Below are 144,179 nucleotides of genomic sequence, written 5' to 3' on the forward strand. Positions count from 1 at the left end.
TTAGCATGTTGTCTGTAAAGACAGATAAATTAGAAAGCAAAATGGAGAATTTTCAAGAAGAGTTTAAAAGAAAAAACAAGTTGAAGTGCTGATTGAATCTCTTAAACAACAATCATCACAAATCTCAAGTATAGAAGAAGCAATGTCTGATTTTGATGGAAGATTAATTGAAAATGAGAATAACACTGGATTTATTCTGAAACAAAGCAGCTTATTCTGTGGCAAAATAGAAGATTTAGACAACAGATTTACAAGGCATAACATCTGGATTTACAGGATTCCTAAAAAAGAAGAGAGAGACAGTATGACTTAATCCCTAAATACTTGGCTGCCTAAAACTTTCAACCTGCCTGAAGCTTTTTCCTTTGGCATTGAAAGGGCACATAGATCACATTTTAACTCATCCTTAAAAAAAAAAAATTTCACCAAGGTCAATGATTGTAAGATGTTTGTCAAGTCAAGATAAATATTTAGTCTTAAAAGCTGTGTGCACTAATTATCCAGTTAAAATTAAAATATTATAAGATTTGACAATGACTATTCAATATTAGTAATGCCAAAGATAAAAGCTTGTCTGCCAGATGTTAAAAGGTTAAAACAATATTAAAGCACAAATCATGTATTTCGTAATTATAAATTCTTATTAATTTAAAGAAATGCTTGAGTACTTATGAACACGTGCTGAATATTACTTTTTACAAAGTAAATAATTTATTTCTTTCCCTAATTCAAATGATTACTGGTTGCCTATTTAAAATGTTAGAGTTTGATTCTGTTAGGAATATATGAAATTAAAGCCACTTATTTTCATTTAGAGTTTTAGAGGTTAAACTATTAATGTTATTAAAAATTAATTGTTATCATGATGAAACTTATGTTAGGTGGCACACTTCTTGATATCTTGCCATACTTGAGTAATGTACTATTAAATATAATATAAGATGTAGCAAATGACACTGAAGAGGTGTGTTAAGTTACATTATGGGTTCCTAAAATGATCCAGCAGTATGCTACTGATAGTATGCTTGACATGCAATAGCACCCAGGAAAGACATGCTATGTTATAAACAAAGTAAAAAAATATATAGCTTTTCTACTTATATAAAAGTTACTATTGGAATCATATCAAATAATTAAAGTAGCATTCGCACTTTTACAAGTTAAACCTGGATCACACATAACTCTCATTTTTTAATGCAAGTTTATATGCTATGTCTATTTTTTTAAAAAAATAGGTTACTTTATATTAAACCTCTCATACTAATCATGCATGCTGAGTCATTAAATGCTATTTATTTGAGAGTAAATGGCTTTAGGATACTCTGAGATGTTTTTTGATGGATTTTGTTTTTGGTGGTTTGGAAGGCTTTGATGAATTGATGTGTGGTGAGGAAGTGGCTTGGATTCACCTGCAAGTGCTTTTGTGTGAATTGTAACTGACCTATTGTTCATTGTCAAGCCCTTATCATGAAAGCAAGCTTGAAACAACTTAGAGTCATCGGCACTTTTGTGATGCTGCTAGAGTTCTGAAAATTCTAAGGTCCAGGTTACTTCTTCCTGTCTAAAAGTAAGGTTATGAAGGTATGCTATGTTATAAACAATGTATGAAAAATATTGTCTCTTACATATATAAAAGTTATTATTGGAGTGTTATCAAATAATTAGAGTAACATTCATACTTATACAAGTTAAACCTGGATCACACATAACCATCATTCTTTTAATGCAAATTTATATGCTATGTCTCATTTAAAAAAAATTACAGTATGCTTTATATTAAACATCTCATACAAATAATGAATCATTAACTGTTATTTTGTTAAAATCAATAATTTTTTTAGTGGTTAACATACTTTGAAATTGCCTTTGTTGTTTTTTTTTAGTAGTTTGGAAGGGTTTGAGGGATTGATGTAAAATGTAAAGGTGACTTGGATTTACTTGTGAATGCCTTTGTGTGAATTTTAGCTGATAAACTATTCATTTGTAAGCCCTTGTCATGAAGCTTGAAGTAGCTTAATTAGTCATGAGAACTTTTATGCTGCTGAGGGAGTTAGGAAAATTCTAAGAACTGACCAGGTTACTTCTTCTTGTCTAAAGGTAAATAATCATAATAGTTTGAATGACATGTTAAGATGTCAATCAGTGCAAGTTAGGTAATAAACAAAACACAATGAATTGCATTTTAAACCACTGTCAGTTATTAAATAGTTCTGAATGCTTGCACTATACCAAAGGATAGTTTATATACTAGCTTATAGAATGACAGTTGTGATAAAAAATAGGATTGTGTTTCTCCATTATTGTTTCTTTTTAATGATAACAGAACTTAATATCTCAGAACAATTTATTATGGCAACTTTGAATCTTAAAAGGGAAGATTTTTCAGATGTTTGTAAATATATTATTAGACATATAATTTAAGGAAACAATAGGACTGATTCTAGCATCAGTACTATATTAAAGATTATTCATATATATATGAGTAAATATATATGTTCTATTATATGATACTCTACACTAGAATTATAGCTAAAATAGAAAAACTAGGAATATAGTAATAGTACAAGACATAGTATACAAACATAAATAGTAAGAGATCAGAATAAATAAATATATAAATCATTAAGGAATATAAATATGTCTGCAATGGTGAAAGGTTGGCATAGTGGTTAAGGTGTTCACCTTATAGGCACAAGGTGTACCCATTGAATGTTCACGTCAGTAAATGTGTGAGATAGGGGGCATAGACCCTCACCTGGGTGGGTTTGAAATACTGTGGCCTGTGATATGGGGAAATGTCGACCAACTAGATACTTTCCCTGTCTCACACATTTTTTGAAGTGAACATTTGATGAATGAATGTTCGTTGTCTATTGTTCAATTGTCAGAGGTTCACAGAAGTGAACCTTCGATGAGTAAACATAGACCGTAAGGACAGTTAGCCTGGTACTAATTTCTGAACCTATCAACCTACGAACAACTTTACACATAGTAAATAAAATAGAAACAATATAAAATCATCTGATCTATAAATTAATAAATATGAAACTAGCAACTGACTTTCTCCCTACAGTAGACCAGGGAGATAATGTGAGATACAGGGAAAGATGGTTGTAGAGATATTCAGTTTGGTCAACTTATAATAAAGCTTCTGAACACCTGTTTAACTTAACTTATTCATAATGACTCACTAGTGGGCTTTTTTTAAATGCTGCATCCTGAAAATATGAGACACATAAATATGAATCAGAAGCCTGAGCTAAGCATTGTTAGTCTAAAGGAGAGTCTGACAGGTAGTTTGTTTGACTTTAAAAAAAAAAAACTAGGAATAGATTATTCCATGATAGAATGTTTTACGGTTATACCATTAGGTAACTTTTTATTTGTTTCAAAAATTGTGTCCATAGCTGAAAATTTCATATTGTTATATATGAAGTATGTAATAAAGTCTGTACATAAATGTGGTTTCATTATACCTGTGTTTTTCTTCTTTCTTATATAAATGTCTGATTTTAAAACCATATCTATCAATATTAATGGATTAAATAATCCAGTAAATAGGGGGAGTCTGTTCAAATAGTTGCAATTGCCTTAAGCTCAAATAATATTTCTACAGGAAACACATTTACTTAATAAACATGTAAACACATTTTAATTAAAGAATTATTTGGTTTTAGCAGGTTCGGGGTTTTGAACTAATATCAGAGGCAGACTCATTTTATGGAAGAACTCACCAGTAATGCCTAAAGTACAAAATACCTATATTGATAAAAATGGTATGTTAAGTATTGTTATAATTAAGTGAAATAGAGGTGGTGGTGCTGCAGTAGCGTTGTCGCCTCACAGTTAGATGTTGCACGTTCGATTCTCAGTTAGAGCGTCTTCTGTGTGTCGACATGCGTGAATGGGCATTCCTTCACTGAAGGTTGTGCGTTAGGCCCGGCTAGGCAGCACGTAAAAATCTACTGCCAATCATTAGCAGACCGGAGTTCCGCTGTGGCGACCCCTAAGCGGGAAAAGCCGAAAGACAGTTGTAATTGTAGAAAACTATATACATTGGTTAACTCTTATTGGATTCCAGGGATTGGAACTAAAGATGCAAAAAAAAAATAAATAAATAAATAACTTAGATACTATAGTCTATTACATGAAAGGTGAAGTCATAATGGCTGGCGATTTTAATTGTATTTTATCAGAAAACGATCCCACGGCAGATAGAAAGCTGAGAATCACATCTTCAGCCAAACACTTAACAAAGTGTATAAATGTAATAAATTTAAAGGATATATATATGAGCTAAGAAAAATGAAATCACTTCAATTTACCAATTATTCATACAGATATGGTACAAGAACAAATACCGATAAAATTTTTGTCTCAAATAATCTGTTAGCACATATCAGAGAAATTCCAATAGTTTTATGTCCATTGTCATACCATAATAGTATAATCTTTAATATTATTAAAAAAACTGCCAATTTAGTACAATGCAAGAGATTATCAGCATACATTATTAACATAACAAGATTCAAGGATGAGTATGTTAAAGAGCTCAAAACTTTCCTAGAAATAAACATGAATGGTGAAGTATCTGACATTGTCCTGTGGGATTCACTAAAATTTTACTTAAATGGAAGAGTTACAAGCTGGTATATTGGTAAAATAGGAGAATCGCACAATTAATTGAATGCACTATAGGCCAAAATAGACACACTAAACTTAAATCTAAAACCAAATGAGATTATCAGTCAGTCTGATCTTAAAATGACATTATCAGTCAGTCTGAACTTAAAAACTTAAATACAAAATATGTTAATTCTAAATCATAAAGTTTCAGTAAATCTGGAAAAACTTAAACTTCAGTCATATTCAGTAATTCCTTTAAGCTTGCATAAACTTGCTTAGATCAAAGAAAATAAATAAGCTAAGTCATATCAAAGAAATTATAATACATATAAATAAAAAGAAAGAAAGAAGAACAGATATTATCTTGTGCATGAGAGTAGAATATGATTTGGCAAACAAGATTTTTAACAGACAGGAGGAAGATAATAGGAAACAAGGGCACCCATCCAAAAATGGATGTTCTGCACAATAGTAGAAGACTGTGAAGACAGAGGTGGAAGGGCTTTAAGCCAAAAGAGGAGCAACAGTTGATGAGACTCCTCACCCCATATAGAAATGGGAAAAAGGGGGATAGTGTTGATGGTAATGATGATTATGATGATGATGATGATGAAGATTATGACAATATCATGATATTTGCTGATCTGCTGGAATGACTCCAACCTTCCCAGTCAAAACTGTCTTATAATGTCAGTAAAGAAGCTAACAAAATGAGGGGAACCACTTAGTAAGAACCTGAATAATCATTTTTTTTTCTTCATGAAATAAAGTAGCAACTGATCCAATTATCTAAATGTGTTGAGCTCCTCAGTGTAAAATCTGAGTGAACTTTGCACATACACCTGAAGAATATTCTTGCCATTCATTTTCTTGCTTAAGAAAGAAGACAGAAAGCTAAATAAACTTGTTTGAAGAGACCTCAAAAATAATCATACAGAAGAAGTAAGCACTTGTTTTTAGTGACACTCATTACTATGGAAAATTGAATATGGCTCTTTCCAGAATAGCTACAGCTCAGAAATTAGCCAGGATAGAATGACCACCACTAAAACAAGGGTTTGCCTAAAAAGTTATTTGAGGTCTGATCATAACTTTCAACCTGGAAACATCAACAATCTGGACAAAGGCCCATGAAAAATAGGTACAAATCTGTATGCCAATTAGCATAACATTTGCATACATAATTGTGTGACCCCACCTATTCTAATGGAATTGTGGGATACCAACTTTCAAACACAAACTCAAGAACAGACAAACAAATATGGCCTCAGACCCTGTAGTAAATGGTAACCATTTTTTTTTAATGTGTAGCAATGGTACTGACTGGGAAGGGAGATGACAAACCTTAGGATTTTGTTTTTGGTAACACAGTATGTGGGTTTTGTGGTAAAAGTAGGGTATTTAATAGTAGACAATATTCTAATCTTAGCAAAAGAATATTATAGTTTCCTAGAACCTCCAAAAGTCATTCTCCATGGCCTACTGAATCAGTGGTGCAACTAGAGTTTGTGCAATCCCAGGGCTCTCTGAGTTTGCCGCCCTTCCCTTCTCACAAAATCATAGTCAAATGGGGACCCCACACAAAGCTCTCCCTCCTGCAGCCATTCCAATGCCCCAATACTTGGCTATTTTGCCCCATTTACCATAAACACTGTACTGTGCATTGTGTCTGCTTTACTTTGACAATGATTATTAATATTTCATTTAAAACTTTTATTTTACATTTTATAATACAGACACTGATAGTCAGATATCTGCTAAACAAAGCAACACAATCTCACAGTGAAAACAGACTTAGCTTTAAAGCCTCTCTGCCCTTGAAACTCACAGCCATTGAAATATCATTGAAACCCACATTCAAAGAAAATGCATCTGACCAGTGGCAGAGAAAGATTACCTTTGGGCTCTTTTCAAATCATAGGCCTCTTGCACACCAAACATATATGTATTCTTTGATATACCTTCATGATTGTATTAAATTATATTATATTCCTTGGATAATACAGCACACTTGTTAAAGCACAATTTAAATTTATTGTTTTTAAAAATTTTCCAGTAAACAATGAAACAAAATGTATGAACCAATAATGAGAAAACTGCTCAATTCAGAACATTTCCATCATAACAGTCTACTTAAGCTTCTTCAATCCACCAGTATCAGTAAATATGCACAATCTCTGCAGAAGTAAAAGTCATCTAAATAATTCCACATTAAAGAGATCTGTAACTAATGGAGATTAGCTAGCAAACAGCTTTATATTTCACTGTTTCATCTACAAATAAAGTGCCTGCTGCCCTTGAGGGATAAATAACCCTTTACATTAAAAAAATAAGCTACTAATATTGCAATAAGGAATGGATGGCAAACTGATAACAGGTTCATAGCTACTAGGTATCTCCACCAAAGAGGACATTCTCGGGACTGCAGCATTAAAAGCGCAATACAGTAGAGTATCAGCAATCTGTCAACATACTGTGGGAGTAGAACCCACAGCCTTCTGCATCAAAAGCAAGTATTCTATCTGTTGTGCTACTAACAAAAACAGACCTCACCTAAGCAGCACTAAACTTCTTTCCCCCTGAGGAACTCTGCAGCACAACTTCAGAAAAAATTCAAAATTTATTGGGGGAGACAAAGGCCAAAAACCAGGGACACATTTTAAACATTGCTTGTACAGTCTTAGAAAAGTTGCTACTTGCTACAATAAAATGTTGTGTTGCCATGCATTTCCTGAAATATAACCATTTAAGTTTGTCTTCCTATCATTATATAGTGAAACTAAAGGGACTATATTAGATCATCAAACGCTTAGGTAAGTGAATGGTGATTAATCGACCCCATATAAGTGAAAGCTTGCAAAACCAAACTGTCAGAACAGCAATGTTTTTCCAAGGGGAAAAAAATCACTGTTCCAACAAAAAAAAAAAAGAAAGCACATTAAAACATGAGATTAAGTGGGGGGCTTTGCTCCCCACACCCCCCTACTTAAATATACCAACTCCAAGACCGCACTACAGTGCTGAAAACAGCAAAGTACCGAGCGGCCAAGCAAATTATTTTCCAGGGAAAGAATTTGTTTACATGCCATTTCGATATTTTGCAGTTTTGGTTTTGTCGGTTCGACCAAGACACATTCGAAAACATGCATCTTCGGTCTGCTGATAGGAACCCAAACTAAACTGTTAGAATTTAACCCATCTCTGTTAGATGTTAGCAGCAAGTATTACAAACAATCTAGATGAAATTTAATATAACATTAGGCAAGTTGAGAATAGGACAGTGTATCATTTTTGTTTTTTTATTTTTAAAATTCTTAAAATATTAATTGTATCCACTCGGAAAAATAAACAAATAGCATTCATTCTTTCTCAAGTAGATTCTTCATCCTATTCATGTTTACAGGCCAGCTGATACCAAGCCTGCAAACAGTGAAGTAATCTGGATATTATGCAAGTTCACTGCGCGATGCACATCTATGGAAATGTATGTCGATTGCCGACTCTCACACACAGACACACAGAGTAAATTACTGAATGGCCAGCTCACAGTAAATAAAGAACTGCACACACAAAATTAAGTAAAGAACGGCACAGCAGATAGGCAAATAAACTGAGTAAATTACTGAATGGCCAGTTCACAGTAAATAAAGAACAGCCAGCTCTGCAGCTAAAGTAAATAAGCTCACAACAGCGAATAAAGAACAACTAACTCTGCAGCTCAGCAGATAAATTAAACAAGCTCACGGCGGCAAATAAAGAATGGCCATTTCACAGTAAATACAGAACAGCCAGCTCTGTAGCTCAGCAGATAAATTAAACAAGCTCACGGTGACAAATAAAGAATGGCCAGCTCACAGTAAATAAAGAACGGCCAGCACTGCAGCTCATCAGATACATTAAACAAGCTCACAGTTGCAAATAAATAACAACCATCTCACAGTAAATAAAGAACGGCAAGCTCTGCAGCTCAGCAGATAAATTAAACAAGCTCACGGCGGCAAATGAAGAACATCCAGCTCACAGTAAATAAAGAATGGCCAGCTCTGCAGCTCAGCAGATAAATTAAACAACCAAACAAGCATTTAAAAACAGCAAACCAAGCAGCTGAAATTTTCCAGTACACACTTGCTCAGTTGATAATAAAACCCCAGTACACACTTGGCCAGACGATAATAAAACACGGAAATGGCAGTGGCAGGTAAAATAAACTGAATGGTAGCAAAACTGAAATGTCCCAGCAACAGATAACTTGTACACATAACGGCCCAACAGTAACAGATAAAATTGTAATGCCCAGCAGATAAATTAAAGAGATAAGCTGAAGAACAATGAATGTTCTTACCTGGTGGCTGGATGTGGCCGGACTCTGCAAAAGTTATACACACATTTCCACTGCCATTGTTATTCGTATTCCCTGTTCCCTCCAGTCCAACAGGCAGTAGCTGATGTCATCTCACACACCTCTGTATACTGGTGATGGATGGTGACATGAGCCATACATTTAAAGCGGTAAACTGTTTAAAAAAAAGTCTGGGAAATTTTGAAATTAAGGGGGCCATGTGGGAATTCGTGGCACCCCAAATTTTGCCCTCAAAACCAGGAAAAAACGAGGAATTCAGTACAGTTGAGAGGTATGGGTCTGATAATTTAATAGGGTTGCAAAGAGGAACAATGAGCTTTTCAGTCACAAAATTTATTTCTGATATTGTAGATGTCACAGATGAAGGAACTTCTTCAACTGTTGTTTTATAATACTATGACAAGCTATAGTAAACAAACATTCATATAGCCTAAAATAGCAGCCAAGGGATCATAGATGTAAGACTAACCAGAGTGGTTCGTATTCTAGAACAGGAGGACTTAGGCAAAACTATTTTTTAAGTCTCTGGTTAATCATGAGTGAGAAAAATTGGCCGATTTAGGGTGATTTAATTTTTTACTGTTTTTCTTTTAGCTTTCCTCCAAACAAGCAATATTTCCAGAGAAGAAAATATGTTTATTTTGCATTAACATCAAATCTTTCTGGCAGCATGCTTCAATGTCATAAGATACTGATGCAGACGTTATTATTCCTGTTCAGACAAAAATCTATTTTGAGAATCAGCATTCCTGCCGAAGATGCCTGAGTTTGAAACACGAACCAAAGTTATCTTATTGATCTATAAGAATCTCATTTACCTTCTTTCCCTTCACTTATAACCGCAGTCCATAGATCAGAAGTATTGCTGAGAAAGTGCACACTACGTTTTGAATCCAAATAGCACAGAAGGTTTTGATTACAATTTCTTGTGTTTTAGGAAACATGGATTCAAACAGATGCTACCAGTGACTCTGATGACATAAGAATTAGTTCACGGCAATACCCAGATTTGAGGTACTGCACAATGGTACCTCCTATACTGAGCCAACAGATATTGCCAATATACTGGCCAACAGATTAAGTCCCAACTTTACCCATCCCTCCCCTCCAAAGGACCAATCACAATACCAGTAGATTGCCAGGTACCCAGTATTACTGCTGCACAGGTTAAAACAGCACTGTCCAAGGCCAGAAATACAGCTTCCTTTGGACCTGACAATATCCCTGGCTGTGTTCTACATGAACTACAGAGTGAACTGTCACTTCACCTGTGTACCCTGTTCAATCACAGCCTCACCTCAGGCTTTGTCCCTGTCGAATTGTGCATTGCTATAGTCATCCCTCTCCACAAAGGAGAAGCGACTAAAGACCCTGGGAATTATCAACCCATTAGCCTGATGAGTCTGATATGCAAAGCTATGGAATGCAACATCATGGACCTAATAAACCAGGATATAGGGAATCTCCAAACTCTGGATCCCACACAGTTTGGTTTTGTGAAGGGTCGATCATGACTGCTCAAATTGGTCGACTTCCTTGAGTCAGTCACCAGAGTTGTGGATGATGGCAAGGTGGTTCATACAGCCTACCTTGATCTGGCCAAGGCCTTTGATACCATTCCCCACTCAGAAATCAAAGAAAAACTCATTAAGCTAGGCATCAACCCCTATATTACTAGGTGGGTTGCAAACTGGCTCACAGATAGAACCCACAGTGTGAAAGTAGCTGATTCCAAGTCAGACTGCTGACCAGTCATGAATGGAGTCCCACATGGATTGGTCCTGGGTCTTCTCCTGTTTGGTATCTACATCTCTGAAGTCTAGACCAACACAAAGGGACTCTGGCTGACAAAATTCACAGACGATTGAAAATTGGGAGCCATTATTAACTCCCCAAGTGATACAGAAAGGTATCACTGAGACCAACAACTGGTGTCAGAACCATAGCCTTGAGCTCAAAGCCAAAAAATGTGTTGTCATCTCCTTTGGGAAAAACCCAGTTACCATGAACTACCACATTGATGGTTGTCCACTGAACACAGAAGGTGTTAAAAGAGATCTGGGAACACAAGTTGACAGCAACCTCTCTTTTGACCACCACACTGCCACCGTGGTCAGAAAGTCCTTCTATGTGGCACCCCACCTAAGTGTCATGTTTAATCATAGCCTCACCTCAGGCTTCGTGCCCACTGAGTGGCACACAGCTACAGTTATTCTGCTCCACAAGGGAGGATCTGCCTTGGATCCTGGGAACTACCATCCCATCAGTCTGACAAGCCTGATCTGCAAGGGCATGGAATGCATTATCATGGAACTTATAAACAAAGACATTGGCAACCTCCAGACACTGGACCCCACCCAGTTTGGGTTTGTGAAGGGCTTATCTTGTCTCCTGAATCTGATTGACTTCTTTGAATCGGTCTCCTGAGCTGTGGACGAGGGTAAGGCGGTCCACACAGCCTATCTGGACCTCACCAAGGCCTTCGACACCATCCCCCATGCTGGAATCATAGATAAACTTACTAAGCTGGACATAAATCCCTACGTCACTCAATGGGTTGCCAACTGGCTTACTGACAGAACCCAGACTGTAAAAGTAGCCGGCTCCAAATCCAGCTCCAGACAAGTGACAAGTGGAGTACCTCAGGGTTCAGTCTTGGGACCACTCTTGTTTGGCATCTACTTCTCTGAAGTACAGGCCAACACTAAGGGACTCTGGCTAACAAAGTTTGGAGATGACTGCAAACTGGGAGCCATTACTGAGTCCCCAAATGATGTGGATATTCTACAAAAGGGCCTTACAGAAACAGATGTTTGGTGCCAGAGCCATGGGCTCAAGCTTAATGCCAAGAAATGCAGTTATCCCCTTTGGAAAAAAACATGTACCCATGAACTACCACATAGGTGGCTGGACACTAAACATCGAAAGTGTGATGAGAGACTTAGGGACACAAGTGGACAGTGGTCTCTCTTTCGATAACCACATCACCACAACAGTCAGGAAATCCTTCTACGTGGCACACCTCATCACTAAGGGCTTTTCATCCAGAAAAAAGGAGGTCATTGTCCCACTGTACTCATCCCTCATTAGACCCATTATAGAGTATAATGCCTCATTTGGTATGTACCTAACGAGACATCTGCAACAGCTGGAAAGGCCACAGAAATACCTCACTAAAAGAATCACAGGCCTGAAGCAGATGCCATATGCTGACCGTCTAAAAAAACTCCAGCTATACTCTGTGGCATATCGTCTACTCAGAGGCAATCTCTGCTTAACATACAAGGCCATGTCAAACCCTGAGCTGTTGGACATGCTCCACTTAAAGAAATTCCAATCCCTCAGAGCCACATGCTCCAGGGATCTAAACCTTATCATCACAATGAACAAAACATGCTGGAGGGATAGGTTCCTGACCCAGAGACTCCCCATACTCTGGAATAGACTGCCCATACATGTCAAGCAGAGCGCCTCATTGGCCCTCTTCAAAAGGAACCTTGATGATTGGATGGAAGATAGGAAATTCACCCCGGGGATCATGTCAGTTGCCCTGCTAGACAGGGGCCCAGAGAAGTAAATATTGTGGGAAAAAATTTCCAGAGAATTGTTATGGCTAGGCTTGCATAGGCCTTAGGGCCGATAGCCTAGTACCAGCCTATGAACCTATGAACCTATGTGGCACATCTCATTACTAAGGATTTTGCATCCAGGAAGAAAGAGGTCATTGTCTCCCTCTACTCTTCCCTCATTAGGGCAGTCATTGAGTACAATGCCCTATTTGGCATGTACCTCACTAGACACCTGCAACAACTGGAGAGGCCGCAAAAGTACCTCACAAAGAGGATCCTAGGCTGTAAACACTTGTCCGATATGGACAGACTCAAAAAAACTCCAACTATTCTCTGTCTCATATCTCGTACTTAGAGCGATCTCTGCTTGACTTGCAAAGCCATGTCTGATCCAGCTCTGTTAGAAATGTTACATCTAAAGAAATCCCAGTCCCTCCACACCACACACACTCCAAAGACATCAACCTCATTACCACAATCAACAGAACATCATGGAGGGACAGGTTCATAACCCAGAGACTGCCCATGCTATGGAATAGACTTCCCATACATATCAAACAGAGCACCTCAATGGCCCTCTTCAAGAGAAATCTTGATGAGTGGATGGGAAATAGAAAATTCACCCCGGGATCACTCCAGTGGCTCTACTCGACAGACACACTGGAAACTAAGTTGATGGCACAATGCCAGGCTACTCCTTATGGGCTAGGCTTTTAAATGCTCTAGGGCCATTAGCCTAGTACACATCTATGAACCTATGAATCTATAAACCCCTGGATGTCAACATATCTTTGTCAAAAATAAGGACAAGTTTTCTCCCCAGTTATCCCTCATCAGATAATGAAAATTGCCTGCTCACTTTTTCTGACATGGTATTCCCTTAGATTGGGATGCAAATCACCTGGAAGGCAAGATTTACTTGCCTTAATGACCTGCTCCTAAATGACAATAGCAAGTCTCAAAACAAGGTAAGAATGAGTCTGTCACATTTGGTGATATACCTTATTACTGCTGTTATATTACTTGTCTTTTCCAAGTTTATTCTGAAGCATCCTCTGGTATGTGAATTGTTTCAATTCCAGCAGAAGAGCAGCCAAGCACAACCCGACACATTTGTTGACAAGTTGTATGGCAAATATAAAGGTGCAACAAATAACCTTTGATTATTGGCACCAGAGTTCATTCAACAAAGCTGGAGTCAGTGGAAAGTGCACACCAGAAACAAATACTCTGACTACAATAATTTATGCATACACCCTTAAAATTTTCTCATAATAAGACTCCCATTCAGTATCATGTGAATAAATGATGTCTTAAACCCTAGGGATTTCAGGCATGTCCTTCCTGCCAATTACCATTAATGAGAAACATAAAAAGTGTCTTTCCTCAGCTTTATTCTGTCTCACATAGAGATGTAATAATACAAGCTTTTCTGGTCAGACTGGCTTTCAGGAATCAACTTGTCTTTGAAGAGCATGATTCAGATTTCTGGTAATTCAGAAAAATCCTATATTCTAAAAGTAATACAATTTTTTTTTTTTTTTTTTGCATGGACAGTGGTAAAGTTTTCAGAGATTGGGCTTTTAGTGGATAACTACCAAGTAAAAAACAAATATGCCCACAATGAACCCATATGCGGCCTAAACTAAAATTTGACATTTGATAGATGCCTTGTGTACAATGGAAAAAAAAAGCCAGGAATGTGGCTTAACAGTGGTGGTTTCCTACACAGAACATCAGAAAATGATTGTGGTTATATGATTTTAGTGCTGGAGTTTTCATCTATAAGATGATCATGCAAGCAATCTGCAGTTATGGAAGAAGGGTGCAAGTGGTCAGTAAAGCATACAACTGACTTTTGGTGTTTAACTTTCCACAGATTACTACCATTAGACTGAAACTTAAATATTAAATATTAAATATCAAATATGAAAAACTCAGTATCAAAGTGGACACAATGTCTTGAGTGAACCTGTGAAATTTGGGGATGCAAAGTAATCAGCAACATTTTGAAGTTCAACTTGATTGAGTTAATGAAGTCTAAGAAATTACATCTGAAAAAAAGTTTAGTCTCTATAATATGGTCAGATCATGATTTCTGTGATTTTTCACAAGTACTAAAACTGCTTTGTTTGGAATTAAGTGCTACCTTCATTCTAGGAATTTCATATTCATATTCTGGGGTTATCCAGAGATCATGGGAAGAGAACAAAAGTGTTTCACCTGAAACTGGTAGGAAAAGTATCAGTTACTGCTCCTGCTAAAATGAATAATGTAAATGGAGCTCTCTGATAGCTTGTAACAGGATCTGTTTGACTTGTACTTGCCTGTTTTTTAACTTCACGAATCCACACACAAGCGAGCAGGAACACAAACAGAGACAACTTTATAAAATGAACTGGTTTTAATAAATCCAAGTAAAATGTTAGCGCTTTTGGCCAAACCAATGTTTAGCCTTTTTAACTTCACAGACATCTCTTTCTAGAATTTTTCTCTGTCTGAATAATCTCTGTTATTTATACTGTGGTGGTGGTGCTGCTGTAGCGTTGTCGCCTCACAGTTAGACGTTGCTCGTTCAATTCTCATTTAGAGCGTCTTCTGTGTGGCGACATGCGTGAACGGGTGTTCCTTCATTGAAGGTTGTGTGTTAGGCCTGGTAAGCCAGCACGTAAAACTCTACTGCTAATCATTAGCGGACTGGAGTTTCCGCTGTGGCGACCCCTAACCGGGAAAAGCTGAAAGACACAAACAAAATTCATTTGGGGTGCTCACATTCTACTTCTGGACTGCATTTCACCACTTTTACTGCATGGGTTGTAATTCCTATGTTTCAATAAACATCTGTAGCTACCTCTCAAAGATATGTTATTTTTTTGTTCCTCTTGCCGTCTAACAATCTACCCATCCTTGACACAAGTATCTCATTCATTCATTCTCTTGCATGAGATATCATCATCCAAGAAGCCAACAGGGTCTTTCTTTACAGGTCTATCCTGTTCCCTAGGTTCTAATATTTGTACTTGCACAAATAAAGGTGAGCTATGCATTCCAGAGGAGAAGGTGTTTCTTATATATGCATCCAGTGGTGGCATAGCTTGACTGAATAAAGCACATATTACTGGCCCATGTGATGCATGTTCTGCTCTTTTTTTTCCTGTAGTAGATTCAGGTGTGGTAGCAGGACAGACCACCTCAAAGAATATGTGTTTGTAACAGTTTTTCAGCCTTATAGGAGTGTCGAATGTATGTGTAATACCCCAAGTGGTTTAGCTACTACTGTTTTTTAACTTTCAAGTCTTCTAAAACTTCCCAGCATGGAGCCTTTGTGCTTATCAATAACCTGTATCCATACAGTTGTCAAAGTTTCCATGAATGTTTACATTCTGAAATGAAACTTCCCTTGGCACAACAGTCCAGCTTACTTTCTATAATTCTTTGTACCACAACACAGTGGTTTGTGTGGCCTTGGATGGTACCAGCCAATAAGTCTGAAAACCTTCTGCTGCTTTTTTCTTGCTTCCAGTTAATTGCCTCTTCATTGGAACAACTCCATTCATCTCACTCAAGATTAAATGGCGTATTGAATGTAATGGCTGATGTGTAGAAATGCTGAATGAAATACTTTGGATTTGGAGCATAATAATAATAATAATAATACCAACAGTAATAAAAATGATGATGATAATAATAATAATAATAATAATAATAATAATAATAATAATAATAATAATAATAATAATAACCTTCATAGGTTCATAGGTAGGTACTAGGCTATTGGCCCTAGGGCCTATATAAGCCTAGCCAAATGGTACCCTGGCTTTCGCCACCCAAGAAAATTATTTTCCTGTGCCCCTGTCAAGCAGAGCCACATAAGTGATCCCCAGGGTGAATTTCCTATCTCTCATCCAATCATCAAGATTTTTCTTGGAGTGCTAATGAGGAACTTTGTTTGATATAGATAGGTAGTTTGTTCCAGAATATGGGAAGTCACTGGGACAGGAATCTATCCCTCCAGCATTTTCTGTTTATTGTGGTGACAAGGTTTAGGTCCCTAGAGCATGTAGCTCAGAGGGATTGGGATTTCTTTAAATGGAGCATGTCAAACAGCTCTGGGTTTGACATAGCTTTGTATGCTAGGCAAAGGTCGCCTCTGAGTAGGCAATATGCGTCAGAGTAAAGCTGGAGTTTTTTGAGACGGTCTGCATAGGGCATCTGTTTGAGGCCAGTAATCTTCTTTGTGAGGTATTTCTGTGGCCTTTCCAGTTGTTGTAGATGTCTTGTGAGGTACATACCAAAAGGGGCATTGTACTCTATAATGGGTCTAATGAGTGATGAGTAGAGGGGAACAATGACCTCTTTTTTCCTGGATGAGAAACCTTTTGTGATGAGGTGTGCCATGTAGAAAGATTTCCTGACTACTGTGGCGATGTGATTATCAAAGGAGAGACTACTGACACCTGTGTCCCAAGGTCTCTTATCACACTTTTGGTGTTAAGTAGACTACCGACTATGTGGTAGTTCATGGGTACAAAGTTTTTACCAAAAGGGATGACAATGCACTTTTTGGCATTGAGCTTGAGGCCATGGCTTTGACATCAGGCATTTGTTTCAGCGGGGTCCTTTTGTAGGATGCCACATCATTAGGAGTTTTGATTATGGCTCCTAGTTTGTAGTCATCTGCAAACTTTGTTAGCCAAAGACTTTCTGTGTTAGCCTGTACTTAAGAGAAGTAGATACCAAACAGGAGAGGACCTAGGACTGAACCCTGTGGTACCCCACTTGTCACTGGTCTGAAGTTGGATTTAGAGTCTGTTACTTTCACAGTGTGGGTTCTGTCAGTGATCCAGTTGGCAACCCATCTTGTGACATAGGGATTTATACCTAGTTTAGTGAGTTTATCTATAATTCCAGAGTGGGGGATGGTGTTGAAAGCCTTGGCATGATTTAGATAGGCTGTGTGGACCACCTTACCCTAATCTACAGCTTTGGTGAACACTTCAAAGAAGTCTACCATGTTTAGGAGACATGATCTGCCTTTTATAAACCCAAATTATTCCCATTAGGGGTCACCACAGCAGGTCATCTGTTTCCATTTCTTCCAGTCCTCTGCATCCTGTTCTGTCACACCAACAACCTACATGTCCTCTTTCAGCACATCCATAAACTTTATCTTAGGCCTTCCTCTTACCTGGCAGCTCAATCCTTAGCATCCTTTTTCCAATATACCCAGCATCCCTCCTCAACATATGTCCAAACCAACACAATCTCACCTCTCTGGCTTTGTCTCCAAACCGCCCAACCGGAGCTACCATTCAAATATACTGATTCTTAATCCTGTCTATCCTGATCACACCCAGTGCAAATCTTAACATCTTAATCTCTGCCACCTCCAACTCTGACTCCTGTCATTTCATCAGTGCCACCGTCTTCAACCCATATAACATAGGTGGTCTCACTACCATCTTGTAGACCTTCCATTGCACTCTTACTGGTACTCGTCTGTCACAAATCACTCCTGACCCTCTTCTCCACCCACTTCACCCTGCCTGTACTCTCTTCTTCACCTCTCTTCAACACTCACCATTACTCTGAACTGTTGATTGCAAGTATTTAAGCGCATCCACCTTCACCAGCGCCACTGCCTACATCTTCAGCACACCTCTTTCCTTCATCTCATTCACACGCATATATTCTGTCTTAGTCCTGCTGACCATCATTCCTCTCCTCTCTAGCGCATATCTCCACCTCTCCAGGGTCTCCTCAACCTGTTACCTACTCTCACTACAGATCACAATGTCATTCACAAATATCATAGTCTGTGGGATCTCCAGTCTAATATCATATCTCAACCTGTCTATCACCATTACAAATAAAAAAGGGCTCAGAGCTGATCCTTGATGTAACCTCACCTAGATCTTAAACGCATCTGTCACTCCTCACCACTGTCACACTACCCTCATAAATATCCTGTACCACTCATCCATACTTTTTTGCCACTCCCAACCTCCTCATACAATACCACAACTCCTCTCTAGGTACTCTTTAATATGCTTTCTCTAAATCCACAAAGACACAATGTAACTCATTCTGACCTTCTCTATACTTCTCCATCAACACTCTCAGAGCAAACATTGCATCTGTAGTGCTGTTTCCCAGCAGGAAAACATACTGTTGCTCACTAATCATCACATCCCTTCTTAACCTAGCTTCCACTACTCTTTCCCATAACTTCATGCTGTGACTGATCAGCTTTATTCCTCTGTAGTTACTAGAGCTATGCACATCACCCTTATTCCTAAAAATCAGTACCATAGGTTCATACTAAGCTAACTGCCCTTGCGAGCCATTTTAAGTCTAGCCAATTATCCCTTGTGAGACTCAAACCCTGCACCTCATGTTTGTAAGGCAAACACCTTAACCATTAGGCCACACTCCCACACTCTTCCCCCTCCTTCGGCCATCAGTAGCCCAATTTCCACCAACGTCCTGTTGGCTAACAGTACTGGTGACAGTCATTATTAACCCAGGCCTCAACCAATCCAGTATGGAAATCTGTATTGTCCGCATATTTCATTTTGCAAAAGTTTTACACCGGGTGCCCTTTCTGACCTAACCATCCCCATTTATCTGGGCTTCGAACCAGCATGAAGAAATGCACTGGCTAGTGTATCTGCAGTGACTGGATTGATAATAATAATAATAATAATAATAATAATAATAATAATAATAATAATAATAAAATACTATATTTGTTGGCAGTACACTGGGTACATTTACTGGCTCCTATATCTCTCCACTACCCCTGCATAACAACATGTACAAGGACAGGCATACTCCCTTAATTCCAACCTTCTAATTAAGCCTTAAAATTGTATTTATCCTTTGTTGACTGGGTTAGTCCCAGTAGGATACTGGCCTCTTTTCAGAGGAAATCCAAGGTGACATTTATACAGCTAGGGGAAATTGGTCCAGGGCATTGAGAACTTTGACCATTTTCTTTGATAGGGGCCATGAGATCTTTTGCATCCACCTCAATTACTGCCAACTCACATAGATGGGGCCTCTGTTTAATGTTTTAACTGAAGGATGCAGTACCCACCTTATACTGCTCTGCTGTGTCATCAATCCGTCTACCTGATGTTGGAATATAAACCACAGCCTTCTGCACTGCAAGAGCTAGTGCTACTGTTTGCACCACTGTCGCTGCAAAATAACACAACAACATCCATACAACAATATTTATTTGTGCCTCCTGCTTTCTAAGTATTTTTATTGACATTTTATATACAGGAACAAACACACTAAAATAAAAAGAAAAAAAAAGAAAAAGCAACTATAAGAATGCCTGCAAACATGCTTCCTCACTTCAGCACTAAGTTATAGTCATACTCCATGATGTTGTGCTAAATAAAGTGCCACTAATTACCAAAATGGGTAATTAACCTTATTTATTAAGAACACCCTCCGCTAGCATAGTTTACGTCTCACCTAGGTAAATGGAAATGTACACACTGCTTCTCCCTAAACAAGCTCTAGTTATTCCAGATCACCTCACTACTACCTTGTCTTTAGCCTTTGACTTCACTCATATCTCTCCTCATAGATGCAATTTATGTCCTCTTAATTAGTTCTGATAGTATTCTATTTTTTTTCAGAAGCAGATAATAGCAAATTCCTCTTTACATTTTTTGTACTGCTTGCTTACTACTTTTTACAAATAACATATGTTTTGCAGTTATAACTTCCATTTGTTTTCAGTAGTTTGTGTCCTAAGTTGCACTGTACAGTAGCTTGCCCAATTCTTAACCTGATGCATAGCTATCTCAATAAAGCTTAACTTTAACCCCACAGTGTGTCAATCACTATTGACTGACTTACCGAAACTGAAAACCTTTCAAATTGTGTCTCTTTTATTTACAAACACTCATTGCCATCAACAATCACTAAAAAATTCTCAGCTTCATCTTCAAGTATATTACTGCCCCTGTAGGTATTCCATTTATTAACTGGTTTGGGGGATATGCTTTGGTCCTGATGGTTTGCATAACTCATCCGTGGATCCCTAGCAAATCATCATGTCCTTGTCTAATGTCTCCATATAACCTCACATGATCCAACTCTGCTTGATTAGAGATCATATATATATTAATGCTGAAAGTATATAAATAAGTGTAGAGCAGATACATGCCTTTTTCTGCTGCATAGTCTAGACATCATTTGCATTTCTGAAACGTGGTTTAAATCCTGTATAAAAATAGGGATATGAGCATACCAGCCTAGAACAAAATCAGGTAAAAGAGAACCCATATAAGGTCAAGCAGAGTTGTGATTCACTACCTAAAACAAATACATCAGCAGCTCATGTTTTCAATCAGTCTCTCTGTAATAAGGGCAATGCAGTTGTTGTTATTAACATTCTTCTAGGCCTCACAAATCCATGCAACCTACAAACATCTACATAACCCACACTAAACTACGAGGGCTTCTCCAAGATGTTGTAGCTAGATAATTAAAGCAACAAATCTGAAATTCTCTGTCTTAGTAATTTCAACTCAGATGTGCCCAACCCTTTCTAACGTGTGTGCAGCTATGCAAGCATTGCCAACTGATATACCTGTTGAACAAAGTATTATAGACTGTGCCCCCCCCAATGTTGTTATTATCAAGGTAATACCTGACATTCAGTAACCATCATGTGAACTTCATAGTTTAATCATCATCTAAAACTGCCCACCCACAGAGATGGCAATGGAAGAAACTTGAAAAAACGAAAGTCACTATAAGTAGAAAGGCAGTGTTTTTGAATCAAACAACTGATCTAACTTGGATTGCCACATTATCATGAAGGTTTGGACTATTTTATAAAAGGCATTTATGCTATCCTGGATAGATTAACTCTCTTGGAATTATTCAGTCAGTCAAGTCCAAATCCTTTAAAAGTGTAGCATCCAGCAGGGATAAAGTCTGGGTGCTGTATAAATAATTTAGGTGTTCAAAATTATTATAGTAATACAGAGCATGTAAACAGTATTACAAAACTGTAATTACATAGAAAAGGACAGTGATATCACATCACAACAGAGCATATAAGTCACACACAATACATCCAGGATAAACCACATGCGACAGCCTGGCATGTTCTTCTTCACTTCCGTGGTGTCATTGGAACATCAGGAGTTATTTTAAAACAGCTGCCCCTTTCTTAATTGCATCAGATCGTCTAAATGTAGTTACTGCCCCACATATAACTGAAACAAAATTCTGCCCTAAGGAAGGCAACAATGTCAGGAAATTTCTGTCTAAAGTTAAAGACTCATGATCTGAAGGTACTTATTCTCCTTAAATTCATTAAAATCTTAAGCTCTGTCTTAGCATTTGTCTTCAAACTTTTCATGAGCAGGAACATCTGGGAAGGTTGACACCCTTTCCTATAAAAGCAGATTTATTTTATTCCCACTCACAAATGAGGAGCTTCACAAGATACCATTTATTACAATGTTAATTCCACAGTATGCACACTAGCTAAGATCATGGAGTTGGATGTTCATGTCTTGCTGTCTACTTCAGTGCAAACAGTGCACTCAGTAAAGCACAACATGGCATTTGCAAGTTAGCCTCTGACGGCATTGACCTGCTGATTGCATCAAAGTATACATAAAAATGTTTCACCAAAAGGAACATCATTCCAACTTTATTCCTCTACCTATTCAAGCCATCTGCTGCTATATGTTAGAGTCAGTTGTCCTATAAGTAGACTTGTTAAGACTGGGTTGACAAGTACCTCTTAAAACTGTTTTCTAGTTAGCATCTTTCTGCAAATGCAAAGTTATGTGACAATCATATGTTCTGCCGAGTACATCACAGACATAGGAGTACCCAAGAATTCAACTCAGATTACTATTTTTTACTTTTTTATGTCATTTCCCTGCTGTTGCTACAATTTCTATGGCTAGCTGTCATTCAGTATCCAAATTACTTCCCACTCTATGTAGTGACATCTACTTAGTGTCCAAATAGGAAGAGCTCCAGGAAGCGTCCCACAGGCTTAAGTTTCAGCTCTAACGTTCTCACCTTCTCTTAACTGCCAGCAATCCTGACCCAAAGTATTGTTTTGTAACAAGTCTCTTATCAAGCACTCTACAGACGGTATCATTCACCAAAAAATGCTTTCTCGTTTAGAAGATTACCAATATAAAATGCATCAGAGTATTTTTTGTTGGTTTCTTATCACAACATCCTCACAGAGACTCTACTATTATAAAGTACAATGATCTCTCAAGTTTTCTTTATCATGCTAAGAACTACATCATGTCTGTTACTAGAATACAATTATGCCTACACTACTGTTCCTTGAAACATTGTATAGTAAGGTAATATTCACAGGCTTCTCTACTTAAAAGTGCATCCAACATGGATAGCATTTGTAACAAATATGCCAGAGTCATAATACTTTCTCTCTGTCTCTCTTGAGTTCACCTGTGTGTTCTTTTGGAGTACATTTAACTTTTTCTTTTCAATGTTTTTTGTTCCACAGGTTTTTTCTGCTCCCCACTCTTTCCTGATTTGGCAATCACTGTGTCATAACCCCAACTAAGCTAGTGTCCACCTGTTTAAACAACATAGAAGCCATAGTCATTGCAGATATGCCCTTTTCCTAGATTACATTGTTTGCATTAGGAACAAGTTTCCAGAAAAAATGTTCACACTGAATTAGTGAACAAATTACTCATTTCTTATACTTGTAATGCCAAAGGTCTTCATTTTAACCCTGAGCATCAGAGCCATAAAGTGGGAGGGTACATGGCCTCCTACCCTAAATAGTCATGCAAATGTGCCTTCTTGCTTGGCTCCATATATACAACAAAATAATAATAGCAAAAAAAGAAAAGAGAAAACATGCACCTGAACTGGCACCATTAATGAATGGAAGATGGCAAACAAATGCCCCATTTCCCCTAGCACTAGAAGTGAAATTAAGAGTAGGGTCTCATAACAACAGCTGCATGTACATTTATCATGGCAGTCTCATCCTAGGTTGTGCCAGTGAAATGATGCAGAACATGCTGATGCCACTCAGCTTGACAGTTGCGTAAAACTGTCAGTTATAAATGACAGCATGTCATTATCCCATTGGCTATCTCTGTTGCAATCTGTCACCTCTGCTGATTTTGCTACCAATAAGAGACACCAGATACAGACTGGATTACTTAGTGATGTTACCAGTGCTCTGTTTTCCATGTTATTTTGTATCATTACTGGTCAAGGATGACTAGAACTTTTAACTGGAGACATCATGCCTTAAACAACAAGCAGGTATGTGAGCAGGAGTTTTGTGTACATCGCCATCACCTTAAGAGTAGTAGTAACTTGTATTACTTGGCACATTTTGAAGTAGTCGAAGTGCTTTTTGTTTATCTCTAGATCATTGGTTGGGCATGTTGCCTTCCTTATTTTTGCTGGCTATGTGCCGACACAAAATCAGAAAAGTAAGTTTTTATACTTCATTGTGCATTGTATAGCAACCAAGACTGCACTAATAGCTTTTACAGAACTTTACAAAAGTCTAATAATACTTAGAATGTGGTGATGTTCATTGGATGGGAAATTTTAAATAAGACTGTGTTGCATCTCATACATCACTTTAAACAGCTGAAGCATTTCAAAAATGAAAGAATACCAGATACCATCTGAGTCTTTCAATATTTTATTCAGTATTCATTAGAATAAAGGACTAAAACAATGTTCTGCAATCTGTGCCTGGAGAACTGTGTGCAAGTGTGTGTGTGTGTGTGTGTGTGTGTGTGTGTGTGTGTGTGTGTATGTGTGTGTGTGTGTGTGTGTGTGTGTGTGTGTGTGTGTGTGTGTGTGTGTGTGTGTGTGTGTGTGTGTGTGTGTATGTGTGTGTGTTGGCGGGACCAGTTTTTGTCATGCAGTATGCAAAAGTTCAGTTCTTCAAGTAGGCAGATATCTGTGGGGTCTACTGGCTATGGTCCAAAAAGTATCTGTTCTGTAAATGTCTAATAGCATAGTACAGAAGGTCACTGTTGTGTACTGCTCATGTGTGGCAATGAGCAAGAGATTTAACAATACCAAGGCTGCCAACTTGCTCTACAAAACAAGTGTCTATGCCTAATTGTCCTTTTCCAGTTAAGTGACGAATACATATATAAAATACGCGTTCCGTTCAACTCTGCCTCATTTTAGTGGCAATGCGCATAGGAAATGGTTGGGACATGTGTTTTAAGACAACAACATATACAGGGGATTAATATATATATTCCCCCTGCTAGTTTTTTTTTCATATTTTCGAACATTCAAATGTTCGATTATATGGTCTCGGCCATATGTAAGTCGAATATTTGGGTGTTTGATTATGTGAAGTAGACCCATATATATATATATATATATATATATATATATATATATATATATATATATATATATATATATATATATATATATATCTATATATATATATATATATATATATATATATATATATATACACACACACACATGTGTGTGCATGTGTTTATATATGTAAAGAGAGAGAGAGAGAGAGGAAGGGAAAAAGAGATAATATATATATATATATATATATATATATATATATATATATATATATATATAGGAAAACCTCATTATATCAAATGGAGTACAATGTTGACAGGAGGGTGGTTGACAATTTAGTCAACAGGGGCAGATGGTTGATGTATGCAGGAGATCAACAATCCCTGAGAAGGGGAATATTTCCTTTTCATATGGATCATGTGATTTTGGAGTTACTATATATAATTACAAGGGTGTAGGGAGTGTGAAATGGGCTTGCCCTCCTGCAAAAACATTTCTTTTTGGTTTAGCCTGCTCCAGGGTAATCCTTTGAGCATATGCAGTAAATGTGGACATTCTTCTTTTCATTGTTTTGAAATTGACTGACATGCTGTCAACAGTGTACTCTTTCAATGCAGCAAGTACACTTACACACACACACACACACACACACACACACACACACACACACACACACACACACACACACATATATATATATATATATATATATATATATATATATATATATAGCTGGTAAAAAATGCACTAAAATGAAGATAAATTTCACTAAGAACGAACTTCATGACACAAAAGCATTTGATTCCTTTTAATTCTTTTTGAATGCTTTTGCGTCACGAAGTTCATTCTTAGTTATTGAAATATATACATATATCTCTCTCTATATATATATATATATATATATAGTTATGTATGTGTGTGTGTGTGTGTGTGTGTACATATATATATATATATATATATATATATATATATATATATATATATATATATATATATATATATATATGTATATATATATATATATGTATATGGGTCTACTAAACATGGTCAACATTTCAAAATGTCGAAGACCATATTGCTGAGACCATATGATCGTCATTCAAAATGTCGACCATGAGATAAAAAAAAAAAAAAACACAACTTACCTTCACACATATATAGATATATGTAGATATGTACACACATGCAATGTTTCTTACATTTTGCTTACATAAGCTTTCTTTAGAGGTTTTTAGAGTGTTAATAAAGACTTGGCTGCTTGCTAGAAGTAGTGTGGCTTTATTTTTGGAAAACCATGAAGGAAAACAACACCAGTAGCTGAATTTTATCTCACTTTTCTTACCAGAGAGCATGTCATATTGCTGAAAGTAATTTCAGTGAAAGTAAAATTATCAAAGTATGTCCACCAAAGCTATGTTCAGTGATTCTGGAGTTTGCCTTTCTCTCTGTGCAACCTTGGAGTTGATATATATATATATATATATATATATATATATATATATATATATATATATATATATATATAAATTTGGGGTTGTCTTCCAGCATGGGGAGTTCAGTAGAGCTTGCCCCTGCAACAAAGCTTTCCAGAGGATGCAGGCCGAAGACAATTTTGTTGAACCTTTTTTGATGTTTTCACATTCCCTGAAACTGCCTTCAGCAAGTTGGCATGAATCCTTCTTCCCACATACACACAGCACTTTTTTAGCAGTGAATAGTGCTGGTATTGGAAGCACCTAAGTGTTTATTGTTGTTTCTTACATTTTGCTTACTGCAGCTTTCTTTTTCTTTATTTTTAATATGTCACCATGGAGGTTTTATAGAGTATTCAAGTGGGATTTACGATTTAATTTGTGAAGTAGTTAATGCTGTTACTAGGATTAATGAATAAGACCTTGTTCATTTAGTATTACCAAACGTTTTAGACAGTTCAGACATTCAAGGATTTAGTTTACCTGAGGCATTTACAAAGACCTTTAAAATATACTTCTTACTAGCTTCTGATATTGGCATGAAACAATTCAGGATCACTTTATAATCTGTCTCGTGAAGCATGTCTTACTCTTATGGTGTGCTGTCAAATGTTTTCATCAATCCCACCACTTAAATATGACTGCAAACAGCTGGTCACATTATAATTGACTATACCCAATGCTTTCTGATAATAACAGACTTGCTGTTTTAAACTACTAAGTGTACCTCCTGCTCCCCACCCTTGCAGCCTACCCCAATGCCTTGCACCCATGTCATTCATTAATATAGCTTCTTAACTCCTCTTACTCTTACCTCTTAAATCACTTTCCTTCTTCCCCTACCCCTTTGCTATATTCGTTCGACAAAATGTGCTATTTCTAATTCCTGTTCATAGTTTCAGCCGTATAATGCCACTTTACTACTATCCATAGCCTTCCATTGTCTTCTGCAGCCACTATGACATTTCTGAAGAGTATCATTAGCATCAATTACATGCATGTGTGTATTTATGTACGCATGTTTCTTTCAAATTAAAGCATGATGGAACAAACAGAAAAAATATTTAGTTTTATACATTTCAGAAATTATGATTATTCTGCAAAGCTAATTAAGTATAGAACCTAATACAATTTGAAAGACAGAATGTGAGAAAGCAAGCAGTGATTATTATATGCACCAATGGCTCATAGCTAAATGAGTGATTATTTCTGAGGCAAATATGATGAATAGTGAGTCAAGGAATGTACAGTGGGAATTTATAGAGCTGCACTATATGTGTCTGTGCAAGGCTTTTGCAGCTGAGTGGTACAGGGATCATGGGAAGCAATGAATAACCAAAGAAAAATGCTCTAAACTAGTGTGTAGCTAGATCTGCTTCAAGGTAACTAAATGAGCAAGACACCAAGAACATCAGCAAACCTAACTAGCTCTGCTTCAAGCTATGTAAATGAGCTAGGCACCAAGCACATCAGCGAACCTAGCTAGTGTGTAGTTAGCTCTGCTTCGAGGTACGTAAATGAGCAAGGCACCAAGAACACTAGTGAACTTAGCTAGCTCTGCTTCAAGGTAAATAAATGAGCACATCAGCAAACCTAGCTAGTGTGTAGTTAGCTCTGCTTCAAGGTAAGGAAATGAGCAAGGCACCAAAAACATCAACAAACCTAGCTAGCTCTGCTTCAAGGTAAATAAATGAGCAAGACACCAAGAACATCAGCAAACCTAACTAGCTCTGCTTCAAGGTAAATAAATGAGCAAGGCACCAAGCACATCAGCAAACCTAGCTAGTGTGTAGTTAGCTCTGCTTCAAGGTATGGAAATGAGCAAGGCACCAAGAACACTCGTGAACTTAGCTAGCTCTGCTTCAAGGTAAGGAAATGAGCAAGGCACTAAAAACATCAACAAACCTAGCTAGCTCTGCTTCAAGGTAAATAAATGAGCAAGGCACCAAGCACAGCAGCAAACCTAGCCATGCAGTGTCAGTATGCAGGTCATTAGAGCAAGTAATGAAATAGGGAGCTAGTTGATTTGTTGAAAAATATTAAGCTAATTCTATATGTGTGAATAAACATCAGTAAAATCCACTTTTATTAATAATTGAGATTGCTCTTACATACAAGAGTGGCCAATATGCAACTTATGTAGACTTCATTCTAGTAAAGAAAGGACACCGGGTTGGTATCAGCAATAGCAAAGTCATTCCCGGTGAAACAGTCAGCCCACAGCATAAACCAATGGTTGTCACAATCAGCTGCAGTAGTGGACTGAGAAGGCTCTAAGGTCAACAGAGACCAGGCTGAAGATATGGAAGATGGCTTGGGGGAAAGCACAAAAGTTCAGGGAATTACTCAAGGCTCTAACACCTCAGGATGAAGAGGAAATAGATGGAGATGAAGAAGAATGGCAGTGTCTCAAAATAGCATGCATGAGGACTGTAGATCATCTACATGACCAAGCAAGATTTGGAAATAAGCTGCATAAGGAAAGCTGGTGGTGGAATTCAGAAGTCCAGGATGTCATAAAAAAAAAAGGAGTGCAGGAAAAAAGTGGAAAATAGAAGAGATGGACCAGGATAAGGAGGAATACTGACGGACTAACAGAGAGGCTAAGAATGGAGTTACAATAGCAAAGAGCAAGGCATCAGAAGCACTCTACCAGCTTCTGTAAAGTGACTTGAAAGATGGCATAAAGTAACTCTATCAAGCTGTGTGGCAAAGATGGAAAACTAAAGAAGATAGCCAGATACCATTTGTAAGGGATGCCAGCAACATCAACTCCACAGGACATCTAAGGCAGATGGATGGATACTTCCAGCAGCTAATGAATAAAGAAAACCTAACATAAGCTGTCTTGCCTCAGACACAGCCTATGATGAAAGAAGAAGTGGAGCCCACTCCAGAAGAAATAAGAACTGCATTAAGGAAAATGAAGGCAGGGAAAGCAGCAGGCTCAGATGACATCTCAGCAAATAAGATGTTGGGTGAGATGGAGTGAAATGGTTCCTGAGGTCACTAAAGATAGTATGAAGAAAAAGCTTTATCATAGATGATGGGAGGTTAGTTCCATTGTACAAGAACAAAGGTGTCTTTCAGAACTGCAGGGGGGACAGAGGTACCAAACCCCTGTCACACTGCATGAAAGCTCTAGCGAGGATAGTTCAGAAATGAATACACAGAGTAGTAGAAAGTAAAATGAGAGATGAGCAGTTTGGATTCAGATCAGGGTGCAGCGCAAAGATCCCAGTAATGCTGAGAGTGAGACAGATAGTTGAGAAGAATTGAGAGATGAGGAAATAGTCTAACTGGGCATTCCTAGTCCTGGGGAAAGCATATGACAAGGTCCCAAGAAAGCTGATTTGGGCAGTTCTGTGATGATCCAAAGTCCTAAAAACATTGGCAGAATTAGTGCAGGTTATTTACAAGGGCCCAATGATTTAATTATCACCAGTGTTTGGTCTCACAGAGGGGTTCCCTGTGGAAGCGGGGGGTTCTTATTAGTTCAGCGAAAAATCATCTCATCTAACGTCATTTTCAGTGCAATTGCATTCACTGAACTGTCCATACTGAGATCGCAGTACAGTGAGGTTTGGGAAATTTGCCCTTTCCCCACTGCAGTGCAATCTCAGAGTTGGTATATATAATTAGCAGGAGGAGGGGTTGGGGGATGCAGCCTCCACATTAGGACAATTCTGTGAATGGCATTTACGATGAAATACTGTTCATTGACTTGACCATTCAATGAAGTGATATAGACCTGGACTTAGTATGCATCATCCTTCAGCTTTGATCCTACTGCTGTTCATACTGATGATGGGCTAAATTATCAAACAAGTTGGAGGTGACAGATCAACAAAGCTGCTATATGCAGACTGCGAGCAAGATCTTCAGCAAACAATAGGGGAAGGAAATGCAAAACTGAAGGGTCCTGCTAAAACCTACAAAAATTGTAGTAGGCATATCACATGCCGTACTGCAACCACTAACATCACCTGATAACAAGGATCTGCTCAGTAGCAGTCATAACTTCTAGTATGAGCTAATCAATAGAAACAACCACCCTGAATGGTGCAGAGCTGTAGCTTGCTCACCTAGCACCTGTTACTGTTTCTAAGTTGAGGAGCAAAAAAGGTCACTTCCCTGAGCTGGTGCTCCTGTATTGTGGAACAATGTCTGCTCACCCTGATTTGCCTTTATAATAATTACAATGCCACATGCTAAGAGCTTCATTGCTTATGTACGTATGCTTCAACTCTAACATTGATTATAGTACCAGCATTAATCCATTTCTAAATGCTGGTACTGTAACAAATTCCCACTGGCAACTGCCTGTCATGCATGATAATTCTTTGTGCTGAGGCAGCTACCTCCAGTAATGTTTGACTGACAATAACTGCATGGAAGACTATAAGTAATCTGTAATGTTTACAACTGAAAACATGTCAGTATGGTCTGTTTTCTTTATATAAATGTATGATTGTCTGTGTCATAACTGATAATTCAATAAAGATGTTTCTTGTTTAAAAAACATGCACACACACATTAAAAAGGAAAACAACACCTTCACAATCCTAGGTCTAACTTCTCATCCTTCCAATTAGATGTTAAACCAAGGCCCCAATCTGCCTAAGTTGGAGGTAGCTTATGTGAATGCAAAAGATACCATGGCATCTACCAAAAGGAATAGGGGTACTTTATTGTCCACAAATTCATAAATACAACTTAAGTCTTTACAAATTTGCATATTTACAACAGAATCCCTTTCACAAAATGTATATCTTATTCTGCTTACATTCATTCCATGATTTTATCTATGACAATACTCTTTTTTTATTCAAGTATTAGATAAAATCCACCTATTGTTAAAACACTTTTATATTTGTTGAAGTAATCCAAACAGACCAAACGATATAAAGCATTCTACTGAATTTTTCAATATAGCTGTCAGGCCTTCCATTCTAATTTCCTCACAATATCATATCCATATCAATGTCTTTAATACTATGTATATCTTATAAAATGTTCTCTTTCCACAGAATCTTCAATATTTTTGCACTCCTTCATAATATAATAAAATATGGCTTGAAGTCTCTTCATTTACACACACACCCACAATAAATAAACAAATAAATAAAGAAATAAAGTTTTTGTTTGCACTTTATATAACATGCTTTATATACCTGGCAGTTTTGTTATCCTACTAGTAGACAAAAGTTGGGTTCTGGAGCATCATTTGGCCAAAGTTCAAAATGCCAAAGATTGGAGCTCGACCACAGAAAATTTCTGTTGGCAAGACGACGCAGTGGTACAGCGGTAGCATTGTCACCTCACAGCAAGAGGGTCTCCAGTTTATTTTTTGACTGGCGTGCCTTCTGTGTTAAATCTGCATGTCTACCATGCATTCATGTAGGTTTCCTCCAGGTGCTCCGGTTTCCTCCCACATTCAAAGACATGCATCTGAAGTGCTTCATCCCGGACATCTGCTGAAAATTGGCTTGTTCCAAGTGGGACTTTCTCGGTTAACAAATGTTAAATAAATAAAAATAAAATAAAAAATAAATATGCCAGCAATGATGCCCTTTTTGGAGGTAATTTCCCCTTCTTTGAATTGATGCACTCATGGAGCTGGTATGTATGTATATCTATATATCTATATATATATATATATATATATATATATATATATATATATATATATATATATATATATATATGTATATATATATCTATATATATATATATATATATATATATATATATATATATATATATATATATATATATATATATAAGTATTGGGGGTTCAGGGGATTTGCCACTCATTCAGAGGGTACAGAGGGGGCTTGCCCCCTGCAAACCCCATGAAAAATGTGTTTTTTGGACATTTTTTTCAAGGAATGGTGTTTGGTGATTCTGATCCTTGGCAGGTTGCAGTTTATACTAGAAGCCTGACAGCTGATCTATAGAAAGCTTCTACAGACTGACAGTAATATCCTTACAGCTCATTTTTATCTTTGCCTTTATTACTCGATTCTAATCTTTCCCGTGGATCCACATAATACAAATTTTGCCTTTTGCTCTCATATCACAATCTCATATTTTTTTACCACTCTTAACATAGATTTTTCCATTTGAATAACAAATCCTGATATATCTTTATTTCCAAAATGTTGTATTTTTCTTTTACTTTTTATCTCCCATAAACAATCATATTTTCCATTAACAGTTTCTGAAACAATATTTCCATTCTCATCATCTTTTACAATTAAAAATAATATAAATTCAAAGAATTTGGGTAAATTTAAGTGTTGACACCCAAATAATACTGAATACTAAATACAAAATTTATTTTTTTCTCCACTCTGGTATTAAACATATCTCTCAGATATACACAGGAGTACAAATGCATGCATAGCCACCCCCCCATTTTAAGGATATACACACACACACACACACACACACACACACACACACACACACACACACACACACACACACACGCACACACACACACGCACACACACACACACACACACACACACACACACACACACACAGACACACACACACACAGACACACATACCATATCACAACCACGGCCCTACTCGCTTTCACAAACCTCTTCAAACAAAACAAACACATAGGCAATCTAACTTCTGCCATATTTTTGGACCTATCAAAAGCCTTTGATATGGTCAATCATCCTAAACTAGTACAAGCCCTTACTGACCTTGGTTTTAGTAACCAAGCATTAGCTTGGTTTCAGAACTATTTACAAGGAAGACATCAAGCAGTCCAATGGGACAACAACCTACCCACACTGCTACCCATCACCACAGGAGTCCCACAACGTTCAATTTTAGGTCCCTCCTATTATCCATTTTCACCAATAACCTCCACAGCATCTGTCAAGATGCAACAGTTATACAGTATGATGATGACTCAACACTTGTCTGTTCAGCCAATGATCCTCAGAAACTCCTCTCTATGATGCACAAAGCCTTCCATAACACTGTAAACTGGTTTCTTAACAAAAACCTTATACTAAACCCCCCCAAAAACAAACTGTTGCTATTTACACCTAACAAATCTACCACAATACCCAGCCCATTTAATATTGTGTCCAGGGATGGGACTGTCATCTCCCTTGACACTCACACTAAATTACTAGGAGTGACCATTGATAATAACCTCAAATTTGATCAGCATATAAATCAAACCATTAAAAATATCCACATAAAACTAGGCAGTCTATATAAAAATAAACCATTTCTAACGCAACCTGCTAGGATAAGAATTGCACAAACTCATCTCCTTTCCACACTATTTTATGCCTCACCCATTCTGACCAACTTACCCAAAACAGAAATTGCCAGACTCAGCACCTGTTTGAATCAAATTGAAAAATTCACTACCAGTGCCCCCTTCTGAGCCCACCACTGCCATTCTCTAAAACAATCTCCTAAATTATCATCTTTCCTTTGCCCATAATCTCATATTACTCCCAGACAAAACTCCAGCTCTGGCCAATCTACTAGAACTACAAGCTAAAACTAGACAACTTCGCTCAAGTGACAAAAAAATAACCAAGGTCACCAAGACCAACACCACAGCAGGGGACTCCCTATTCCATAACTACAGAGGCACCATTTGGGACACCCTACCTACTGCTATTATCTCAGCAGGCTCAAAGGGTACATTTAAAAGACTCCTGAAAGAACACCTAAAGCACACATGGATATGCACATGTTCCCCACCTGAATTACCTCCCCCCAACCTTCTCCCCTTACTCTTGCCCTCTGACTTCAGCTTCATCACCAAAATAATGCCACTTCTCTAGCTTCCTTCCAGTTCCTCCTCTAATTCTTACCCGTTAGTCAATACCCATATGTCACTGCTAGGACACTTATCTATCCACTACACTTTACTTTTCTCTTTACACCACTACTCTTACTCTATACTTAAGCAACTTACACCTCCTGCTTTTCTTACTTAACCTGTTCTCCAATTTCCCATCTCTGTCTCTTCTCCTGCTGCTATAGTCCCTACTATGTCTAATCTTTGCTCTCTTTGTTACTGTACTCCCTACTGTGGCTAACTTGCTCACAAGTCAACTGTATAAAGCAAAAAATGCAAGCCCTACTAACAATGTTCACCATTATGTAATGCCTCAACCTAAAACTGTAACTTATGCAACCAGCTTATTGTACGTTTTTTATTTTTTATATTTTTCCCCTAGCAGATTTGTTTGTTTTTCAATTGAATTGTAAAGGTTACAGGTCAAATTAAAGGTGGGAAAATTTTTGAAATTATTTATTGCGGTCTCATTTTTTTATATCACAAAAACCTGGCATTTTATCAGAGGTGTGTACACTTTTTATATCCACTGTATGTCCACAATCTCAAAGGTAATACCCAAATCTGCTCTGAACAGGTGATCAAGAACACCACATACACAAAAGCCATAGATATAGCCAACCTGCTGGCAGACAGGTTCAGTGAAAACTTCACCCCTCCCCATTAGTAAACCAGGACATCCCCAGCATCTGCCCCCCTCCCATGATCACCAGAGAGCAGGTCTTTAATGCCCTCTCAAAGGCAAAAAATACAGTCTCCATGAGATTTGACAACATTCCTGGCTGTGTCCTACGTGAACTCAGGCATTAGCTCTCAGTTCAATTAGGCACCCTATTCAACCAAAGCCTGAGCACCGGCTTCATCCCAGCTGAATGGAGGACAGCCACTGTCATCCATCTACACAAAGGTGGAGCATCCACTGACCCAGGCAGTTATAGGCCCATCAGCCTAACTACCCTGATCTGTAAGGTCATAGGTTCATAGGTTCATAGGTTCATACTAGGCTATCTGCCCGAGGGCATTTACAAGCCTAGCCCATAGTTTTGTGGCTTACGCCACCCCTTTAGTATGGGGAACTATACCCATTATTTTGCTGTGCCTCTGTCGAGCAGTGACACTGAGGTAATCCCTGGGGTATATCTGCGATCTCCCATCCATTGGTCAAGATTTCTCTTGAACAAGGCCAGCGAGGTGCTCTGCCTCACATATACCGGGATTTTATTCCACAGCATAGGGAGTCTTTGGGTGATGAATCTATCCCTCCAGCAAGTCCTATTAATAGCTGTGTCGAGGTTTAAGTCTCCGCCTTGTGGCTCTGACGGATCTAGATTTTTGAGGTGAAGCATATTCATCAAATCTGGGTTTGACATGGCCTTGTATGTTAGGCAAAGGTCACCTCTGAGCAAGCGGTAAGCTATTGAATAGAGCTGGAGTTCTTTCAGTCGGGCAGCATAGGACAGATGTTTGAGACCCTTTATCCTTTTGGTGAGGAACTTTTGTGGCCTCTCCAGCTGCTGCAAGTGTCAGGTCAGATACATTCCGAATGGGGCATTGTACTCAATCATTGGTCTGATGAGTGATGAGTATAGGGAGACTATGACCTCCCTTGATCTAGATGAGAATCCCTTCATGATAAGGTGGGCAATGTAGAAGGTCTTCCTAACTACTTTAGCTACATGGGTGTCGAATGACAGACTACTATCAACCTGGGTCCCCAGGTCCCTGATAACTTCTTCTGTGCTCAGTGGATTTCCACCTATTTGGTAGCTAGGGGTAACCTTGTTTTTCCAAGGGTATGACTATGCATTTTTGGCATTTAACTTTAGGCCATGGCTCTGGCACCAGTTATCCATTTCTGTGAGACCCTTCTGAAGGATATCTGTGTCAGATGTGTTTTCTACTATGGCTTCAGTTTGCAGTCATCTGCAAACTTTGTCAGCCATAACCCTCCTGTGTTTGCTTGTACTGAAAAGTAGATGCCAAACAAGAGTGGGCCCAGGACTGAGCCCTGTGGTACACCACTTGTGACAGGCTTTGAGTCTGACATGGCGCCAGCAACTCTGACCCTGTGGGTTCTGTCACTCAGCCAGTTTGCAACCCATCTTGTGATGTATGGGTTAACATTTAAGCTGATGAGTTTTTCAATGATACCCGAAAGGGTATTGTATCAAGGCCTTCACCAGATCGAGGTAGGCTGTATGGACTGCCTTTCCTCATCAATGGCTTTGGTGACTGTTTCAAAAGTCAACCAAGTTTAGAAGGCATGATCTGCCTTTGACAAAGCCAAACTGGGATGGATCCAAAGTCTGCAAATTCCCTATGTCTTTATTTATGAGGTCCATTATGATCCTCTCCATGGCTTTGCAGATAAGGCTTGTCAAGCTAATGGGCCGTAATTTCCAGGGTCAGTGGAGGCACCGCCTTTGTGAAGTGGGACCACAGTTGCAGTGCCACTCCTGGATCCAGAGGTAAGACTATGATTAAACAGCTGTCCTAGCTGTGGGTTTAATTCCTCGTTGAGTTTATGGAGCACACAGCCGGGGACACCATCAGGTCCCATGGATGCTGTGTTTTTGCTTTGAGAGAGCAGTTCTCACTTGGGCGTTGGAGATGTTTGGGGCGCTGCAATTGCTTGGTATAGATATCTCTCCTTTGGGGAGAAGTTTGCACTGAACCTGTCAGCCAGTATGTTGGCAATGTCTGTAGGATCAGTAATCTTCACATCATTTTGAACTAGTTCTGAGCATATCTGGGAGTTTCCTCCCAGGTTTCTAACATAGCTAAAGAAGGCCTTATGATTGTCTTTGAGTCTTTAGCTATTTTTCTCTCAAAATTTGCTTTGGATGATTTTATGAGAGCTCTTAGTTTTTTACTTATAGTGATCAAGGGTGTCTTACCTTTTAAGGATTTTGCTCTATCTTGTAGTAGCTTCCTCCTTTTGTTGTAGAGTTTGTTTATGGCTGGGGTCCACCAGACTGGACGCTTGCCTTTGGTACAAAGAGTCTTTGTTTTGCTTGGGATTGCCTTATCCATGCAGTCCTGCAGGTGCTGGTAGAAGGCATTTGTAAGTGATTCAGCGGCTTGAGTACTGTTTTCCCATTAAAGGAGACCACACTAGTCTTTAGAAGTGTGAAGTCGGCAAGTTCTTACTGTGGTCTTTTTATTTCAGGTGGGGTGGGATGAGGGCCTCCACCGAGATTAGTTTATGATCTGATCTCACCAGTGAGGGGTATACTTCCGTGTTGAACATTGTGCTCCCATGTTCGTGATGATGAGATCAAGTATGTTTTCTCCTCTTGTGGGATGGTGACTAGTTGTTCCATGGCATTTGAGTTTATGAATTCCAGGAACTTTTGGGCTAGGGTGTTTGGGCTTGAGTAGTGTTCCCAGTCTATATTAGGGTAATTGAAGTCATCTAGTATGATGGTGTTTGGTGATACATTTATCCCCTCTAGTGTTTTCAGGAAGGCCATGTGAGGTTCCTGAGTTTGTGAGGGTGGCCTGTAACATGCTACAATTTGCAGAGCAGTCTTGCCTATGGTTAATTGCACCTGGATGGTCTCCGATGCATCGTCAGTCTTGAGGTGTGGGTGTCCTTGATGAATATGGATACCCTCCTTTCTTGGTATTGTCCGGATTTTGGGGCCGAACGCATGATAAGAGGTAAAACCTGATAGTGCTGGGGTGCTCTCAGGAGCCTTGAACCAGGTTTCTGTCACTGCACAGACATCGATGTTCTCCATACTGAGTAGGGCCTCGAAAAGTGCATTTTGAGATTTAGACTTCTGGCATTGAGCAGCATTACCCTTAGTTTTTTTCCTTTTTTGTGTTCTAGGGTGGTAGGTTTAGAATTTGAGCCTTGCCTAAAAAAGGCACTATGGGGGTGGCAAGAGCCTTTGCCAATATCCGGAATTGGAATGCATTATCATGGACCTTATAAACAAGGACATTGGCAACCTCCAATTGCTTGACCCCACACAGTTTGGTTTTGTTAAAGGGAGATTATGCCTGTTAAACTTCGTCGTCTTCTTCAAAACAGTCAACAAAGCCACCACCTACCTTGACCTAGCCAAAGCCTTCGACACTATTCCCCACTTGGACATAATAGATAAACTCTCCCAGCTAGGTATTAACCCATATGTTACCAACTAACTGGATCACTGATAGATCCGACTCAGTCAAAATAGGGAAAGACACCTCTAGTAGTAGACCCATAACGAGCAGTGTACCCAACGCATTGGTCTTGGGATCTCTACTGTTTGAGATATACTTTTCTGAGGTGCAAGTCAAAACCAGTGGTCTGTGGCTGACCAGGTTTGCAGATGACTGCAAGCTGGGTGCTGTCTTAAATTTCCCTAGTGATGTGAACATCCTCCAAGAGTGCCTTACCCAAACTGGTGCCAGAAGCATGGCCTCAAACTGAATGCCAAGAAATGCATCATTATCTCCTTTAAGGAAAATGGTGCCACCACTAATTATCTCATTAATAACAATTCACTAAGCATGCAATCAGTTGTGAGGGACTTGGGCACCCAGGTTGATAGCAACCTAACCTTTGACCACCACGTTGTCTCCATTGTAGGCTTTCTACATGGCCCATCTCTTATGTACAATATTTCATCCAGGAACAAGGAGGTCATAACATCCTTGTACTCTTCCCTTATCATACCCATTATCGAGTACAATGCCCCCTTCAGCATGTACCTTGCCAAGCACATGCAGCAGCTGGAGAGAACACCCTCTACTCAGTCTCGTACAGACTGCTCAGAGGTGACCTGTGTCTGGCATACAAGGCTATCTCAGACCCAGCCTTGATGGAGTTGCTGTATATCCATAAGTCAAACTAAAGTCACACAACCTGCATGCAGGGCCTCAACCTGGTCTGTGACATTGAACTTGTTGGCGGGATAGATTTGTGTCCCAAAGATTCCCCCATCTGTGGAATAGACCCCCTCTCCATGTCAAGCAGGGTATCTCATTAGCATTCCCTCCAGTACAGCTGTTTTGATTGCGTACCTTTAACTCCCAGTAGGTGTGGCTTGAACTTTTAAAAAATGAAGCTATCACCTTACAGTTCAAACAAATACTCATTAACAGAGGTCAGATATCAGCACAGTTGTGTTTGCTATCGTTTATTCCTCAAGATAAAATATTTTGATACCTTATATGTAACATGGTTTTGGGATTATCAATGCAAATATGAAGAAGCAATATTTGACTCTAGAGGCGCAGTAGGAGGTAACTGCAGAAATGCATGGAAGCATCGCTCGGCTGTAATGAGTTAAGAGGGACCTGGACTTCTGGATGGGAAACAGAAAATGCACCCATGGGATCCCACCTGTGTCCCTGCTAGACATGGGAAGCAGGTGCTGAGTTTGTGGGAACATGGGTAAAGTTCTTGGCTAGGCTTATAAGGGCCTCCAGGCCAACAGCCTGGTATTATCCTATGGACCTATGAACCTATGAGAAGAAAGGCAATCTCATGGCAGCCCTTAGGACATATGGGAATTCCTTTTTGGAAAAAGGGGATCCAAACAAGATGAGAAAGCAAAGACCTGAAGCTAAGTGGCTGTGGACATAAAACCCGTTGGCAGCAGGAAACATGCACACACTGACACAGTGCAAGAAAAGGACCAATGTTATGATAGGATGTGCCAGAGCAAAGTGAATGCAGAATATAATTACCGTACCACTACTGGGGGTGGGAAGGACCTCAAACATCTAGTCCTTTAACACCTAATGAGGATTCCTCCTCTCCATTTGGACGGTTAACTTTGAGAATGATGACAGTGACACTGGTATAATTAGAGATGGTATGGACACTGGCTTTTAGCCACATCTGTAGGATCAACAGACTTCTGCTCATGAAGGGTAATTTGAATACATAGACAAGATTACTGATCAGGTTAACTGATTACAAATAACTCATCACATTAGTATTAACAGGTGAACCCTCCACTTCTACATATAATGTCATTGAACTGAGTGCATGAGGTAAATGCCCTCCACTCCTCATTACACAGCATACATTAGTATGTACCACTGTCTGATTAGTAATGTATTCAATTAATACTTTACAGAGTTAGCAGCAGAAAAAAAGCATCTTACACTGTGAAGTAGCAAAACTAACAGTAAGAGAAAACATCTTCATGGATTGCAAAGACAGAACGTGTGAAATTCTACCTTTATAATGAAGCTGTGCATGGTGTGAAAATGCATCAAAATATGACTATGAACCACAAACAGCAGAGGAGGAACTTATTAGCAGACAAAGGTTTACACCAGCTATTATTACCATGTCATTATTTTAGAATTTGCATAACTTTATTTGTGGAGTAAATGGCCTCAATAAATTATGCCTTTCTTACTCTTGCGGGCAAAGACTGCCATTTGCCTTTATGCATTTTCATAATAGCTACAAATATCACCTTAAATCATGTAGACTAATACTTTCTACCAGTCTTCCATTAAGTTACACAATGACCCTGGGTAGTTGAAATAAACTAAAATAGTTCCTATCAATTTCAAATGCAGAGGGTTGACAGGTGGGAGATTTGCTTTAGTGAGTGTTTCCATTCATTATCTAAATGATTTTTGAGGGTGACATAAAAAAATACATTTAAATGCATATGCATAATGAAATCTTCTCTAACTGTCCCTATTCCAGGAGACACAGACTTCCAAGAATGTGAACAGGGGCTTTATTCTTAAAAATATAATGAAATATACTGTATCTATTCTTCTAATTTACTTCAGTCTAGGCCAGAAACAGACATACATGGTAACCTCATGATCTGTTATCCAAATCACCAGCATACACTATTTGCTTTCTTATTTTCATTGAAGTGTCTTTGTGGTAATGTACCAGCCATCACTTTTTTATCGCAAATCTTCCACATACTCTAATTGCAACAGAGTCTCCTTTGTACAATACTGCACTCATTCAGCAAGCCATTTCTTTTGAATTTTAATTTGTGTTGCTTCTTTGATTAGCTTCACTAACCATATATGCAAAGCCATGGAACATATCATAGAACTATGCTGACACAGGCAACTTAACTGATCCAGACTCTACTCAGTTTGGTTCTGTGAGTGGTAGGTCATGGTTTCTGAATCTTGTAAACTTCTTTGAAAAGGTTACAGAGGTTGTGGACAGTTGTCAATCCATGCATGCTGCGTATCTTGACATGGTCAAGGCTTTTGACACTAATCCCCCTTGCTGGTATTATTGAAAAAAATACTCCAGCTTAATGTAAATCCCTATATTGCGCTCTGGATTACAAATAAGCTATCCGACATATCTCAAGTAGTGAACTGTGTTATTATTCATAACAATTGCTGCAATCTGTGCATATTTCTAAGTTATTATCGTCTACCTTGTCACCGTGACAAAAACAGGTGCCAAAGATGCCTTTCAAGAATTCTTTTCAAAATCAAGTCATCTGGATCCATCTAAGGAAATGAACTCTAGAATGGGTGAAGGAGGACAAAGGAAAAAAATGCTGATTTGACAGACCAATCAGCACATTTGTGGTAAGTACTGCATTATTTATGGAGAACAGTTCAGTTGCTATGCAGTCCTAGCTTAGTAGCTATGCAGTGACTGTTCATTAGTTATGCTGTGACAGTTTATTAGCTATGTAATGATATCTCATTAGCCATGTATGCAGTGACAGCTTGGTAGGTAAGCAGTAACAGTTTAATAGATATATAGTGACAGTTCAGTGGCTATGCAGTGACAGCACAGAAGCTATTCCATCACAGTTCAGTAGCACAGTGTCATCTCAGTAGCTCTCCAGGTAACTATGAATTCACAGTTCAGCAGCTATGCAGTGCCATCTAAGTAACTGTGCAGATAGTTCTGTATCAACAGTTCAGTAGCTATGCAATGACAGCTCAGTAGCTATGTACTGACAGCTCAGAAGATATGCAGTGACAGTTTAGTAACTATGCAGTGACAGTTCAGTAGTTATGTAATGACAGCTCAGTAGAAATGCAGTGACAGTTTAGTAACTATGCAATGACAGCTCAGTAGCTATGTAATGACATTTCAGTAGATATGCAGTGACAGCTTAGTAACTATGCAATGACAGCTCAGTGGCTATGTAATGACAGCTCAATAGATATGCAGTGACATTTCAGTAGCTATGCAGTGACAGTTCAGTAGCTATGTAATGACAGCTCAGTAGAAATGCAGTGACAGTTTAGTAACTATGCAATGACAGCTCAGTAGCTATGAAATGACAGCTCAGAAGATATGCAGTGACAGTTTAGTAACTATGCAGTGACAGTTCAGTAGCTATGTAATGACAGCTCAGTAGCTATGTACTGACAGCTCAGAAGATACGCAGTGACAGTTTAGTAACTATGCAGTAACAGTTCAGTAGCTATGTAATGACAGCTCAATAGAAATGCAGTGACAGTTTAGTAACTATGCAATGACAGCTCAGTAGCTATGTAATGACATTTCACTAGATATGCAGTGACAGTTTAGTAACTATGCAATGACAGCTCAGTAACTATGTAATGACAGCTCAGTAGATATGCAGTGACAGTTCAGTAGCTATGCAGTGACAGTTTAGTAACTATGCAATGACAGCTCAGTAGCTATGTAATGGCAGCTCATTAGATATACAGTGACAGTTCAGTAGCTATGCAGTGACAGTTTAGTAACTATGCAAGGATCAGGACAGCAGGAACTACAGCTACCATTGTCACTATTTTTCTACTCTGTCAAAACAAATCCACAATGTTCAACTTGAAAATGCCATGTCTACTTTAACAAATAAAATGTTATTGTTAAAATTTATGCAGCAGCAGTGAGACCATAATTATGCCAGGTGCCAAATATGTGAGGAAGTGTAACAACTGCAAACTCAGAGGCATACCATGCAGGTGTCCTCGCTTGTATGTATGCATGTACAGTATATCCTAATCTGAATCACAGAGACATTAGCCAGTGAAAATCACAGCAATGGTATGACGTTATAAAAAGTAAGACCTCTTTTTTTTGTTTGTTTGTTTAAGTATCATCACAGTATAATAATAATATACCATACCGATGTATGAGCAATGCAAGTTTACCCATGGCTGGATTTGTTTGGTCATTCATAACTTACCAACTGGCCACGAGTAAATTCTGCATTAGCCATAGCCAGGTGTGATATATTGCTTAAGAATCTTTCTTAAAGAGAAGTGAAGTGTAGAAAATGTTAGTTAAATGTCCCACCTACTGTCTCAACTGCTCTTCAGCATTTCCATTCAATAAGTATTTTTACAATGCAGCTATAAAAAGTCACCATGAAATTACACTTTGATGTGCAATAGCATAATTGCTGTACCATAATACCTAACACGTCTTCAGAAAACCTAGCTGAAAATTATTTAAATGTAAGCAGAATATACACCTGCGTATGTTGTAAGGAAATGCTTAACTTTCCAAATGCAAGCCACAATCTGTGTTATTTTTCAATATTTGTGACATAAAGTAACATTACCATTTTGAAGATAACATCATGAATGCGAAAGCAGCAAAATCTGAAACTCAATAAGAAATCAGTTTCCTTACCAAAGCAAGATCATGTTAAACTTTGATGAAAGAAAAGGTTTGACAAAAATTACATGGAAATTATGTTTTAGCTACATTACTTAATTTTCGTTTTGATGAGGTTAGGCTTTGTGTTTTCCTGTACTCTAGCATATAGGGCTTGATTCCTTGCGTATCCATGTGTCCACTATATGAGTCTGAACAAGGATCCTGGACCACCTCAGAAATTGACAGCTGTGTCCAGCAGGCTTAACTGGTTAGCTAATAAATAAAATAAAATAAAATGTATATACATATGTGTATATATATATATATATATATATATATATATATATATATATATATATATACATATATACAAAATAAAATAATAAAGGAAAAATATGAATTTAACAATTTCAGTAAATACACTTGTCTGTGCTTGACACTAGCTTTTGCATGTATGGTACTTGACCTTTGGGTACATAACTTATAGTACCTGTGGGTATAAGGTAATAGATATAGCATTTGCACACCCATTGTGCCTTATTGTATACTGATCTCAGAACAGCGAAGATTTAGTGTGGACAGGAACACATTGGATATGGTTTTGCTTAAGCACTTTATTTTCAGTTCCATTACTATTTTTTAAATTGTACCAAAACCTCTCAGCTGTCCAGATTTCCACAGAATTCACATATTTTTTACCTCATATCTTGGGTCTGTTCCTCATATAATTTATGGTTTCATGGCAATTTATTGATGTTTCAAGTCTGTAAATAATGACAGATGTCAATTAATGCATGTTAATGCAAATATTTTTGCAAGTTTATAAGAACAATCTTTAAACTCTGACTGATTTTGCACCTTTGTCCCTCATTATTTTTGATTTTGAGAAGAATTTTGGATAGTGAGAGTTTGAGAGGTATGAGCAGGCTCTAACTGCTTTATTATAGTTAATAGCCAGTTAATGGTAGACATATCACTGGGAAGAGTGTGAATCGGTTACCCTTTCCGGAGAAGAATAAAATGTGCTTATGAACTGGATAGCTGAACAAATATAAAATTATTTAGAAAAAAGTAGTATTAAAGTAATAAATTCAATATAATAATAGTTTGGCAACCGGTCTGTCAAAAAAAAGATGATCTTACAGGCAGTTCTGTTGGGATATTGCCAGATATCCTTTGTACCTGCTATTTGCTGTGTTAAAGGTTAGTATTGAAAAGGGAATTAATGCAACTACACAGATGCTCATTTCAAAATGTTCATCTCTCAGTCATTACAATCTAAGTTCATAGAGAGGCTGTTGCTTAGTTAATTCAGATCCATTGATTTTTGTTGCTAATTTTGGTCTGCTAATGACATTTACTTCTACTTTTCAAATCCTCTGTTGCTTAACTTTTTTTTCATGCTGGAGATGTATTCACATGTTCGAATAGAGTTTGGAACAAGATGAGATTATTTTTGTTAGAAGCAGCAGAAAATAGATTATTGATTGATAGTTCATAGGTATCACAACAGTGGCAGATTCCTACACACACTGATAAAGGAAACTTCATTACGTGATTATTTACTATATTATCACTCCAGGAATAAAATGCATTTTAAACAAGTATGCAATCATCATAAGTGGTCAACTCACTTCAGTTTGATTCAATCTATTATTCAAGTGCTTAGTGGTAACAGCATCATAATATAAATAAATATATAAGCATCTTACTATATAGATATGCCAATAGTTACATAACATTGTGACATTAAAACTCATTTAAACTAGGTTAGGATTTAAAAATCATATATAATTTTTAATTTCTAGGACCCTTTAAAGCAGTCCATAGTAGCTCAGCCCTATAGATGCTGAGGTACTCAACCTAAAGTGAAAAGTTTCATACAGAAAACATTTTAAACCCTAGCTAGACAATCCATAGGAGTTCTATGGCAAATGACTAAAGCAGGAAAGATATCTGTCAAGGCACTGTGAGCTATTTCACATAAAAGGGACCCATTTCATGTAAGGCTAGGTATGTAAGTATGAAAAACTTACATGTGATTGATGATGCTAACAACATTCTCTACAGACTCTATATCATTGGTCCTGTTTTCTTGTTTTGGCCCTGAACCAATCAGCACCCTCACTGATGATTGACTCAGAGCCACTCTAACTTTTATTAAGTAGCCAAAGGTACAGGTAACAGAGGTAATGTAGATAGGAAGAGGTCAACCCAGAGCCGAGTTACTGACAGATAGTAGGTATACAATCATTACAAGGTCCTTGGGTGAAATTATAATAAATCAGCTACACTCAGACCCTCTTTGGTAATCAGGCATCCAGATCCCACCAGGACATCCCACATGAGCCTGCAATTCTGCTACCTAATTCTTTCATAACTAATCATAAGGGACTGGCATGTTAAGAGTGGAGACACAAAATTCCATGCACTGCTGTGGTCTCATGCCATGGTTAATATTTACGCAGTTGCTCTACATCCATGATGAGATGGTAACCCTGCTGTATTGAAAGAATAAACAGCCAGCATTTTTTTCCTATGGGAATAGGGCTATAACTGGGGATCATCCCTAAAGGAAAGACAGATTAGATTTTCCGATCAAATATTTTTTCACATTGAAATCATGTACAAAATAGTAAATAAATGAGAAATAAACGCCTTTATTTAGAACCTTATGAAACCCACATTGCAGACAGCAGATAGTAGCTTAATGACATATATAGTCCTCAAATTCTAGCAGCTGTATATTTCTCAGCTCATCTATCTCTATCTTTCTAGTGCTGATATCCCAGCAAATAGAAGGAGATGAGTTGACAAATGTGGATGAAAAGCCAAAGTAATAATGCAGGCACTCTGAAAGGATGCTGTGATCCATTGGTCAAATACGGCAAAGAGGTAAAAGGTTACCAATATTGAATTACAATAATAATTTATTGTAACTGGTTAGCAGCAACCTTAATGAGGGGTATCTCATTGCTATGATAAATCCAATATCCAAACTGGGATTAATTGTGTAGATCACATATTATTAAGACAAGCCACACATATTCCAAACTGGTCAAATATACTCCAGACTAATAACATACAAAGAGGGTTTGTTATGGACAGTAGTAAGAACTCTATCCTTTAACAGAGAGAAAAAAATGGACTTTATTGAGGACTTGGATGCCTGAAAAACAACTAATTGAACACATCCGGCAGTAAAGGGCCAATATGTATGACAAGGTTGACCTGCAGAAGGTGTAAGTTGCTTGCTTAATGTCAGTTTCATTACCATATTGTAGTTCATACAATGAAACTCCTAAATTTTCTCCATCCTTCATACAAGTGTCTCAAGAGTGTGAAAACGATGGTTATATAAAGGTTTTGCAAAGATTCACACCCCAATGGAGCAGGAACATATAAAAGATGAGGCAAAGTGCTTAACCCCCTCACTTGTGATGGCCATCTCATAGAGCCATAGTCTCAGATATGACTAATCTACACATCACTGCACGGAAAGCTGATGTCAGGCACTTATCCTGCTGCATCTTGCAATATTATACACATTTCAGATCTTATCCATCTCAAGTTAGGGGGATCTGATTAGGACAAACTCCCTGTTTAAACAAGCTAATGGTCAGAAAAAGAGGCAATTTCACCAGCACGGCAGATGTGAACATAAATAGCTAGAATATCAAACTGACTGAAGAATCTTTGCAATGGATATCAATACAAAATAATCTGAACAAACCCAAATCTTATGACAGTTTTGACAAATTCTTTTTTAAATGCCACTGACTTATCCCTAGTTCAAATGTTGAAATGCCCTAAAATAAACCAGTTTGAGTGAAACAACATTTAGTCAGCAAGGATAAAAGAAAACATTTCTGAAGTGTACTCACTGTACTGGGTAGTGCCATGGTGGTACAGAGGTAGCGTTGTTACCTCACAGCAAGAGGTTCTCCCATTCGATTCTTGGCTGGGCTTGGGAGTACCTTCTATGTGGAGTCTGCATGTCCTCCCCGCGGTTGGGTAGCATTTGAAAGACATGTGTGCGTAAATGGGCATGCCTTCGTTGAAGGTTGGGCTTCGCGCTGGCACCTCGGCGTTTCGTAAAAATCTACTGCCAATCATTAGTGGTCCGGAGTTCCGCTGTGGCGACCCCTTACCAGGAAAAGCCGAAAGACAAAGAACAACTCACTGTACTGGGTAGATAGAACACAAGACAACACCTATTGGCTTGCCAAGCTACCATAGCATATTAAGAGGAGTAGATATTCCTGCTAGTAACTTGGGCCACTTCAAGTGAGTACTTACTAAAGAAAGGTAATCTAACCCACCACTCAAATTATACCAGCAAGAATGATGAGTATTGGAAACGCAGAGTTGTAATGATGCCCCTAGTCAGACACCAGAGTTACTATGCAGCCAAGTATGTTATCAGAATTCAGTGTCAGCACCACACGCTCTCAAGAGTATGTGCTTACATCCTTAAATATATTAATTTGAACTAAGTTTTATTGGTTGTTTATGGCCCTCAGTTCTATTTTGCTAGTTTTTTATACTGTGCTGGCTCAGTTAGCTTTTTTTATTTAGCTAGGTAAATAATAGAATTATAACATGACAACAAACAACCAAACACTATCTAAGTTGTTAGTTTGAAAAGGTATGTTATATATACATCAGTGTATTAGTTTTTGGTGAATGTGGTGTAGGTTGACATCTGTTTTATTGATACACTTTGGTTGACATAACAGATGGGAAACAGGTGTGTAAGACTGATGATCCCAGGGGTAGGGGAGTGGTCCCATTCTCAGGGATCGTAACAGCTCACTGTTGCTATATCTATTTAATGGGGGGGCACAACACCCCATGGTGGGATGCAGAGGGGTTTATTCCTCTGAAAAAAAGTTTTGTTATTGCATGTTCTGAGGTTATTCCTTGAGCATGCCCATTATAGTTTTGTTGGCTTTATCTTTGACCTTTTGCAGTCAATGTTTTGGTGTCAATCTATTCTATATTAAACTATTTTAAACTAACTTCAGTAAATCCATATGTGTATATATACATCTATATCTAACTAAGAGAGACAACATTTTTTAAAGCTGTATTCACATATAGTAGTCCATGGGCACAGTCTATCTAAACTAGACATCACTGTTTTTGTCATGCTGAGTGGACTGCACAAAATGTCCATGAATACCACCAATTATTTATTTGTATGTCCCCTGAAATATGAAATTAAATTCTGCAAAGTTACTTTGGAGGCTTTGGGTACCTGGTCATGATCAACTGGACATATGCAGGTAACTGAGCAGCCCCAGTCTTGGTGCAGGTATTCCTGCCAGGATAGATGTATACATACATACATACATACAAATATTCCAAGTACTGGCATTAATGCCTTTCTAGATTGCTAAAATACCTAAACACTTGCTCCCATAATGTGTCCAGGCTGTTCTTAAAATATCTAAACTAGTACTTGCTTTAATGTAATTTGATAGTCTGTTCCATGCATCAGCTACTCTGTCAGACAACCAATTAGTACACTTCCCATTCCTATAGAACTTTTTTTTTTTTCATTTCTCCAAGCCTTTTGAGTTTCTAATACAATGACGGGAATGGACCCCATTCCTAAGTCAAAGTACAATTAAAGTTCATAAAATTAGTATTGTTTTAATCTTTGATGTCAGCCAGAAGTGCTCTTCACAGCACCCACAATGTACCCAGTAATGACTCCTTCTGCAATTCGTATAGAGTTACATGTATTAATTGTGTGTGTTAGGGCTTTTCCCGGTTAGGGGTCACCACAGCAGAACTCCAGTCCACTAATGATTGGTAGTTGATTTTTTACATGCCGAGTTACCAGCCCTGACGCACAACCTTCAACGAAGGTATGCCCATTCACGCGTGTCTCCACGCAGAAGACGCTCTAGCTGAGAATCGAACCAGACAGTGTCTTACTGTGAGGCGACAATGCTACCGCAGCACCATCACCGCGAGATAGTTACAAAACATATCTAAATACGATTGCAGATTATTTTTTATAAGACCCATTGCTCGTACTACTACTGGAACTGTCTGGGTATATTTCTTCCACATTGATCTCATTTCTGCTTGCAAACCCTGATATTTTATGACTTTGTGTCTCTCTGTACACAAGACACTGTAGTCACTGGGTGTGGCAATTTCAGTGATCAATGCTACTTTTGTCTTCTTCTCATCTTCACCACTATATCTTGTTTTCTAGCATCTATCTTTTGAAGTGTTGGTAATGGGTGATCCCATGGGATGTAGACTTCATCATTTTCTATCATGTTTGGGGCTCATGTTTCCAGTGTTTTTCAGCCACTTCAGCACCATAATGTTTGCACAATCCCCAGTGCAACAGTCTTGCCACATTATTATGCCATTCAATATACATTCCTTGTGGCATTAGTATGTCACAACCAACAACAAGGTTTGCAACTGTTTCCAATTCTTTTTTACAAAACCTATATTTGCCTGTTTTGCCACATTTTCAATGGACTCTGTAAACCAATGTATAAGTAGCCCACTATCATGGTCCGCCAATATTAACCTTTCATCTCTTCATTTTTGAATTTAGCTCTCCTTAACCATTCCTGCATTTGATCCTGATCAGCATGAGTTTCTTCCAGAGGTTTTCTATACTTGCAACTATATTTATGCATTTTCCACATTTCTTGCCTTCTCATCTGGTCCTTCACCTTATATTCTTTCTTTGTTTTTTTTTTTGTACATTCATTTGTTGCCTGATTTTTATCTACTTCTGGTTTGATTTCCATTCTTGCTTGACACTGATATGCTTCTGCTAAATCAGTGGTGTACAACCTTTTTGTGGGGAGGGCCACTACACAAATTCTTAATGCATCTGTGGGCCACCTCAAAACATAGTAAGTTGTTATGAATTAACAATAGGTGCAGACAGGATTGCCAGATTTTTGAAGGGACAGGTAATGTCAAAAAAAAAAAAAGGTCTTTAATGCGGAACATCACAGTTTGGCGATTTTTGATTGGCTTACAGGGCAATAAAAAAAAAAACAAAGCAGAGGTTGTTTTGCTGAGATTTTAAGCAGCAATGTGGGACTCATGACCGGGCTGCTGATCCTGGGACAGTCCCACTCAAATAAGGATGTCTGGCAACCATGGGTACAGGTGACTGGCATTTTTACTTAAGACAGTAGTCATGAAATTGCCTGTTTTCTACACCAAGATTGCATATAACTTTATTCTATCTTGCAGCCATGACTTATTACAAACTCTTGCAGAAAGTTACTACTGTTTACAGAGTGTAAGTTATAAACAAGAAAGAATAGCTACTTCCGCGGCTAAAATTAGAGGTGTGCACATCCTTTGGCATAAGTAAGCACATCCTGGAAAGTTTGCATGACTGTTGTTAGGCACAGTATTTTTTCACTTTTTTTTAATTTTGGGGTTACTCTCTGGGGGCTGGATGGTGTTGCGTGGAGGGACGGATTTGGCCTCTGGGCTGGACATTGTGCACCACTGTGCTAGATTAAGCAGAGAAGTCATCTTAAATTTATTCTCTTCATGTTTCAAAATTTTCACTACATTTGGGTCTTGTGAGGTCAGCAGATATGTGTGCAGTCTCACGATTGCAGATCTATACATGTAATCAGTTTCAAGGAGGTTCATCCCTCCTAAGGAATGGGGAATATATAATCTTGGTATGCACTGATTTTTATAAATCATTTGGTGAGCATGAAGCATCCTTCTTGTTTTCCTGTCTAGTCTATCCAACACATTTTAGGACCAGTCAATCACTCCAAAACTTTAAGCTAGGACAGGAATAGCAAACTGGTTTATAGTTTGAATTTTGTTCCTAGATGTCAACGTTGTTTTCAGGATTAATTAAAGTCTTCTAAAGTATTCCTTACTAAGTTTTATTTGTATTTGTATTTGTTCATGTTTTATTTTTGATATTTCATCAATTTCCCAATATTTATACACTTCCTCTTGCTCAAGATCTTTTGTATCACATTCTTGTCCCAAACTGATATTTTCTTGGTGCTGCAGTTTTCCTGCTTTAAAGGATGATTTAAAGGTTAAGTGTTCTACATAGGTTATCTGATGATTCTCTAGTACTTTTTGTTAACCCTAAATATTCCCAGAGGTAGTTGTCTCTAAATTCCCCATATACCTGAATAAGATGTCCTCTTAGATATCTATAAGAGAGACTGTACAAGTTCTGTCTTTCATAATAACTTACATTTTCACACCCATGGATGCCTTGGTATACTTCTGCTGTACTCTTTCCAGTTTACTCATGCTTGTTTTCTTATAGGATTTCCATTCCATACTCAAATTTGGGTCTAATGTAACTAACAAACAATGCCTTCATCATTTTTGATTTCCTAGACTTTATAAGTCTTTTTATACAACTTATAATTCTATAACTATCATTAACCAATTGGTTGATATGATTAGAAGAACTCATAGCTTGATCTACCCTTATACCCAAGTCTTTAAATGAGTCTACAATTTCAATCACTGTGTGCTGTATTAAATATTCACCTTCCCGTTTATGTCTCCCAAATCTCATATGCTTAGTTTTTAATGTATTTGTCAGCATATTATTCTCCTGTGCCTAAATGGTCTACTTAGTCAAGTTCTTTTGCAGACATGCCTCATCTGTAACACATGTAATCAGTTTACCCAATTTCAGGTCATCTGCATATAGACTGTAGAACACTTCAGATGAAAAAGTTAGGTTTGAAAGATACAATCTAAACAAGTAAGGGCCTAGAAAAGAGCCTTGTGGGACACCCTGACTGTAACCAAGAATTTCACTTGCCCAGTTGCTGTATGATACTTTCTATGTCTTATTTGTAAGCCATGTGGCTATCCATTTTATCAAAAGTACATCAATACCCAGTTGTTCTAATTTATTGATCAGTGTTTTTGTATGACCCTGTCAAATGCTGAAGTTAAATCTATATAAATGACATCACAGCACAATTTTTCATTCATAGTTGTTATTATATTGTTATAGAACATCATGTTACAGGTGGTAATAGATCCATTTTCAGCATATGCATGCTAATATATGGTTTCAAGTCCCAACCTATCCATTTCTGACAATAACTTATCCAATATTAACTTGGCCATCTACTGACTTCTGCAATCCAGTATCCAGATGATAACTCTGCATGGGAGTTTTCTCATAAAGAAATGGCAACTTCATTAGCTGCCCAGCCCTAAACATTGTAGATCTAAGGACACAGCCAGAATTGCTGGAATCTGATCACATCTATTTATCCACATCAGGAGAATTCTTATGTAAAGCTGCACTGTGATTTGGGGTGCAATACCCATCTAAGGTGAAAAGGCATCAGATCTTGCAGGGTGCAACAATGTGGTTACCACAAAACACCTCATACAAAGGGACGTGATTATTAAGCCCTCAGTGCTCAATCACTGCAACATATAACATTATTGACACTTGTTTAAGTTGCTATCAACAGCTAAAAAGTAAAAATAATTAAGGCTAATATGAACAATCAGGGTTTCAAAGTAAGGGTTAATTTAATTCCACTTGTCCAATGGCTCCTTTTCATAGGAGACCAGAGATGGCAGTAATAATGTACTGGAGAAATTTAGACATCTTTCCACTCGATATCACTGGAAGGGAAATTCTAGTGAGGGACAAGTGCAAAAATGGAAGATCCTAGTATGTAAAATGAGGATGATCAAACAATGGTAAATATTATGGATTCTGCTAAAAATAATGCAATTTTAATAATGGCAGTAAGTGAAGGTTGAATGCAGGAGTCTACATTAAACACCTACATGAAGGATAAGAAACTTCCAGATGACAGCACAATGATATGTAAAGATGCTCTCAAGAGATCATAGCTACAAATTGAGAAATGTTGAAGGATGAGATGATACAACCAGAGACAGGAGCAGTCACAAACAAAGGAACTATTCAAAAACAGAGCAGATAACAAAGCTTAATAATACAGCTGAATGCTCATATACAGCACCTAGTGCTACAAGAGAAAGTAAGGATTGAAAAGAAGGACCAGTAAAGACAATTCTTTGTTATAAGAATAACATTTAAAAAGTGGAGTACCCGTTAAAGCTATATCTCATTGGAAAAAATTACAAAACCGTTGAGGTATAAGATTCATGATCACACCTCTGAACTGCCCAGGATTTTGTAGAATGTCCATATTTTGTTTCATATCTTTTTCTATACCACAAAAAATGTGTTGTTTTTTGGTAAATCATTGAGGACTGAAGTCACTAAATAATGACAGGCAATTGAGTTTCAGACTTCATATCCATCAGAGAATCAGTGCTAATGGAAAACCTGTATTCTATCAACTTTTTTAAGACCAATGCTTAAAACATGACTGTGATATTGGGCCTTTGTACCTCCATTATTTCTGTTATTGCTCAAAATTTTTGTGCTAAGAGTTTGAGAGGTAGGCTTAAGCTATATATTCCCTTGTACACTTGAAAGCAGATATATAAATACAAATATAAATTATATAATTATACATATATATTGCTTGTGTTTTTCAGCTTTTCCTGGTTAGGGGTCGCCACAGCGGAACTTCGGTCCGCTAATGATTGGCAGTGGATTTTTACAGTGCCAAGTTGACAGCCTGACGCCCAACCTTCAAGGAAGGCACACCCATTCACACACACACCTACCTGCATGTCTTTAGATGTGACTTGACCGCAGGGAAGACATGCAGACTCCGAACAGAAGGCGCTTCAGCCGAGAATCGAACGGGAGAACCGCTTGCTGTGAGGTGACAATGCTAACCGCTGCACCACCGCAGCATATAGATATATATATATATATATATATATATATATATATATATATATATATATATATATAATTATTATATTTATACTAGTGTGGCTGTTCAACTTAAAAAAATGAGAGTGGACTATAGAACTAACTAAGTAACAGAAGGGGAGTTGAATACGTTTTTTACCGAATAATGTGAAAAAGCTGAGATTGTAAAATATTTTTGTATTTATTTATTAACATTTGTTTACCAGAAAGGTCTGACTGGGCCATGGAGGCCCTTTAACAGCTGAGACCCGGGAAAAAAAGCTCCATAATGTATATCAAATAAAATGTAATCACGAAAAGAAATTACATACAAAATGCAAATAACAGAAAAAATATATATACCTCATATATATTTTCAGCATCACATGAACAGCTGGTGATGACTTGACAGGGGTTAAGCCCTAATTGTATATATAATTTTTACAGTTAGTGCAGTGAAACTCTAAAGAGCATTCCATCTTTTAGAGATGTTCAATTTTATAAGTAGGAGAGTAGATGTGGTAGTGATGGTTACTTGCTACTACAGCTGTAAGTGCCAAGTATTTGGGCTTGAGATGATAGCAGAGACATGTTTTACAGTTGTGGAGCAGTTTCCTTACATTCTTCTTAAACAGCTTTTAGTTTGAGTTTTTTCATATATGTAATGGAAGAGTGTTCCAGCATTTAACAACATTAAATGAGTATAGTGTGGAACTATGTTTATTATTTGTTTAAGAGCTTGGGCAAGGTACTTGTCCTTGGATCTGAGAGTTCAGGGAAGAGAGTACCAACTAATTATGGAAGCAAAAGCTGGTCTCTCTTGTGAGTTATGGGGGATGCTATGTGCTAGTTTGAATTGATTGCCCTTTATAAAGTAATTGAATTCCATGCAATTTAGCTGAGAAAGAGGGAAACAATGGTGAGTTTTATAGGTTCATAGGTAAGTATTAGGCTGGCTGCCCTTGTGGGCCATTTTAAGCCATAGCTAGTGTCCCTTTTTGTGCTTGAAATAACCTATCCCATTTGGTTATAGACTGGCCTTACCCATCCCATAGATGATAATTATATATTACCCAAATAAGAATAACAGGATTCATGCCATAGATAATCTGTGGGAACCCATGCATAGGATACAGCATTTAAGAGCTACCTCTGTCCATGAGTAGTGCAGGGGGCAGACCTGGAGTAAATTTTCTCTTTCTCATCCATGGATCTAAATTGCATTTAAATATGCACTGGGATGAACTTTGTTTTATGATATGATGTTCTACAGCAGAGGCGTCTTCTGCGAGATATACCTATGCCTCCAAACTGTTTTGTTGATTTTGCAGAAGAGGTTTAGATTCCTAGACCAAATATTTCTGATGCCATTTGTCTTACTGTTGTGCAGTAAATTCATTGTATGCCAGTTACAGGTCCACTCTTAGCAGTCTGTAGAATATCGGGTATAGTGACAGGGTTTTGAGTCTGCCAATGTCAGACATGTTGTTTAGGTCTTGTATCCATTTAATAAGATACCGCCATGGGCATTCCAGTTGTTGCATGTGGCTGGACAGATAAATGCCAAAGGAGGCATTATATTCAATGATCGGCCAAATGAGGGCTGAGTAAATGGGGAGAATGACATCCCTAAAGACAGACAGAATCCTTTTTTTTATATAAACTGCGCAATACAGAAGGAATTTCTTACAACAGTAGACACATTGTGGTCAAAAGATAGGTTGCTGTGCACATATGTTCCCAAATCCTGAACAACAGCTAGGTCAACTCTTAGGGGCATATTATCAATGTTCTAGTTCCCCTTAATAAATGACTCCCAGAGGATACACTAATGAATTTTTTGGCATTTAGTTTCAGATCATGATATAGCCACCAATTACTTATTTGTAGAAAATATTGATTTATTTGAAAAGTTATTTATATGAGGCTGGTCAGACTTATGAGTCTGTAAATGCCTGGTCTGTGGAAGGTCCTCCTTTTTGCAGGGGAATGACTGCAGCTGTTCATCCTTTGCTTGGTACAAAACCTGTATGGAGGCTGAGATTGAACACTGTTATTAGGGGTGTGGCTAAATCATGCTTCATGCTATTTAAGATGCATCCAGGGATATTGTCAGGGCCCAGCCCACTGATGCAGTATTTTTTAACTGTTGATAACACTTTTTAGATGGGATTGGTGGTTGCAAATATGACTATGTTATCATAGCACTGTTCCGACTGCAGCAATAAGCAGTAGATATTTTTTAGTACTGGGGAGGCATTGTAGAAAACTGATAATAGAAATGTTAATGTGCTTATTTTTCTAGAATGAACGGAGAAGCAGGGTAAGACATTTTAGAGGCAACCTAGTTTCACGTGAGATTTTTTTTTAATTGTATTTAAGATATGTAGGTCGTATCTTAGAAAGTCATCTATGATAAAACTAGTAATTTATTGTGAAAGACAACCTCCAATGATGTGTTTTGCGCAAATGAGATTTTGAACATGCCTTTTTGATTAGAAAAGGATTGGGAGTGAAAAAGTAGAACTTTTGTTTTATTTGAGTTAAGGGTAAGGTGGAGATGATAGATAAAAGGTTCAATGGATGAAGAGGATTAATCTATAATAGTCTGCAGTGAAGTCATGGCAATGCATAGCAGATGAGAGAAGAGTTGTCTTCATACTGGATAAGTGCTCCTTGCTTGGTGCCTGTATAAAGTCGGTTTGTAAATGATTTAAGTAGTACAGGACCTAGACTCAGTCATTAGGGTATGACGTGGAATGTTTAAGAATGAGGAGAAGGTGTTCATCCATTTAAGATATTACAATCTGTATGACAGTTAATGATTAAACCAGGCTGAGGTGTAGGAAGTGAGTCCAAGATCATCTCGTGTTTGTAGTAGTTTTGAGTGGGAAACTATACTGAATGCTTTTGATAGGTCTAGAAAATGGAGGAGACCTGTAAACTTTAATTTTTAAGTTTATTAATTGCATTATGAAAGGATAGAAGAACTGTAGCTGTGCTTTGGGAGGGCAAAAGCCATGCTGGAGAGAGTAGATTACTGTAATAAAGATATTTTAATAGTCAGGCATGGCTACATCTTTCCAAGATCTTAGACAGGGGTGAGAGTATGGCTATAGGGTGATAATCTGATTACTTTATTGATTTTCCTTTTATGCAGTAGGAGAATATGTGTTTTCTTCCAAAGAGTAGGAATGTAAGATTCAGAGATAGTATGGCTATGGAATAGGCTATAGCCTCTGTAACTAGTTTTAGCTTTTTAGTGGAAACTGCTCAGCACAGAATGGAAAACCGGTGATGCTGGACTAGTGCTCGGTAATTAGGGTGTTGTTAAAATATGGTGATAATCAACTTTAGCACATTGCATGTATTGCAATATTGCAAGGAAAAACAGCTGTTACATTTTTAAACAACCATTTTTGGGGGAATAATAAACATGCAACACTTTTTCATTGTTAAAAATACGCAACTAAATAATAAACAATGTTACATTATATGCATCATTCAGCCTGTTCTGTTATGTGTTACACTCCCTTTCTTAACTTAAAAAAAAACCCACAAAAAATACATTTACTAATACAGTGTGCCTTTAGTCTAAACATAATAAAATCTTTGTACATCATACAACTTATCCCACCTAATATTCCAATAATGCACACCACATCCTTGATACTTTAGCTTTATGGTTCCTTTGGCATAAAAAATGAAACCAAAATGTTTTTGAAATAATTAGTGTTCATGCTTTGGTGATAATATGGCCCTATACTTCCATTTCTTAGTGCACAGCATCTTAAATACACTCACAAGTGCCCTGCCTACTTACAGGGCTGGAATATTTGACCACACTTACAGATTTGCTAACCCAGATAACCACAATCTCCAGTTGTTCTATACCTTTCTTCTAATAACTTTATTAATGTATTTAAATAACATTTGGCTTTAGGACAGTCCTAAAACATCTGCAGGTTATCCACCTCAGGTGCATCATACCTCCAACATTTATTGCTTATCTTGGAACCCTGCCTATATTGCTTTAAAGGGGTAAGGTACCACATGTAATTAAGTCTCATTTGTAATATTTAATATCTTGTCCATTTATTTAACTTATCTTTAGGTGACCAAGCATGTGACCACTTGTTCCAGTTCATTGTAACTCATTCCTGTCTCTCACATCTCTTCCATAATTGCAGTGTGATTCTGGATACTTTGTGACAAAAGGTCATTACATTTTAACTGCAGCCATATATTTTTGAGCTGTTTCCATTCCTCCAATTGTATTCATAGTGCTTCTCACCCTAGTCCAAATCCAGCAAATCTGATGGTTCCTTGGAGGTGAAGCCCAGCACAGAGATCATCAAAACTTCTTAATGTAGTCACAGCACATGCCACAGATCTCTTGAATGTGAATATACACATATACACATATTTATGCCTCCACTAAGCAAAAGACCATTAAACTAATACTTTCTATACATATTTTCTATACATATTATTTTTCTTACCACTCATGAGGTAACATCTGTGTGTTCTAGATGGATTATTGGCCAGTTACCATTGGTTTATATTCATCGTTATGTAGTTGCACAGACTGGACCAATTTTCAAGCCAAAACATACCTTGCTGGATTAGGGTATCCCAAATCACCCAAGCTTTTTGGTAGGTATGATTGCATGAAGGAAATACTCCTTCCCAAGCTCCATAAGGCTTGTTTGTGTAGAACCCTCTATAACCAAGTTGGCTTTGTGTGAGTTGCTCATATGGGTAGATTTCTAAACACATACTGGACATGGGGAAGAATGATTACTTGCATTTCTTTTATTTGTCCTGATGTTATAAAAAGTTATCCACTTTACGGAGATCATTTTGTGATATTTTTTCAATTAGCCAAATAACACTGATGTCCAGGGTGTGTCCCAATACACACTTACCAAGAGCTTTAAGTACTTGTCATAGAGAACCTCTGGGGTTCTCAGTTTCTTGATCTCAATGGAGCAGGAATCACTCTTACCCAGAGCCACCTTTTGTCTATTAATTTCCAAGTTACAGGATTCTCCAAAGTTGTCAGATATATCAAGAACCTGCTCCATCACTTCACCTGTACCCTTGGTCATTAATAAACCTGACCAGGCATATGCAACAGTTGGAATGCCAACAGGAGTTCCACAGAGGGAAAGTCCAGTGTATTAACATGTCTTATAATGATTACCTTAATCCCTTACCTTTATACTCAGTCTGTAAGGCATCCTCAGGTACAGGTCTTATATACCCTTTGTAATTCTGCAAAATAAATAACACCAAAAAAATAAAACAAGATCCAAGGAATTAAACTTTGCTTAAAATATAAATAGAACATGCTAGTGACACAGGTATGTGTTGCAAAGTATCACCATGCTCTGGAATAGGCTCCACCTCCATGAGAAGCAGAGTCTCCAAACCCTATTCAAATGTAACCTTGACCATTGAATTAGAAATAGAAAATTCATCCCTGGTCTGGCTCCCAAGTCTCTGATAGACAGAGGCTGACAATAAATATTCCATAACTAACATATCCCCTCCAATAAACCTTTAGCAACCTCCTGACTAACAAGCTCATTCTAATAGATGCCCATGTTACATGGAGATACAATTGGGTTGGGTGTGCGGCTTGGCTAGGTTGGTTTACATTATGAGTCTAAACAGTCACTTATGACTAAATGGAAGAAGCTGTTACCAAACCTATCACACTCTTTACACAAGAAATCTGGACATAGCCTAAAATGATGGGAGGATCAAAAGCCTAAAAATAGGGCAGATTCTAAATATTGCGCTTATAAACTTAAGAGAGTTTTTACAATAACAGGTTTTGCATCAGCATGCATTTTCTAAAGGATATAAAGTCTGAAAATTAAATGTATGTCATTATTTACTCACTTCAGTCCTCAGTGATTTGCCAGAAAATCACAAACTTTATGCGACCAGACTAAAAATATGACGCAAAAATCTGGACAATTGAAGGGTATGGCTGTTGGTTCCTTTTCCCATTTATCTTTCTTTTAACTGTGTTCTGACCATGTGCACTAATTCTTCCATGACCAGTACATATAATTCTGTGGATAGGGGGATGTGCAGTACAATGTGGCTGCACTGAATGCTAATGAGCCAGTCCAGGGGAGGGGCATATGCTGATTAGCCACTTGCTTTCTTCCCAAGAACTGCCTCCAGGTAGGCATCTACATGCTGAGCTATTCAAGAAATTATTTGGCTGTTTAGATTAATACAACAGTTCCCATTGTGACAACCCACCACTGGACCACTAATCAAGGAGTCTCTGTCCTCACCACTGACACCTGATGGGGATGTTCACTGGGAGGATAACAGGTACACACACAGTATTTCCAGATGCAGCTCTCTGCATCAAGTTCAATTTCCCTTAAGAGCACAATGAGACCACAGTTAGTCCAGGGTGGTTTTCTCCCTCTTTCTCCAGATCCCCATTAAGATTCCCCATTGGCACAGCTATAGAGTTGAGTCCTTAGCCAAGGTTCCAAGCTAAGTCCTTCAACATTCTCTCTGCTCAACCAGTGCTCCATGTCTCTGCCCAAGTAGCTGATGCACACACTCTTGGAGATTTGTTTTACACACACACACACACACACACACACACACACACACACACACACACACACACACACACACACACACACACACAGACACATGCACATACACACACTGTTTTGCTAGCTATGTCTCCTTCTTCCCAGACAATAATGTAGTTACCACTGCCAACAGAACCCCTTGCCAGTTACCTTAAGGCTCTTCCAAGGTTACCCAATATACTGAGTGAAATTAATATTAATACAAATGGTATTTTTACCAAGAAAAGGCTATTAGGAGTGGCTCACACAGTGTCGGCAAATAAATATGCAAGTACTCTCAAATCATAAATATCTCTACAAAGGTCAGCCACAATGAAAGGTTTAAATATATTTAATAATAAATAATAAAAGAACAAGAAAATACTAAGTGTATATTCACAGTGACATCAGAGTTGAAAACCATGGGAAATATTTAAAATAACATTGCAGGACAGACTCAGACAAATAAAGAAAAACAGTGTTTAAACTAAGCTTCACTATAGTCCTGACTGTATCTAAAAGAGAGTTACTATACCCTAATAACTTACTTAATAGAGCAAGGTAGATTATGTGGTGAATCGTCCTTCTAGTTATTGTCAGGTCCAAGACAGAATACAGAATGCTCTGTCTCTCACTAAGAGAATTCTCAAAATAATATCTAAAATATTACTGCTGGGATATCTTTCAGAATGCCATCATTTCTGGTCATCTGACTTCTAGTTCCCATGCAAACCCCCCATTGCTGGAAGCTGGCAGGACTTAGCACCTACCTGTAAAAATACACACACAAGGGCTTTTGGTCAGATCTTTGGCAGGTGCTCGAAGTCATAAAACAAGTATATACCTCTATGCATCCAGAGTAGTAATTTTTTCACCCCAAAGACAATACAGAAAGCTTTCTAGTACAGGCTTTGTGTCTCTGGCTACATTGAAACCTGTGAGATATCATCTTTATGGCCTAGCCTATAAAGTGATTTATTTTCAGATATTTTCTAAAGTTTGCGGGACTGAGGTTAACCCTCCAGTTTCCTCTGTTAAAACATACATTTAAATGGTTACAATAGTGCATGTACATTTCTGTTCTGTCCAGTAAGGTACACTGTGCATACATTTCAAACGCAAGCATTTTACAAATATGAAATAAACAGAAACAGCCAACAGGTAGATGTGCACCGTTGCAGCAAGCAAACCACAGCAAAAATTAGTAAAGAAGCAACGATACCATAAAGTATGGCTCCAAACAACATGTACTAAAAATAAACTAATTTATTAACTGGTAATACATATTCATGGTCTGATAAAGTCACATGAAGTGGTGAAAGTGCTTACCAGTTAATAAATCAGTTAGTTTTTAGTACATGTTGTTTGGAGCTGTACTTTGTGGTATCATTGCACTTTAAAAATACATTTTCAACACAAACGTCTGTACAAATCAGTTTGATATACACATGACATACAGTTCTAATATATTTGTAACACCAGCATCTTGTATGAATCAGTTTGATATTCACAAAGAACATACAATTATTTACAAAATTCCAGCTAGCTGTGCTGGCAATACCTCCTTCTGTCACACCCAGCATGTTGCAGTATTGAACGCAGCCAAAAGGCCATGTCCAACTACATTCACTGATCATGCTACATTGATTGGGGGTGGAGGAAGTCACTCTACATCAGGGATACACTCAGCCTAGGTGGCTTAACTGCATTGGCATCAGTAAGGGCATTGGGGGTTGGGAAGCAGTAGACACCAGGGATTAATCTAAATGTATGGACCTTAATGGCACGAGCATCAGTATGGGGATTGAGAAGGGGGAGAAACACTTGACACCAGGGATTACTCTAAATGTAAGTACCATAATGGCACTGATAGTAGTACAGGGTTTGAGGGAGTGGGGAATCACTAGACACCAGGAAAACAGCATTGATAAGTGCTTTAACAGCCCTGACATCACTATGGCAAATGGGGAGTTGGGGAGGGCACTAGCCGCAAGAGCAGTGCTATAATGACACTTAAAGTGTTATAGTGATTGAATGGCAGGGTCATGCACTAGCCCACACAGCATATTAGGTATGTGCCAAAAAGGCACTTCAAATATTACAAGGATTGGGGTAAAGGGGAAACACTAGACACCAGAGATATAAATTATTATGGTGATTGCGGATGTGAGGGAACTACAGGAGGAAAGACAAGAAGGGGACAAATAGGGGAACTGTGGTGCATATGTGTGTGTGGTGTGTGTGTGTGTGTGTGTGTGTGTGTGCGTGTGTGTGTGTGTGTGTGTGTGTGTGTGTGTGTGTGTGTGTGTGTGTGTGTGTGTGTGTGTGTGTGTGTGTGTGTGTGTGTGTGTGTGTGTGTGTGTATGTGCATGTGTGCGTGTGTGCGTCTGTGCGTGTGCATGTGTGTGTGTGTGTGTGTGTGTGCATCTGTGTGTGTTTGTAAGACTGACTGTGGGGGGAATGCCTGTGCCTACACAAGCAGCAGTTTACTATTGTGACATGCAGATCTGCAATTATCTACACATCCTTGCACTAACTGTAATTCAGAGACATGCACATTAACCAATAATGAGGTCTTACTTTGCTATGGCTAACATGTCTCTGCATCAATAATTAGTCATCATGCGAGTACAGCCTTTTTAGCATGACCCAAATGGCTTGTGCTAGGCCCCTTAATGAATCCCCAGGTAAGACTTAACATTCCAGCTGTTTCCAATATTTTTAAATGATATATAGCAGAATTGATCTAAAGAGCAGGGTGGTCCCATGATGGAATGTGCAGTCTGATAAAAATTAAGTATTTAATTGTTGTCAGAGTCTCTAGAATGCTGCATCTATATAGATTAGTGTGTTTCAAGACTTTAGTTATAAATCAGGGAGTTTTCATAACAGATGGGGTCCATATGCTAAAAGGAATCCAAATCGCTGGCATCTAAATGTATCCTAGAGGAGGACACATTCAATTTACTTAAAAAATTATATGGAATGAAATGGTTTGCAAGAACAAATTATAATCATGAACTAACTGACATTTGTCTCTATTTTTTTTTGCTGAGTTAAGTATATTATCATTTTTTCATAACTCAAACGAATTGTTCATCTAGTTTTTAAATTCTGATAATTTAAAGGCAGGAAGGGGAAATAAGAATATGACTGAATAGATAGTAGATCACTGGAACAATATTGATATCAAGGTAGCAATCTTGACAGAGGAGGGGGAAATAGCTTCTGCTGTACGTGTCCATAGGAACAGATTTTTCCAAATAGGTTTCCAGCCGGCTGTTAACATGATAGGGATGAAAGAGCATATGCATATCAGTAGCTGACTTTTTAGAGCAATGAGATAGATAAGGAAATTTGAGAACTGAATACATCGGCTGGTGTTAAAGTAAAACCTTACTTCTCTGACAGCTCCTCAAGTATAGTGAGGGACAAAGAGGCTAACAGCACCAAGGGTGTAAATAGGGTCTGTTTGACCTATTCAGCAGAGGTTAATAAAGTGTGTGAAGTCATAAAGAAAAACTGATCTATCCTGATGACTGATCCCTCTATTATTGTACATATAGAAACAGTTCCTAAATTTTGCTTTAAAAATACTAAGAACGTAAAACAGTGACTCTGTTATAAAAACACTAAACCATATAGGCACCGCACCTCCCAGCGTAAGGGCACTCATGCATGCCGGTCTTGCAAGGCATGGAGTTATATATGCTCTACACACTTGATTATGCATCCATTAAGTAAGGAACCTATGCATATGTCCTTTTATGCAGACTGTTGCATGAAAAATTTGGTCTATATGGCTAAGTGTAATGTATGTGATTCATACTATATAGGGAAAACAAATCGTATGTTTAAGGACAGGATCCTGCAGCATCAGAGTGATATATAAAATAATAACCTAACAAATGCATTAGCAAAGCGTGTATTTGAAGCTGGTATGAGTCATAACTTTAAGTTCTTGGCACTACAGAAATTAAATGAAAGTTTAAGTGAAGGGGACTTGAGTAATGAGACTTAACTTGCGGAGTTAAAATGGATTGTCAACTTTAAAGCATATGCACCACCTGGTTTGAATAGTGCTGTTGCTTTAAAGCCTCTCCTAAAGAAGAGAGTCTTAGTTCATTGATAAGTGTTAACACCCAACAGTTTTAATTGTTTTTAATTAACTGGAAGTTTTTTGTATTTAAAGGCATGTTATTTCATAATGTTTGTTAAGGTCTGAAGAAGCAAGCAATCGTGAAAGCACTTACCTGTTTTTATTTGTTTTTATCTGTTTTTTGGAATTAAAGTGTTCTTACTCTCAGCAGTGGGCATCTTTTCATTTTCTGAACTTTGTTTTTGGATAACCTAGATTCCACTATGTTCTTTTGCTGCTGTTATATTTTAATACATAGCTGTTGCACAGGAATATTCATCAAAGATTTGATGCAACTGTTTCATAACAGAGAGCTTCTCTGATAGATTGGTATATACTGTCATGCAAGCATCAACAAACATAACATATTTAATTTTATGCACAATCATGGACGCTACCTCAGCCAAAAAAAAGAGCTGTACACTTCCACATTTAACATATCTGGTCAAAGTGCTTTTCCAGATGGTATGCTCAAAAAGCTACACCTCATCCTCTCGATGGAGATACACTGTTGTAGCATTTGACAATCTGCATGCGTTAGCTTAAGAATGTGGAAAGGTATCAAACATTTACATCTGTGGTGGAGAAGAGAAATAGAAGAAGCAATAATGAAATTCTGAAACGCATACAGTTTAGAAAATAATTTAACAAAATCTATATAAAAGTATTTGGATATGAGCAGACTGCTAGCTCTTCCCTAGGCAAAACGCTTGTTCCTTTTCCCTGTGCTTAGTACAAAGGCTGACCTTTTCCAGGTCTGTATTGAGCTGTCAGGATTTCCAGTGCTGCCTTCTCTAAGCATATTGTCCTTACTGCTCTTAGCTACTGCTACTTTAGTCTTCCAAGTTCTAGGGGAAGTTAACAAAATCGTATTTCAGAATTTAGATGTTACACATTAAGAGTACTTTATAGAGATATATGCTGATGTATCTTCCTGCACAAAGTAAGTACAGAAACCTTATAGCACTCTTGTATTTCCCATTTCATATTCTTACACCACATTTCATTTAATACAGCAATCTAGCTGTTGAGAGAACTGTATTGCCTTACAGAACTTCCCTCTAATGTGTCTCATATAAAAAAGAATTGAGATTGTCAGGAAACAAGTCCCCTTCTAACATCTAATATGCCTAGTTTGTGTGTGAAAAATGCAACATGTTTTGTAATATGATTTTTTTTCATCACATGGTTTGACATGTGTAGTATTAAAGTCACCCATCAATAACACTTGTAATGCCTGTGGATTAAATTTATTAAGTGAGCCTAAGAGCATTGTAAAAAAGGGAAGAACATATTGCTTTAGGCCAAAGACAAACTCGCTAATTGGTTGAAGCATTCAGTTAAAGAAATGTGCTTCCATTATCCATTAAACAGGAAACCAGTTTCCATTATTAAAAAAATCACTCCTGTTTTCCAGACAGCTGCCAGTCTATAAGATCTGATACTTGCCAATTAGATAGTGAAGATCTTTGAAGTCTTCCAGCTAATTTTACTTCAACAGTTGATGCCTCTTTGGGACTGAATTAAGTTCTCAAACACCCAGAGAAATATACTTCATAAAACAAAAAGAACAGATGGCTATAACACTAAGATCAAAATGATGGTTTTAATTGATAAAATAACAAAAGCAGTGGTCACTTGTAAAAGCAGTATATGGAGCCAGATCCTAAGTGGTTGGTAATAACAGACACTGGAAACCAATTTGCTGTGACTAAGTCAGTGCAGGCTGTTGATCTCGGAGGAACACTAGCTAATTATGACAACAAGCTACTGACATATCTTGTAGTCACAGAAGCTATGTTCTTCTGAGGCAACTGGTAACACAGTATCCTGTAAAGAATTACTCATTCTTCTTACGGAATCAATCCTGAAGTAATCTGAAAAAGGTATTAAACTATTCAGCCCTTAAACACTTTGTTAATTTTGTGGTTGAATTTGTTATTGGCTAATAGAAGGATTAAGGCAGTTTAAATACTTCCATCCCGATTTGTCTTCAATGGTTAAAACGTGAAGCAGTTCGATGTTGGCATTACAGATGGATTCCAGGTTTGAGGCTTATTCTATTTCTTGAAAGTCCTGGGCATTTCCACATGTGGATCGGTATTGTTGCTTTCTTTGTTCAGAGAGATGTTATTAATTACTGCTGAATTTTGACCTGGTATTGTGTTGACTCAGAAAATTACTATTAAATAAGCTGTATTAGGTGCTGGCAATCTAAATTCCCTCATACCTAGTCTGCCAACATCTTTGGTAATGAGGGTTGCTTGGAGAAATCTAAGGGAAGGCTCAATAACTCAACACTTTGATACAATACGAACATAAACATTCAGTTACAATATAATTACAATAACAAATCACCAGTTGTCAGTTAGTACCATGCTTTACGGAATCGTAACAGTACATCATTTAGCCCAAATTCACTTTTAATTAAATTTATAATTACAGATTGTCTCCAGTAGTAATAGAAGAAAGAATATTTACAGTCATAAATTGACATGGATTAGATGAATACTATTATGTTATTGACTGCATATTGGTTAGACAACTGGATGCATATCAAATGCAGAATCTTTTGATCTATGGAAGAATCATCCTGTATCCCAACAGCAATTGCAGTTATATTTGCTTGTATGATATTGCTTTAGCAGTTTTCTAAAGTTTGTGAATTTCATGGTCCGATGTAATTTATCTAGTAATGTATTCGATGCAATTCTGGCTAATTAGTGCATGGCGACTTTTGCTGTTGGCAGAGTATTTGCTGGCCTACATAGCTGTTGTCTGTCCAGTCCTCTTAAGTTGTAATCTATAATTTTGAGTAGTACAGTTGCCTTCAAGGCTGGACATTAGTTTTCATATTTAATAAAAATGAGCCCTGTCTTCCACAGCTAACTACTTGGCTCATAATTTAGCAGTCCAGTTATGCTTCCTGTTATATGATAATTGTCTGTACTGCAGTATTTTATTTCTTGTTGCATAAAATGTGTTTTTTATTTTTGTGGGGGGGGGGGTTAGTGTAATAAATGGAAATGCAAACTCATAGTATGAGATAAGGATGTTTTTGGCTAAAGACGCAAGTCTGGAATGAGTAGGTTAGAGATTCTATAGGATGACTTGATTTGCTTAAGGACTTTGTCTGCTTGTCCTTCTATGTGTGGGTAAGGTTAACCCTTCATTTAAAATAATCCCCATAAACACTGTACAGGCAGCAGTGGTTGAAGGAATGTCATTATAAAGTCTGATTTGGCAACTTTATACAACAAATTCTCTTCCTTTTATAATTTGGAGAAGATTTAGATTTTACTGCTTTGATTTAGGTGTTTAATTATAATGTGCTTAAACGATGTATTTACGATTGTGCACAAATATGCTTTCAAAACAGTGAAAAACAAGCGTATTAAACACTTTATTTCAATCTAAAGTGTTTAGCAGGTTTTGAAATCTCTTTTTATAACCCCTCTGGCAGTGGCAGCAGTAAGTGTAAATCTGTAATAGTGTTAGTAGCCTACATTTTTCTGTCTAACTGTTGTAGTACATGGAAGCTATTATAGTTCCATGCACTGCACAGAATTTTGATCTTTTTTTTCAGTCATAACCCATTTGGTATGGTTTCTCAAATGAAAATAAAGTTTTACTTCCTGAACTTCACTTTTCTGAGATGACTTTCTTGATATCCATGTGATGAACACATAACAAGCTAGCTTTGACAGGAGACATGATCATATCCTCCTATAGTATAGCAAGTTGGATCTAGGCTTATCTATCAAGGATTAGTGAGCAGTTTCTATCATGGTAGTAGCTGAATGGTGTTACTTTTAGATGATTTTGTATAACCTTCAGTTATCATAAAATGGCAGAATTCTTTGAGGTGTAGGCTTGAGACACCCCCCCCCCTAAGCTGGGAGGCATGTTTGTTAAGACATGACTCCATGAAAGTGGCATTAGTGGCAAATGCCTCATATTCCCTTGCTGGACTCTAACCACACTTAGCCATATCTTTCAAAACTTTCACTAGCAGCTATTAGATTTTGTCCAATTTATGCACCCTCCTTGAAGAAAAGATCAGATGCCTGTTTTTGCCATTATCTCTTTTTCATCTTCACTTCAGTGGTCTGTCACTTTTACAGTCAAACTCATGCCTACATAATCAGGCAATAACGTAATCAAAAGCTGTGAAGAGAACTAATTCTGATAAGTGAATCAATGATGTCATTTGGGCTGGCATGAGATTAAACAAAAAGAAGGTTTAGCCCTATTATGCCAATCTGTTCAGCCCCACTCTTGGGGTCATGCAGTTCATCATCTTCCTCATCATCATTATCATCCTCAACCCTCTTTTCACATTTTTTACATGGAGCCAGGGCACCACATCGACTGTTGCTTCTTCTCTCAATTAGGTGCCACTTTCCTACCTTCTTCAACAGTCATGCCTGGCTGTCGCAGGTCTTCACTCAAGCAATCAATGTCTTTGGTGGACGTTGTCATTTCCCCATGCCTTCTCCTTATCTCTTCCAAATCTTCTTCACTAAATTCCTTTCTGTTTTATCACACATGTGCCCAAACCACCATAATATGTTACCTTTAACACAATCTGTAATTGGAGATACTTTGGCTATTGTTACAGTTAATAGCAGAACTAGGATGGGACAAGGACACACATGCTCTGAATGCAAAGTACTTTGGAGCATGATTGTAGATGCTGATCAGTCTTCAGTGCAATGCATTACCAGCATTCAAACTGCATTTGTGATCAGAACTGAAGCACTTAACAACATGTGTGTGACATAAACTGTAGCAGCTACTTACTAAATTATAGCAAGCAACTTGTAGCAGTTTAAAGAAGTTATTTTCTTGTTAGAACTGATGCACTAACACAGCTTCATGTGTGGTATAAACTGCAGCAGCTCCTTGCTTCAGTTTAAAAAAAAGAAAGGATTTTTTTTCCTTAGAATGAAAGTGCTGTAGCACTCTGTTTGCTACAAATGTAATGAGTAGTTTACTACAGTTTAAAATGATGGCATCAGGGCATCAGGCACCGGAATAACTAGCTACACCTTCAATTCTGATATCATCATTTCTTTATCTGCCCACATAATGCATACTAGCATATATGTCAGCCGTCCATGACCACAACTGCTCTGCCTCCTCTGTCTAGATTTATTTGCTGTTCAGAATACTAGTCTCACAAATGTTTTTTATACCTTACTTTTTAGCTTTTGTGGCATTCCTCTGTCATACATCACCACTGAAACTATGTTTACTAGTTGGCTGCAGTTCTCTGATTCTAGCTTTGACCTACTCATTCAGTATTCCTTCTCCTCAATTACCTCCCACCCAAGAAAGCTGAAGCTAATGACACATTCTACTATTTTCCCTTCTGTCTTAGTTTTCGGCTTCTGCTGATTTTTCCCATTTGCTGCCATGACAACTGCCTTGCCTGTACACTATTTAATTTCATGTGTCTTTAGGTCTGTGTTCCATTCCCATAGCATTGGTTGAAGTGTGTGGTCAGCATCTGCTTTGAATGCTGCATCGTCTGCATACAGTAGCTTTGATGATTTGTCTTCTCCAACAAGTTTACTAAAGTAGTTAATTACCAGTACGAACAGCAATGGGCTTACAGCTGAATCGGGATGCACATTCACTCCCACTAGACAACTTTCTGTGAGTCTGAACACTATATTTGTGTCACTGGGTCTTTGTACATAACCTACACTAATTATACCAATATTCTGAGGACTTTGAATCATCTCAGTATGGCACAAGTCAACTTTACTGGGGCATTGATATACGCTTTCTCCAAGTCTTGAAATGCTCAGTTGTGCTCTTTTCTCATTTCCAGCATCCTAGCCACTGTCTGCCTCTCTGCAAAGACTGGGTTAGTTGTGCTGCATCATAATCTGAATTCCAACTGCTCACCTCACTTAAAAAATCTACTCATCTATATATGTGTTTATCAATCACCATGTCCAGAACTTTCATGCAGTTTGGCAGGAGTTTGATACCGCTACTCCCCTTTTTCTTGTACACTGGCACTAGGATGCTTATTCTACAGTCATCTTGGATATGCTGTTTTGTCCATACGACTAAAAATTCTGTCAGGAACAATTTCTGTTCTAACTTAGCCAATATCTTGATGACATCTGCCATGACCACATCGGAGCATGCTGTTGTTTCCTTAGTGCTGTTGTTACTTCTTCTATGGTGGGCTCCTCTTTTTCTTTCATCATAGGCTGTGTCTTGGCCAGTACATCTTCACTGTGGGTTTCTTCATTTAGAAGCTGCTGGAACTACTCCATACATCTGCACTTGTTGTCCTGTCGACTGGTGAGCAGGTTGTTGCTGGCATTCCTTATGAATGATGCTATGCAATTAGTTGTTCCTGCATAGGTTAATTATTTAGATTACGTGTGCTATTGTTGTATAATTATGTGTCACTTATTGATGCTAGCTGTTGACTTTAAAATGTGTGAGTAATATCCAGAACAGTGCTTCTTTCCTTTGCTTTTATTGAAAAGTAAAAGTAAATAGTTTTGAGATAAAGCACACAACCTTATATTTCGTACAATAAAATAAAGTACTGATAGAAAAAAGTGAAGAGCATTTCAACAAATTACACATGCATTTTGATAAATAATCAGGAAAAGTATATTAATTGCTGTAGCACAAAATGGGATCCTAGTGTATTTCTCCTTCTCGGGATAACATCCACTTATTTATAAGGAAGAAAAACATTTAAAATGAATTAATATTCAGACCATTTAGAAACTTACTTCTTCTGAGTTATTAGGTTTAAGTTTTAACCTCCACATGAATTACTCTGAGAAGAAATTTTAACATCCACACATAGAACAATGCATCACATAAGAACCATTTTCTTAAGTTTCCTGTATCACGGTTTAGAGCATTGTAGTTTACTGCTATGACAGGCTTTTATTATATAACCATGCATTTCTGAGCAAAAATACAAATATATATTTAAAATGTTTATTATATCTCTCCCTAGTAACCATAAGTGCATACATAAAAAAGTATTGCTGTTCTCTACAATATAAATTCTCCGATATTCAAATAAAAAGGAAAAGATAAACAATACCTTAAAACTGTATCAGCCTGAATATAGTACAGTAGATGCAAAATCAAACTCCATAGAAGCAATATTAAATAATATTGGCCAGTCCTTTCAAGCCTGCATTAGCATCAAGTTTTTATTTATTTCCAGCTACAAAACAAATTCAAACAAATGTATCTACTTTGTTAAACAGGCTACATAACTATCCACTAATGCTAAATGCTAAGAAAACAAAGTCAGTGTTCTTTGTCTCAAAAAAAATCGGAGATGCTAAAATAACTGAAATTGTCTCAATAAAAAATTCCCCAACTGAAATAATAACACAAGATAAGCTGCTAGATGTCATATTAGACCAAATGATAAGCTGTAACCTAAACATAGGCTATGTCACTGAAAAGGCCAATCAAAAGCATGGAGTACCATACAAACAAAACCATACTATACTAACTATAGCTGCCTCACTACTGCTTAATTTCTTCTCCTACTGAGCCTCCTGTGTGCCTGCAATATCCTAACAGACATAACGATGTCTAAATAAAAAGGTCCAATATTAAAATACCCAAGTTCTCCAAAACAAACTCCATTTCTGTACTACACTAAAGAAACTAGGCTGCTACAACTACAAAAGACACCATCATCTACATAACTTGAAAAGGTCAATGACACGTTTTATAATCCTGATAAATGTCCATCCATAATAAACTTAATGCAAAGAATACTCCAGCCAGATTATTCAGTTCTGTAAACCAAAACTTACTAACAATGTCGAAATGAGGCAATTCAAATTTAAATTAAAGAATGATCCACACTCCCAATTATTATTTTCATGGCATATACCACACCGATTTAGAGATAACTCAGTTTAGCATTTATATATGTGCATCATATATGCTTATCAAACAAACAAAACTTCACTTCAGTATTGAAGTATTTCTTATTTCTATATTTCTATACGCTAATTCCTATGTCCATTTAAAACCTTCATTATTTAAATCTATACAAGTACATTTATTTTGCAAACTCTTCACATTTTCTTCAATAATCCTTAAATAGTTCAACATTTTTAGCCTTTCCCCCATATAATACAACTATTTATTTCCTTACCATCACATCTCTGTCTTCACTTTAACCATCTCATATATAACTCCAAACTGTCCTAATTGCTGGAAAATAAAAGTATTATGAATATTTAAACTATCACTAACAGTCTATGATGTTGCCATTATTTTAGCCCTCAATTAGGTTTCCACTACAAAAAATACGTTTCTATATGCCTTGAATTTTTTAATGCTACTTAAAATTTGTAAGAGACTTATGCTGTTTCATACTGTATATCTTTGCCTGTCTGTCTAGCTATCTGTATATCTTTCTATATTATATATAGGATTGTGATTGGGTCGCCAATCAGAAATGCCTTGTTATATGTTTGAGGCATGGATGCCAAGAAAATCACCTGAACAACGAAGCATGAGAGGTAAATGTTTGCATCCGTGTCAAGAACACATAACGGTGGGGTACATTTGGAGACCAGATTATACCTTTTATAGTGCATGGGGATTTATATTCTCCATGTAATTCTAGTTACTGAAGAAACCCATATTTCACCAGGTGGATAGCCAACTGGATCACAGACAAGAACCAGGAAGTTAGAATTGAGGAGTCCTCCTTTACCAAGAGGCCAGTCACAGGTGGAGTCTCTTGGAGATCAGTCCATGGACCACTTCTTTTTAGCATTTACTTCTCAGAAGTCAAGGCCAATGTCAATGGTCTCTGGCTGACAAAATCTGCAGATTATTGCAAATTAGGAGCTGTCATTGAATCAAACACTGACAGAAATCTTCTCCAGGAGGGGCTGAAACAGGCAAGCAACTGGTTTCAGAACCATGGACCAAAATTAAAATGCCAAGAAATGCATAATAGTATCCTTTTAGAAGTCATCCATCCCTGGTAACTATCATATTGACAACACACCTCTTAGAGTTGACCGAGTAGTCAGGGAATTAGGGACACACATAGATAGCAATCTAGCCTTTGATCATCACGTGTCTACAGTGGTGAGGAAATCATTCTGTGTTATGTCATTTACAAACAAGGGTATGGAATTTAAGTCCAAGGAAGTCATTGTTCCACTGTATTCAGCATTCATCAGACCTATCATTGAGTACAATACCCCATTTGGTATGTACCTAACCAGGCATATCCAACAATTGGAATGTCCACAGAGGTTTCTCACTTAAACAATACAGGGCATAAGTAATATGTCCTATGCAGACTGCCTCAAGACCCTATCCCTGTATTATGTTTCCTACAGGCTTTTGAGGTGAGATCTGTATATATGCAGGGCATTGTCAGACCCCACTCTGATTGATCTCCTGCATATCGACAAAACAAACAGCACCAGAATTAACCATTCTGAAGACTTAAACTTTGCCTGTGCTATAAATAGGACCTGCTGGAGAGAATGGTATGTATCCCACAGACTACCCTGTCTATGGAACAGGCTCTCCATCCATGTGAAGCAGAGTTCCTCCCTAATCCAATTCATGCACAACTTGGACAATTGGATTGGAGACTGGAAATTCGTCCCTGGTTTGGAATCTATGTCTCTAATGGACACAGGTAACCTGTAAATGGTTTATCTCCCAGGCCCATGCTTACACTTATCAAGGGTATCAGAACTTATCAGAGATTTGGGATGAATGGTTAGGCATAAAAAGGCCCTTGTGGTTGTTAACCTAGTAAACACCTATGAACTTCTAAACTAAACTAAAGTAAACTAAAATACAATAAATAAACTCTTTGGGCTTTTTCCAGTTAGGGGTCGTCACAGCGCAACTCTGGTCCACTAATGATTGGCAATGATTTTTAGGGTGCTGAGTTGCCAGCCCCACACTCAACCTTCAAAGAAGGCACACCCTTTCACGCACGCACCTACCTGCAAGTCTTTAAATGTCACTCGACTGTGGGGAGGACATGCAGACTCCACACAGAAGACGATCCAGCTGAAATTTGAATGGGAGAACCTCTTGCTGTGAGGTGACAACACTAACCGCTGCACTACTGTGGCCCTAAACAAATAAAAAGTAGGAAGCACTGTATGGCCAGTCTTGCATATTTTTATCACTGAGATTTGCAATGTACATGAAGGGAGTCTTGCTTAAAAAAATAGCAACATTAGCAAAACAGCAAGTATTTCAAGCCATCTTCATAGATGGTACTTGTAACTATTGCACCCAGCTGTACTAGCAGAGGAGGAATAGACATCATAATGAACCATTTCAGAGTGTCCAGTGATATAGTATGTAACCATGTAAAACTGTTGTGCATAAGCAGAATTGAAAGGGCTGTGAGGCATGCTCCTATGGTCACTCTAGTATTAATGATCTTAGCAAAAGTTACCTTCCAGTATCCTATGGGGGACACTAAAGATATTGCAAGAATCACTCTTCCATATCATAAAACTATTCCTTGACATGGTGATACAAGATGTGGCATGCAAACTTGTTCCACAGAATACCAGCTGAGAGAACTAACACCATATTATCTTTACCTGAATGCATAGTAAATTGCACCCATGCTGCATTCATGGTCCAACATTATCTAGAGCACCTGCAGTATATTAACAGGAAGGAATTTTGCTCTCTGTACTTCTAGGTGGTCTATAAGTCCACTGATATTATTTTTCATGTGAGTGTGTGTGCCACAAAAGCACTGCACACAATTCAGATAAATTGAACACATCTTGCCCAGTACCAGTGGGGACTCTACAAACATTCATTTGGTTGATGGATGCACATGCATGCCAGACAGGCAAGCCTATACAAATAGTTACTATGCATGCTGGTTGCTAGCCACTGATACTTTATTGTTTGCTGTATGTTGCAGGTAATGCTGAATATGCTCCAGATCCCTGGTTGATTCCCTTGTATGCAACCCTCAGGCCATGGAAATGGCCAACAAGGCAACCCCTACAGAAACACATAACATAATAGAATAGACATTCAGACTACTAAATAGAGGTTTCTGATATTTTATCTGCCATGCACCACAGCGTGTTACTGGGGAAACAACTGAAAAAAATAGGTGAACATCACAGCAAGACCTGCTTTACAAGTCATAGCAGCAGCAGCTACAGCAGTAGATGGACAGGGTTATGAGTCAACAGAGGATGCAATCACAGAGCACTGGCAGAAAAGTAGTGTCTGCTCAAAAACTATTGCTGATGACACAGATAATGCAGAATAAAATCATGCATGGAACCCAGGCTATACAGAACAGTGCACAAACAGTTCAAGTTATGTGTCGTACATCAACATATCACAACAGGATAGTGGGTGTCATCACTTGCACAGCTGGGGATGCACTGAAAGATGGCTATAGCACTATAACATGGAGTAGGATCACAGAAGTTGAACACATACTCAAGAAGGGTGTGGGTTATCAGGTATGTCATTCTCTAGGTGAGTATAGGTCCTGCCAAATGTGACTGTTGTCAGTGTTAACTGTGCTGCGACGCACTAGTGGGACAAGATCCAAGCAAAAGCATGGAAGGGCTATAACTGCAGAGCCAGTTCTGGCACCCTGACAGGGCATCCCATGTATGTGATTAGTAGTGCAAAGCTTCCCATTACTTGAGACATTCTTATGGCTGGAGTAATATTCAAAGAGGCCATAGGTGACAGTGATGCCATCTCACCAATGGTCTCTTTAGTCTAGTCTGACATAGGATGGTTGTGCTCAACCACTTCATATCTTAAGGCACCCAGAACCATTCATCCAATGGTCTTCAGAGTTAGACTCATTAAAAGTTGAAATGTGTCACACAGATGCAGCTGTGGAGGCAACATTCAGCAGTAGCAGCCTCAGTAGCAATGTTTTCTTCCTGTCCTTATAATCCAGCACAATGTGCAGTTAGTTCAAGTCCTCCTGGTGGCCAGATATCACACTCACGATCACCAGAATGTTGTATTCAGCAGCTCTCAATGCATAGATCACTGACCTCTACATCAGCTAGCTGATTCTGAATTTCATGCTTGTATACGGCACAGTCCTGGAGTAATAGTGGCAATGTAGCCCCTGTGTCTCTCCCTACCAGTGGGTATACCACCTATCTTACAGGTAATGCATATATGAAATTATGTGTGGTTTGGGGGCACAGGTGAAGCTTGTTTAAAACTGCCAGTTACAGGTTGTCTGCCATGTTCTGGTGAGTCCATGAGCTCAGTAATTATCTTTGCAGTTTTCTCTATAATGATGTATGTCAGTGAACCCTCCTCCTGTTGTGTTGCATACAGCATCACTGTATCATCAAGCAATGTCACTTGCATGTTGTCATCATCATCATCTTCTTCATCAACAACCACTGGTGCCCTAAGCCTAATTTACCGAAGGTTGTCCATTTTGCTGGACTCTCTACCAGGGCAAACTGTTAAAGCTTGAGAACACATGACTCCATTGTCAACTCACATGGATATGCTTCCATATTCCCCATGTAGTATGTGTAGTGGTAAACATGTAACTAGTGCCATACAATATGTTAAAATGTGTAGCTTGCTGTGCTGAATGTTAGACTTATAGAATAGAAAGGCCTGACAGGACAGATATGCAGGTGGGTTTTGGTCAATCATACTCTGCTGTCATGGTGTATGCCGCAGTCTACTGTGATGGACATTACTAACCTTGTGCTTTCCACAGATGGTTAATTTCAGGCCTTCTCAAGCATCCAATCCACTTCTCTTTGGTATGAGAAGCAAATCCTCCCTGGTCAACAAGCCTTCTCATCATCTGTTAATTATTTATGTGTTGGTGGTCTGTCCTCTGTGATGGAGCTGTCAACCACAATGTTACACACACTTTGCATGGCGCATTGTATCATCAACCCTCCTTTTCATATGCTGTTTGGTGCTATTAATCATTGACATTTTGCAAAATTTCCTGTCAAATCTTTTACTGGCTATATCTTTGCTGCAATACCTTTGCCCAGAAAATTAATGGCACGTGTGCCCCAGGTCTGCACAGTAGTAATTCTTTCTACTGGCTAGTGAACTTTTTTTGACATTGGATCTCCATCCCTAGTATTGCAGTAACTGGACCATGTTATTTCACAGGTTTTTAAGTTATACTGTGGCATTCACATGATTATGACCTCCCTTTTTAAGAGTATAGTTAATATCTGTGGGAGCTCACGCTACTGGTTGCTGAGCTGCACCCCTTAGCAACTGCAATCAGAACTCTGCGTATGCATGGAGTGTGATCTGAAGAAGGCAGAGACATCAGGAAAAAAGCAGCTCTTTGGATGGAGAATGAAGCAGCAAGAAGCTCTTCTTATTTGTTCAGGCTGAATCATGTGATTGAGACAGCCTAAGAATGAAACTTAGGCTTGGGCACAAGTATGGAGGGAGTGTGACAATATTTTTTAGAAGCATTTTTTTGCTGTTATTGTTTTTTTATAGGTATGCTGCCTGCTACTGCCAACATGTAGAAAGGTAAGTACAGAACTGTGGGGAAGTGCGTGTGTATGCATGTGTGCATGCATATGTATGTGTATACATAAACATAGATTTATGTACGTGTTGGAGAGAGGTATAGAAGCTCTAAACTGTTCCTGATTTCACCTTATATTGTGATCTGTTTTTTATAAAATATGTGGTGTCCTGGGAAATCAGTCATATTTGCAGTCACTAATTGATGAAAGACTTAAAAGCCTTCAGAAAATGCATGTTAATGCAAAACCTATTATTCTATCAACTTTCTCAATAAATAAAGGAAATATCAGTCCCTGATTTTGGTCCTGTGTCCCTAGTTATTCTTTAGCTATCTCGTTGATCCTTGAAGTAATATTTTGGACGAAAGTAGTACAGCGTGCTGATATACTGAATTCTGATAGAAATGAGCTGAGAAAATATATTCCTGTGTTGAAGTTACTTATGTATTTATTCATTCAATTAATCGCAATGAAAGATTTGAGACGAAGAGTCACAATCATTCAAGTAGTTGCCATTGATGATTGCATCTGTATGTATTTGTATGTGTATGTGTATGTGTGTGTGTGTGTGTGTGTGTGTGTGTGTGTGTGTGTGTGTGTGTGTGTATGTGTGTGTGTAAATGTGTTCTGAACTGTCCCTAGGTTTGAAAGTATCTCTGTGCTTTTTGCCATATTTTTGTTTCTTTCACATAAAGTTTGTGGTTTTGCTGTTGAATAAGGATTGCAGTCATTAAATAATGACAGACATCTGAGTTTCAGACTTAATAGCTTTCAAAAAAGCATGCTAATGCAAAGCCTGATATTCTAATTAGTTTCTAACTACATAAAGGCAATAACTATCACTGACTGGTTGTTTGTTCACAACTATTCTTTGCACTGAGCACCGAGCTGAGAAGATGAGTTCCACATGAGCTGCCTGTGGATGAAAGTTACTGTCACTGTAGTCATTTGTTAAAGTTAAGCAGTCATTATTCTGGCTTTGCTGAAGTTGAGTCAATTTGTGTGAAGTTAGCTGGAATACTTTACTGATACTTTACTGTGGCTGTTTGTAACATAGACAGATATTTCAGGTGTGCACATTCAATAAAGTGTATGTAACTGATAAGTATGAGGGAGTTTCTTTGACAAAATGACTGTTTGTAAATGTTCAAGGGATTGTGGTGCATCTAAAAGCAGCAAGTTAACCACAATCTGTTTCACTATCAATTACAATCAAACATCAGTATTCTAATCAATAAGTGCCTGTCAGTGGCAGTCTGGGAAGGATGTAAATGATAACCAATAATCATTGGTGGAATGTTACGAGTATAATGCTATCTGACAGTGGATAGTCATCTGGTTGAGATCTGGGCTGTGATGCCTTCTATGTTGAGTGTGAATGTACTCCCTGTCTCTGTGTGGAGCATGAATGTACTCCCTGTCTCTGTGTGAAATATGATTATATTCCCTCTCCCTGTGTAGTGTATAAATGTACTCCCTGTCTCTGTGTGAAGTATGAGTATATTCCCTCTTCCTGTGTGGAGTATTAATGTACATGCTGTCTTTATGTAGCATGTGAATGTACTCCCTGTCTCTATCTATGTGGTGTATAAATGTACTCCCTGTCTCTGTGTGGAGTATGAATGTACTTACTCCCTGTCTTTGTGTAGCATGTGAATGTACTCACTGTCTCTGTGTGGAGTATGAATGTACTCAGTGTGTGTGTGTGTGTGTGTGTGGGTGGGGGGTGTCTGTGTGGGTGTGTCTCTGTGTGTGTCTCTGTGTGGGTTTTATCCATGTGCTTTGCTTTCTTCTGTGAGACCATTGCCTGCATAATTTAGACTATGGTCATGTGCACTTTTACTTTCATGCTTATGTAGCACCAGAGGGGTACAAAGAAGATAACTATCCATTTTTAGAGGCGCAGGAAGGCAGGCGCTATTTCCAGACAAGATTTATATAACCTTTCATTTGTCTTCTTAGTTTATTGGGGAATTAGGGAATTACTCTTTTGTTAGCTTTGGACAGATCTTAAGGGGAACATAGTACCTAATGTCACTAAACAGAAGAACCTAGACGAAATACTCAATCCACATGTTTCCTTTACCACACACACACACACACACACACACACACACACACACACACACACACACACACACACACACACAGACACACAGAGAGACAACACACATAGATTTTGTAACTAAATAAAGTCCTTGCTGAATTAACTATGGCATAATATCACCTACATTGACCTGCTGCTCATGGGGCCTTTGCAAACATTATTTAATATCCAAACTTGAGTATAGCCATTCTTTTTCTCAGTGTACATTCAGTCCAAAATGCTCACAGAATATATATTGCTGAGAATAAAATCTGCAAATGTATTCTATTAGCAGACTACCAAGTACACCATTGCAATTTGCTAAAAAACTCCAAATGGCTTCCAATGCCTCATAGGGCAACTTTCCTTCTAAGTACGCTAATTAACAAGGTGCTAAAACATGGTCATTGCTCCCCTTTAAGAGAGAAACTACCTTTACAAGACAACTCATGCGTTAGGAATACACAGGGCAACAGTGTCTCTCCAGTAAACCCTTCTTTTAAAACTGCTGTAGGTGAGAGATCTTTCTCTACACCGGGACCTGCTACTTAGAGGCACCTGAATACAGACATCAAAAATCTAGAAACCATTAAAAGCTTCAGATGCCCTTAAGGAGCATCTGTTACTAAATCTACCTGCAACTGATACCACAACAATGATTAGATAACTCACCGTCTCATATCATGAAAAACAGAAAACATTTAATAAACTTTTCTTAGCCTCTTAATGTGGTATATTATGTGCAAATATTTCATATGTATATAGGATTTTATGGGTTGTGTCTATGATTACACTGTATTTTGTGAATATCTTAGCTTGCATTTTATATATGCGCATATCTTAGCTTGCATTTTATATATATATATATATATATATATATATATATATATATATATATATATATATATATATATATACACACACACACACACACACACACACACACACACATATCAACATATATATATATATATATATATATATATATATATATATATATATATATATATATATATATATATATATATATATATATATATATATACATATATATATATATATATATGGTTCTACCTCACTTCAACGACACGCCGGAACCTCGACAGGGAAAGCGCGGGCCCCCGAAGATCGACAGCACAGAAGACCGCGACGGGACCTAGAAGATCGACAAGCAGAAGACCGACCCGACAGATGAAAGCACCGGCGCCGAGGATGCCGAAATGGGAAAAGGCTGTGTAAGTATGCGGTAGTGACGGACGTTAGTGCGAGTAAGGTAAGTGTGGATAGGGGTGGGTTAAGTGAGTTAGGGTTAGAGAGCGGTCAGGTAAGTGTGCGGTAGTGATTGTGTTTGGGTTAGGGGTGGGATAAGTGAGTTAGGGTTAGGGCGGGTCAGGTAAGTGTCGCGGTAGTGATTGTGTTTGGGTTAGGCGGGATAAGTGAGTTAGGGTTAGGAGCGGGTCAGGTAAGTGTGCGGTAGTGATTGTGTTTGGGTTAGGGCGGGATAAGTGAGTTAGGGTTAGGAGCGGGTCAGGTAAGTGTGCGGTAGTGACGGACCTTAGGGTTAGGGTTTGGGTTAGGGTTGTAGGTAGTTGTGTATGTGAGGTTTAGTGTGGGTTTGTAGGGATTTTGGTGTGCTTGTGTTGTGTATGTGGTTTTTGGACGGGGAATGTGTTTTGTTTGTTGATTGTGGTGTGTGAAGTGTATGAGGTTTCGTGTTTGTGTACCATCGGTTATTTCGTTGTCGGGCATGTGGGATTTCGTGTTTTTGTACTGTCGGTTATGTGGTTTCGGTGATTGCATTGTCGGTGTTTTGGTGTTTCATTTATGTGAGGTAGAACCATATATATATATATATATATATATATATATATATATATATATACACACATTTTTTCTCAAAGCATTCTACCTTTTAATGTTACCCTATCTGTATTCAATCTTAATATGTTCTAAATTTTATGTACTCATTTTTATATAATATCATTTGCTTGAAAGACTGAAAAGTATTTTCTGCTTTCTGGGCATGTGAGCATGGCTCATGGCTGAAAATCATTAATAGACCTGCCCACTTACACAGCAATTAAGTAAATAAAATAAAAAAAATAAGACATTATGTTTTGATACCGTTTATTTTTCCTAGAAAGAAAAAATATGATGGAATTTATTTCCTTACTTGTGAATTTTTTCCCTTCCTGCAGCTGACTCCAACAATAAGGGTCAGGGCTGATGAGGAGTTTGGGGTATTCTGGCTTCCAGTCAAGCTGTTTGCAGGAGGAAGTTTTTATTTTATTACTTAATATCACCCCCCCCCCGCTTTCACTTTGGTAGACTTGAGGTTTTTCTCTCCCCTGTGGACCACCTCTCTATACAGGAAGTGCCTATGCAAATGCCACCACCTCTGGGACAGCACAGATATCTCTCCCAGTGCCTCAAACAGTCGAGTTGTTAATTGAACTCAGGTTGCCTGGACTATAAATAGAGCTTTATCACATTTCACCATGGTGCTGGTTCTTTAGTAAATCAAAGGTTTGTAGACAAACTCTAACATGCACCTCACAACATCAAGAAAGCTTTGATTTCTGGGGGCCATCCCCAGACACTCCGCTTAATCCTGTTCCATCCTCCAGACTTATAACAGTAAAGTCTTGGCCAGATAGAATTTACTAAAAGCATGGAGGGAGCTAAAAATAAGACAAGGTGTGAAGAAAGAAGCACTATATCTAGCTAGAGTGGGGAAAGGAAGAAGTTAAAACACGGGGGAGGTACTGCACAAGTGCAGGGGACTAATGTGCATCACAGGGATCCATGAAGCCCTTTGTCTCAAGCTCCATTTCACCTAAGGCTGACCTTGTTGACTGCAACTAAGGCATCAGATCTATATATAGTTAGTAAAGTGGTAATAATGAAAAGGTGCATACTGAGGCAGTCTGGGAACGAAAGTGAATGACTGAATCTGTTGTTTGATTGGTCAATGACATGGTGTAATAGAGCCATACCTAATTCCAGTTAACACCAGCCTATTCAGCTACGTTCGGTGTCTCCCCCACTTTGAAATCACTAGCACCACTAGTTGATACCATCATTTACTGCTGTTCACATCCTTACCTTCATTTTGATACTGTACTCATGTCTTTACATACTGTCCCGGATCTTTAAATTTCTGGTCTCCCACTAGGACACAAGTGCTCTTCAGCAATTACAGTCTGCTTGCCGAGTACACTCAAGCAAATCTGCAGCCTGCGGCTACCACTCCATCCATACTGTATAAGAAGGAATCAGTACTGCAAACTAAACAAGGATATACATTTTGAGCCTCAAGAGCAAGGTCAGTCCACCCAGGCATTCTACTTGTATGTTTTATGAGAGTGAAGCTATTACATTAGCAGCATTTCTTAGTAGTTCTCAGCTTGCTAATAAAACTGACTGTTGTAGCCTTGTGTCCTCCCCACCCCCCACTAGTACAGTAATCCTAACTGTCCAATAGACAGTATACATTTAATTCACATCCCTGTGGCCAAATTAACCATCAAGCAGCCCTCTCAGTGCTTTCTGCCTTAGTTTGTATCACTTGGAGGCCCACCTGTTGATTTGCATCTCTGTACATTCCCCTTCATTGCTAATGTATCTCCCTACTCTAATATATGCAAAAACTGGTTACTAATCAGCAAGTCAATGTGAAGACACACTCCCAACCTTAATAAACTTTGCTGTGTTTTCTCTCCTTCACTTTACAGGTAGTTTGAATTATTACTTACCCCCTCTGAGGCCTTCACTGATTTCCACTGATTGCCTCTCTGGTTTCTTTGCATTACACCTGGTTTACACCCCTTGTGCTATCTCCCTTCCCAATACAAAGTCTATATTAGAATCCTGCTGATCATGGAGCCATCTTTAAATTTCTAGTCTATCATCAGGACACAAGTGCTCTTCAGCAATTACAGTCTGCTTGCTGGTAAGCCATTATACCTCAGGAATTTGTTTAAAGTGTTCAGATTTGTAAAGTAATACTTACTTTTTGCTGTATTTGGATCTATACAACTAGTATTCATTTTTCTGATTCCTGACTACTGATTTGCTTATTTGTATATTTAACTGGTTGATTCTGTCATTCAGGACTTGTGTTTTTACTGACACTACCACTGCAGCTATGTTGTCTCTATGCTACTAAAACTGCTGTTATAATTGTAATTTACATCTAATTGACCTAGTCTTGGAGTTAGAAACAGTATTTACTGATTTAGCACTACAGTTGTCTCTGCTACTGCTTCAGCTGTGCTGTTGTGTTCAATTTCCTTTTTCTTGTATGCACAGGATAATTGGCTGATAAATGTATTGTGTATGATTTATTAACCTGTTTCCAAACTAAGTTATGGCACTGTGATGTGGTTACTGTTGAAGCACTCTCAAACTGTAGCAGTAGCATCTGTTCTCTTGCTTTATCCACACTATCCTCAGATTTGTATCTTTTACACCCTCCTGTCTCCTCATTACTTCCCTTGACCTGTCTCTGTCTCCTTCTACTAGCTTCATCCTCTCTTTTTTTTCTCTCTCTCTTCAGAGCACACTCAAGCAAATCTGCAGTCTGCGGCTACCACTGCACCCATACAGTATAAGAAGGAATCAGTACTGCAAACTAAACAAGGATATACATTTTGAGCCTCAAGAGCAGGGTCAGTCCACCCAGGCATTCTACTTGTATGTTTTATGAGAGTGAAGCTATCACATTAGCAATATTTCTTAGCAGTTCTCAGCTTGCTAATAAAACTGACTTTTATAGCCTTGCGCCCCCCCCCCCCAGCTAGTACAGTAGTCCTAACTGCCCAATAGACAGTATACATTTAATTCACATCCCTGTGACTAAATTAACCATCAAGCAGCCCTCTCAGTGCTTTCTGCCTTAGTTTTGTATCACTTGGAGGCCCACCTGTTTATTTGCATCTCTATACATTCCCCTTCATTGCTAATGTATCTCTCTACTCTAATCTGTGCACAAACTGGTTACTAATCAGCAAGTCAATGTGAAGACACACTCCCAGCCTTAATAAACTTTGCTGTGTTTTCTCTCCTTCACTTTACAGGTAGTTTGAATTATTACTTACCCCCTCTGAGGCCTTCAGTGATTTCCACTGATTGCCTCTCTGGTTTCTTTAATTCCACCTGGTTTACACCCCTTGTGCTATCTCCCTTCCCAATACAAAGTCTATATTAGAATCCTGCTGAGCATGGAGCCATCTTTAAATTTCTAGTCTCCCACCAGGACACAAGTGCTCTTCAGTAATTACATTCTGCTTGCCGGTAAGCCATTAGACCTCAGGAATTTGTTTAAAGTGTTCAGATTTGTAAAGTAATACTTACTTTTTTCTCTTGTCTTGGTTGGCTCTTTCCCACTCCATTTGCCCTCGCTAATGCTCGGGCTCCCTCCGCTCCTCTGCCCTGCCCCTATTCCCTCCCACCCCCACAACCTCTACATTTATAGTAATCACAGCCACACCCACAGCTCACCCTCACATCACCTCCACCAGTCACAGCTCCTCAAGTCATATCACATTATACCACACCAACTTGCTCCACACAAAATACTCCCAATCACTCTCATTCCCACTAGGCATTTTCTTACATCACCCACACTACTTCCCCATCCACTAATAGTGCAACCCTATAATTCCTATTCAGACCCTCCAACTAGAAACAACTTAAACTTTATAACCATGAATATCACACAACTAAGTCTAGTCTGTCTTCTCATAATTCTTTACAACACCACAAGTTATCACTCTAGCAATATCCCTAAACTTAGTAGCACAACACTACATTATGCACTCTCGTATACAGACACCACACATTATAATAATATCTGCCCACAGTTATTCAAGAACTTCATAACGGACCAATTCAGAACTAAACACATATGCTCCCATTCCTACTCCAAAAAACACAATACTTTCTCATACTCCTCACCAAACTCCAACATCTGTATAACCATTTTAACTCCAGGTTCACCATAAGTGGGGATATCCACCCCAACCTAGTCCCAAATCCATCCTGTCCAACACAAACTGCTTCAACACAAATGTCAGAACACAACACCCCCACTTTCTTCATCCCTGGGCAAATCAACAACAGCAGGAAAACCAACCATCTTTTAATGCTAAATATTAATACTAGAAGTATCAAAAATAAAATACCTGAACTCCAGGCCACAATAGCACACTACTCCCTAGACATAGTTGCTTTAACAGAAACCTGGCTAAGTAAAAACATAGCTAACTCAGAAGTTCTTCCTACCAGCTTCAATATCATTAGACAAGACAGACCACTTCGTAAAGGGGGTGGAACTGCCTTACTGTACAAGTCCAACTTAACTGTTCATCAATTACCAAACTCCTATCCCTACCCCAATAATTGGGGCATACTTATCTCACAACTTCAACTTCACCCTAAAAGGTCATCACCACAATTGTGATTTATATTCCACCTGGTAATACACCTGCTAGCCTTGAAGACTTCTTATCATGGTGTTCTTCCACATACTCACAAGAAACCCTTATTCTCGGGGACTTCAACCTAAATTGGTTCACCTGTATATCAGAACCACCAAGTAATCTAATAAATCTCCATGGCTACCAGCAGCTAGTCCAAATTCCAACTAGATGTGATAAAAAATCTAAAAGGGAATCCATCCTTGACTGGGTCCTAACTAACAACCCCACATTGTACCCTCACGCAGGCAGTCTCCCAGACATCTTAAGTGACCACAACATAATATACTTTATACGTTTTAGAGCAAGCATATGCAAAACCACTAACTATATATCCACTAGAAACACAAAAAAATTCTCTCCTGAGGTCCTCAACACTTTACTCTGTAACTGTGACTGGACCCCCCTAAAAACCCTCCCACTTGACCAGGCTGTAGCATATTTCAACAAAACATTTCTACAACACCTAGACACTGTCGCTCCACTGCGCAAAATCAAGGTTAGAACCTCTACAAACCCCTGGCTCAGTAAAGAAACCAAACAAATCCTCAAGTGCAGAGACACTGCCTGGCTTTACTATAAAAAAAAAACAAAGAAAAACAAAGCCTAACTAAGTACCAAGAACTGCGCAACCATGCAAAAAAATGCATTAGGCTGGACAAAAAATCCTACTACACAGCATTATAAAGTAAATACCAACACAACCCGCAAAAATTTTAGAAAAATGTAAACCAGCTACTGAAATACACACAGAAGGCTACCCCGAACCAACCACCCCTGACACTAAAGTTCCCATTGAAACACAATTCAACTCCCACTTTGTGAACTCAATTCTATCCTTAGTATCACAGGACAGTTCCTTCCTCACTATCCCCCCCCCAACACAAATAACACTAATACAAGCTTTACCCTCAAAACAATTTCCACCACTTCAATCAAAAGCATGCTCTCCAAACTTAAAACCTCGTCGACAGCAGCCGACCTACTCCCCAGCTATTTTTTGAAACTCACAGCAGATGCTATTGCTATCCCAGTCTCCACTCTCTTAAACAGATCAATTGTTGAAAACTATGTGCCCAAACTCCCATACATAAAGGCGGGACCTCCACTGAACTTAATAACTACAGACCCATTGCTTTATTCTCCCCCCTGGCCAAAATCCTAGAAAAATGCATCCATACCCAGATGCTAAACTATCTCCTAGACAGCAACATCCTGTCACCTAGTCAGCATGGTTTCAGACCTGCCCATAGTACCACTACAGCCCTCCTCTGCTTCACAAACACAGTAAATCATCTCAAAAATGAAGGCCTACAAGTATCAATTCTTTTTTTGGATATGTCCAAAGCATTTGACACAGTCTCACACCAAATCCTGTTAAACAAACTAAACAAATATCACCTATCAAATTCCACTCTTACCTGATTCCAAAGCTACTTAACTGACAGGTACCAAGCTGTGAAATGGGAAAATTATTTCTCTCCTCAGCTGCCCATAACTATAGGAGTCCCACAGGGTTCCATCTTAGGACCACTACTATTCACAATCTTCACAAATGACCTCCATACATCCACACAGCATGCATCTATAATTCAGTATGCAGATGACACTACCTTAATGTGTGCTGCACAAAACATTCCCACCCTCCTGCAAACAGCTCCACTAGCATTCTCTGACATTTAAAACTACCTTACCAAAGCCCAACTTATCCTCAATCCAAAGAAAACTCAGCTTATGATTATAACCACTTCTAACAAAAACACTAACAGTCAGTTCACTATCTACTCCACAAATGCTACTCCAATTGCTCCAGTGGCACAGGGTAAGCTATTGGGAATAACCATAGACTCCCACCTAAAATTTGATAGTCATGTCAACTTAACTATTAAAAATGTACATGCCAAACTGGGGTCACTCTACTGTATCAAACCATTTCTTATCAACAACACAAGATCAGCCATTGCTCGCTCCCAACTTCTATCCACCCTACTCTATGCATCTCCCATTCTGACTAATCTCAACAAAACTGAACTAAGCAAAATGGAAGTCTGCTATAACAGAATTGCCCGCTTTGCTGCAAATTGCTTATATAGAACTCATCACTGTACTGCTTTAAGACAGCTGTCTTAAAGCAGTACAGTGGCTTGAACTGCCCAACCTCCTAACCTACAATCAGCTCTGCCTCTGTCATTCTATCTATTACCTCCCCAATAAGTGTCCTGCCCTCAAAAACCTAGTACAACATCACTCAGCCAAAAGGCCTCTTAGATCATCAAACAAATTACTACTAGAAGTCACCAACAGCTACAATAGCTTTGGAGATGCACTATATAGTAGTTCAGTGGCTAAAAAATGGAACTCTGTCCCTACTAGCATTCAAAACACATCATCCAAAGCCTCCTTTAAAGACCTCATCAGGCAACATCTCAAGCAAAGTTGGCAGTGCCATAATTGCTCCCCAGGCTAGTGAAAGCGGATAACATATACATACTAAATCTAGAGCACTTGATAATAGTTTTCAATCTTACTCACAAACACTGGCTAATCTACAATGTATGTACTGTACCTGTGTACTATGAATGTATTCTGCCTATGTTCCAAATTTCAGCTCTACACCACAAATCTATTAATTACCTTTATTTTTAAAATTAATATTTTTTTGTTTGTTCTCTCCACTGTAACTGTTTATGTGCCGCATACCACTGTAAAAACATGTTGCTTGTAATTTTTGTGTATACTGATCATGTCTAAATAAGTAAATGTGGCTGTAATTTTTCTTTGTGGAACTTTTCTCCCCGGGCCTCTGCTGAAAAAGGGCCTTTTTGTCTCAGTCAGACACCCTTGGTTAACAAATGTAAAATAAATAAATAAAATAAAATCTTCACACCCATTTTAGCATGTATTTCCCAGTATATTAGATGTTCTTGGCAACATCCCGTCAGCACACAGCCAGACCCAACTGTCCAATGCCAATCTGATGATGATTGGGTTATGTATACAATGAGATATGTCCCTTACTCTCCATGATATTCACCACAGTGTTGCTGACACTTTCTATCACACTAATCGCAGGCAGTTAGCGCATTAATGAATGGTAGTTGCTGGCAGAAGCATAGCTGGCTCAAGCAGCACCCTGTGCAAATACCATCAGCTCAGTAAAGAGCAAAAAAAAAAAAAAAAAGAAAAAGAAAAAAAGCACTTTAAGCACTTTACTGAATTAATCAATTGGACTGGAGTCGTGGAATAACTTGATGTCCACATTGGCAGCATGGAGCATAAAGGAGCAAATGGTCATTGATATCAGCCACTCAGGTGATTGATGGCTTAGTTTGCTGCCCTCTGGGAATACCTGGCAGCAAACCATGCCAGAAGCCTACCCTGTCATCATTCTAGTATGTTGTCTCTCTTATATATCCTTCCCCATTTCTTGTTAATTATCAAACCCTCCACATCATCAATTGTCCATCCTCTGCAGGTGTGCGCCCATGCATTGTCTTCCTCACCTTCTGTTTGCCTCCCCTGTCTACGTCTGTCTGTGTTCCTTGTTTGCTGTCTGGCCCTATTCCCTGCCCTTCTACTTCCTCTATTCTACCTACAAACATTTTTCAATACTGTTCTCACCTGCCATGCTTTTGTAAAAATTATGAAAGGGATCAATTCACCCTAAAATATTCTTCCTTCCCCTCTCCATCATTCATGTCATATGATTATGTCATTCACAGGGATGACACTTTTCCATGCAGAGTAGCACTTTTCCATTTGCTTCTTTGCTAAGCTTTGTTGTCTTTCTCGTGATGGTCTGCAAGTTGCAGCCATGACACAGTGCATTGTATGTAGGGATGTGCCCTGACATAGGTGTGGTAGTATGTCTCATCTCCTTCTTGTTAGCCGCATGCACTGTTCTAACATGGCTCATGTAGAATGATAGAATATCACTGCTCTTTCTACTACTGCTGCAGCTTTTTCTTATGCAGCCTTTGATCAGCATGCAGCCACAATCTCTTGCTTGTTACATCTCTAATTATTTCAGTGGCACTTCATACAGTGACCTCTTTCTGCACAGGAATGCAGAGTTTGTCTATGAATCCCAAGCCAAACAGCCTGTTGAATGAATATAGCAATATGTCTGGTGTAATTAGGAAACTAAAGAATCACTTAGTCAAGCTATAAATCAACTGTAATATAACACCAGCAGCTCTGCAACACATTGCAGTATCAGTGATTCAACAGGTAGCATACATACCTTTGGTACTGCAAGATCAGACAGCCATGGGCTCCATAACCACTCCATGTGATAGGATTCGTCTTCCAAATGGCTAACACTAAAGTGTTACCTTAGGGTGCTGCTGCACTTTTGAGTGTGCCATGCTGTGCATGTGATTCTGAAGTCCCATCTGCTCGAGTTGGTGGTAGTTCACGTGGATGCAAAAGATCCCATGGCACCTATCAAAAAGAGTAGGAGAAGTTTCTCTGATGCCCTGGCTAAATTTCCCCTAGAAGTAGAAATTCCATCTTGTGTCTCCCCTGAAAATAAGCTTCTATTCTTGTGGGACTTACCTGGTCTAAAAAGGATAAATATAATAAGTAAATATAATTCCTTTTCTCCTTGGATAGAAAATGGAAGATTAGCTAGAAAAACTGAAAAAGATAGATATCACTGAAAAAATATTAGACTGACACAAGGGGCTTTGGTTCACTTCAAAGGAAGGTGGGACTGCCTTCGGCAACTGAATGAGTAGCAATACAGTGATATGGGTCAGCGCTGGGCATGGGTAGAATTTTGTTTAACTCGTCATGGACATTGCACTAGCTCAGTGGCTTTCCTCCAGTACTAATTTTCATTTTACATTCCTGAGGTGCAAGCAACATGCTCTTCACTCAACAAGTGAAAGAGGTGACCCCCCTACCCCAGACCCACACACTTGCACACATTGCCATAGACTAGGCAGAATCTTGCCGACAGACTCACATAAACCAGAGGTATTTCTCATACCCAAGGGTTCTGTCTTTTAAACACATGTCAAGCATGGGAAAAGGCAGACAATAACATTTCAAATACATTTACAAGGAGCTCTGTTCTCTCCAGCCTAAAAATCATGTATCATTCAATGCTTTGTCAGGTTGTAATGAAACAAGAGATTTTATCTTATTTTGAACTATTGCCTTCTCTCCAACTTCTGATTATGTGAGAGCAGATGTAATGATGATAATAATAATAATAATAATAGTAATAATAATTATAATAATAATAATAGCATTAGTATTAGCAGTAGTAGTAACACAAGCTAGTTGGACTAATGGAAAACAAGAACAGGATTAGTCTTATTGTTGAATGATTCATTAATTATAAGCTTTTGTTTCTGATAAGCAGATGGACAAAGTGGAAGGCTGTTTTATTTTGTACATGAGAAAATACTTCACAATTAAAGTCAGAGGATAAATACTGGGTACTGGACTAATACACTTCAGTTATCTGTAATTACAACACTGTTGTGAGAAAGTAACTGCATGGGTCAGGATGACATTAAGTCGCATTATCTACACCAATAACACTGGCTTGCATGTATTTATGTATTTATTTTTCAGTCAGTGTGTGTTAACTACAAATCCTGCCCTTCATGATTGTTCAAAGTAAGCACATTTTTAGAATCACATTTGTTTTTACTTGTCAGACTGATTTTAAACAATGTCCTCCTCTATCACCATGCTTTTTTCCAATTGTAAAACTAAACAATAAGCTCAGAGTGTGAATCTTGACTGTTACTAAAATGAAAAATATCAATTATATGTCTTCTAAAGAATGTTGTCTTAACCTCTCCTTTTCTTCAGTTATGTAGTAATAAACGACTGTTTAGATTTAAAAACTGATGGTATCTGAGATTTTGAATTGTACTTTTTAGTCTTTTATATAAAGGTGCAGTTTGGAATAAAATGTTTCATTAGAAACACAGTGCAGTACTTCACTGGTTATTTCTGATATAAATTAAATATTGAGGTATAAGAGGAGCTCCCCCAACATGAAAGCAATACATACTGTACATACTATGATCAAGGTTTATTGTAGCAATTCCAGTGTTCTGGTGGAGGGGTAACTGAAAAAAAACTATTTTTAGAATTCCTCCTTGTTTGCTTTTCTTGTGCTATGGGCCACTGCCCTGATACAGATAATGTTTACCAATAAATTTTCTACTGGTTCACAAAACTGCAATAGAGCAGTTACACTTTAAAAGTCTAATATGTAGATCTCTGTCTTGCAGGAAGAAATGGAACACAAAGCAAGTCTAATTCAGTCAGCAAAAGAATCTACACTATGTATTAGGAAGCAGACACCAAATATGTCTCCAGATGGAATAGACAGAGAGTTATCTGGAATATTCTTCCATCAGTGCTACGGACGCTGATATGCAAGAATACTAAATCTGATTGCCAAGTCATTCATTCATTTCAAAACATGGAACATCACTAGCAGTGTACCATGCTCAAGAACTACTTGTACTGAAAAAAGATTCTTTCTATGGCACATTTACAGTACTAAAAACTGTACAATGTTATAATATATGGAACACTGTGGAGAAAAACACTGAAAAAGGGGTACTTTTCCATTATCGGGGCAACAGTTCTAATGAGCTTGCAATGATCGCACAGCTGCTGGTAATGTGGGATGATTCTCCATTGAAAAGGGACTTCTCTTACAAGCATGAAGACAATTACCTAAATACAGATATTTTCTGTATGTTGGAAGATGAGAGTTACACATCACATTGAGAACATCCAATTTGTATGTAAAATGTCAGCATGGAAGGGACTGGTGGGTGTGCCAAGTGTGTTTTTTTCCTAATAATTTGTTTCAGAAACAGCTTGTTTACGGGTCTATATCACTTCAGCGAAAAACCCATTACCCGAACACCCATACATCGACCCCCATACCTCGAACAGTGAAATTCCCGAATGCACTAAACCAAGAAAAATAAAATATTGAACTGCCATAGTTGGCCAACCCCACCACCACTACTTAGTACCTACTCAAACAAAATAAATAAACCACATACATACACTAATCAAACCCTACAGACATACACCCAAACAAAAGAAATAATTCACATACATACATTTAACAAAACCCCATTTCCAACACTATACTAAACCCCACATACACAACTATCTATGCACTATCCTTAGCCCCTTCCTAACCCTAAGGTCCGTAACTTCCGCACACTTCCCCTACAGACATGCACCCAAACAAAATAAATAACACGCATGCATACACTTAAAAAAAACCCTACATCTAACACTACACTAAATCTTACATACATTACCTATCTATGCACTTACCTTAACCCAAATCCTAGCCCTAAAGTCTTATCTATCGCACATTTACCTTATGGAGCTATACCGCAGATGGGCCAAGCAAAACAAATCGACATTTTGGAATTCACGGTTTTGGACGGCCGAGGTTTACGTACTTTGTGCGATACGGTTCAACATATTCATGTTCGTGTAAAAGGGTTTTCACTGAAGTAATATAGACCCCTTGTTTATGTGTGCAAGTTACAGCAAATAAGGCCAGGGATGGGATACATTTTCTACAGTGCAGCGTAACCACGTTCAGTGGTACTGAGAATATTATTATGGCATCCTTACTACTACATTTCGGATTGGCATATTACACGAGAAGGCGGGAACCTGAAATGGGATTCTGAAAGTATGCGCTGTAAAACCCACCTGTTTGAAATCTGAAATGGACAGTAGTTCAGCAATTGAGATGTTTAACAAACAACTGGTGGTTTCACTTTCCTTTACTTTAAAAATGTCATAAAATCTCTGAAGGTAATGCATGGATTGTACTGCAAGCAAGTTACTTTTCAGTAGCACACACTGTACTAAGATTACTAAGTTTCTAGTGAGGCCAGAATGATTGACTCTTGCAGTTTTCCAGCTGAAAAAAAAAAACACTGAAAAACGTTTATGGTCATATAACGCATTGTCAATATCACATTATCTTATACAAACAGTAACAATAAGAACGACAGGCCAGCAAGGAAGTAACACTTCTAATGAGTGCTTATGAGATCATTGTGAGCGTGTGTTAAGATTCCAAGCACTCATTACAAGTGTTGCCCTGATAACGGACTTATACAATTGAATATGGCAATCAGAATTACTATACCCATACTTTGAAGTATACCTGATTATTCATGAACGACCTGAGCTTGTCTCTCATAAAATGTGTGAGTTTCTGACAAAATAGCCAGGACTTATGACTATAAATAATAATAAGTATTATCATTAATGACATTTAATTTATCAAAAAAGTTTTTAATGCATATTTTCTTTAAAAAATGTAAATAAAGTTAATATCTTAAAAATGCCTTGACTGTTGTCCTTCGGCATCATCTCTGGTTTTGAATGAATAAATTGTCAGCCATAACTGTATATACTCAAAATAAAAGAAATAAGCACGCAAACAAATGAGTCAGAGCCACTCGTGTTTGAAATGCTAGGAAATGGAATATCACCCAAGAAACAGCTATTAAGGGAACAGAATGCTGTATCACTAAGTGGAAAGTGTGCTTAGCAATACTTGTTAAGGCTTACTCTTACCAGATTTCACTCTTTTCAGCAAGCTTAGTTTTAGTACAATTCTTTTTCAACACATATTACTATTAGTAAACATAAGGCATGTTTTGCTGGTGACATAAAGGGGCAAAGTCATGACAATGGTCCAGGAGGCCAGTGGTCTATAAGCAGTATGAGCATGCAAGGTAGGAAGAATGGGTTTGTTCTTGGTGGGGTAACAATACACATGTGGCCACACCTCTACAGATGATCATTGGTGGAGGCTGGGGATGCATGAAAAGTTCTGTCTACAAGGTAGGCAGGGCCTAGTCTGAGTCACATGCAGAGGTGTGGACAATAGGTCTTGAACTCTTTACATACCACCTCTTGCATGGCACAAGAATGTGAAAGGGCAGGGTAGGCATCAAGTAAAAAAAGTAAATAAATGAAACTCCTACAGCAGCACCGTGTTGTTGCCCCATGGAATCTTGATCTCTTCAATGTCCCTGATCATGGGTCAGAGTCACCCCATGATCCTCTCATGTCCTTTTCCTTCTAGTTCGTAATAAGTACCAGAAATAATTCTGTCTGTATTTTTTTAGTGCTATGCATTCGGATATGTATTTTTTTTGAGATCCCCTCTGATAGATACTGTATTTGCTAGATCTGCAACTGCCTCATCATAAGTGCTGCTCTGTTACCGCATCTGTAGCAAGCTTACTAAAGCTGTGACAAACTGTATCAAACAGCTTGCTACCTTGCTGCAGTTAATACTGCTCACACTCACCTTACATTACATGCTTCTGCACTCAGCCAAGCCCTAAGTATAGTATCAGCATTCCTGGATCAATGCAGATAGTTCACTTCTGTACCATTTGCACCTGCCAGTTGCACCCCATAACATCTTGTACCCAAGGCAGGTGGTCCCTTTGTTACTCCCTAGTTATATATCTGGTCCTAGTAACCATTTACTGTGCCTTGCATGAGAGATGCTTGAAACATTTTTAATTATATGCCTGTATAGTATTTTCAAGTTTTACTGTACTGGGCCTGTACATAATTCTTTTTTTAGAAACTCCATCTTTCGAAAGGTAGTGAAGACACAGACAGGCAGATCTAGTAATAACAAAAGAAAACAAAAAAAAAAAAACCCTTCAGTAACCTGAGGCTGATGTCAGTGAATGCTGCTGTCCAATCATGCACAGTTAACAAATCTACCAGGCACGCTAACCATTCAGTTCAAATCAGTCTTATTACACTAAACAAACAACTCACCCTGCCAAGGACAGAGGTGAGAGTTGGGATAAAGAAATTCTCTGCACTTGCAGCACTGTCTCAGATATTCTCACTGTCCATATCATCACTTAATATGTGGCTATAGAAACAGTTCTTGCTGAATAACTTGTCCTCTGCTGTCCCACTCTGTAATCTAGGATCACAAATTAAGGTAGACCTTTATAGACTCTTTTCCCTCCTATGACATACTGCTAAAAGTACTAGGAAAGAGGTACCTACACCATTAAAATTGCATTCACAAACAAAGAAACTGCTGTACCAAAAATAGCATGGTTTTATGAGTTAACACATATCAAGTACAAATCTCCTGTCACTTAATGACATAATGGATAAGTTATCTAAACAGCATTCTGAGACCCCGCCAAAGATCATTCACAGGAAACTACCACAGAAACTAAATTTCTGTTGTCTGGACTAAACGTTTGCCAGATGCATCGATTTATTTTGTACTATATGGACATTTTGCTTGGAAGTAAGTCCTGCACAACCAGAATCACTCCTAATCAGAACTAGAGAAAGCCAGCTCTCCAGACTACAGCTACTGATTTTTTTTTTTGGACTGTTACAAATATTTGCTACTCTTGACTGCCCAAAATTCAGCTAGTCCTTAATGTAAATGACCTGACCACTTTGAATACAGACCAGTTACCATATGTAATAATTGCTTCACTAACTAAAGGCTTAAAAAGCTGCAGAGCACTCAGCCTGGTGGCCTTTGCAATTGACAATACCAAACCAAAAGCAATGACTTTTGAAGCTGTCAGAATGCTGAGAAAAGTCTTTATAAACTAAGCAGTTACAAACAAACAATGCAGCAATTTAATCATAGCTGCATATACTTAGACCCAATTATGTCACTCACCATCAGTTTTAATTGTATGTTGAACAAACTGCAGTCCTTGCTTGTATGTTTCTACAAGGTAAACATTTTTTCAGCAAGGGAAGCATGCCTTATACTTGGAAGAAGGTGTTCATGCCCTATATAGAATATGCCTCCCACTCCCAGATATTGCTAACTCCATAAAGTCGAAAGCATCAAACCATTTTCAACAAAGGTGTCAAGATTCATGACCCATTCACAGAAAGTAAACCATCACTGTGACAAATTAAACCAAATGAATCGACTTTATATTAACTAAGGATCTCTCATACACAAACTACTGTTATATAGAAACTATTTCACCAAAACATTGTCCTACATTTGCTAGAACATTGGCCTACAAACCATAGTATACTTCCTGCATTTCTCTACCACTTTATATCTCACACTCACAGTCTGATAACACTCCCTGAAACATGAACCCATGGCATTCTGTTACAGTGCCCCTAGGATTTACAATAGCATTTCTACCCCAGAGATATAGTTCTCCTGTGCAATACAAAATATAAACAGCCTCTCTAAAAGTGTACCTGATGAAGGAAGCAGTGTATAAATGTAAGTTCTAGCAGATTTACCTATGCCTGAAATAATTTCTGATCAGCGGAGTCATGTTCAATTATAGTTTGAAACAAATCTACTAATGGATATTGCAATAGTTTTTCCAAATGGCTTGTGTTTTTCTTTTATGCACCCGTTATTGACTTTTGCAGTTATATTTTGAGCAAAACCATGTACATTTTGCATACAAGCATTGTGAATGCAGTGATGTTGCCATGGTTATAACTGACAAGGGACCTATACGATCCAGTCTAACTAGCAGTAAAACTAAATGAAGAAACAAACTATGAAATTAACTAAGTAAGTAAGTAACTAATTATCTTAATAAATACATAAATATGTACGTAATAAATAAAGACAATGATCTCTTAATTATGGCACTAAAGAAAGTAGTTAGATTATATGAATACTAAAGAGAGCTTTACTCTCAACACTTAGAAAATGTTATATATTATTAGTGATGCTGCCAAAAAAGCATAATGATAAATACATGATAAATAAATGGATGAAGGTAGAATTTGTCATGTTAAGATAATTTAAAAAGGAGATGCATTGTTCGATTCCAAGACTAACAGTGTAACCTATGGCTAAAGAATATTTTCTGCCAGTACATGCTAGACTAATGGAATAATCTGAACCTGTTGTTTTCTATATGATACTTCAATAACAAGGCGACATCATCCCGATGCCTTCTTTTCTTCTGTCGCATTTAAAATAGTCATTCTGTACTAATGCCTGGTATCTGATAAGACAGTGTATTATACAAATCAGCAGCCACACTTAGATTAAACATTAGATACTCTAAAAGAATGCTGATCTACTGATCCTACTGTCAAGAATGCTGTGTTCCCCATTATTTGTATTTGCTTCCATGTAAATACCTTCCCTATCTGTTCAGAAATCCCCTCGTGGCGGTCTACACATTTGTTTTACACTTTGTATAAAACAAACTGCAGTATGTATCTGCTGATGCTTACCATTTTTTTCCTCAAAGTTGCATTAGTTGACTGACAACTTTCAACCAATACACATTTACAATCTCATCTGTTAATGTTGCATAAAGTTTTGTTCACTTTTGCTTCAGTTACTTAAAACATTACTGTCTTTTAAATGGTATTTCTTCTACTTTAACAAGATGAAATGATGGTTTCACTGTGTGCAGATCTGCTTTTTACAACCTCTGCTTCTTTTTTTGCAAAGCAGGTTGTTCGTGCCTCACATGGAGATGTATGTAGGCAGACACAATTTTAATGGCATCTCTGTATGCTGGAGCTGCTAACAATAACTGAACCCTTCTTCATTTGTCCTTTTCATTTGTTTCCATGATGTTGCTAACCACAGCTTATCAGAAGAGCTGAATATGATCAAATGGGGCCCTATGCAGGGAAATGGATCAGGCCCCCCCCTGCAGCAGCCCCCCTGCAACCATTTCAGTGTCCCATTGCTCTTTTTTTTCTGCCCAGTTACCCTAAACACTGTTTACACCTGTCAGTGTACATACTATTTTCTTCTTTACTTTTATAATGATTACAGATATTTGAATTTAATTAAAAACTTTTATTTCAAATTTTTATAGCACAAACACTAATGGAAATTGCTAAACAAAACAATGAAAACAAATTTAGCATTAATAGTAAACTTTTCTGCCCTTGAAACTCACATTAATTGAAACGGCATGAAACCAACATTCAAAGAAAATGCATCTGGCCAGTGTTGGATTTAGTTTACCTTTGGGCTGCTGTCAAACTATACACCCCTTGCACAATTTTTTAGGACCATGCATACATGCACATTTTCTTTGATTCACCTTCTTGTTTGTATTAAATTATATTCCTTGTGCAGCACCACTTGTTAAGAGTGTCCCCTGGATTTACTAATCTTTCATGCAGGACTAGCTTAGTCCTGCACGGAAGCGACTGTTTAGGAGCAGGACGGCAGTGCGCCATGCATATTAATGAGGCATGCTGCCCAAGCTCCTAGGCTATCACGGAGCATATAAGAGTGCTGGGGGCGTGTCTGAGACCAGATCTTTCAGAATAAACATGCCCCTGCAATGTAGAACAGCAGAAAGAGATATGCAGTGAGTGAGACGGCTCACAGGTGACCGCATATACCCACCAACAGTCCCCCTTGTATACAATAGCAACAGCATATATAAATAAAATGAAGAAACCCTTTTATTTATTTTTTTAAATCCAATTAAAGCTTACCGTAGGTGCATGGGTGTGCCCATCGCTTAGCTACGGTTAATGCAGCTTAAATGGCTGAAGAGGATAACAAGGAAGATATACACAAGTGACACAGCATACACCTAGTGTTGTGGGCAGAGCATTCGCCTTATGAGCAGGCAGTCCCGGGTCGAGTCCCACTCCAGCACATTCACTTTTACATGGCAAAGCACATTATGACGGATATTTTTGTTGCATAGCCTACTAAATGACATATATTTATGAACTGGAGTTCTGCAGTAAATGCACATATGAGGTGTCAGTGTCATAATGAATAAGGCACTAGTAAGCAGGTTTAAGCACAAATAAACAGTAGTAAGCATATTTAAGCACTAGTAAGCTTGCTTAAGCCCATCTATGCACCGGTAAGCAATGTCCACACTGTTTAAGCAATTCTAAAGCTAACACTGTGTAAGCAGATATAACAGCAGGTTAGCAGTGCTTACCATCGCGCAACCCCACTTATAACTGCTCAAAATTGCCTTAATCACTCTGTATCCAATGGCCCTTGTTCTGCCCATCAACAAAATAAACAGCCACGCAGGTCATGAACCCAGGACCCTATACACCATTGTCACAGTAGTTATCCACCAAGCCAACACAGAAGTACACAAGAATGAGGTAGTAGCAAACAAGTCCTCACCATAGTATAACCAAACTGAACCTGTGAAAGGAATCAGTATACAGTCATATGTGCCATAACCCACTACATAACATAAATATGTGAACTGGAGTACAGCAGTAAGCCCAGAAGTGAGATGTAATTATAATAGAGTGTTGAAGTCCCCAATAAAAGACAAGGACCCCACAGAGTGTATGTACACATTAATCAGGGATACCAGGCATATATATAAGGTGTAATGAATAATAACACAATGCCAAAAAGGCATTATAATGAAAGTCGAATGTAAGCAACGCTAAGCATTGCACAGGCCAGCTTAGGAGGTGTGAACAATGTGTAGACCAGCTAACTCTTTGAGCCCAGTGGTACACCCCTTTAAACAATGCCAACCTTAGGTAAGCAGGTTTGCCCATAGCTTAGCCTTTTCAAAACCGGCCAATCACGGAAAAGTGTGGGAAATTGGCCCTAGTTAAACCCAAGAGGCGGGAATACATCTCATAACTGGTAGTAGCTTCCCCTTGCAGGCACTATGGCAGTAAGGGGAGAAGGAGTGCGCTTCTGGGTACAGCGCTGGTGCATCCAGGAGTCCAAGGTCATGGCAGGACTCCTAGTTAAAGACCATACTCAGAGACTGCTGCAGGGCCAGTACCAGGGCTCCCAATTTAAGGTGGAGGCCTGGGACCGTCTTGCCCGCAACCTCACCAGTGTCACCGGCATACCCCGAACTGGTGAGCAGGTCAAGCACCACTATGCTGACCTGAAGCGGTGGAAGGGGGACCTCTTGAAGGAATGGCTTCAAGAGGCTAGAACATCAGGGGATGTTTCAGATGTGTGTAAGTATCACCCCAGTATGTGTGTAATAATTGCCAGCGCAGGTATATCATGGATAGGTATGGCTAAATATTCCCCTTATGTCCCCCACAGCTGCAACGGAGTGGGCTGCAAACCAGAGGCTCACATCAGTCGCCTGGAGAGGTTGCGAAGTGAGGCAGGTCAGTAATATTCATGCATTTACTGTCATAGGAAATAAAAATAAAAGTAGTAGTAAACTAATTGCTAGTATAAAACCTGTATTGTTCAAGCGAAGTATTGCATACACTAGGGAATATGGCAGTAAGAGTCTCACATTGTCTGTAAGTCAATAAAGGTGTAATAGCCTAACAAAACACGTGTAACTGCTGGACTGCATGTGTATATCCTGGTATCATATGGTAATGTTGATATGCAATCATGTAATAGTACTGTAGTATTAAGCACTGTTACCCACAATATGCACCATAAATTGAATGTGTTGGAATGCCTGTATATGAAAGGTGTAACCCCCAGAGGCCAATTAGTACAACTGAGAGACACATAGACAGTAAACAGGGAAAATGCAGACAACAAAACCTGAATAGCACATGCAACTTGAATGTGAACTGTAGTTTTTAGCACACACAGCCACGGCTCAAATCCTGCCAGTGGTAGTAGTCTGCATACAGAATCATACCCCACAACTGTACAGATATGTCCAGAATGTCTAGTAAAGTGGCACATGTCTGTTGCCTATCAACCTGTCCTCCTGGAAAATCAGTGGGATGATCCCAGATGTATAGGCAGCAAACAGGAAATACAACTGATTGACACACAGCTATGAGAACAAAGCTGGCGCACTAGCAACTCCCCAATACCTTATGTGACTAAGAAGCCACGTATGTCCCATTTACACCCCAACTTGTCAAGCTGTGGTCAGAGTGTGTACAGTAACAGAGTGGGATGTATGTGCATAATAGTAATGTAGACTCTGGTACTGTGTGTGGGAACATTCAGGTAGTGCTAATAAACATTCCTCCCACAGGTCTGTCAGATACCAACACTGTGCCCAGAAATACAAGAATGATATGCAGTTGCTCTGAATAATGAGGTGTTACACATCACTGTCGCCGACACTGTCCTACAACATATAACTGTCTAGGAAACTGTATATGAGTGTTGTAATACAAGGTCAGAATGCAAAAGCACAGGGGATTAATAAGACAGAAAACAGATAGGAGGTATACAGCAATAGCTATATAGCAGACACAACTGTGATGGACAGTGTTTAAGTTGTAGCAGACACAGCCGCAGTTAAAATCCTGGGAGTGGAATTAGACTGCACACAGATGCATACCCTACAACTGTATAGATGGGGCCAGAATGTCCAGTATATGTGCCCATATCTGCTACCTGTCCCCCTGTCTCCCTAGTAAGTCTCTTGGATGATCCCAGATGTGTAGCCAACAAACAGGAAATACAAGTGATTGTCAAACATCATTAGAACACACCTGTTACTGTAGCAACCCCCAAAACTGTTATGAGAGCACTATTTCAGGTATGTCCTCTCTACACTCCCATGTCGTCAAGCTGTGACCAGAGTGAGTACAGTAACAGAGTGAGATGCATGTGTATAATACTAATGTTTAATCTGGAACTTTGTGTGGCTACAGTCAGGTAGTGCTAACAAACATTGCTCCCACAGGTATGTTGGATACGAACACTGTGCTGAGAAATACAGGCCATTATAACCTGCACTGGTACTGTTCACTCTGGAATTGTAGGGAATTGTGAGTGTTGCCGTGTCTCTGAATAATAAAGTATCACTGCTCACTGTCACCCACACTGTGCTACATAATATAACTGTGTAGGAACGCATGAATATGTGTGTATCAGGTCACTAAAGGTGGAAGAGGGCAATATTCTAGATATGTCCAGGCACACCAGCATGTGGTCAACACATGTCCAGAGTCTGTGCAGAAAGAATTGGATAGCTATGTGCAAAACAGCAACCCAGAATCTGGGAGTATGTGTAGAAGCAGTAAGTTAGTGTTAACAAACATTCCCTCCACAAGTATACCAGGTAAGTGGTATATACTGCAGGTAAAACCGGGTCATGTGTAACGATGACAACAGCCATATCACTGTCCAGAGTAAGGCTATAGGGTAGTGTAGTAAGACTTGTAAGGTACACATAACAACATTGACTAAGAAAGTAATGTGAACTACAGGAATATACTAGTTGTTAATTGACATCTGTCTCTCCCCCCCACCATATCTCCAACAATAATAAACATACCCACCCCAACTGGTATGTATTGACTCTGATAATGTCCAGTTGCTTGATAAATATATTAATGGTTCTCATGCATGTGCTATATTGAACCATCCCAACCTTGGTGGCATAGTGCTATCAACGTACCTGCATGCTGTTCTTATTACCACAGTGGTCCCATATATGCATGTATTCTGTGCAACTGTTTCGTATCTGATGTCTGGGTTAATGGGAATATCTATGCATGCTGTTATACCTAACCCTGAAATGTGTTGACTATTACTAGCCCATATATGATGATGAAAACTAAACACTAAAGCATGCTTTGGAAGGCTGGTCCCAGCGGACCCACTTATCTCACCTCAGCTGGCAGTGGCACAGGGCACCAGCATGTCTGCAGCCCAACCCCGGACCTCCCTGTCTGTTGGTCTTGCACCACCTTCAGATGGAACCACCTCAGGGGATGGAGCTTACCCCCCTGGGAGTGGGCGTGGACAGGCACTTGTCTCCTGTTGCCAGGTTGGGGTTGTGGTGCGTAGAGCGATCAGCGAGCAGTTTGATGATCTTCTATGCCAGCTCAAGGGCCGCGTGTCACGATTAGAGAATCAGCCTGGCTTTGCAACTCAGCCCCCAGCACAGCCAATTTCGGGGCTGTGAAGGTGCAGTGTTGACTGCCCATGGGTGGGGACCTCAGTCCCACTGCTACCAGTAGGGGGGCTCGTGGGCTCCAAATATCCCAACACCCCTCCCCATCAAGGTGTGTACCCCCCACATGTGTCATATACAGCCACTGTATGGGTCTCATTTGTCTTGTTTGTTAACCTACCCAACCTACCTCCCCAAATATACCTACTACCCCACCCCAACATCCCACTCTCACCTGAAAAAAAGAAAAAAAGGGCAATCTGTTCCCACAAAAAAATCTCGCCCCATACATAGCTGTCCAGTTTGCACACATGTCCACTGGACACATAATCCAGTCTAATTGGCATCACAACTTATTATTGTTGTCCTCACCACTCTCACAGGGATTTGAGAGTCCAAATCTACCTGGAAATTCAGTGTATATGCACAGCTGTTGCTGAAGAAGAAATGGGCAGATATGGACCTTCCCTACACCCTTCCTGCTCATCCCTACCTATTTTCACTACTGTCTTTCCCTCTTTGTGCCCCTTTTTCACCACTTTCTTATCATCCCTTTCTTCTTTTCTTTTAAAGAAATTAGCATGGGGGTAAGCGGGAGTAAGCACTTTTAAGCAGCAGTAAGCAGGTTTAAGCCTGTCTGCATGGGAGTAAGCGATGCCTACACTGGTTAAGAAATTTAGAAGCTAACTGAGTATAAGAAACTGTAACCGGAAGTTAGCAGTGCTTATCTCCGTGCAGACATGCACAAACCTGCTTACAACTCCTTTAAAGTGCCTTAATCACTCTGTATCCAATGTCCAGTGTTCTGCCCAGCAATAAAATAAACAGCCGCTGCAAGGCTTGAACACAGCACCCTGCACACCACAGACAAAAGGATTTACCACTAAGCCATGCCAGATATGCATAACCCTGCAGTTTTCATAAGAATATCATCCATCCCAGTCATTAAACCGTACAGAGACTGTAGTCCAACATTTAGATGTATGTGTGTGTGTAAATATATTAATATCTAAACAGATACAACATATATATATATATATATATATATATATATATATATATATATATATATATATATATATATATATATATATATATATATATATATACATATATAGAAATATATATGAAGATATATACATGCAAATGCCTACTTCAACACATATATATGTCTACACGTATATGTCTACATACACACAGCAAGTTACATATATGCAAGCAGATATATATCTATGTAGGTATATACGGACATAGTTAGATATATATAAGCAGATATGTATATATATATATATATATATATATATATATATATATATATATATATATATATATATATATATATATGTATATCTATATAGGTATATATGGGCATACATGTGTAGATATCAATGGGAGATTAACTAAACTATAGATGTCCACATGCACCGTTAATGGGGTTGAGAGGTCCCAAACAATGTACGTCTTGTACGATTAGATATACCCACCCCACCCCCACAGCCAAACACATCCGCCCCTGCAATACACTACCAAGTGCTGCAGATCCCATAAACAGGTCCTGACACGACATGGGCACAAGATGTTAACAGTACTACATCCCACCTGTATGATGCCAGGCTGGTATTGGTAACATATCATGCAGTACAGTATGACTCCCATAGGAAATGTAAAATATGGACGCTATCAACATACCCAGGATACATATACACAGACACATATATGCAGATACAGATATATATATATATATATATATATATATATATATATATATATATATATATATATATATATATATATATATATATATATAGATATACATGTGACTACACATACAAACGCAGAGATATGTACAGTAAGATACTTATGTAGTAGGTGCACACAATATGGAACAGCCACTATGCCTACAGTTAACACCCTAACAAATGGACACTTGCTGAGCCACCCTTACAAATGACATTCATTGCCTGCAACATATACCCACAGGGAGGTCATAGGATAAAACACCGCACACAGGTTTGTGGAAATGGAAAACCTTTATTTGTGTACTATTACAGATTTATATGCCATGTCATATAGCTGTTCAGACACTGACATCCATATCAACAGAATAATGCAACTGTGAAACAGTTATACTAATACAGTAGTCTGGAAAGGTCCACAACTGTTGCTGTCCAGGCCAAGCCCTTCAAATCGTACAATAGTAAAGACAGACTGGGCTACAGGATACCAAACAATCAACAGTAAGTAATGCAGGTGTATAGTTCAGCAGCCTCTATCTACACTCTGTACACTATCACTAGGTGGTAAAGACTTCAGTTGACCAAATGGGTGTAACTGTTACATAACAAGGCATATCTAACACCATCAAAGGCAAACTGACAAACAGAACAGTCTTTATGGCAGGAGGCAGTAGGCCTGCATTAACCCAATTTATGTAAGTAATGTCAAGATAGGTGAATTGCATGGTACTGTATATCCAAATACCTTAAGGCAGCTCACCCCTGATACTCCCACATTTTGTAACAGCCTAGGTTATTTATGGTGCATCCCCCCCCCCCAGACTCAATAATACCGGGCCATATACCACTGTTACATACACTGGCCTCTGGAGTGCATATGGGCACACATGTATTGTGTAGGTGAAGCCCACACATATATGGCCCCAGTCCCACCTGTGCTAAGCTAGGAGCAAACCCGAGCCACAGGGCTCCAATCTGCTTACAGTATGCCTGACACACACCCCCATGATGTCATCTAACTCCTAGGCTTGCACCAAGCTATTCCTACTCTTACACTGTTGGGACCTGACTCACATGCTGGGGAAAAATGGGATTCACTATAATTTCCCCTCATTTGCATGGGATTGCCTGCTAATGCATAGTTACATGCCTCATCCTGAGCCTCCCCCCTTAGCAACCACTACTCACCGGTCATGTTGTCTTCTGCCTGCCATTGACTTACATGGCAAAATAGTGATTTTAGTTAGAATGCTTAATTTAGGTTTTTTTGTTATTTTCCCACCATCCTGTTTACGCACCGCTGCCCTACGCTTAAACAGCCGAGATCGGCTAAAAAAAAGTAAAAGTTGATTTTTGTACTTTTTTCACTGTTTGCAATGCCAATGGCCTTATACTTGGCCATAGGCATGCTTACTACATGATATGCAGCAATTATTTGGAGCTGTCACAGCTCCATTTTGGATTTTGCAGAAATGTACTCGGTTACTAACCGAGTACATTTCTGCAGATTGCACTAGTCCTGCACGGCCGGTTGCAAGCTTCCTGGATTGCAAAATCAACTGACTTGCATAGATTTCTCCTACAAATGGGGTTATTTGCATACAGGGGCTTAGTCCATGCTGGATTAGAGCAGAAGCACTTGTGCACACCCCTGCAGGCTGTTTCTGGATCGCACGGCAGACATATTGCCTGCTAGAGCTCCTGCACCGATCTTGCATGCCGTGCAAGGTATAGAGAATCCAGGGGTGTGCTTTACATTTGTAGTTTTGAACATTTTTCCAGTAAGCAATGAAACAAAATGTATCAACCAATAATGAGAAAACTGCCATTTCAGAACATTTCAACCAAGAAAGGCCACTCAAGCATTTGTCATTACAACCCACCAATATCAGTCAATATGCACAATCTCTGCGGAAGTAAAAGTTATCTGAATAATTGCACATTAAAGAAATCTGTAACTAAGGAAGAGGTTGCTACTTTTATATTTCAGTGTTTCATCTACAAATTCAGTGTCTGCTGCCCTTAAAGAATAAAGGGCCTACTTTACATTTTAAAAATGGAAAGCTGATAATATTGCAACAGGGGAATGGATGGTATACCAACAACACATTCATAATTACAAGGCATTTCATCCAAAGAAGACACTATTAAGACTGCAGCACCCCACCACACCTCTTAAAGTAAAACATTTTATCAGCAACCCATCTACATGGTATGGGAGGAGAACCAACAGCCTTCTGAATCAAAATGCTACCTGTTGTGCTACTAACACTATTTTCAAATTCGCTAGCACAAACAGTCACAACTATTTGTTACACAAATCAGTTGTACATTGAAAACAGACAACATAAGCAGCAGTAAACTTCTCTGTTGAAGCTCACATTTCATTGAAAATGCCCTGATGCTCACAAAATTTTAAAAATGTACTGAAACTCACAATTCCTTGAGAATGCACTGAAACTCATAGTCTGGTAGTTGTTGTATAGGATTCAGGCTCTTAATCTGTTGTAGCTAAAGTACAGGGTTTGAGCCTGGTTAAATTAACTAACCTGCCAGCTCTAACTAGGGCATTCCACACAGACACACTAGCACACACACACACACACACACACACACACACACACACACACACACACACACACACACACACCATACTGATCATGCTTCCAATAACATTCCACAGAAGAAGCAGAAATGTGTGGACGTGGCACAGAAGAAGCTAGCAAGAGTAGGTGGGAGTGGATGCATGATGAGATGTAAATGTTGCACACAGAGGGTGTTCTTAAAGGACAATGCCATTAAAGAAGGTCTATAAGGTTTTTTTTGAGTGGTGCAGCGGTAGCATTGTCGCCTCACGGCAAGAGGTTCTCAAGTTCGATTCTCGGCTGGAGTGCCTAATGTGCGGAGTTTGTATGTCCTTCCTGCATGTGTGTAGGTTTCCTTCCATGTTACAAAGACATGCATATGAACTGTTTCTCTCCGGGCGTCCACTGAAAATTAGCTTTGTTCCAAGCTGGACTTTCCTGATAAACAAATGTTAAATTAATAAATTTTGTAATTTTAAATTAAAAAGTAAATGTTGTGGCAGCCCCCTGGCCAGTAGTCCCCTCCCAGCCAACTGGGGGGACCGTCCAGACCAGTGAGGTCCTAGGTGACTGCTTATCAGTTTTTTATGGGAGTGTTTCCCCTTCTCACTTCCCAGTGCAACAATGAAAAGCATCATTCCTGGCAAAAATACATCCTCTGTCCTATCAGCTCTCATGCAAGTATATTGTATAGCCTACCATTTTTCATGTTTCTCATTTTCTTCCTTTGTCTGATAGTGCCATCACGGATTGCAAAGTGCAGTAACTAAATAACTGCTAGCGGTGAACGTTATGTTGTGATTTTCTCCTCATTGGAAAAGGTAAAGTCTGAGGGATCAGATGCATGGGATATGAACGAATAAATGTTGAATGATTTTCACGCCTGTCAGATTTGATAACGCAATAATCAAATGTTTAACTTTAAAGTTTTGGCTCATATTATTTTAATAGATTTTGAATGGTGAGCATATGTAATGACATATTCTGCAGCACTTGAATTTCATGGTATAAAAACATCTATGGTTTAGAGCAGTTGCATTGATCCAATCTACGTTTGTGCTTTTAAAGTACATTTATTGCAAATCTGTTAATATTCTTTTTTTTTTGCACCGGTTTTGCTCATTTGGTACACCTTTTTGCTTCTTTAATAGTGAGAGCTGAAAAAATCCCTGTTCTCTGTATTGTGCTTTGTTGAGCCTTAATTTGTAGCTGTTAATTGTGCTCTGTAGCAGGACCTGTGGCTGTATTGGGCCAGGCTGCTTTCTGCTGCATTTTTCTGCTAAGCACTACTAAACTCTAACTAGATTTCAATTTGTTTCTACTCTTAAATACATCAGGGAAGATGTAAAGTACTTTTACTATTAATCTGTTAATACTGTTTATTGTGCTAGAGTCTTACTTGCCTCTTACTCTCTGGCTTTTCTTTTAGTATGAGAGGGAAATTGTTGATGTTCTGGACATTTTTAATTTTCCAGGCATAATTTACATTTTTCTGTTAGTTTCTTACTTTTAAGTTTGATTTTATATTATACTACATAGCATAAATTGCTATTCTGCTCTGTGCTGCCTTTCATTACTGCACACCAATACTGGATGGATCTATTTTAACCAGACATGTCCTATACACAGCACTGGGGCATGCTGCAGTGTCTAGATACAACTTACCAGGCTAGTTGCACAGCATAATGCATCTGAGATTATCCAAGTGCAACAAACTCTGGGCAAGACCGCAATCCAATTTGTAGCTTGCTACAGACCCCCCACCATGCCCCAGCATTCACACTCCTCATTTCTTGATTCACTGGAAAGTATTAGGGTACAACCCAACACCCTAATAATGGGCGATTTCAACTACCCCAACATTAACTGGGAAAACTACTCATGTACCAACTCTTTTGCTCAACGTTTTCTAGAATTCATAAATTCCAGTGCCTTGGATCAACTTGTTCACACCCCCACCAGGGGCAGCAATATTCTAGACCTGGTCATTACCAACATGGGAAACTGGTGTTTCACACCAGAGGTCAATTCCTCATTGGTTAGATCCGACCACAAGCTAATCAGCCTAGACATCCACATCCCACCCCCAGCCCCAATTAGGGAAACCATCGTAAAAAACTTCTCAAAAGCCAACTTCACACTTCTTAAGACAGAAGTGGCAAACTTCATGACACCCATGCAGATGGACAATAGAGGTATGACTGCCGAATCCTACACAAATGCACTTTATAAGCACTTACACGAGTGCATGGATCATGGTATCCCTAATAGAACCAAGATGTTATCCTCCAAAAAAAGGAAGCCAATCTGGTGGTCCTCTGCCATAAACAAACTCTACAACAGAAGAAAGAAACTGTTGCAAAAAAGAGTAAAATCCTATGACTGGACAAACTCCCTGGTCAACCTCAGTAAGAAGCTGAGATCCCTCATAAAATCCTCCAAAGCTAGTTACGAAAACAAAATTGCCACTGACTCTAAAGACAACCACAAAGCATTCTATAGCTATGTCAAGAATCTAAATGGGAACACTCAGATCTGCTCTGAGTTACAGCATAATGGCACTAAATACACAGAACCAACTGATATTGCCAACATCCTAGCAGATAGGTTCAGTGCTAACTTTACCCCCCTCTCACCCCCTAGAGGGCCCATCTCTATACCGGAAGTATGCAAAGTTCCTATAATCATGGTTGCACAGGTAAAAACACACTCTCCAAAGCCAAGAACACAGTATCCATGGGACCTGACAATATCCCAGGCTGCGTTCTACATGATTTACAGAATGAACTGGCACCCTACCTAAGTACCATGTTCAATCATAGCCTCACCTCAGGCTTTGTACCCACTGAATGGCGTACCACGACAGTTATCCCACTCCACAAAGGGGGAGCCACGACGGACCCCGGGAACTACCGACACATTAGCCTGACGAGCCTGGTCTGCAAGGCCATGGAACGTATCATCGTGAAACTCATAAACAAAGACATTGGTAATCTCCAAACTCTGGACCCTACTCAGTTTGGATTTGTAAAAGGCAGATCATGTCTCCTAAACCTGATTGACTTCTTTGAAGCAGTCACCAAAGCCATAGATGAGGGTAAAATGGTTCACACAGCTTATCTAGATCTCACCAAGGCTTTCGACACCATCCCCCACTCTGGAATTATACATAACCTCACTAAACTAGCTATAAATCCCTATGTCACAAGATGGGTTGCCAACTGGCTCACGGACAGAACCCACACTGTGAAAGTAGCGGATTCCAAATCCGACATCAGACCAGTGACAAGTGGAGTACCACAGGGTTCAGTCCTGGGTCCTTTCCTGTTTGGTATCTACTTCTCTGAAGTGCAGGCTAACACAAAAGGACTTTGGCTAACAAAGTTTGCAGATGACTGCAAACTAGGAGCCATAATCGAAACTCCTAACGATGTGGACAAACTACAAAAGGGCCTCACTGAGACAGATACCTGGTGTCAAAGCCATGGCCTGAAGCTCAATGCCAAAAAGTGTATTGTCATCCCCTTTGGTAAAAACTCTGTACGCATGAACTACCACATAGCTGGTAGTCTATTTAAAGCCGAAAATGTGATAAGAGACCTTGGGACACAGGTGGACAGTAGTCTCTCCTTTGATAATCACATTGCCACAGTGGTCAGGAAATCCTTCTACGTGACTCATCTCATCACAAAAGGATTCTCATCCAGAAAAAAAGAGGTCATTGTTCCCCTCTACTCATCACTCATTAGACCCATTATAGAGTACAATGCCCCTTTTGGTATGTACCTCACAAGACATCTACAACAACTGGAAAGACCACAGAAATACCTCACAAAGAGGATTACTGGCCTCAAACAGATGCCCTATGCAGACTGTCTCAAAAAACTACAGCTTTACTCCATCGTATATTGCCTACTCAGGGGCGATCTCTGCCTAACATACAAAGCTATGTCAAACCCAGAGCTGTTGGACATGCTCCACTTAAAGAAATCCCAATCCCTCTGAGCTACACGCTCTAGGGACCTTAACCTTGTCACCACAATAAACAGAACATGCTGGAGGGATAGATTCCTGTCCCAGAGACTTCCCATACTCTGGAACAGACTACCTATCTATGTCAAACAGAGCTCCTCATTAGCACTCTTCAAGAAAAATCTTGATGATTGGATGGGAAATGGGAAATTCACCCCAGGGATCACTTCTGTGGCTCTGCTTGACAGGGGCAGAGGAAAATAATTTTCTTGGGTGGCGAAAGCCAGGGTACATTTTTTGGCTAGGCTTGTATGGGCCCTAGGGCTGATAGCCTAGTACCTACCTATGAACCTATGAACCTATGAAAGTGCCTATAATTGTAGTCCAAAACTTCCTTTGTTCATCTTGTGCCCACACCTACTTACATGGTCCCTAAAAGTCGGTACTGGTAGTGCAACGTGGCTGTAAGCTGCACTGAATTCCATGCTGCTGTTTGTTATTTTATAAGAACTACTTGGTGCTTAATCAACAATGTCAAACTGTTGCCTTGGAACCCCTTCTAAAACTGTTTAGCTTAAGCATAATCATAGGGTACACTCCTGAGACATGGAATATAGCTATTATTATTCCATTCCATGATGTGTGACCAGCCAAAGATCTCAGGAACTATATACCCATTAGACTAACAAGTCTAATTTGCAAAGTCATGAAAAGCTTCTACAAGAAAGTCACTGAAGTTGTTGATAGCTGCCATGCAGTTCATATAGTGTGCCTGGATCTGGCTAAAGCTTTTGACACTACTCCCCTTGCTGGGAATTGTAAATATGTTTAAAATCCTAAACATAGACTCTTGTATTGTATGACAGATAGCAAACTGAGTGACAGAAGCCATCATCGCATCTGCCATCCAACCTCACCAGCTATACCTATCATCCCCTTTGCCATCCAACCTCACCAGCTATACCCATCAGCTATTAACCTTCTGCTCATACCCTTTCCCATCTTGTCCCACTACCTTCATAACTAATGGATATGGTGCCTATGTTACTTTCTACTGCATTGTTTCAGCAATAATTCACCCATCCATGACTTAACATTCCTTTGTAACATGAGTGAAAATCCCTGTGGTATACAGTAGTGCATACAGCAATACAGGTACCACTACAAAGTTTTGCTAGTTAAATACAAATCAAGCCCTCTTTTTTCCCAAAAGTTGCACTGAAATTATTGCGCAACACCTTGAATTTACTGAATTTTATGTGTATGACTCCTCTGTGTTATGCCTGTATTTTACTTTCTGTTCCTTTATTGTTTTTCCTGTGCTGAACCTTAGAATGGACTATTAAGATAAGTGTTAAACCCATGCTAAGAAATGAAAAATAAAATAAAATAAAGGTACTAAGTATTATCGCAACTACATTTCGAATAGGACAAACTGCTCTTTTCCAAGCCATACAGCTGTTTTTCCTTTTCGAAATCTGATTACGGGAATATGTCCTCTTCTAAAATCCTACATTTTGCAAGAAAACTACAAATTTTTTGAAGAGAACAGACCAAAAAACAAAACAAAAAAAAAGGTACGAGGCAAAAATCTGTACATTCTGTTAAAAGCTGGAGAGTTGTGAAGTATGTTGACCATGTGTGTTATAATTATAATGCGGTAGCACTTAACGTTCTTGAAACATACTGTGTACCAGCACTGATTCTGAAATAGTTTTGGGGCTTTGAATACTTCCAGACATCTCAGTACACATGGGACCACTTGTCTACATTAAAAGCAATGTTTGTATGTTTCTGCTGAGCAGAGGTTCAAAGAAAGACTTCTGTAACGTAAAGGTACAAGAGTATGACAGCTGCTGTAATCATACGCCACCTACAAATACAAAATGTGACCGTTACTCATCTTCCTGCCTCATACACAATGTGACAGACTAATAATTAGTAGTTCAGATACCCCTTTTAATATTAACAGAAATATTTTCGACAAAACATAAGGAATTATCGCAAGTTGGAAATGTGGTTGCGATAATATGAAAGTGCCAAAATAAGTAATAAAATAAATAAATCTGGCTAAAAAGAAGTTATCATTCCTCTCCGCACTCTGCCCATAATAGAACGATTGCAGAATATAATGCCCTTTTTAGTATGTATCTATGTAAAAATCCCACACAGCTGGAAGGACCACAGAGTTTATTAATATAATGATCACCAGATTAAAGCTCTCCAGCTACCATTGCAAGCATTAAGCAACATCCACATACTACATCTTCCTGTTTGGTGATTTATGTGTTACATTCCATGCTGTCACGTTCCCAGACCTTGAGCTCCCACACACATCTATAAAACAAACGATTCCACAAACACTTGAACCAAAGACTTGAATCTCCATCAGCAAATAATGAACACTTGCTGGAGGAATGGAGTTAACTACCCAACATTCACCTCATCTCAGGTATAAATTTTGTTACTTGTAAAATAGACCCATATCCTCACTTCCTTTATGATTGGAGCAGCACCCATACAATTAGACCTGACTTGTTTTGGCCTCTTGCAGGCAGGAGGTAACCTCTGCGGGCAGGTGCTAGCATGATGACTATGGCTGATGAACTGACTTTGCTTTGTAAAAATCTATGTATTTATGAATACTCAATTTTGCTTCCACTGTGACTTATGAGAACCCAACCCACCAAATGCAACCTGGTGCAATTGCTTCCCTATAAAAGGTGTTTATTATAGGGATTCAGCACTCCAGCACAGCTCAAATTGTGGGGCAAACTTTCCATACTGCTATATATATATATATATATATATATATATATATATATATATATATATATATATATATATCACCCCTAAGTTATACTAACATAAAGAAAATAGAAAATCTCTAAAACAAATTAAATCAATGATGGCACAGGCACAGAAACCACATCAGCAGAGATTTCCAATTGAAAACAGAGATTAGGGAGCTCAACATTTCTGAGTTAGACTTAACTGATTATATCCTCACCCATTAAGGGCTTAATAAGGTTTTCCGTTTATGAAATAGGTCAGACAGGACTATTTGTTGTCTATGTATGGAAACACCATTTTTTGGCATTGTGTTGAGAATTTTGATGAGATTTTCATGATGTGAGAGCATGACTAACCTTGGAGTTATGCAAAATTAGTCTCATATTGCAGTCAAACATTCTGAGCCATGAACTGGATAAATGACACAGTGTAAACCCTTCATTGTGTAATAAGGTTTCCACAATGGCTCTTACAATGACAGTAAACATGTATTGTTCAGTGTTAAATGTTGCCTTAACTTCATAGGCTCTAACTAGGCTGATCACTAAAGACATCACTGAGAAGCTCAGCTATATCGCTCAGTACCAGTAGAAGATTAAAAGTGTTCTCTGTTAAATAGACTTTCACATAGATGGAAATTTGCAGTCACTTATGGAGGCATCCTCTCTGTTTTTAAAGATTGTCAGGAAAGTACTCTGCTTGAAATATAAGGGAACCTATTCCACAAACAGTGGATACATTGGCTTAGGTGAAAGTCACACCAGCTGACATTGTTAATTTGGTAGTATACATTTACAATTCTAAAACAGGTGCAGCTTCATTTATGCATTTATTTACTTATTTATTTGTTTATTTATTCATTCATTCATTTATATATATGTAAGTATTTTGTGTGTTATCTGAGTGAGTGGGCTGTTACAAGACCCTCTTGAGTCATGACCAATGTCAGGAGACATGCACACATTTACAATAGATTTATATGGATATATTGTTATAAAATCAATTTCCAAAAAAATAAAAGGACATATCATAGAGATATGCATATCAGGATCAGAAAAGCAAACATACAAAACTGAAAATGAACTGCAAATGCTATGCAATAGTATTATATAGTAGTCTCTGTTGTGCAGTGTTTAAGTGAAGAAGTTCAAAGAGTGCAAGGTCATTCATAGGATAGAAAGCTAGCAGAGACCCAACCTGAGAAGCTTATATGAGACAAATAGAAGGATAGAGCCAGTCAAGATAGCTAAGGGTTGTAAGACTTGTAATTTTTTTGTTGAGCAAATGTTAAACTCTCTCAAATTTGGTTTAGTTGCTTATTCAGTATATACCAAAAGAGGATATAGGAGTGTAACTCCTTTGTATAATAAGGAGCTACCACAGAAGGTAAGATGAACAAGTTAGAATGACATTATAGCCATGGTAAAGATATAGTGATCGAAGAAGACTTTATTATAATCAGAGGTACCTAATTTTCTGATGACTAGGTTTAAGTGTAATGATATTATCTACATGGCACACAGTGATGATGCCATATTTACAAAATGAAATTATGATGCATTTCTTGGCATTAGGGGTAAAGCCCACAATTAATGTAACAAGCATTTCTTTAGTACAGCCCTTATCAAAGAATTGAATTATCAAAATGAGATTTAATACATGCCATCAATTTGCGGCCATTAGCAGACCTGGTTAGCCATAGTCTCCTGATACAGCTTTCATGTCAGGGAAGCATTCAAGAAACAGAAGACCCAGTAGAACAATGTGGGACAGCACCGATGATGCTTCACTGACTAGAGAATACACCTGCAGCCTTAACAGTTTGGATTATGTCATATAGCCAGTTAGCTATCCAGCAAATTGCATACATTTTTATGTTGAGTTGGGAGAGGGCCCTGGATTCAACAAGCCCTGTACAGTGTGCAGGAACAGGGCAGGAGCTCCAGGAGGCAATATGTCCGCCATGCGATCCAGGAATAAGCTGCAGGGATGTGCATGAGCATTCCTGCACTATTCCTGTACGGACACAGCTCCTGTATGCAAATTACTCCATTTGCAGATGAAAATCATGCAAATGAGGTGAATTTGTGATCCAGGAAGCTGTCGGCTGGCCGTGCAGGACTAATGTAGTGTGTAGAAATGTACCCGGTTAGCAACCAAGTACATTTTTGCAAACTACAAAACAGAGCCATGACAGCTCCAAATAAAGTGTGTATATTATGGGAAACCATGCCAATAGCCAAATATATGGTCAGTGGCATGGAAAACAGTTTTAAAAATAAAAGAAATAACTTTTATTTTTTTAGTCGATTTCAGCTGTTTAAGCGTAGGGCAGCGGCATGCAAACGGGATCGGACCAAAAATATAAAAAATAACCTGAAGTAATCATTCTTACCAAAATCACTATTTTGCCATTATACTAAATGGCAGGCAGAAGACAATATGGCCAGTGAATAGTGGTTGCTAAGGGGGGAGGCTCAGTGTGGGACCTGTAACTATGCATTAGCAGGCAATCCTATGCAAATGAGGGGAATGATACTGAATCCCAGATTTCCCCTCAATGCTAGTCAGCACCCAATAGTGTAAGTGCAGGAATAGCATGGTGCAAGCCTAAGAGTTAGCAGACATCATAGGGGGGTGTGTCAGGCATACTGTAAGTGGATTGGAGCCCTGTGGCTTGGGTTTGCCCTTAGCTTAGCAGAGCTAAACAAGGGGGCATGTCTAAGGCTGCCTAGCACTCTTTACATTGCCTAAGTGGGTGTGCGCACCGCACACTGGGTTTTAAAGGAAAAAAAAAAAAGTAAACCAGTAAATAGCAGCTCTGTGCACATCTGAGCACTGTATTTGCGCGGCATGCCCCTGGGCTTAAACAGGAAGGCAATGGGAAGGGAAAACAGCAGTAGGAAGGTAATCAAGGTGAACTAGCATAGCTGGCAGGTGACATGTATCAGAATCAGCCAATTACACAGGCAGCAGCCCAGCCCAGAACACTACTATAAACTATGCAAACACCTTTTCCTCTTTTTTTTCCCACATACTCTACACCACCGGTGTACACAAATGGGGAAATTTTAACAAATAAAAACAACAAAATGATAAGGGCTGCAGTAGCTATCATACATCAACCTGTGGAAGAGGCTGAGGGTGGTGAGGATGAGAATGCTGTCAACCAACCCACAGTGAGGAGATGGAGAAGAGTGTACAGGCCCAGGGTAACCTACCAGTGGCTATATGAGCTGGAGATAGTGGAGCACTGTATGGTGGATAGGGACCTCCTACAGCAAATTGTTGAGCTGTGCCAGCCACGCATGACACACAGAACTAACAGAGAGGAACCTATCCCAGTGGATACCAAGGTATGTGTAGGCCTAAGAATACTACCCACAGGTACCTTCCAAAGGCCAACGGGGGATATCATGGGGATTTCACAGGCATCACCATCCAGGGTATTTCACCAGTTCCTGGATGCCATGTCAGCACACCCCAGTGAGCACGTATATTTCCCCAACACCCGTGAGGCATTGACCAGCAATATGCGTCTCTTGCTCCAAATAGCAAAATACCCTGAGGTAGTGGGTGCTACAGGTTGCACGCACATATGCATCAAAGCACCACCCGGTGAGCAGGGTACGGTCTAAATCAGCCAGAAAGGCATCCCCTCCATCAACTGCCAGGTCATGTGCAATGCCCAGGGCATTATAATGAATGTCTGTGCTGGCTGCCCTGGAAGCTATCACGACTCCCACATATGGCATCTGACACAGCTGTACCAGAGATTTGCCAATGGGGACAGCCCTAGCGGTCACCTAGTGGGGGATGCTGGTAATGCACTGGAGCCATGGCTGATGACACCCATCAGAAATGCACACACACCCAAACAAGAACTCCATAATGAGGCACATGCATAGACCAGAATTATAATAGAGCATGTGTTTGGGTTGCTCAAATCACGGTTCTGGTGCTTGGACACATCCGGTGGAGCCTTGCAGTACTTACCAGCTACATGTACTCAAATTGTCATTGTATGCGCCATGCTACACAATATGATCCTGTGAAAACAGCTGCAGCAGTAACAGCATGGGGCAGAGCCACATAGCCCCCCCACCATTGCCAAGGCCTGCACAGGCACGGAGTGACTTGGAGGAGAAACAACCTGAGCCTGCCCCAGTAGGCAGAAGGAGGCGTGCCCAGTATGCCCTGGCCTTGGCAAAGAGGCAATACATAGCGCATACACTGACACAGTAAGGACCCAGGAAATGACACCTCTCTCCAACTCGCACATATAGTAAAAGGGATGCCAAACATGACACTACCTGTGCTCAACCATGTATAGGGAGTGTACTATGTGCATCCAACATAGACAGCCCTCCAGCACTATCCTCATTACTGGCACAGCCACAAGGTAAGTCACTCTTCCTACCATTTGCTGAATGGAGTAGTATGTGTTGTTACTTAAATATATGGTATGGATGTGAGGATGCAAAAGAATCAGGTGGCTGAATGGGATGCCAGCAGATAGTAGACACCTATAGTGGCATCATGTAATCTGTAACAAATACTGGTGTCACCATAGTAGCCAGTACTACACATGGTGACAAAACCTATTGCAGGAAATGTGCTGGACCACGTGTGTGTCCATATGACACACACATGCCATTCAGGGAGGCTCACATACACAACAACAGTCTCAGACAGCAGGACAGGTGTAGACAAACACAAACAAAGGCTGTGCTAAGGCCTCTGAATGATGGCTATGGGCAACCCCCCCCCGGCATACACAGACAGACTACAACAGATTAGGCAGTGGGATGTTAGTTCTGAAGGGTAAGAATTCAGAAACTGATATGTAGGTGAATCAAACCTAAGACCTGTAGTACACTGATATGCCTCTAGTCAGCATGATAGATTAGAATACAGAATGAAATGGAGTAACTGACATATCAGTACAGTCATAGCAAATGTGTGCAAGTGTCAGGTGTGCCCCCCCAATCCTATGTAGAAATGTAGTAACAGTCAGGTGTGCCCCCCCAGTCCGATGTAGAGAGGTAGTAACAGTCAGGAGTGCCACCCCCAATCCTATGTAGAAATGTAGTAACAGTCTGGTGTGCCCCCCCAATCTGATGTAGACATGTGGTAACAGTCAGGTGTGCCCCCATCCCAATCCTATGTAGAAATGTAGTAATAGTCAGGTGTCCCCCCATTCCTATGTAGACATATAGTGGCACACAGGTGTGCCCCCCCACAATCCCATGTAGAAATTTAATAAAATTCAAGTGTGCCCCCCCAGTCCTGTCCCAATCCTATGTGGAAATGTAGTAACAGTCAAGTGTGCCCCCCGTTCCTATGTAGAAATGTAGTAACAGTCAGGTGTGCCCCCCAGTCCTATGTAGACATGTAGTAAAACATAGGTATGCTCCCACAATCCTATGTAGAAATGTAGAAACAGTCAGGTGTGTCCCCCCATTCCTATGTAGATATGTAGTAACAGTCTGGTGCCCCCCCCAATCCGATGTAGACACGTAGTAGCAGTCAGGTGTGTCCCGCAATCCTATGTAGAAATATAGTAACATGTATGTGTAGGTATAATACCAGTGGAGCACAGATTACCTGAGGTTGCCAAGATAGCAGGATAGCTTGTAGCATGTGTACAATATGCAGGTATGCGTGTGTTAGGTTGGTGACTGTTTTATATTGTGTGAAAGTGGTCAGAACGTATGCATGATGAGGTTTGTCCTGGTGGCCATTGCCCAGTACTGCCGATGACAGGGCCAAGTCCTCACAACTGCAGTGCCAAATACAATGCTCCAGAGTCTAACACATTCTAGCAGTAAGCCATTGTAAATGTATGGAAGTAATATGTGTCACCATCTGAAAGATGGACATGGCATGACTGTTGGGCCAGATGTACAAGCAATGCACAGGGGAAGTATCCCAGATAGACAGTGTATAATGTGTAACCCTTAAATGGACACACCCTTGGAAATGTACATACAGATTTGCAGCACATTACCTGGGCTTGTAGTAGGGAATACTGATGTTGTCTGTCCAAACACTCGCAGACCACAAAGGTCATAGGAATGATGTACAGAGAAACAGCTGATGTCCCTGCACTAGCCAGCATAAATGGAATGGTCCATGCATATCTGTGAGTCAGATGCAAGTAGTGTCCATAGCACACATGCAACCAGCTCACCCAACCATCACCCACAGGTACCTCTCTGGTCTTATCCCTGCTGTTGGAAATGGGTACAATATGACCCCCACCTGTGTATGGCAATAGCGAAAGAATGCAGCATGCAGTGCAGGTGTACCATGCAGGTGCATTCCTAGCTGTAACTAGCACCCTGCCAGCATTCACACCACTGGATCAATACTGACAGAAAGTATTAGCATGAACACCTAGCACACCTAACCTGTCACCTCAGGGGAATATACTGCATTGCAGTCTGGGACTGTAGGACTGACAGAATGCAACGGCCTGCTACAGCTGGCCTGCATCACTACCAAATGGCTTACAGTCCTCTGCCAAAGGCCTGTGTCTCACCCGTACTGCCAATGTATGTTATGTCATGGACTCCCAAATAACAACATAACACAATCCACAGAGCCCATATGCAAGGCCATTTGGACAAACCACAGTAACATGTCCACCATGTCCTACTGCATGAACTGTGGACCAACACCAATATACTGCTGTGATGAGGTGATAACTATAGGGAAAGTATCAGAGAATGTTTGCATAATGTATGGAAGAGGGTAAAATAATAGAGGGGTGGGGGTGGGAGCATGGGCAGCATGGAGTGTGTGAAGTCCGAAACACAGCCTTGTGCACATGCTATCCATGGCTGCAAACACAAGAATGGTGGCTACAAACCTGCTCGTAAACCACAATAGGGGTAATGTCCTGACTTATGACCCCTGCCTCTGGGTAACCTGTGCGAATCTGTACAGCTGTGAGGTATTGCCACAGCAAGATAAGGCCATACTGTCACATCGTTGGGTGTACAAGTATGGGATCCTCTGTCACCACTGTACCAAGGTACTAAACCAGTTACACAGACCCAGCAGCAAGTGTCTGCAGCTCCCCCTCCAGAATGGCATTAGTTTGCAAAAAGATGTAGGTGTTTGACCACAATACTGGACACAGATGCATTCACCCTGTGTCCCCCAGGACATCACTGTGAACAAATATGTCTACCTGACAGTACTTGATGACATAAAACATCACAGTATATAACAGTACACATGTCTGAATATCATTGCTAACACCAGGACCATGTAGCAGAGGCAGCACAGACACAGTTACCTATAGTACCCACCATACCTTGCCCAGTTTGACCCCATATCGTCAACTGATCTACAGATATCCTGCAGAAACAGTTTGCTAGTTGTAGGTGTAGGACACAAAAGTCTGCACTGGAGTACAATCTACCTGGAATGGATTCACACATTCAATACAGAAGGTCATATTGGGCATGCTGCTACTCTTAGAGAAATGAAGCCCATGTCTGGCAACAACAGTGGACCATACATATCTGACAGTTGCAGATGTTAGTGCATACACTCCTCAGTATGCACCAGTCATGCTTTGCATACACACTGGATAGGAATACACACATATATCCAAGGACAACACACTATAATATACCAAAAGTACACAAACACAGATGTGTGGAAGCGAGTGACAGTGACAAAGAGCCTTCCATCATGAGGCCTGTCCCACCCAGCACACAGCCAAATGGCTACAACCACATGTTGTGTAAATGTCACGCATCATAGACATTTGCCTCTGGAATCCCTCAGCATTATAGACTCTGTGGTGCTAGTGCTAACTGTACAACATGACTGTACAAGGCAGTAGTCATCTAGCAGTTGCATACACGTACCTGTGGAATATAAACTTGTGTGTGCCTGAGTGTGGTGTGCCAGCCTCTAGATGAATAGGTATGGCCCATGCACACAAACTGCCCTCCCCATTGCCCTACTATGGCCAGTCTGCTGATGTCATTCCCTTTGAAATACACCTTTGGGGAAAAAGTAGCCCAGTGATCTATGTGGCATGTCCTATACAACATAATGCTGTAGTGTAATACAGTAGTTCGGTAGGAGTTATATTCCCAGACCTGGAAAGTGTGGATATTTGCCTGTGTAGGGAGCAATGCTTTTGAGGCAATTCACAGTCAATACAACCTCCATTGCCCTTCTTTGGCATACCTGCTTATGTCATTCCCTTTGAAATACACCTTTGGGGAACAAGTACTCCATTAATTTCAATGGTTTGTCCTATAGCTGCGTAATGCTGTAGTAAGATAAACTAGTTAGGTAGGAGTTGTATTCCCAGACATGTCAAGTATGGATATTTATGTGTGTGTTTGTTTGTCTATGTAGGCAGCAAAGCTTTTGATGCCATTCACAGTCAATGCAACCTTCATTGCCCTTCTCTGGCAAGCCTGCTGATGTAATTCCCTTTGAAATACACCTTTGGGGAAGGAGTACTCCCGTAATCTCCATGGCGGGTCCTATAACTGGATAATGCTGTAGTATGAAAAACTAGTTAGGTAGGAGTTCCAATCCCAAACATGGCAACTGTGAGACTTGTTGTGGGTGGGTGGGTCTGTGTTTGTCATTTGTATCCTGTGTGGAGGTGGGTGGCAGTGTGTAACAACTGGACTCATTGTGGAGCGGGTTTTGCAAATTTCTTATATGGTGGGCCTATTATATGTCACATTGTCCAGCTTACAAGGATAACATATGTCAAACAGCCAAGAGGCTGGAGTTGCCAATCCATATCCCTACATGTGACATCAAGACCTAGCGAACATCTTAGGCAACCCTTGTATTACCCAGAGAACACTCTCGACCCATGTCTCATACACAAACACACTTGTCTAGGCAACAACCACTTTGTTGGTAGTACCCTGCATATTGCCCACAGATAGTAACCATGGTGTGATTGCAGTGGAATACAGAGGGCATGGCACCCTGTCCCATCACTAAAATAGGCACATAACTGCAGACAGTGTGCCTTCACTATGTTCCCCACTGGATGCCTGCAACAACTGTAATGCCATCAAACGTGGCCCACAAAGGACCTACCATGTCTTAAACACATGCCCTGTATGGACCGATGCCACTGCCAGAAGGGAATACCCTGTATCATGCTAACAATATAGGTGCAGGGTCAACCTGGTGTCCATTATCAGTTCCTGCCACATGAGGCCAGGACTGGCACATCTGATAAAAATCTGTGTACACAACATGGGACAGACACCCCAGGTACAGTTCCACATGTCACTGAACATGCATGTGGGATGTGTGCACATCCCAGACACCGTCCATGTCATGGACTATAGAACACATACATGGCAAGCATTGCACAGCACTGGCCACACACAATAATAACACAGATGACTGGATGGTGAATACAATACCCACCTGTGTGAGCCAATCCAGACACTACACCCCTGAGCCACACTGCAGATCATTTTCATGTGGCCTGATGCCAAATTATACCCTTCACCTAGCCTTGTACAGTATTCTGGCACAGTCAACCACTACACACCTGTGAAAGAATGCACCCATACATGTCAGTACTGGCACTGTGTGTGTGTGTGTGTGTGTGTGTGTGTGTGTGTGTGTGTGTGTGTGTGTGCGTGTGTGTGTGTGTGTGTGTGTGTGTGTGTGTGTGTGTGTGTGTGTGTGTGTGTGTGTGTGTGTGTGTGGAGTATGATACTTTTGACCCCATTCACACTCAATACAACTCCTATTGGCCTACTGAAGCATACCCTCTGATGTCAGTCACCTTCACATACCCTTTGCACATATATCAGCTGTATAACACCTGTGGTGCATGTGATACCTGCGTATTATTGTATTGTGGCAAACTACCTAGTTAGAAAGTCTATTCCTGACCCTGCCAACTGTGTTAGTGTGTGTGAGTCCCTGAGAGAGTGTGGCTGTGTTGATGTTGACACCTGGTCATGTGGACAGGCACGTGTACTACACCAACCTTATCGCCCCTATACCACTGCTGCAGATGTCACACACCATCAGATATACCTTTGGACAATTCTCCAACATATAAGCTATGTAGTGCATGCAGTAACTGCACAGACATGTGATATCAGTACATAGTCAGGGGTTTGAAACCCTGTACTGGTAGGTGTGTGACACAAACATGCTTAGGTTTTACTCTCCCACCCCACCAGTGACTTACTTTGTCTCTGCCTCTCTCACCCCCTCTCTGGTGGATGTGGAGAAGTACACATGCTTTGCTTAGGCAGCAGCTTGTGTTTTGTAAGTGATGCCCATGATCAGCTGATGGCCTCTGCATGGATTGCAGTTCCCCTCTAGCTGATTGCATGTGGATCAGCTGTGGTAAAATTCCTATAGCCAATTGCATGGAAACACACTCCAATATGTAGGAACATCATGTGAGTGTTGAGCCTTTTCATTCACTGTGAGCAGGATGTCAATTTGGTGTTTGGCAAACTGCATCACATATGGTATTGGAATTTACCTCTAACAACATACACTGTGGAGACAGGCCAGGGGGATGTGCCATACATGACTACAGAATGTAGATGTTGCTCTTCTTCATTTGGAGTAATGTTGGTTTAACAGGGTGTGTGTGGATATGGCTTTTCTACATGATTTAATACCTGTCATGACAGTGTTATGTGTTTGAGGAAACTCCCACCTGTAGAGCTATCTGCAGACTGGGCAGTGTGTGGAATCTTATGTTTCCTTTGTTACAGTGCACCTATCTTAGAACTGCAGAAGCATAGTCTGAGGACTGCAGTCAGTACATGGTGACAGCCATGGGAGTTACTGACTTCATATCCCTCATAAGACATATGTCACAACAAACCCTGGTATGGCAGTAAATGTATGAGGTTATCACAGCAACATGCCTTTATTGGGCCAGTGTTTGTGGCTCCAGACACAAGTCTGTCAACCATTGTACATATGTCACACAGTAAGAGGTGCATATGTTCTGTACACCATTATGTATTGACATCATACCTGATATCAGACTGCTAGACATGTTATGTATAGTAGGGGTTATTTCTGAGGACATAAACTGGGCATTCTGTGGTTGTGTGTACAGTACTGTGGTCTGTATACTTATGGTGACTGTTGACAGTATGTGTATTGCGCATACATACCTTGGCCTGTGCACAGACTGTGCTAGATGCCATTGCTCTTGGTCCTGTTCTATCTGATGTTACATGCTGCTCCAGTGTATCAGCTCACATGTCTGTAGGGCCAAACACACGTGTCCCATACCACAGGCAGGCATTGGACCACACTGTGTCATGACCCAGTTTATGTAGGGTTAGTGTTTGAGTAGCACATATGAGGATGGTGTTTATCAGACAGTCCATATAGTATCCTATTAAGCTTGCATACCATATGTGGCTGTAGCTGTGTTCACATTGATTGTAGGAATGCACTTTTTCACAGGTGTCTGTTACTATGTGCTGTGACATGCATGTAGAGTTTGCTATATTTGCAGGTACATATGTATTCCCCCATATAAAATATATTCCAGTGTTGTGGCAGTCTGCCTGTAGTTTGCACAGTGCTTTGTTACATGTCTAGCAGCTTAGTGTAATTACCCAGGGTGCTGTTATGTCCAGTTATTTGCAAGACATACTGCTGCCAGGCCACCATAACTGTTGTGTATTTCTGACAAAGCAGTGGGATTCTGTACAGATGTATGTCACTAACTACTGGGTAGTATGTGGCCATGTGGCCTCTGCACCACCAGGTATTATGTGTCAGGAGACTGGTGTGCGTGAATTCATAAACTGTGTGGGCATATGTAGTCCAGTATGTATGTGATATACCCATGTATATTGCTGTTAACATCCACATTGTCAGGCGTGGTCCACATGTCTTGCACAAAGGGGATTTGTATACACTGCTGGACTGACCACAGAGTGCCAGACTGTCCACATATATTGGTCATATCTCTACTCTAGTCCACAGAATCATTACTGTGCTAGCCGTGGTACTGTACTATGATGTCATTAGGATGGCTGTCAATAGCCAATGGCATACATGTCAAACGCAGATGTGACCTCCCACACACATGTCTCTTAAGACAATGCCTGTTACAGTAGCAACAGTCTACATATATACCTGCAATATATACATGACATCCCCTTGCACTAAGAGGTTGGGACTATTGGTGCTGAGGGAGGACTCCACTCCATGTTCTGTATATATGGTAAACATATCTGTATATCTATATCTATCTATATCTATATATATATATATATATATATATATATATATATATATATATATATATAGACACAACATATACAAACACAAATATATACATATAGACACTATATATGTCTACACATATACAGATATATAGAGATATATGCACATATAGTTATGGATATCTACATATATATCTAAATAAACAGGTATATCTGATTAGATATGTATGCACATATAGTTATAGATATCTACTTATATATCGACATACATAGGTATATCTGTACACATAGGATGTGCATACACATATATATATATATATATATATATATATATATATATATATATATATATATATATATATATATATATATATACACAGAGATCTAAAATGGCCATATATATGATGCACTATACAGATGTGTACAAATACATATATATGAATATATATGTGTATGCACATATAGACATATATCTACATATGTATATGTATATATCCATATCCATGTCATGTGTAAACATCACGGTTGTGTATACCTTCCCAGATGTATCTCACCGTATGTATCTGATATGTGTATACTTGGATATAACAACATATGTGATGCAACAGTAATATCAATAATAAGTGATACGCAATAGTGGAAGTCAAAGCAATTGTTCAATACTATTCAACATGTGTACTGACAGATATATTGGAAAAACAACAACTGTCTTCACAGCTGTCATGGTGTAGTGGTTAACTGTTATGACTATAGTGCACAGGGTCCTGCGTTCAAGGGCTGTTTATTTTGTTGCTGGGCAGGACAAGGGCTGTTGGTTACAGAGTGGTTAAGGCAGTTTTGAGCAGCTTTAAGTGTGTTTATGCACGTTTGCGTGAAGCTAAGTGGTTCTTACATACGGTTAAATGTAAGGGCGCTTACACCATGTAGGCTTCACTTACCAGTGCGCAAATGTGCTCAGCTGTTATATTGCAGCAATGCTGACACCTGCAAAGCATGGATCAGCCCTGGTAACCAGTGCTCACATCCCAGTCTGATAACATAGCAGGGTAATGACATCTGTAATAAGTGCATGTAATGCCATGTACAAAACATGCATCTATGTGCCATCATTACAGTAGCAACGGGTGTGAGTGTCATGTCTGGGACACTCAAGTATATAAGACCTGTACAGCATTCCTATCTGTGTGAATGTGTTACATACAAGGGTAGTAACCCAGGTTACATGCTGTCACACTGGCATGTAGTGTATCATGGCATTACTACTGTTGACAGTGCTTTCCCAGGCAAAAGTAGATTGCTAAATGTAGCACTGACAACAAGCACCTCCTGCAGGCATAGCTGGACTCTGAGGCCTCACTGTTGTTCTCCTGGTGTGTGAGTTGTTTCACAGTATATATCCCTTACTGGATAATGATCTGACATGTGGAAAGTAACTGTAGACTACTGTCTGTACAGCACATGGCAGTGAGGGCTTCCAACATGTAGTAATGCCATACATATTGGTGTCAGACATCTATCTGTCGACACATTCATCCTACTGCATAGCTACTTGCCAAGATAATGTCTGTCAGTCCCTGTACAGATATGCAGATGGCAGTTATCCAGCTTGGATACGTACAGGCTACCAATGCTTGACTGACACTGACATGTCTGCCCAGCTGTGTTATAACTGGCACATATAGGAGACAACACTCTGTATGCACCACATGCCACTGGTACCTCCACTACACTACCCCAGTCAACAGAACATGCTTGGGTACAGGTCTCCATCACAGACACTAACCATGTGTTGTAATACATGTTGCATACATGTCAACTGGATCACCTCAGTGGCCATTTGCAGGAGGCACCCAGAGGATTGGCTAATGTATGTCACTCTCACCCTGAGGCTGTCTGTCGATAGATTGCCTGCTGGCACATGGCAGGTGACATGATACCACTGTACACACATCCCCTACACTTCCCATCTCTCCATGGACAATAGCCAGGTGCACACCTATGACCACCTGCAGTGATGCACCCCAGTACTGACAAATATGTACATGTGCATTACTGAGGATAGCAGTGTCTGTGTGTTAGTACACTTTTTAGTTTGGAATAACATGAGGGCATTCACAGCCACTGCAACATCCATTGCCATAGTAAGATGTGGCTGCTGCTGTACTGGACATTACATGTACCCTGTTATGGTCTTCTTCTTAATGGCTACATGAGCCTTGCAGTAACAGCACAACAGTGTTGTACAAATGGGTTGATAGGCATGGGATACCCACTGAGTTCTGGCAAGTGTGTGTATGTGTACATGTCTGTATATCTGTAGGGTACAGCATTCCGTGGCCATATACTCCTATTACAATACGCATTGCCACACAGTAGTATGGATATTGTTGTTGCTGCCCATAGTTGAGGCATGACAATGCATCACCCTACTATGCCTGTGGCATGTGCATTAGATGCACATCCCTGTAGTACCACTATTGGGATGGACAATGGCTTTTATCACAGTCATGGGCAATATGTGATGGTGGATATGTCCGAATGTCATCATGGGTTCGAGTGAGTACAATACCCACTGTGGGTGTGGGCGCTGTGTACACTGTCATTACACCATGGTACATCCGGTACATGTCCCATGTACCACTGTATGATAACCACTATCACCATCAACCACACAGGTAACTGATACCACAATCCAGCCCAGTTATGCATTTGCTGTGTGCAGCCTAGCTGTAACACATTGGACACATTGACAAGTTAGTTAGCACCGAAAGACCCAGGTCTCTTGGATGTGTGTCTGTCTGTTATGTGTCTGCTAATGTGTACATGATGGTATGTCAGACTATGTATTGTCCATATACAACCATTACATCCCCATTACCATACTGTACATGTCTGTGGTTGTTCTGCATGTAACATGTAACCTAGAACACATCTCACCCTAAACGCTGTGTGGTGTGTGCAATGAAAGTCACACACTTCAGTAGAACTACATAACTAGGTAGGGGTGTAGTCCCAGTGTTGCCAAGTAAGAGTGTGCATGTATGTGGGTGGATCTACATCAGGTTGCTGATTATACATGTCCCAGCGGGCCACCTGTCCATGTGGCACAGGCAGTAACTGTTATACAAACCTGTGACGTGTTCAACTGTACCCAGGATATGTCACAGCCATTGTGTCACCACAGTGCCATACTACTTGTGGAATATGACTGCAGACCATCCTCCTGCTGACACATGTACACTTACAACACAAAAGGATAACATTATGGAGACCACAATCACTCAGTGTTACTAACAGCTATAATGCATCATGGCTGAACAGCTACACTACCTGACATGTATGCATTAAGCATTACTCCTGATAACATGTTACACAGCAGTACAATGTACACTGTAGTACAGGCACCATGTGCATCAGAACCATACTTACCAGTCCCTGCATCAATGTTATGGATGATGGGGATGTGGCACAGGTTTTATCATATGCACAGGGTGTGTTGTTGGTTTGCCAGAGACCGAGGGTGGGCCATACATCTGACACCATGTGCATGGGTGAGAGGTGTAATTAGTTGTAATAGGCATGGTGATGTGGTGTTTGTGGGTATGGGGTTGCTCTAGGTGTGTTTGTATTGTGTGTGGGTATGCATGCACACAGTTCTGTCATGTGGCTGCCCTATACAGGTGTTTCTTGGACAGCTGCAGACCATACCTGGCAGGGTGTGCAGTTCACTGGCTCCAGCCTTGGGCATGCAGACTGTGCCTGCCAGGGGTTCCATGGGCATGTCCAGGTACAGGCTGTGATGTGCTACTCTCGCCTGATGATGACAGATGTCTGCTGGAACCAGGTCCCTCCTGGGACTGGCCAGGGCCACGTGCACATGGTCTGCTGTGGTGTGGTGTGGACCGTGCTTCCACCCACAATGCTGGGGCTGGTACTGTCACTACAGGAGCACCTTGGTGTCTGGGCATATCCATGTCGACTACCAGCTGTTGATGTTGCTGGCCTACGTCCACGTGGCCGTCACCCCACTCCCAACACATGTTCAAGCATGGACAAACCATGGTTGATGAGGCCTACCATCTCACCCAAACATCTATCCATGACCACTGTATAATCCTGGAGGGCACCAGCAAGTTCATGGAAGTTGTCACTTACAGATGAGAGAGAGCAGCCCTCTGCAGCTTCAGGCCCTGTCTGGTGTACAGTTCCATACATGCCTGCACCCCCATGACAGTCTGAAATATGCGCCTGGTGGTACATGTTGTGGTGCTTCTGCAAGGGGCATGATGACCAGCGGCCCTACAACGAGCACCCTGGTACATCTGCCTATGTGATGCCCTGCTGGACATCTGGCTATGCCTGCTGTGACCAGACACAGTAAGCATAGATACCACACTCTCCTGTGCACTTCCACCAACTGCCAACTGTCCCTCTGCTACGGCCACTGGTGATGGGGTATGTATAGGCACTGTAACTGTGTATGGTGTTGGGTTGGCTAAGAGGGGGATGCAAAACAATGGTGCAGTTTCAGCCTCTGACAACCCCGCCTGTGCATCAACAGTCCTATCATCATCTTCGGTGTCTGTTTGGACATTAACATCAGATTGCAAGCAGGAGGGACCATGACCCACCTTGCCACCTGTCGGGGAGAACAAGAAATGCACTTTAAGACCTGTACAGCACTGCATAACAGTACATGCATACACACACACACACACACACACACACACACACACACACACACACACACACACACACACACACACACAAACACACACACTGACATTCCAGCATAATACCTACCTGTCCCTGAGTTTACAGACAGTCCCATGTTTATTCATGTAAGCTCCCCATCCTGCATCACACTTGGTAACATACATTCATCAATACTACTCATTAATGTATCATTCCTCTAAATGCCTAGATGAGGGATTACAACACAAGACATGTTACTCCATTACCTCCTTGGCTTGAGTGGAGTAGGTTTTACATGGCTTCACTGCTGTCATCCAGTGTTCACCCTGGGTATGTTCGGACAATGTGAACATGGCCCCCTTATGTTAGGAGCTACTACGTTCACTCCATAATGTCACCTTACACTCCCTTGTGTTGTCTATTAATTCCCCAATGCATCTGTAGTGCTGCATACATGGGTAGTCATTCACCTTTCTGCTGATTGCAATATTAAGGGTATACCTGGTGTCTACTTTCCCTCCCAATGCATGTTCCATGCTTCATACCTTATTATACTATCAGCTGTCCTGTGATTGCCTATCAGACAAGTATTCCTGGTGTCTCATGTGTCAGTCCATGTCCATGTACTGCACGATTCCAAAGGGAAGCACTGCCATATGAACAACCCCACAATCACACATCTGCATACATGGACACCCACACGAATACACACACATGCACACACACATCCTACATGCATCAACCCCCCTCCACTCCACCAGATTGTACTTACAGACAAAATAACCCCTCCAACACACACACACACACACACACACACACACACACACACACACACACACACACACACACACACACACACACACACACACACACACACACACACACACACACACACCTACAGGTGAGGTTGCACAACAATAGTACACACAGTCCTCCCATTACCCATCTGTCAACATGCATAACATATGGTACTCAACAGGATGCATTGCAGCTATAATCAATCAATGCTAGCAACAGTATACATGTGTGTGATTCATGGGCTGTGTTAGTAGTTGATGCCCCTTCCCCTGGAAAACACTGCACCCATGTACACAGTATTGCTGTGCACCCTGCCAAGTACTGTGCACCAATCCTCACAGGTGTACAAACCATTGCTGAATGTGTATTACTGTGTTAGTTATGTCTGCTCTAATGCTCACAGCCCCTATGTGTTTGAGCAACACATACCTGGGATGTTATGTGGACAGATGTCATTTGTGAATGCCTGATGTCTGGTTTACAGATCTCAGCATCAGGGGTGCATGTATGACCAATACGATACTATTACACTGACAACCGTCAAATCTTACCATGGTTATGGGGAGTCTACACACCCTTATTGATATGAAGAAATCTTCCTTGATATGCTATGGGACCACATCACTGCATATGTTAACATTATATGAGCCTGATATGTGACATATGTCCTTCACATTCACATGCAGTGTCTAGGAAATGTGTTAAGTGTGCAGATGCCAACCACAATGCATACACTCCATGGGTGCATATGTGTGCATGCCCTTATCATGATGGTTTGTTGTACCTATCATGATAAGGGCATGCACACATAACAATAGGTGCATATGTGTGCATGCCCTTATCATGATGGTTTGTTGCACCTATTGTTATGTGTACTACAGCAGTCACTATTCCTGGCAGAGGTATACTAGCATGGGCCATCTGCATTTGCCAGTATATGGTCAGTCTGCCCTACACATGTCCCCAACTCTGCATGATTGCAAGGTCTACTCATGTGCACATCCCTTGGAGTTCACACACTGCCATCACTATTGCTGTGGAGTTAGGGTTACGAGTGCCACAATTCCTGAACCTGACTGTGTGCAAATATAGCCATTCTTGGCATCCTTGGGATCCCTGCTGCAGTGCACTGGTGTGTCATGATGACACACCCTCCCCACCTTCAGCCTTTTTGCAGATGCTTGACAACTGTGGCCTACACATGTGTGTCAGTTTGCAGTGTCCCAAACACTGAACAACACATGTAACAGCTTAGTCCCAGCTAATGACTTGCAAACATACAGATGTACACTGGCACCTGCACAGCACAGATGGGGATGGTGGGCCTGATGAGGGGTGAGGCATTGGTTATGCAGCACCTGTATCTTACATAATATTGTCTGTAGGTTTCCAACGTGGTCATGGTACACCACTGCACATTGCAATGTGTGACTGTTGGGGACCTCTTCTGTCATGCATACACTACCTGTAGAGAGGCCTGGCTGATGTTTCCTGTGGTACAAATGTCACATCTGTTTACCCTAACCCATAGGCCATGCACTTGCAGTGTCCAGGCAATTGATGAAACAGGTACCACACATCCAGTAATTTCTGGACATTCCTGTGACCCACCTCAGTGTTGTGGCATATTAGTGGGCAGCCTGCATGACCAGTTTGCTGCATGTGACAGCATTTGTCTTGGGTGGCCATCTGTTTATGTCCTACATCATTCCTGTTCCATACATACTTGCCACATATATGACTGCCTGCACTGTTTGCCATGACATATGCAATGGTGAGGTATGGCTACATGGGTGCTACCTGTTGGGTATGGGGCCCACGCCATGTCATGTATGATGTGTGCAAGCCACACCTGCCTCTGTTGCAGGCAAGAGTGCACATTTGATGGCCAAATGTCATGGACAGCTGACCACTATGTGGTATGACATAGGGGATATGTACTTGCTGAACGGTGCATTTCCATTACAAATGCATGCAGGCAGTACCTCAACAGCTGCCTCCACTATATTTCTCTGGAGTGTGTGCACACATATGCTACCAATGTTTGTGAAGGTATGTATTACTCATATTTGCTGCCCTAACCTACGGTTCCATATTACACACTCAGTTCTCATCTTGGGACCACATTGCAGGTGTTAAGGGTTGTGGACCATAGTATTATGATATGCCATAGTGTTGATCTGTAACAGTTGCCATTGTAATACTGGTATATACACTGTTGTAGCACTGTATAAGGGTGATGTTTCACACATGTACCTACTGTAGGCCATGTGTTCCACCATTATGTTCATTCCTGTGGACACATTTCACAATGACAGGATGTTAGTTATCTTGCAGGTGTCTGACATACACTTCAGATACCCCATCATGGTCACCACTGTGATGCAGTGCAGTTAACAGCAACAATACGTAAACATGTACGGTATGCATTATGGGTAGGTGTGTTAGATGTGTGCATGGAATTTACCATAACCATTATATGCCCGGTGTATTGGCAAGCATGAACATAAACCATACTCACCAGCTTCAGCCTGCTGCCTTGGTGGTATACCAGAGGAACCTACATAAGAATGTGAGAGATGTGATGTCAGTGGCCACAGCTGTGGCATTGCTACAGGGTGGTAGCAGCATTACAGTACATCAACAGTACAAGTCCACAATACTACAGCTTATGCACATCTGTTTATTACTACTATGCAGCAACAGACTATATATATATATGACATCTCACATATGCATGATCTACCTGTACAGATACAGATGCATATACAACAGTGGTCTACTGATGTGCCCTGTGGCCTTACCTGCATGCTCCTCAGCCGGTGTGTGGGTAGCACCCACCTCCACAATGGTCTCTGCCAGTTGTTGGGTGTGCTAGCGGGCAGGTGCCATGAGGGTGGTGAGGAGCTCCTCAACATGTGTCGGGGAGATGGATGTCATGACCTCCCCCACTGTTGCGAGGTTATCCCCCCAGACTGCATCAGCATGTTAATGGGCATTGAGAAGCAAGTCAATACAATAATGCTGGACCTGCTCATAACTGCGGTTATGCAGGCTGACATCACTGACCCTGTGGACTAGATTGTTTTACAGGATGGTCCACTCCTGCTGCTCATAGGCTGTCCTGCTGAACAGAATTTGATAGTGCTATATAAGGTGGTTTAAAATGACCTCATTTTCCACCACTGAATACACTGGTAAACGGCCGTGGGACATCTTGCCTGAAAGACATAAAGATGTTAACACGTCTGAGCAACTCATAGAGCAAGGTTACCATAGTTCTTAATACACATGTCTGTCTCCCCCCATGATATCAGTGACAACAAACTGTTCACACAACTCACTAGGTATGGCTACAGCTTACCTACCATTTGGAGATATATTGTATTGTAGCACGCTTTATGCTATGTGTTTGTAGCCATGTTCCCTGTGGGAACACTATCATTGTTGGCCTCTTATAGACTATTTCACCTGCATGCCAATGTCAGGGCCATTATGGTTCCATATATGCATGTGGTATGCTTGCTATGTGATTGTTGCACATCTGTCATTCTGTGTTATTGGGGATATCTATGCATGCTGTTGGACATGTCCCAGGATTGTGTGGACTATTATTACCCACATATGTTCTATAACAGTGACACAATAGCATGTGTAAGGAATAGTTGCCAGCAGAACCACCTCTCCCACCACATCTGGCCATGTTACCAGGCCACATCACATATGGGACCTACCCTGGGGCCTCTTCATCTACTGGTCCAGGATTTCCTTCAGGTGGAACCACATCAGGGGATGGTGTCCACCACCGGGAGTACACACAGACATGATCCTGTCATCAAAGGGCAGGTCCAGGGTCTGTTCCATAGGGGGCTCTACAGAAACTTGTGGGATATGCGACAGCACCTTGAGGCCACCAGTACACAATCACAGGGTCCACATACTCCTCCTGCTTAGCCTCCAGGCCAGGCATCTTCAGGGATGTGAAACTCCTGTTGTGACTAGCAATAGGTGGGAGCCTTGTTCCCATTGTCTCCATATGGGGGCTCATGGGGCTTCCAAATCACAGACCACACACACCATCCAGGGTGTTTACCCACCACATATGTCATATACCAACCCTGTAGGCTGTCCTCTATATCTACCAACCTGAACCACCTCCACAAATATACCTGCTATTCTTACCCATATTCTCATTTCCTATTTCACAGACAAGGGCAATGTGGTCCCAGCAAGGGGTTCATATATGGCATAACCATCCATTTTACACTCACAGCTGTATATATCTGTGTGTATTGCTATGTGTGATGTTCCCTCACACATAGCATGCACCACTGTGGTGGTAATATAAGGGACATGTATTTACATACATATGTGTGTGTGTTTGTATATATGTAGACATACACATATATATCAATATCTATACATGTGTAGGTATATTTTATGTTGTATATATGTGTTTATATATATATATATATATATATATATATATATATATATATATATATGTATATATATATATATATATATATATATATATATATATATATATATATATATATAAAACAGAAACCTCCTTGAAATCAAATCCCAGCAAAAGTAAATGCAAGTAAGCCAAAGCCCAGGTTAGAAGAAGCCAAAACACAAAACGCACGATTTTAGATCTTCACACTATCAAAAAATGTCTCTACGTATTCCTAAGAAGGAAACACCAAATGCTGATAGTCTTATGGAATTGTAGTGCAAATACTCACAGAACCTCGCACTAAATCAACAATAAAACAATACTGCAGTACCAAGGAACAACTGTTCAAAATTGTTCTAGTCTTGCTATCAAGTAATGTTCAAAACCATTCGTCAAGTAGTAAATCCACAGTTTATTGTAAGCGCTTTCACGGCATGTAACTGCCGCTTCATCAGACAAACAGTAAAAAACTGAGAGCAGGAAGTTTAAATACAGGATATCCTGCTCTTCAGCCAATAACAATTACTTTAGGAGGCGTGTTTCATGCTATCATTAAATCACATATTAACTAAAAGTGACACCACCACTATAATTCATTTCAACAAGCCTACAAAATCACAAAATTTTTTCATAAAAACATTGCAGAATCAACGACACTTACTATAAACATATATATATAACAAAGATCTAAAAGGACATAAAACATATCTAAAAAATATATATATGTGTATATAAAATTAATTATATAAAATTAGATATATACCTAGCCAAAAACTTCAGGCTAAGTCAAAAAGTGCCTAGCCTCACCTGCTCCTACCGCAAGACCAAACCCCATATCATACAGCCTACAATACATGAGTAATTCTACTCCTAAACAACAAACAATAACTATCTACTAACATCCTAACAATTTGTAATACAGCCTACTCGGCCTGAATACTGGCCCTGAATTTGTAAACATGCACAGATATTAAACTGGTTTAATTAAATCAATTTTTATTTTTATTTTTATTTCTATTATTATTTTTATTATTATTGATTTCTGATTTTTATCTCGATATCAGCCTTGAAGGCATATACCGGGCTGATACGAGAAGGCTAGCTAAACTAAGCAAAACAGTTGCAGTTGCTGTGATGATCACCAAATAACCAAGTTCCTAGGCAAGGAAATAAAACCAAATGGCAGAAGAGCCCATAGATGAAAAAATGGTTCAAATAACAAAATATAGATAGATAAAAAACAACTATTTAGGCCTTCTGCCTTTGAGGTGAGGTTTTATAGATAAAACCTCATTTAGTCCTTTGCCTCTATGGGCCGCTAATCTGCAAATCCAGCCTAGTTCTGCTTGTTCTGTTAGATTTGTAATGTTACCCCCTCTCAAACTTGTGTCTAATACTTGAATAACCTGGTATAAAAAAGTATGGGAATCTCCTGCTGTCAACGTATGTTTGGCCAGTGCACTACAGTCCTGCTGTCTTCTTAGACAATACTCATGATCGCGTATGCGTTCATGAAGGGTTCGGTTGGTTTTCCCCACATAGAAGGAAAAAGATTGTACGCAGTGGGCAATGTATACCACGTTCCTAGTTGCGCAGTCACTATCACAATTCAGGGTCCATAGATGGCCCGTATCCGGATGCCGGAAATAGTGGGACTGATCTATGTAAATACATTGCAAACAACTACCACATTTATTAGTCCTTTCCAAACCAGACCTTATTTTAGGGGGCCTTCTCACAGCTCCACAAAGCTGTCGCTTGAAATTACACATATACTATATGTGAAAGATGGAACTTCACCAACTAGGCTAGCCACCTTGGTGTCAGCTGTCAAAATATTCCAGTTCCTCCTAATAGTTTCTTGAACAAATATTAATTTTTGTCCAAATGGTAGAACTATACTCACTGGACGATTAGTGACACTCAAAGGGGAATTAAAATCATGCAAAGGAGGCTGTGAGAAATAGGGCTTAGCCCTATTAGTTCTAAGTTTATTCATTCCGCTAAACACTCAATTTATTTCATGGTGTGGATAGCCTCTTGTAATTAACCCTTCACGTAGGTCTCTAAGCCATGTTATATAGTCCCCCTGTAAAGTAGATAATCGTGAAATACGCATGGCTTGACCCTTTATTATGTTACCAAAGATGTGTGAACTATGCATACTTTCTCTGTGAAGGAAAGCTGGCTTATAACATGGTTTCCTGTGTACTTTGGTGTTAATCTGATTTCCAACTTTAAAAACAGTAGTGTCTAAGAAGTCTATGCTATCTGTTGAAAATTTCATAGTGAATTTCAGGAAGCTGTTACAGGAATTCAAACGTCCAAAAAACATCTCCAGTTCTTTCACTGACCCCTTCCAAATAAAGAAGAGGTCATCCACAAACCTCTTGTAGAAAACTATAAGAGGCTCATGTACTACATGTTCCTCCTCAAAGATCGCCATGACAAGGTTGGCATAGCTGTTAGCACAGCTAGTGCCCATTAACTTGTTTATAACAAGTTCCAGCATAGAGAAATATATTATTATCCAGGACTATCTCCATCAATGAGGCTATATAATCTATTTTAGGCCTAGATAAATTTGAATGTTCATTCAAATACTTCTGTAAATAGCATATTCCCTCAAAATTAGGTATGCAAGTAAAAAGGGAAGTCACATCCATGGTAACAAACATGAAGGTATCGCTAATGATGGTAGGATGGAGTGTCACATATGCAAACAGGTCCCTTAAAAAATGTTCTGAATCCTGTAATATATAGGGTGATAATGCTACTAAAGGTTTCAACTCTTGATCTAAAAACATAGAAATAGGCTCGGTTAGCCAGCCCGCACTGGCTACAATCGGTCTAAGTTCTGGTGTTACAGAGTTTTTATGAATTTTTGGTAGACCTGAAATGGTCGGTATTAGCGGATAATCCACTGTCATGAAATCTAATGTTTCTCCAGACATAAGGCCCTCATTTGCACATTCCTTCAAGGTTCTATCTATGCTTTGTTTCATTGAAAAAACAGTATCAGGTAAAACTAGGTTATAAGCTTCATCGCTTAACAGACCCTCCATCTTAGCATGATAATAAGATGAATCCAAAACTACTACGGGTCCTCCCTTGTCGGCTGGCCGTATAACTATATTGCTATTGTGTTTGAGACTAAAAAAGGCTTCAGTCTGAGCCCTAGTTAGATTGTAATTTAGGGTAGGTTTGTAGGATGTAAACTGATCATATAAATCCTTTTCTACTGCTTGTATAAAAATTTCAACATTCGAGTGCATGGTGGGTACAAAGCTACTTCTCTTTCTAACTAAAGAGGATACTTCAGTTTTGTTATCATTGAACAATAACTTTAAGCATAAATTTCGTGCAAACAGTCTAATTGCTATGATGACTTGTCCCAAGTCCAGGTTAGAGGTAGGAATAAAGGACATGCCTTTATTCAAAACTTCAGTTTCAGATTTAGTCAAAGCATGACTTGATAAATTAAATACGAGAGAATTTATGTCCAAAATTTCTGTAGTGTTTGTTGCTGCACTGGCTGCAGATCTTTCTTCTTGGCCCCTCGACTGTTGTCGCTTTCGATGGACCGTTTCCTGTTCAACCGTATAGGAAAAGGGCCTAAATGGGATTATTGATTTCAATCCTTTCCAGTTGGATTTTTCTTCGAACTGCTCCTGCCAACCCGACATGGGTGGTAGGAAGAGCAGTATTCACAACATCAGTGGTGGGTTGATAGCCCACTCCCACTTCATTTGGAGTAGTATAAACCGATGGAGCATTCTCATCTATAGGTGAGGTGACCATATTGGAAATAACGTCATTCGCCCCTTGTTTATTCTTTACAAAAACAGCTGACTCTCCTAATGTGGAATCATCAATTAAAGATGGTTGAAGACCCGAGGGTAATCCACTAAGGTTGGAACCTTCCTTTGTAGCCAATGGTAAGTTGGAAGATGGTTCACTAATGGAAATGAACCTATTGTGAGAATGATTTCCACTCTGGTTCAGGTTCCTAGGTGGTTGATTGTCTCTAGTTTGCGAGGGCCGTCTCAGACTATTAGGCCTAATGTCCCTACTAGTTAGAGTGTTCCTCGGCCAAACAAAAACATGCTGTTCAGAAAAGTCTTTTAAATCTCGGTTTATTTTCTTCTTTTTGATGTTTAATAAATTATTCTGCATTGCCCGACTATTTCTAACAAATCATGCATAAAAAGTTTTGTTGTACCTTCCCCCTTAATAGTGGCTAACTTTTCCTGGTTAATGCAGATTTTTTCTTTACTTTCTGCTTCAATGGGAAGAAAAAAGTCAATAAGCAACTGAATATAGGCCCGGCTGGCATTCAGATTAATCTGTTGCCACTTCTGTAAAAGAGAAGGGTAAGTATTCCCATATGTGGGCATGTTTAGGATGCGCAGACCATGCGGGACTATGCCCCTTACCAAACATGCTTCCATATGATGCCTCTGGGCCTGTAGCCGTTTTAGTCTATAAAGCTCATTTTCAATGTCTCTTTGTAGGGATTTAATTATTGCTTCATTAGCAGTGTTCTGTTCCGTGCTTTCTTCAAGCACTTCATCCTCAAAATTAATCAAGGGATTCAAATCACAGCTGATTAACTCCTTAAAACGTCTATTAAAGGAGTTAGAGTCACTGAACACTACTTTGTTGGTTTCGGCTCCTTCCATATTTGTTATCTAACAGAAACCTCCTTGAAATCCAAATCCCAGCAAAAAGTAAATGCAAGTAAACCAAAAGCCCAGGTTAGAAGAAGCCAAAACGTACGTACTGTAGATCTTCGCACTATCAAAAAAATGTCTCTACGTATTCCTAAGAAGGAAACGCCAAATGCTGATAGTCTTATGGAATTGTAGTGCAAATGCTCACAGAACCACGCACTAAATCAACGAAAAAACAATTCTGCTGTACCAAGGAACAAATGTTCAAAGTTGTTCTAGTCTTGCTATCGAAGTAATGTTCAAAAAACCATTCGGTCAAGTAGTAAATCCACAGTTTATTGCAAGCGATTTCACGGCATGTAACTGCCGCTTCATCAGACAAACAGTAAAAAACTGAGAGCAGGAAGTTTAAATACAGGATATCCTGCTCTTCAGCCAATAACAATTACTTTAGGAGGCGTGTTTCATGCTATCATTAAATCACATATTAACTAAAAGTGACACCACCACTATAATTCATTTCAACAAGCCTACAAAATCACAAAATTTTTTCATAAAAACATTGCAGAATCAACGACACTTACTATAAACATATATATATAACAAAGATCTAAAAGGACAGAAAACATATCTAAAAAAAAACATTTGTTCCTTGGTACAGCAGAATTGTTTTTTCGTTGATTTAGTGCGTGGTTCTGTGAGTATTTGCACTACAATTCCATAAGACTATCAGCATTTGGCGTTTCCTTCTTAGGAATACGTAGAGACATTTTTTTGATAGTGCGAAGATCTACAGTACCGCACGTTTGGCTTCTTCTAACCTGGGCTTTTGGCTTGCATATATATATATATATATATATATATATATATATATATATATATATATATATATATATCTACATATGGGTGTCTGTATATCTGTA

This window comes from Protopterus annectens, chromosome 9.part0, assembly GCF_019279795.1.
Source record: "Protopterus annectens isolate FY-2018-M chromosome 9.part0, PAN1.0, whole genome shotgun sequence".
Classification (NCBI taxonomy): Eukaryota; Metazoa; Chordata; order Ceratodontiformes; family Protopteridae; genus Protopterus; species Protopterus annectens.